Raw genomic sequence first — 144,179 nt, forward strand, 5'->3', positions numbered from 1 at the left:
TCCTTGGCATCTCATCAGCCCTCATTGTTCGCCATGTTCAGAGAGTCCGGTTTTATCCCATGCTTTTTCGGTCACAGTCCAGCTGGCCTTGGTGAGCTCCCAGTAGATCAGCTCCACTGTCTCAGTGGGTGGGTGCACGCCTCGTGGTCCCGACTTCTTTGCTCATGTTCTCCCTCCTCTATCATATGACAAAAGCATTTGTTCAACTATGTTCATAGCGGTACTATTTGTAATAGCCAGAACCTGGAAACAACCTAGATGCCCTTCAATGGAAGAATGGATGAAGAAAGTATGGAATATATACACGCTAGAGTACTACGCTGCGGTAAAAAACAATGACTTCTCGAATTTTGCATGCAAATGGATGGAAATAGAAAACACTATCCTGAGTGAGGTGTCCCAGACCCAAAAAGATGAACATGGGATGTACTCGCTCATAATTGGTTTCTAGCCATAAATAAGGGCCACGGAGTCTACAATAGGTGAACCTAAAGAAGCTAAGTAAGAAGGTGAACCCAAGGAAAAACATATAGTTATCCTCTTGGCTAAGGGAAGTAGACCAAATTGCCGGGGAGAAAATTGGGATCTTGGGGGTGGGGTGGGATGGGGGTAAGGGGAGATGGGGAGAGAAAAGGTAGAAGGGAAGGAGGGGGGACTTGGGGAAACAGGAGAATTGGGATAAAGGAAAGGTGGATAGGAGAGCACGGAACCACAATTCTTAGGTAAGGGAGCCACTTTAGGGTGGGCAAGAGACTTGACCCTAGAGGGGCTCCCAAGTGCCCAAGATGAGGTTCCCAGTTAGTTCCTTGGGCAGCTGAGGATTGGGAACCTGAAATGACCCTATCCTAGAGCAATACTGACGAATATCTTGCATATCATCATAGAACCTTCATCTGGTGATGGATAGAGATAGAGACAGAGACCCACACAGGAGCACTGGACTGAACTCCCAAGGTCCCAATGAGGAGCAGAAGGAGGGAGACTGAGTACATTCTATAGAGATAGCTCTATAGAGATAGCTTATATAGGTAGCTCTCTTTGGTATTGGGAAAAGATTTTTTTTCTTAAAAAAAAATCTTTTGTGTTAACCAAAAGTTTCATTGCCCTTTATCTATCTCTTTTAGGTTTTTTATTTCTAAAGGAAAAGAAAATATCTGCCTGCCTTATTGTCTGTCTCTATCTATCTATCTATCTATCTATCTATCTATCTATCTATTTATCTATCATCTGTCTATCTGTCTGCCTGTCTATTTATCTATACCTATCTATCAATATCTATATCTATCTCTATCATCTATCTATCTATCTATCTATCTATCTATCTATCTATCTATCATCTTTCTATCATCTATCTATCTATCTATCTATCTATCCATCCATCCTATCCTTTTTCACTTCATATTCAAGGCAGGAGTGAAAGCTGCCGCCCTGTACCATGTGTGTATGGATGACTTGCTTCATCGATAGAGCAAATTGCCTGTTGACAGTGGTTGACTGCGGCTGGCATTGCCTAATAAAGGATGGAGGCTTTTTATTGATCACGTCCAAAAGTGCCCAAACTGAGTCTTGTCCCTTTACATCTCATTGACCGTAAAATGTAAAATGCCTCTTTAGCTTAAATTTAGTCTGATATTACAATTATTTTTTACTATCTCTCTATTCACGCTCTCTGAAAGGACATACACATTTATTCAAAGAAAGAAAGAAATTATACTATTTCTTAGCAGGCTCTTTGCTTAGGAAAACTCACACAGTTCCGCAAGCAGAGAAAATTCAAAGAAAGAGATGAATATATTTTAAGTTTAAGGGATGTTCTGAGGTCTTTGCTGAAATGTTTTGATTTAATGTCATTTTTTTTCCAAGTTGAATATAAAATAGCATTTCTATAGCCAAGGATCTTCAATCCATATCTCATTTGCCACATTTAAATCCCTAACCCTCTAATACCAATTCAAATAGCAGTCCACTTACTAAATGCCAGCTTGGGGTCACCGTTCAATGAGAAGTGACAGGCAGTGAGATCAGAACTCACCAGCAAGTAGAAAATGGGTGTCAAAGGAAGCCTGGTGACTCATACACGTCCAGAGTTTATAAATTATCCAATAAACAAGTATTTTCCAATCACTGTGCTAGGCAGCAGTTGAAATAATCACATTGCTGCTTTCTGCAGGATTCTTGTCTTTGAAAAGGGAAGGTACACGGGTGGCTGCAGGTAAAAATAACAATATAAACTCCTCATTCTTAATGTCCTGTATCCTCAAACAAGCATCCACCATCCACCATCCTCATTCTTAATGTCCTGTATCCTCAGGCAAGCATCCACCATTCACCGTCTTGCTAACTCCTGGGACTACCTCATGAAATAGACATCCCCATCTCCATTTTATCAATGAGATAATAGACTTAGGGAGGTTGCCTTGCATGGCTCAGGAGTCCTTCAGTAAGTGACAAAGGCATCATTTAACCAGAGATTGTCAGACATCCAAGAGGGAGCCCTTTCTCCATACCTTGCTGGCTCCTGCTCTTGGAAATGCAAATGATCAAATGGGATTTCCCACCAGGAACTCTGAACACTGTGAAGTAGCTGAGGCTTCGCAGGGCAGGTGGCACTTGGGACTGGGGGATACATTTTCTTAGCACATTTCACTGGCTAATTAGAAGAAGAAGAAGAAGAAGAAGAAGAAGAAGAAGAAGAAGAAGAAGAAGAAGAAGAAGAAGAAGTAGTTCTGGGGTAGTTATATTTTATTCCATTTCAAGCTAAGAAAAAATCTTGCTTCAAAGCTTTGTTTTTGTGTACACACACACACACACACACACACACACATTTCTTTATGGGGTGGATCATGTTGTTGGCAATTTGGGGGAATATTTGTAGTTATACAGGCTGGGAGTCTGGTCCTTCCCCAATACATACTTTAACATACAACAAAAGACAACCACAATATAGTCCCGCTGTTCAGAGCTCCATTCTGGGTCCTATAAACTGGAGTGTGACGTTAGGAGGCAAGAGTTAATTCTCTGTCCTTGGCATCTGTAAAGTCCTTATTAGAACTTCACGCTTACCACCTAAGGCAACTTAAACAAGATATGTAGAACCTGTGAAAATGCAGAGGGGCAGGAGAGGACAAAACAATTCTTCTATCATGAGAAACTTCGTGATTAAGATCTTGTTCATCAAATGTCCCAGCATCCAGGGAGCTCCAGAAAGACACAGCCCTGGAGAGCTGGGTCCAGACCCGGTTTACTAGTCTAAAACACTGCAGTTGTAAACCCGGCTGTGAATACAAAGCCCTGCCCAGGTCCATACACAGGAGAGAAATGGGATTCAGTAAGCTCACAAAGCTAAAGCGGTTCGTTTATTGTTACATGAGGCCCCATGACTCTGGGAGGGGTGAAATCGGAGGGAGTTTTCTGTAGGTTAGTGGGAGTCTTGTGGGATCAGTCTATAACGGCAGGCCAAAACTCCATGCTGTGTTTTTGGGAGGCCTACAGAACACTAGCACTGTGAAGCGCATGGAAGCGAGACAGGGAGGAAGAGGGTCAAAATTTAAAATGATCTCAGGCATGAGCGGTTTAAATGTCATGTTAAAAAGTTTTTAGGTTTTCTTCTCTTTGATCTGTGAAGGACAAAACTAAAGTTTACTGAACTGTGATAGGATCACAATTCATAAGGAGAAATATGTAACTTACAAAAACATTCTTTCTTAACCTTCAACACTGTGCTGAGGCCTAGAAAGTTGAAGTGATATTCTCAAGTTCCCTATCTTATAAACAACAAATCTGCCTGAATCTGTATCTGCTTGCCCCAGGGCCAGGGCAGCAACTGCTAAGTCAGAGCCGTATAATCAGTAGGTGCTGGGAAGAAGCTCGTACTATTAGACCCATATTATCAATCTGAAGGATGCCTTGAAAATACAGAAAGGCAGAGATAATGAAATCAATAAGATTACTGCAATAGTCCCAGGAAGCATCATTCAAAGATACAGACATAGAAACGGTGGCTAACAGGGAGATTGGCTGAGATACACAGGAAATCTAATAAGGGCTCAGTTGCATGATAAAATATTAACGGTATTAGAAAAATAGTTTATTTTATCTTCTCTTTCTATTGAAGGAATGCTGTTTTCTTGTGATTGGATGGAGTCATTGTGATTAATAAGAATTTATAAGAAGCAAGTAGTAACCCCAGCCTGCGTGTTTAACCTCCCGTGCTTGACTTTCTAGAGTCCTCCTCCTCTCTCTTTCTCTTTACCATTGGAGAAGTTGACTTCACTTTCAGCCTCCTCCTTCAATGCCTACAGTGAGTGGAGCCCTGTTGGTCCACAAGGACCTGAATGACATTTAAACAAAAAAGAAACCACAAAACTCCCCAAACAAAAACAAAACCCCCAAACCAAATCACCCTTTCTCTCCCCACCACCCATCAATGCCTGAGGCAGGAGCAAGGGCTGGCCCTTTCCCCCACCAGCTGCAACACGGGGGAGAGCAGGCCTTATTCCTCACCTGGGCAACACAGGAGAAATGGCCCTAGAGGTGTAGGTGGGGAAACAGACCTGAGGACACTGAAAGCTGGAGAACTCATCCCTTGCTCATCTCTGCAGGAGGTGACTAGCCAGGGCAGTGCTGGAGAGCTCACCCTGGTGGCTCGGTCTGGCAGGAATAAGAACCCAGCACCAGGGTTTATGCTGTCCCATCCCAATATCCGCTCATCTATTAATTGTGATCTGCTAGAGCATGGGTCGGGGGTCAGTCCTGTGACCCAAGGCTGCAGGATCTCCATGACACAGCCCAGCAATGGGATGTCCAGGAAGAGTTCCAGTAAGGACCCAGCATCAATGGTATCACAAAGACCAGAGGCCTTGAACCAGACCAATGATTCTTTGTGATAAACGCCTGCATGTAAAAATTTATGGATAAAGGGTTATACTGCATGACTCGCTGTGTCACACTGTAATTGCCTTTATGAGCTTTCCCCCTTCTTCCATTTTTTCTTTCTCTCCCTCTTCTTTTTCTCTTAAATTTTATTTCGTTTTTTTTGGGGGGGGGGGAGAAGGGAGAGAGATGGGTGGGATTGGGAGGCATAATGTGAAAGACACAAAGAATGCATAGTAAGTAAATAAAAAGACAAAACCAAACCAAACAAACAAAACGCCACCACCCACCAACCAGACTAAACCTGTTGCTATGCACTCCACTGCAGCTTTAGGCTTATTTGTTACCATGACAAACCTAGCCTGCTGTGCCAATACAGACAAAGAGGACAGTAGCTACAATTCATTAAGTACTCACTGTGCCTTTCCAAAGGGAACTGGTTCGGCATGTATCATCATTACTCCTATGTTCAGATGGGGAATCTCAGATGTACTATTGTTAAAAGAACTTGGCTGAGGGATACTTAAATATGTAGGCCAGAATGTGGACCTCAGTAATTCCTCCCTGCCAAGGCTCACCTCATAGAACATTGTCTTCTCTATGTAACACATGTCTTTGTCTTGAACACCGGGGTAATGGTCATGTATATTTACTTGAAATGGAAAGAGTACGGTTCTTCACATGTGTGCAGAGGTGTTGTGTTTTAAACACTTTTTGAAGCCACAGAACCTTGGGCAGCTTTGTATGATTTACTGATTGGGAGAAAAATTAGAGGTTAGTTTGGTGGACAGAATAGTGCTTCTCAGAGGTGTTCCACCGCCATCCCAAAATCTGTGCATTTATTTCTATAACAAAATGCTTTGTAAATGCGATCAAGTTAAAATTTTGAGGTAGATTTTCTTAGCTTATTTGAACATTTCCAGAAACCAACCAAAGAGTCGCTATAAGGGAAAGAAATAAAAAAAGGAATATGAAGATCAAAGCAAGAAGAACATTGCAAGGCAGAGGGAAACCTGAAGAAGCATCTGTCCTGCTGGCTTTGAAGGCAGAGAACAGGGTCATGAGCCAAGACAAGCAGGTAGCCTCCAAGTTCTCCTCTATGGTCTGGAAAAAGAAAACCGTTATGTCAACCTACTTTTGACTTCAGATCCCATTTAAAACAATGCACTCTTGTTGCTTTAAGCCATTAACTCTGGAGATGACTTACAACTATTGAACATCAGTAGATTTGGGTGGTTTTCCTAAAGAGGCTGATGCTGATGCTGATAGCTGGTGAGACTTTCTGGAGAGGGATGCGGAGGGAGATGGGAAATGCCGCAGGCTGAGTCAGGGTCAGCTATACATGTTTTCAAGAAGAAATCTATGGAGGCAGACACAGAAGCCATCACGGCTCTGACGGAGGAGCGTGGGCCCAGCTCCCTACAGGTATGCTGTGGAGTATGTGCTTGTCACCCACCTATCTATGGATGGCATTTATATGGGTGCTGGGGGTGGAGCTCAGTCTTCATGCTGTCAAGGAAGGTGCTTTGTGGGATACCATCTTCTCAGCCCCTAAAATAAATGTGAATAACACCCGACAGATGCAGTCACTGCAGGTGACTCTTGCTAATCTTGATGGCATCGATAGAAAGCAACCCCAGAATGTTCTGACTGCCACCCCCATTGCACTACAAGAGAAAAGGCAGACCTGTCAGAGCTTTGGTGGTTCTCAGTGTGGAAGCAAGAGAGAATTCTCAAAGTACAGAACCCAAAGCATGTCTGAAAATCCCACCAGGTGAGTCCCATTTCGCTCACTGTTAGCCTCTGTTTTATGATTCTGTTAGTATGGAAAGTTGGCTTCTCCTACAGTGGAAGGACAACCTCACTCACCACTGATTGGGTTGTCTGGACTTTGTTAGCGCTTCCCTGCCTCCTCATGAGCTCACACTCATCATGTGGGCAGTCGAGCAATATTTCTCAAAACTCATGTCCTTCCCGTCTTCCAAATGTTTCTCCAGGGATCCACAGTGCAATGCTTTCTTTTTTTTGTACCTTCCAGGCACACGTCTGTGACAGGTTCCTATCCCTTTGCCCCACCCCCAGATGAAAACAATAGCAGCCAAGTATTATCCATCACATTCAGACATAGACTTTACCAACAAACTAACTCCTTTCATATTTATCCACAAAACTCCAAAAAGATTTTTTTTAACCCAACATCATAAGGAATTGAAGGAAAGATATTATACCCCCAAATCACATCATTAATCAGTTTTATAGACAGATTCAAGTCATAGTTTGAGCATGGCTGTAGGGGCTGAGTTTTTATATCTTTCTTTCTAATTTTTATCAACTCTTTCTTAATCATTCTCCTCTTCAATACTGGACCAATTTACCTAGGCTACAGTCCTGATCAACCTCTGTCTTCTTCCCACACTCTGGTGATTCTAAGTACTTGGCATTATATTGTGTGTTTATTGGTTGCTGGTTATACTAGCATGGAATGTCCATGATAACATAGCCATAATCTATTTGTTTAAGATGTGGTTCATAGTAACATCCATGGCTTTGATTAACTCAAGGACTGAATTATTGGGTACTTACTACAGACTAAGCATTATTATAGATACTTTTCAGAGGATTTGGAAGGAAGAAAGAAGACAGTAATTATGACATAAGAAATGTTTTAGTATGGTTCATGATGATAAATTATATGAGATCATCAGGATATAGAGTACTGAAGAGAATAGGAGGAAAATGAAGGAAAGAGCCCTGATGGATGCATGGGCGCTGAGGTCATGCAGCAAGGACTAAGACCCTGATGCTGTGATCAGCTGCAGAATGATCTTCTTCAGTGATCAAGGGAAGGGAAAAGGATGTTAGAGTAAGAGGCTGAGTGAAAGGAAGCCAGGGATAGAAGGGAAAGTGAGAAACGAGCCCTCCTGAGCCTTGATGGTGTAATAAGTGGGGTTTGCATAAGAGGTGACTGAAGTATGCTGACTGAATGATGATATTAGAAGCCCCACGTCTCCATTGTCTAAACATATGATTGAGCACCTGTACCTGTGTCTCTTTGTGAACCAGTCCATAAGATTCTGGAAATATGGGAACCAAAGTAGATCAAAGGCAGTCAGTTTTTGTCCTCAAATTGTATTTTGTCTAGTTAGAAAAAAATTTAATAGTTGTATTTGTATCATTTTGCTATGTTGGAAAAGAAGAGCTACTTTCCCAATGGTTGGAAGACAGTTTCAGGTATGGCCCAGGATAATACATTTAACAAGGCACTACTAGGCAACCAGTGCATTCTAATTACATTATCCCATGCTTTTATCTCCTCTAGTCAGTGGGAAACATTCCTTTGGCACTTGTGGCCTCAGCTTTAGATTATCTTTCATTAAAGTCACTGTTCCAGGCACTGGGAAGATAAAATTAATTGACCAAGACATGCCCTCAAGAAGCTCATAGTCTAGCCAAACAAAATATAAACAAATCACATTAATACGACGTGCTGCTTGGCATAGCGGAGACACACTGCTTGAGCGGGGTATGCTGGCTGGAGCATTTAGCTCATTTTCACAACCCTGAGCATCCTACAGCTGTGTTCATCGACTGCCTTTACCATAGTCTCCACATAAGTGTGTGCATATGTGTGCATGTGTGCTTGTGTATGTGTGCATGTGTGCTGTGTGTGTGTGTTAATGTACAGATGCCCAGTCCATGCCAAGCCCGCGGATTTGGCATCTCTGCAGACCTGATTCAGGACCCACTCTTCTAACAAGATTCCCAAGGATTTCCACCCACACTAGCATCATTGAACCACTGCCATGTTTCCTCTTCTCCTCCAGTTCTACTTGGTAACAGGGCTGAGCCCAGCACCAGCAACAATGAGCTGGTTTACAGCTCAGCTGAGTCAGGGGAATTCAGAAGGTAGTCAGCCTGCTACAAACTGCACAGGCCTGAAAATTCAGAACTGAAAATAGAGCAACACAGGCCCACAAGCTTCTCTTCAGACTAAGCCACTGTTGTGGCTACCTGTGGGCTGATGTTCTACAGTGAGTTTTTATGGCCCTTTGTGACTTAATTATTTTGGAAAAAAAGAGTTGGTGTTTGCGAAAGTCATTCTCTGGCCACTGATACACCGAATGCAGTTTTTCTTAGGGCCAAATAGATGCATTTATCAATGTTAAACTGATGATCCGATTAGGAGCAGAGTGGTTGATAATTTAGCTGATAAGTTTTGTGCAAGCTGCCAGGAAAGAGGCAATCAATAGTCCTACTTAACTGCAAAACCTCTGCACAACACAACAGTGACCAGCACGGCAAGATACACCGAAAGGTGCCGTAGTGGCATTTACATTTTGAGTGGTAACCAATGGCTATCTGACTGGACTCAGGGTCTGCTCAATAGGAGGGAATTCATACCCGGCACTGTAAACCTCACCAACTACCCGTGGTTGGAGTTTTCATAGGCCATAGGGAAGAATCTACTTCTGCCATTTCTAAATTAATATGGCTTCTAACTGCATTCTAAGTACTTACTCTTATTCTGCAGCTAAGTGTAGCTCCCACATCACATAGGAAAGCTTTTTTTTTTTTGTGCAGAGGTTATTCCAGAGATCTATCATTGATCAAAATATAAAGAATAATTGACTGTGGGATTCTCAGCCCCAGCTGAGACTTCTGCAGTGCAGCCCCTATAACCCAAGACTCAGAACATCACAGAAGAGGGCTGAAAAGATGGTAGGAGTTTGAGTACCATAATGCCTTCTGCTAGGTAGTGTCTTCTAGACATGAGAGGGATGATGCATCCATGAAATCTCAGTGTGCTTCACTAAATAAGTCTTGAATTATGATGACATCCCTGACATGCCAGGCTGGGTGGGAGAAAGGTCACAAACTCCCACACACAGGTGAAGAGCTACAGTCAACCAATGGCTGCTCAAAGAGGAAGAACCAGTTGCATCCAGAATAAGTCACAACTGGTCATTTCTAAACCTGTGTATACATGAGCTACACTAAATGAACTCAGTAGGTTTGGGATATGTGTGCATGTGTGTATGTGTGTGTAGTGGGTGAACACATACATATACGCATGTCTGCTCAAAGGTCAGGGAAGGATGCATGGTATCTTACCCTATCACTCTTGCCTTATTCTTGGAGATGGTCTCTCACTGAATTGGCAGTCAGCAAGCCCCAGATGGTTCTTGTGTCTCAGACCACACAGTGCTGGAATTGCAGGTTTCTACACATGACCACACTCAGTTTTCTTTGTGTGTGTGTGTGTGTGTGTGTGTGTGTGTGTGTAGGGAGGGGCACTGGAAAATTGAAATAAGGTTCTCATGACTGTGCAGTAATCACTTTTTCCTGCTGAACCACCTCCTTAGCCCCTAGAAAATGTCTTTAAGTAGAGGATTTAGACATAGAAAGGGAGAGGCATAAAAACAGGGAAACAAAGTTCAGACTGTAAAAGAAGACCATCTGTGATTTGATCCCAAGCACACTTTCCTTGTATTAGAGCTTTTACCAATGCTAGGCACTCACTCCTACCTTCTTACCAGGAAGCTAAGAACCAATTTCTGTCCAAATGTTTATCTCCTATGACAATGGCTTTTTGATGTGGGATTTCCCTCTGCATGCTGTGAATGTATTTTACTACCACTGGTTAATGAAAGAAACTGTTTTCAGTCTATAGCAGGGCAAAGTATAGTCAGGATGGAGGAGATATATATATATATAGAGAGAGAGAGTAGGGAGAGTCAAGGAGAGAGGCCGTGTAGCTGTCGGAGGAGGAAGACGCTCCTGCGCTAGTACTGGTAAACCACAAGCCCCGTGGTAACATATAAAATAATAGAAATAGGTTAATTTAAGATCTAAGAGCTAGCTAGAAATTTGATTAAACTATTGGCCAAACAGTATTATAATTAATGTAGTTTTGGTGTGATTATTTTTGGTCTGGGCAGCAGAAAAATGAATGAGTGGCCTCTGCCTACAACTTTTATTGTGTCCCCATTATACATTTGAAAAATCTCAGGCTAGAATAGAAAATAATCTTTATATATATATATATATATATATATATATATATATATATATATTTCTTCAGAGTATCTTAAAGAAAACCAGACACCCACAAAAATGCATGCATAGGAAATAAAATGTGTGAGGGTGTTTAATGTTCTAACTATACTACTTAGGAAGTGGGTGACTAGTGGACAAGAGATTTCAAAGACCTGGTGGTGAGGGCATTGACACAAACACTATCAATTCTATCAACAAGATCCATTTATTCATGGCTCCAATAAGGAATTCACTTTTGACTTCATTTTGCCCTCCTTGACAAGACTCCTTAGCATGTGAGACAATGGCAGTTCCTAATTTACCCTGCCAAAATTACATTCTGGTGGCCTTAGAGCCTTGCTGAAGGTTCTCTGTATATGAATTTCTGTCACTCCAGGCAGTCTACCATATTCCTTGTCCTTTGGACATCCTCAGCTACATGCTATCCATCGGTACAGATTTTCTTCCAAGTATTACTGTGCTGATATGACAAAGTTGGGTGGATCTTACTGTGTCAGAGGACTCCACCACACTGATAAAAACTCAAGTCAGATTACCATGGCTCAACATGCACTATGACTTTGACAACTTGTAAGTAAGAGTAGATCTTGTTTCAGCTTTTAGAAGCTGAGGCTATAATCATGTCACCTCACTTGATACTGTTTTATGAAGTGTATCCATTTAATTTTTTTCTCCCATGCATTGGTTTGTCACATCTGTAGGCACAGTTTTCTGTTTCCTGTTTCCAAGTAGTGAGTCATGTACTTGATATACTTGATGCCCATTGTGTACCTTGGAGCCACAAAGTAGGAAGCCCGCACTATGTCCTTTGACTACATAAAGACACTCTGTTTATGATCCTGGGCAACCCAGGGTTGAAAAATCCCAGCCCAGGTACCAGCCATGGTAAGACATAATCTATTCTAGAAGTATACTCTCGAGCCTCAGCCTTTGCAACTTGATCAACTGTGTGGCTAATATATGAAGTTCTGGACATAGAGAGTGATGTGAGATTCTTTTCTGTACGCTGTGAATAGCACTGGTTAATAAAGAAACTGTCTTCGGCTTACGCAGGGAATAGAGGCAGGCGGGGAAACCTAAACTAAATGCTGGGAGAAAGGAGGCAGAATCAAGGAGAAGCCATGTATCTGCTGCTGCAGACAGATGTGTTGAAACTTTGCTGGTAGACCACGACCTCATAGTGATGCGCTGATTAATGGAGATGGATTAAATTATGATGTAAGAGGTACCAAATAAGAAGCTAGAGCTAATGGGCCAAGCAGTGATTTAAAATGGTTTCTGTGTGATTATTTTGGGGCTGAGCGGCCGGGCACCAACAAGTAGCCTCCTTCAACAAAAGAGAAGACAAGTTTCACTACCAGGCCCTACTATAACTTCTGAATCCCAGTGGTGTCTATATTGAAATAGAAACAGCTTTATGCTACTAAATTGGAGTCATTTTCTTATGGAGTAATAGAAAACTACAGCATGTTCTGTGCTCCAAGTTCTCAGCGTGTATTTTTACATAGGGCAAAAAATGTTTTCTCTGTCATCTAAAATACAATTACTCCATGTGAGAAACAGATATACTGAAAATAGTATTTTAACAAAATGTATTGCCTTTTCTCCACTTTCCTCTATAACACTGTTAATGGTATTTCAATATAATGAATTTAGACATTCTAATGTTGGTAAAACAATATGAATCAATGAAAAACAAAATCTAGATGCAAAGAGCTCAGCAATGAGTTCAGATATTGAAGAACAAGAAGAAATGTCATTGATCATGACACATGAAAAGGAGTAGAGAAAGATTTTAGTGTAGGGCAATGCACTGGTGGTCTTAGCTTGCTTTTTGCTGTAGTGGTAAAGTGCAGACTAAGGCTACCTGGAAGCAGAAATGGTTTGTTTCAATTTCATGTTCTCATCACAGTCGTTACTGAGGGAATTCACAGTAGGAATTCAAGTCCAGAACTAGAGCAAGAACTGAAGTAGAGAGTTCCAAGGATGCTGATTAGTGGTTGACTCCTTCTGGTTTGCTTATCTCATATAACCTAGCACCGCATATACAGGAATGGTAACTTCCAGAGTAGGTCAGGGCCTCCTCAATTTATTAGTAATTAAGAAAATGTCCTGTTGACATGTCCACAGACCCCTATGGTATAGGCAGTTATCATTATTATTATTATTATTTGAAACAGGTTCTCACTATGTAGTTTGGGAAAGCCTTGAACTTGCATTCTTCTCTTCCTGCCTGAGAGTCCCGAGTGCTGGGTTTTGCCACTGTGTTTGGAATGTTCTCAGGTTTATTATGGTGAAACTGTAATGATTAAAATCATCCAGGGAAATACTAGCCATGGTATGGAGCCTAAGATGGGCCCCCATTGCAATGCTAGCTTTCCTGTTTCTATAGGATCATGAGTACGCTGAGAGATATGGACACAAGCAGACGATCAGGGAAACCCTGCTGATCCTTTAGTCCACACAGCTTCCATTAGGGTCTGCAGTCTCCTGTCCCTCTTGGAGGTTAGGTCAGTGTTCTTAGTCTCTAGTTTCTTTGGAGAGCAGAATCAATACAGCCTGGCCAAATTTTCAAAAACAAATCACATTATTTGATTGTTTTGTGGCCAAAGACCCAATGCCATCACATACCTTCTCACCAGGGAAGATACACCCCCAACAAGTTGCTGGCAAAAGTTAGACTCTTGCTTGAACCAGCTTAACTCTTCATTAAACATGATTTAATATAAGAAAAAGTATACAATTTTGAAGTGTGAGGAAACCGAATTTCAAAATGCATGATAGTTATTTACTAGAGTTGAAAATTATTTTTGAGCTTTAAAAAGAAAATTAAATTTTCGACCTTTGGCCTATTAGCTGTTAGGCACCTCTGTTACCATACATATCTTCATAAACTATTGATTCTTTCTCAAAATGTAGAACAGAGATGACCACCGCATCTGCTCTGTTATTTTAACACAAGCATAATGAACAATAGCTACTAGTTTTGTTTAAAAAAATAATTATTTGTATTTTTTCACAGTGATAGGCCTCTCGTTACATGTAAAGGGTTTTCATTGGCTCCCTCAATTTATAGTGCCTTTGGAATGTCATTTCTTGAACACGACCTATCTGAAATCAGAGTGGCCACCTGTCTTCATTTTCGCATGCTCGCACCCGTGGCCGCTTCACTTGCCATCAGCGGTTACGTTGAGATTCAGCATTGTGGAGCAGTGAGTTAGCCTAATTAGCCGAAGCTAAATGGGTTCAGTTTTCGCAGTGTTTTATTTTCCCTTTCAAAGTGAGAGCCATAAGCTCCAGCTAGGGCTGTGTGATAACAGGGGCAGGGCTCCTGGTCTGTGTTGCTTGGGAGGATTCAGAGGAAAACATTTTGAACATGCAGTTTCTCACTCTTCCCCTGTTCTCTCCAGCTGCCCCTGCTGGGTGTGTGGCGGGATGATGTCTGATTCAGTAGTCTGTAATACTCTCATCTCACGTGGAAGTGTTGCATACAAATCATTCATTAAAACGATAGGCTGGCACACGCCACTGAATGCTGTCTTAAGATTCTGTTGGCTCCTCTTCCATTTTGTGTGACTTCAGGAGAGGCTTTTGTTTAAAACTTCGTTGGTTTCCCCACTAATTCTTAAAACCATTTTCCTACAAACACCCCCTCATCAGTTTTCTTCCCCATTTCGTGCAGAGCTGTGAGAGAGGGACCTGCAAGTTCTTTGAGGTCAGTGTATTTTTGAAATCGTTGTGTTATCTGGCCTTAGAGTCTAACTTGTAGGCTACAACCTTTGACATGATAGTTATGGAACAAAAGGGGAATGATATAAATTAAGTTGTAGTCTTATTTTTTGTCTCTATCAATATATTGAAATGAGAAATCTGTTCCTACTTATACAAGCTTTTCTTATATTATGTGTTTGCATTTTGCTTTCTCTTGTTTCTAGCACACGTGTGTGCAGTTGCTTGCACATGTGTGTGAAAATGGGTGTGGAGGCCTCAAGTTGACATCAGGAGTCTTCCTTGACTTCATTCTATCTATTCAATGAGGCAAAGCATCTCAGTTGAGCCCAGAACTCACCAACGGGGGTTAGTGCAGCATCAATTGACCCCAGAGCTCACTGATAGCGGCAGTGTATTAGAAAGCTTGCTGTGGGGGTTCCCCATGTCTGCCTTCAGAGTACAGGCATAACAGAGGGGCCGTCATGCACACTGACATTATGCAGGTGTTAGGCATTTTTAGCTCTAATCTTCTAAAGCGAGAGTTAGTTCTTTCATTGATACAGTTAACCTTGATGGCCACCATGTTGTCTCCAATATTTTAAGTAACCTACTTCTTACAGCAACACTCTGCTGTAAATTCTATAGTCTGCATGTCATGGACCACTGAGGCATGGGACTGTGACTTGCTAATGGTTGCAGAAAGGAGCTGCTAATGGGGCAGTTTGACTGCAGTCCTGCCTGGATCCACAGCGCTGAGAAGCCTTGATGAGCGGGAAGTTCTAAGGCGTGCAAGGCTATTGTTTGTTTGCACAGTCCTTCAGGAGAATCTGTGAGAATGGTCTGAGTGGGAAGATGAACTTGGGGGAGCATTCAGTGGCTCTGCAGAGGAGTCTTCAGTGGAAGAGCAAGCAGCAAGACTGTTTTGAATAATTACTTCCCTTGGGTCACACAAGGTCTCTCTGAAAAGCCTTCTGCATTAGACCGAGTGAAAGATGTAGTTGTCATGATTGCCGAGTGGGTTGAAGTGACAGAATAAATGACCTCCTCAGCACAGTGCTTCTCTCCAGGAGCCAGGATGCACACAAAAACAGGGGAATTTTAGGGTAATTTGAGCAATATTTGCAGTGGTTGCAACACACGACTGTTTCCTCACAGCAGGCTGTGGTAGCAGGGAGTCTTTTTCAGGGCTCTGTCTTATAGTCTAAAACCTCCAAAGCTTAACTGACTGCCAGGATAATTAACCCTCCTGCACCCCGAAGGTTCCTTTAGATCCACTTCCAATACATTAAGGAAAAGAAAGAAAACAATCATTTTCAGGTTGATCAGCCTGGCACTTGGATGCTGATACATGGCAAATTGCAGCCCAATAGGAAACAAAACCATATTTCTCAAGGACAATATTGAAAGAAACCTATTATTTTTTTTCTCTTATTTTTGAGTGCGTGAAATTCTAATATACTTTATAGATTTTATTATTTACAATGCCTCCAGGTGGGTGGTTGAAGCCAGAAGCATAGTATCCTGTTAGCAGAAGCCATCTGTTGTAGTTAGCCCCCTTGTTTTCTGTTAATCACAGCTCTGCCGCATACCTACCACGTGTACCCTCTGTATAAATACTAAGCGAAAGATCCACACCTCCAGATTTCCCACTGATCTTAATGCTTGCTCAGACCAACAACCCATGATGAACAAGACCCATTTTTCCCTGAAAGGAACATGCCTACGAGCTTTGCAGGTATCAAATTCATGATGGTTTCCACTAAAGAATTGTGGAACAAGTGATCTTTGCTTAGGGGAGAGGGCTAGTTCAGTCAGTCTCCTGCTACATAGAAAATACTGGACATCATAAGTGAGGTTGATCTTGGTCCACTCTTTCAGAGTTTGTAGCACATGATCCACGATGCTGTTTCTGTGGCGAGGAAGGCATTACACCGTTACTATGAACACATGGTGCAGTGACCTGTTAACCTTATGGAAACCAGAGAGCAAACTATAAAGAAAAGGAGGGAACAGACTCCCACAATTCCCTTCAGTGGTGTCTCCAATGGACTAGCTTCCTCCCACTTGGAGATACTTTCTAAAGGCGTTGCTACCTTCTGATAATTCATACCCACCAAGGAAATAAATAACTGTTAGCATTTTCAGCAGTACCACTGAGCCATATGGCATAGGTAATTTTATTTCTGAAAAATACTGGAGTCCTGCAAATGTGTTGTTGCAGTATTCCAGACTGGATACCAGCTGTGGGGTTTATGGTTCACCCTTAATATGGAATGTGCTTTAGCCACTCAGAAGAATGAATGACCCACTAGGTAATAAAAGTAAGTGGTAGAGATGATTTTATATCAAGCGCCCCTATTAATGATTTCAGTCTGCTGAGGTGAACAGGATGGGAAACACGGAAGAATGAAAAGCAGTTTGTTAAAATGAAGTGCTTGTCCGGCAGTGTGAGTGGGTGACAGAATGTGTGGGAAGAGACAGCACTTCCCCGGAGGCTCATGGTGTGCACTGGGTTCAAGTTGAAAGAGTGTTGGAATCCTGTGGAAACAAAGGGGTGTCATGCTTCTTCCCACAGAGATACAAGTTTACAGCTGTGGCTGGAAGGTTCTCTGGGAAGGCAGGAAACAAGGAGAAGCCTGGGTCCAGTCCTTTTAGTCCCTTGCCCAAGCACTCTGTTTTCTCCCACTCCACCCAGACAGGTAAGGGAGAGCTTTGGTGGGAAAGTCAATTTTTTTCAGGCTTAGGGTCCTAACATTAACAAATTTCCTGGTGACTTTTCACATTGAAAACAGTAGTAGGATGCACCCAGGTTACTGTGAAGATTAAACATGGTGGCAGAATTTAGTAAAAAAAATAAAAATTATCCATGTCCCTTAGGTGACAAAGTGTCTTTTTCTATAAATGTCATTATTAGATAAACCTCTACCTTCTGTAATCTAATATCTGTGGGTTTTAAATGTGAGCACTGAGTGATTCCTTCACAATGGGTCTCAGACTCATTGTGAATAACACACATGAATAATACATATTATTGTGTGTTATTATGCACAGTCTGTACATTTACACACCTGTAACTGAAAACAGGGAGGTGGAGACAGACAATCAGGAGTTCAAGGTCATACTTTGAGATACAGTGGGTTCAAGCCCAGGCTCAGATACAGAAGATCCTGTCTTTAAAAAAGAAATTACAAACTGAAGTTGTAATGACTGTGGAAATAAATAAGAGTCCATTTGAGGCTTTATAGAAGGTGTCCTTGAGTGACAGATATTCTTTACCTGGTGGGAAACATTTCAGGTGGAAGACAACTCTACACAAAAGGGGTGCTCTTTTTGGCTGTTCTGAATTCATAATTCATGATTTCCTCAAAGGCTCTATGCTAAGGAGATTAGACAAGTGGTGTGGGAAGTCCTTCTGTCTATTGTTTCTTTTATTGGTTAATGAATAAAGAAACTGCCTTGGCCTAAGATAGAGCAAAAGAGTAGAGCTAGGTGGGGAAAACTAAAGTGAATGCTGGGAGAAAGAAGGCAGAGTAGAGGAGATAACCATGTAGCTGCCAGAGGGGAAGACGAGAGCTGTCAGCTGGAACCTTGCTTGTAGACCATAAGCTTTGTGGTAAAATGTAAAATAATGGAAATGGGCTAATTTTAGTATAAGAGCTGGCTAACAATACTCTTTAGCTATTGGCCAAACAGTATTGCAAATAATATAGTTTTTGTGTGATGATTTTGTGAGTCTGGGTGGCTGGGAAAGGAACAAGCGGCCTACAACAATGGACGAGTTGATCCAGGAGTTCTAAGAAATAGGCCAATGTTTAAGTGTTTGCCCAGTGCACATGAAGCAGCTCTGGACTCCAACTCTAATAGTGTAAAAAAAAAAAAAGAAAAAGAAAAAGAACTGTAACCAAATCAGTCCCATGGTCAGGAGGTGGCAGATAAGTAGACTGTGTTCAGAAAGCCCAAAAGAGAAAAAGAAGAAAAGGACTTGGCACAAGTTCATGTGTGGTTGCAGAATTGTGCTTCACAAATCGCCACAAGGAGAAACTGGACAATCATGAAAATGTTTTTACCTTTGATATGAATAGTAGCTTGATCTAAAGTTGTTAGTGTATAAATATGTCCTGTCTTAGTTCCCTATAGCTACCTCAAAAATGCAATGAAATACAATGAAATAAAATAAAATAAATAAAAGAATTCAAAAGTAGTGGTTTCAGTAGTAGAATTTTATTGTCTTGCAGCTCTGGAAATAAAAGGCCCAAAATGGGTGACCCAGACTAAAATTGACAGCACCTGCACTGCTGACTTCGACAAGGGCAGCAAGAGTCTTTTCCGGACCAGATGGACTGAGCTGACTGGCAGCTCACTTTCCCCTTCTCCTGGCCATCCTCTGTAGTCGCAGATTCTGAAGAGCAGTGTGTGGATATTTGGGGCTGGTTGTTTCATCTCCCACATGGGATAGCTTTGTGTCCATTGGTTGAGCAGATTAGTTTAACTATCCCATTTTTACAGTACTATCCTGGGATGACGTGGCAGTCTTGGGTCACGGATTTAACAGGTAAGACATTGGGAGATAATGAAAAGGGTGTGGTCTCACAGGCTCTAGAAATACAAAGTCCTTCTTGGCAGGTGAGAGGTCTTCTTGAGAGCACAGCCCCTCCAAGCTGTGGCAAAACAGCTTCTCCAAGCTGGCATGTTATTTTCAGGAGAGGACATGTCAGGCTTCATCCAACAGCCACAGAAATTAAAACCAGTGATGGAGGAAGGTCATTGGCTAATAAAGGAACTGCTTGGCCCATTCTCTTCTAGGCTAATTCTCACATATTAATTTAGCCCATCTCTAATCATCTGTGTATGGCACCCCAAGGTGCGCTTACCAGGAAGATTCTAGCCTATGTCCATCCTGGGTCGGAGCTTCATCCTGGGAGCGGGGCATGGCGTCTCTCTCAGGCGTCTGCTCCCGAGAGGAGAGCTGTCGAGACTCTGAGCTCACTTCCTCTTCCTCCCAGTATCCTGTTCTGTTTACTCTACCTATCTTCTAACCAATAAAATGGGCCAAGGCAGTTCCTTTATTAGCCAATGACCTTCCTCCATCAAACCAGTGTCCTGTGAATCACATTCTCAGGAAGGCACAGAACAATGACTCATTTCTGAAAAAAAAATCTGCTTTTCATTTGAATGAGAGAATAGATAGAAGCCACATTTAAACAAACAGGCTTTGATAGGCAGGAGGAAACAGTCAGAAAATAGATCCACCATGAACCTCTTACAGTTCTTAGTGACTTCTTTGTTATAAATAATGCTCTAGTGGTGCATTTTTTTCTGATCAGAAAAAAAATCACAGTTCATGTTATGAAAATTTAAATTTACAATGTCCTCTTCTGTCTCGAAAAACCAAAAAAAAAAAAATTGTCAATTAAAGGGAACTGTTGCAACATGAATCCCATACTATTTGTAAGGTTAAAAGTAATGAAGTATTCAAGTATATTGCTCTAATATGAAAAGATAATTTTCACAACAGTAAAATATTGTAGACAAAACACGTCACACTCTATTTTTATGCTAAAGACATAAACAGCATTATAGTTTGACAAATTCATGCTTTACTGACTGTAAATTTGAAGCCCCAATCTGAAGAATTAAAAAAATTTACACTCAAATCTAATGTGAGTGTAAGAACACACGTCCTGTGTGTCCTGTGTCTTTCATTTGTATGGGTTTTTCTTTGTTTGCTTTATAACAGTAAGAGAGAACATGGATACAGCAAACTTAGGTCTGGGTCTTTTAAGTTTAGACCAATTCCCAATCTGCTTGGTTGGTTTTTCTTTTTTCCATTATTTTATCTTGAAATTTTCTCATCAAGTTTAGAGCAAGCCAAGTTTATTGGAATGACAATTCTTTGTCAGAGAGGCCTTCTTCCCTGCTTTATATTCTGCTTCTCCAATTCTCTTATGCTTTCCTTCCTGCAACGGAACTCATTACTAAGGTGGTCGGGGACTCGTTTGAAAGGCAACACGAGTCACAAAGATATCAAGCCAGTGGTTTCCTCCAGGACATTCATATATTTCTTATGTTAGAAGGAAATCTTTCCTTGGGCACAGTGATATCACTCCAGAGAAACCAATTACTTCCAGAATAGCTGCGGTACTGTCTCTGACATATCTAACTATGCCATGTAGGAAAACATGCTGTCGCTTTCTGGTCCATAATTTTATCTCACATTAACTACATCCCTTATACTGTGAACAGAAATACAAATTTGAAATTAATTACTAACAATGAATGGACAGGTTGCTTTTTACACACGGGTTATCTGAAGCTTGGAGTTCTCGTTCCATGGAAGCTATGATTATCAAGGATTCTCTTGGTTTACCGCAAACAGCCAAAACAACAAGGGACGTTTTTGAACAACCTGTAATATTCTTCTTGAATCTTCATGAAAGAGAAAATGAATAAAATGCTGCATCATTAAGACAATCTCACAGCATTATTTTTAAGTCCTAATAAATGGACATATTTGCTTTATTGAAGTCTTATTGCTATTTGAATATAAGAATATACTCAAGTGAATATAAGTTATATAGCATCTATTATATTATACATATTTAATAACAAGGCTTTTTCAAGTCATAGCTAGATATGAACAGTTATATTCTGTTATTTTAAGATAAAATTATTCCAATCATTGTGTATTTAAAATGGACTACAATCAGGCAATAAAAGGTGGAAGTCACAAATCTTTAAGACTAAACATTTGCTGTCAGTTTGCTAACATGTAACATAAATATAATCTACATTTGACCAAAATTTTTAGAGTGCTTACCTTTCTAGATAAAACACACAGGAACAAGAAAATGAACATCCCTTGGAAGGCGTTGCTGACTGTGAAGAGGTAAGCTGTCACTACAGAAGCTTGCACCACGTGGAGAACCCCAAAGATCCAGGTGGTACCCAGAAGGAAGAGGAGGGCCAGGGCACCTCTGGCACAAGACCTGGGATGCATTTGAAGAGTTCCAGTTAGAACCCACGCAAATGGAATGCCCAGCTACCACACCGATCCCACATATCCCCCAGCTTTTCTAAGGATTCATAAAGTAAGTATTTTATGACCAGAAAGATCAACACTGACTTAGATGATGACAGTTGGCCTGTGGTTTGATGTGATAACCTACAGGTTACCTTAGGTTAACTTGCTGTTCATCCTAGAAAATACTTCAACAATTAAGGTCTCATTATTAAAATGTACCATTTTTGAAGGAATTGCTTAACTTTGAAATATTTTATACTGGCGAACTGCAACTCTCAGGCTTTGGTTTCACGTCTACTGTGGCAGTAGTCCTGGAAGAGCAGCCCCTGAGGATTCTTGTCAGCTGGCACTTACATTATCTAAAGAGGCTTCTCGTTTATTTCTAATTCAATAGTGATGAAAGTGTGGAATATAAATCTAGAATTTTGTCATTGTTGTTGCATTTGCAATGTAGTAACCTCAAAATAAATTCGTGTCAGAATACCAACGTCTCAAAATTTAAGGGAAATATGTGTACATATATTAAGCTATCGATATTTTCAACCATCAGTGACTTCAGGTAAAACAATATTAAATCTTTCCCACTGGGGACATGGCCTTGAAAATAAAGCTGCTAGGTGCCAGGTGTTGGTGGTACCTTTAATCCCAGCACTTGGGAGGCAGAGGTAGGTGGATCTCTGTGAGTTTGAAAACAGACAGAATTACATAAAGAAACCTTGTCATTAAAAACCAAAAATTAAAACCAAACCAAACAAAAAACAAAAGAAAGAAAGAAAATGAAGCAGCTGGTGTTTCTCATTCAAATCAGCAGAGCCACCACTGCAGTGCTGCAGGTGTGCTTGCAACACACTTCAGAAAATGCAGCATTTTGAACTTTATTAAAGCCAGGGCCCAACATGAAACTCTCACTATCGAGAGCTGAAGCAATATAATAATTCAAATACTTGCTAAGTTCCAACTATGAATCTTCCTTGAGGTGTCAGAACTGCAGGATGCAGGAGTGTGTTCCCAAGCAATGCAGGCAGCAGTCGCTTCCCACACCCCTACTTCAGCTTCTCCTGAGCAAAGCCTTCAAGGTCTTAATAGATCAGTCTTAGAGAGAGCGTTAAAGGAAAAGTCAAAGCAACTTATAAACCCTGAATCAGAAGAAAGATTTGCCAAGGTCTGAGAAATATCTTACAAAAAACAGTCATTAAGATCTATTTTTAACTTAAAACAATTACTCTTTCAAATGGTAGTGCATTGTAAAAGATGGATTTATTTACTATTTAATCTGTGATGTTTATAATTTTATTAAAAGCATTAAGTGCTTTTTTTCTAATAGATATTTTAAATATGGTGGAAAAACTAATTCTTTTAAAGACACAGTGTCCCAAATTATTTGTTATTTAGGTGATTAAGGGATTGACAGTGTTGCAGAGTGATCGAACACCTGTCTGTCACATGGGATTCCCTGTGATTGAGTCTGTTATAACCCCAGAACCATGAGAGAGAAAGAGAGAGAGAGAGAGAGAGAGAAAGAGAGAGAGAGAGAGAGAGAGGAGCAAAGCAAGTTGCTAACTCTTTTAAGTAAACGTTAAAAACCACATACCTTATGTTCTCATAGCAACTAACTTCTGGTTTCAATCCAGCAGTGTGGCGAAAAACTTTGTATATGATAACTCCAAAAGCCAAGAGATTAACCTGGGGAGAGACATTACTGTTAACAGGAGAGCATCTTCATTATCACCCTTATTTACCTAAATACAATAAGCCAGCAGGAAAGTTTCCAGTAGCAAATATCCCAGAGACTCGTGTGACACACACAGTGGTGTATGTTTGCATACACATGCAGAAGCGTCGAGGAACTTTGCTAGCACACATTGTAAGCAGTGTAAATGCTGCTTTGTTGACTGTTTCTTTGAAAAGAAGCTTGGGAGACATTGTCCACAACCGTTTGGAAAGTTATCTGGGAAGAATTCATGGAAATTAGTAACTCAGCCAAACACCACCCCTCTACTGCTAGAAACATCCTGAATGCACTTTGCTTAATGTGGTTCATCTACTCATCTTGTCTTGACATTATCTTAGGATTTATTTTCCTCATGGTTAACTTCAGAAGCTTTTGAAATATTAGTGAATGAAAAATATTGGTTGAAAAATACATTTTTTTACTAGACTTATTCTTTTTTGTACTTTATACTTGCTAGTACAATACTCAGTTTGTTGTCTCTTACTGTCACAAGACTGTGAAAGTATATTTTCTTCTTTCTCTGTGTGTTTTTTTTAAATATGTTTGTTTTATTCGGTGTGTGTGTGTGTGTGTGGCCTTAGATCAAGTGCATGCAATACCGGTGGAGACCAGAAGAGGGCATTCTAACTAGGAACTGTAGTTAATGGCTGAGAGTTACCATGTGGATCCTCTGAAAGGGCAACCAGAATTCTTCACCCCTGAACCATTCCCAGCCCTATTTTCCCGTTTCTGCAATCTTACAAGTCAGACATGCAATGTTCAAATGATAAATGCAATCCATCCTAATACAAATATACAAATAACAAAATATAAATATATGTGTGGTTAATACGTTAATATTTTATTAGATGTATGTTAGTCTAAATAGATTTTTCAAAAATGCATTTTGAGATGATAGTACCAAGTTCTATATCATAATCTTAGATAACTCTTATTTTAATAATTTAGAAGCTTTCCCTTATTCTAAGGAGGCAATTTCTTTTGTTTGTGATTTTGATTGTTTGTGATGCTGGGGATAGGGCCAGGGCCTTGCACACAATAAGAGTGCCCTATCACTGAGTGACATCTCTTAGACCCTAAAGAGTTTTGTAGACTTTCTCAGAATTCATTTGAGTACTAAAATAAGTATAAAGAAATGGGTCAGAGAAATTCATATTGCCACTTACCCATTGAAAGGTCTTTGAGATGAAATCTTAAAGGAATGAGTTTCTAGTCATTTCTTTCTGCTTTCAACTGTTCATTACTTCTAATTATATGATTAATTAATTCCAATTACAGTCATACTTCCATTAAAAGACCTTAGCAATCGCAGAGGCAAGATAAAGTAGTTTTAAATTGATTAAGTTGACAGCTTTACCCTTTTTAGATATTAAAATAATGAACTGAAATGTCAATTTAATAATATTTAATAAATACAATTTAATAGTTACAAAATGAATATGTAACATTTTATACCTCTTTAAAACCGTAGCTTTATATAAAATTAGAGACCACTACAGTCAATGTCATAAATATATGCATATATGTTTTATGTCATAAAAATGTTTCAAAACTGATTGGTATAAATGATTTATGCCACAATTGCTTTGAAACTCAAGTCATTTAATGATATGTTTACAGTGAATATTGTTGTCTACAAAAGAAGAGCTCTAAGATAAAGTAAATGATTAAGAATCTGTTCTAGGCCCATTAGTTTCCCCTACATGAATAGGACATTTAAAGTATGGGCTAGTGTTTCTTCGACTCCTCCTAGTTCTTGTGAACTTGATTTTCAGAGCTCAGAAGCTCTCACACACTTCGCATGTGCCCCTTCTCTTCCAAGATTGGACAGGGAGGATGAAAAGAGACCTTTCCTTTGGGGAAATCTAGAACTGGAAAATACATTTTTCTGTAAAAAGAGGAAAAGTCAAAAAGAAAGAGGAGAGAAAGAGAAGAGGAAGAAGACAATAACAAACATGGGGCGCTAGACATGTGAGAGGTTAATTCTTATACCACAAGCTCACATTTCTTCAAATGTGAAGAAAATAGTTTATGATACCAAGAAGTATCATAAACAAAGAGGAGTAAATCAAAAGTGCCATGGGCACTTCAAATATTCTATTTTATGTGTTGATAGCACTCATGCCTGGGTATTAAATTTTATTTATTTTAGGAATTTTCTCAAGCATCTGAATTATCCAGTGTCAGATACCAGTGAGAGTTTGGTACACACACATTCATGAATAAAATTGACATGATCTTTTGTTGTCATCAATTTTACTAAGAGAAGGCAAATAGGTAACTTTAAGATGCTCATCAAATCAGCATGTAGAAGAATGAAAATAGATCCATATCTATCACCACGCACAAAATTCAAGTCCACATGGTTTAAAGATTTCCAGATAAAGCCAGCCACCCTGAACCTCATAGAAAAGAAACTTGAACTTGAACATGAACGCATTGGCACAGAAGATCACTTCCAAAATATAATCCCAGTAGCATAGACACTGAGAGAAACAATTAGTAAATGAGACCTCCTGAAACTGAAAAGCTTCTGTAAAGCAAAAGACATGGTCAACAAGACAAAACAACAGCCTACAGAATGGGAAAAGTTCTTCACAAACCCCACATCAGACAGAGGTCTGATCTCCAAAATATACAAGGAACTCAAGAAATTGGTCATCAAAAGAACAAATAATCCAATAAAAAAATGGAGTTCCGACTTAACACTGAAGAGAAAGTGTTAGTTTAAGGTTACCATCATTTGCCCTTGTAAGTGGTCTTTGTCTACACAGTAATCTATTTTTTAACACCAGTATCTCAGTGTTTAAAATATACATTCTGTTTGACATTCTATTGAAAAAACTCCTTAAGCAGTATTTTTATTCTTTTAAATTTTTTACTAGAAGGAAATTTAAGTAGGCAAGCAGAGAAGAGAGCAAGAAAGAACGCTGAAGGACGTGGACCTTTGGATACCTTCAACCAAAGGGCTTTGAATCTACAGTTCAAAACGCAGCCTCTCAGCCAGCCATGTCCTTTTCTCAGTCTTTTCTCAATAATTGATGAAGCCGTTTATATGCGGATTCCAAATCTCATGGAAAAGAATAGAGAATTTCTCTTACTGCACTTTCAGACTCACATTTTAATTTTTCATTATATCAAATAAAATAAGGTTAATTTAAGACTGTGTCATGATTACAACTTACATGTCCTTTAAAAATAGTTTTAGTATCTTCAAATCAACTGGTACCGGACAAACATGCTTATGTCATGAATAAAAACAGTTTTCTATTCAACTACTGGGTATCCATATAAAGCGTTTATTCCTTTCCAAAACGTAGACCACCTTCTAAATGATGAAGCAGTTGTTCAGTATGAGAACAAAGAGACTGTGCTCCATTAATTGTATGTTAGCAAAATTAGAATCAAAGGGTTGTGGTCTTGTTTATTATTCTTTTCCCCAGTTGGGATAATCTCTGAAAAGGCCTCAGTTAAATTGTCAATCATACACTGTAACAGAAAACCTGTGGTGTGTGGTAAACAGAATGTTTTCCCAAGATTTTTCAAACTGCAGTCCTAGTATCTGTGAGTATGCTACACACACACACACACACACACACACACGCACACACACACACACGCACATGCACACGCACGCACATGCGTGCACGTACACACACACACACAATGATGCTTCAGGTAGAACGAAGGTTGTGGCCTCTCAGATAAACAGATGACCTTGAATAATCCCATTAAACCCTGTCTAATCGTATGAGCTATGATGAAGAAAGAAGTCTAGAGAAAAGAAAGCAAGAAAGGAAACCCAGTAGATAAGTGGAGGCAGAGATGCTGGCTTTCAAGACAAATGGGCTATTGTGAGGGTCTCTGCAGAGCCTCAACAAGCAGAGAGCAGCCTCTTCACACAGCCAGCCAGGATCCCAGGCTTCAGTCCTGCGGTCACATGGCATGAGCTTGACCAAGAACATGAAGGACATGGAAACAACCTCTCCCCTGGAGCCTCTGGTAGGGCTGAAATCAGGACAGATAGATTCTTAGAACAGTTGATCATCACTCTACACAGACTTATGAAGTATAGATCTGAGAGACACAAGTGAGTTTTGTGCCCTGAAACTTTTGATCATTTTCATGGTACCAATGAAAATAAGGACAAAGAAAGCTGGAAATCAAAGGTGTGTGTATTGTATACATATATACATATATGTATGTACATGTATATATGTATCATGCATGTACATTTAGCATAAATAACGAAAGGCCTTATGATTATAGATGATTATTAATTATATTTAAGTAAAAATTGACATATACAATCATTTATCATTAGCTCCTGCTTATATCAATGTTCTATATATTTAATGATAATCAATTATATAAGGTTTTCCTTGTTTATTATTTGTAAATTATACTCCTATGTTTCTTAAGTCAAATGACTAAGATGAATTATACTAATATCTGACTTCCTCTGCACTGTCACCCACGCAGCTGTTTCTTTCTAGTTCCTCCCAGTCTCCTTTTTGATGTACTTTTGATTCCCAGAATTGCCTGATGTGCTAAATATACATTCTCAGAAACACAGTGCGTACTTTGTGTGTGTTCTATGCCATATTTGGGACACACACAACTCATTATTTATCTAAAATTCAATTAGTTTGATGCACTTTATTTTGTAGGTTAACCCTTATTTTTTACAAGCTTTCAAATTCAACCCTAAATTCCTGCATCACTGAGGGTAGGACATCTTAGAGGAAATCCCAAGACTGTCTCCCTTTCCACAGAGGCCAATTTTTCAGTGTAAAAAAGTGTGTCAAAGTTTGAGGGGGTAAATTTTCAGATCCTGTTATAGAGCCTCAACATACATGTATGTTAAAAGACTGCCCGCATTCTCCAAAATTAGAAAGTGGGTAAAAGGTCATAAAGCCCTGAGTACAGGAAAGAGCACACATAGATTTGTTAGCATGCTTTAGATTTGGAAATGCCTCATGGTACTTAGGAAAGTTATGTCAAGAAGCAATGAATTGGACTGATTAGCATCCTTGTTAAAAAGTCATCGTTAGGAGCTGGGCTTGTGATTCAATTAGCAAAATGCTTGTCTAGCATCCAGAAAATCCTGGGTTCCATAGCCAGTATCACATAAACTCACTTGTAATGTCAACACAAGAGGATTAGACACTGAAGTCTTCCTCAGTTACATAATGAGGCTGGACTACATGAGATCTTGTTTCTAAATAAATAAAGTAATGGATGGAAATAAACTCTACAAATCTTAGTGATAAAAAGAAGTAAAAGTTTGCTGAAAGTTCACAGACACGATGACATCACAGTGTGTGCTGCCCTGCTCTCAACATTGTGAAGTCAACTGAGTGACCTCTCTCCCACATAGACTGGGACAACCCTGTGCGCTCCATCTGGTTTAGTGCTTGGCTCAGAATAGCTATGTCGGGGATATCTACAGAGTTAGCAGCTATTCCTCCACCGAGATTCCAAAACTGACCTGAGAGAGAGTAGACAACAGAGAAAAGGAAGGACAATGTATAAGTATATGACAAAAACAGCTGTAGATTTTCAAACACATTGGAACATCTGAAGCCATCTGCAAATATAATGGGTGCATTCAAGAGGGCTCTGAACAACATCCCAAGAGAAGATCACCAACAATAGACCACTCTGGGACAATGCATGTTTTCTGATGTTACACTAATCTCTTGAGGCTGACAAGTAATAGACAGCAATGTTTTCCCAGTAGACAATCCTGTTGGGTAATGCACTTGGATGAAAAGTTGATTTGGGATAATGTATAATTTTACAAGTACTTATAAATGACTGTAACATTGAGATTCAAGAAATCTTATAGAAATACCTTTTAAACACCAATATTCATTGAGTGAATATTGCTCATGAACTATGTGACACTGTCCATGATGTCTTAATTCTCCTTCTATTACAATTATAAAACTATAACTAATGATGCTTTTATTAAATTTGCTTTCCACTCAGGACACCAGAATTACAAAGAGGTTTAATAATTCACCTGAGATTATGACTAGAAAGGACTAGAGGCAAAACTCATTCCTAATGGGTTATAGAGTTTATGCTATCAAATATTTTATAAAGCTATCAAACTGCAGATAAAAACCAATAAGGAGACACTAAGACTTAAAGAGGTCAATCACACATACATTGATGTCAGTTCATTATTAGTTTATGCTCATTCAATTTGGTCAAAACTTGATAGATTCTGCTGATGGAGACTAGGACCCATGCAGAGAGAGCTGTCCTCTCCTGAAGGCAAGAATCCATTCAGTGATCCAGGGGTCAGAGAGTGTGTCAACGAGTTTTCCACCCAGCACACTCTGAGTATGTTTTCTTGTTCCACTGGTGTGTGGATGTGGATGTGTGATGTGAAAATAGTCTAAAAAGAATTTTAGCACAGCAACTGATAATTTTCTAAGGATAATTAAGTGTTCACACTTAAGCTGGGAGTGTCTCTGTTGCCCTCATGTTTTCTGGGTAGTTTGAAGGAAAAGGTCACACAGGAGTGTTCTTCAGAGTTTTGTTCCTCAAGGTAACAGGTTCACCCTCTGCTGCTTTTCTCTCTACTGCAACATATTATAAGGTGTGTACATGGGTGTTTGGGTCACATCATCTACCTTTAATAAGTGATCTCAGCAACACACACCAGTGAACTTTACATGCTCAGAGGGCATTGTGGTCAAACATCACCAATAACAAATACACACATTAGAAAATATCAAATGGACATTTTCCCTGCTTCTAGAGGAAATAGGTTTGCCAACCAGGTTGCAAGAGTTCTCACAAGCCAACCAACTCGATCTCTATACAGATCTGATCACATTTGATACAATGAGTTTAATTGTTGAGAAGGCATCATATGACATAAACTTAGATTCATTTTCTTGTTGTATTTAAGATTACACACTATGTAGTTCAATACATATCTTCTCTTATGTCAAGTACATTTCTTTACATGTGACTTCCTAACTAGTCATTTGAAACATTTTGTTCTATTGGGGAAAAGAGCTATTCTTCATGAGATAGCAAGTTAGCTTAAACAACACATGGAAGAACATCTAGTGACAAATTTAAGTGAATTCTTCCTACAAATTTAAGTAATGCCAGCAAATTCAATAAATATTTCAGACACAAGAAGACAGCATCACTGAAGACATGGAAGGTTATTGCAACAGTAACCGAAACAAGATCATTAAATCCACATTTGTGAGGTTGAAACTGAGGGAGCCTTCTAAACAAAGCAGAAATAGGAATGTGTCTCAGTGGCTTATCTAGGTGAGCACAAAACTCCGAGTTCAATCCAAGCACAAAGCAGTAGCAGAAAAACACACTCTACTAATTTATGTATTTTAGTTACTGCATTTATATAACAAAATAAAATGTTATTTTCAGATAGTGAAATTTAAATATGATGGAGTATATATCAAATGTATGAAATATTTTTCTTTCATGTTTAATTCTTTAATCTTTTCAAGAATGTGTCATAACCTACATACTCTACATAGTGTCAGGCAATGTGCATCCAGCAGTCAATGTGTAGGGTTTGCTGGATGTGAGGATTCACTCCAGAAAGTGTACCCTTCTGGAGGACTAAACTCCCACAAAGAATGCACGGCTCCTAGAGCAGCATTGGAAGTTCCATTCCAGGTCTAAGATCAACCAGACAATTTGTTAGGCTCTCTTTATTTTGCTTTCTTCATACAAAAACCTGAGCAATATTAATGTTTATCTTACAGATTTTTGTCTGAATAAAATTATGCAGTTAGTGTAAGGTTCTCTGAATTGTACTCAACAAATAGTAAATCAGTAACGGCTCTTTGTCTGTAATCCATGACCCATGAGGAAAAAAAATACTGCTTCTACATTTTATTTTTAGAGTCTCAAGGTCAGGAATAATGACTTGAATCTAACAGGCTCAATATTCGCATGTTATGTGAATTAAAAAATTAAAATTAATTAACATTGATATTCTATACTCAAGTTTCCTTAATCGTCTGTATAAAAAAGCTATCAAATGACCAAATGTGCAAAATAACCGAACAAGTAACTGAACAAATGTGCAAAATAATCATGATTTGTCTCACATCTTGATGATTTTACTACAAAATTTCTCTTTAACATTAAATTATTCAAATATTCTCTAAACCCTGCACATAGTCCTTAAATGCCAGAGTGAAAGAAAATGAAAATCATCACATGGTAAATTCTCAGAAGACAGAGATCCTCTGGTAAGAACTGAGTCAGGGAAGGGTGTGATGAGTGGCAGCCAAGGCTGCAATTCCCCTTCCTGGATTTTATGGATAGACAAGGGGCATCTTCACTTTGACATCTATCAGGAAGCAGTGTGGACCTATGATGCATGCTCTTTAAGGAGGCCTGGATACAAGGATAAGGTACACCTGAAAGCTTTTGAAATACAGCTGTCAGAATATTTCTTTATTAGGATATTTCCTCCCCCCCCCCCACTTCAGCTGATTTCCTATGTTAGCTGATTAAGAGCTCTCTCCTTTGCTATGGCTAAAATTTTATTCTAACAATGATTAACTTTGACAATAAGGGAATTATTTATATTTTGACATGTTTCCATTAGAAATATTTTTACACCTAAATGTTTTTGGCTTTAAAATATTTTATTAATTTAAATTAGAATAAAAAATAAACGAAAGGAGAAGAGAATGGAGTATTTATAAACATGAGGATGAAGTGACCCCTTTGACTATAAGTGGATTGCATAGACTCACTTTTCTAGCTTGTTTTAACTGTAGTTAGTCATAGTCCATGGAAATGGAGGCGAAGGAGAAAAGCTGGGTGCAAAGTTATCACAATTGTTCATTTCAATGTCACAGCAGAAGAGAAGCTGTACAGTGACTTCTCTTTCTTTTCAGTTTCAGAAATGAAAAGTTCTCCTTGGATACATCCTTGCAGAATAAAATGTGGCTGGAGGTTAGGAGAAACAGCAGCACTTTACATAAGCTTGTACAGTTACTTGACTATTCATTAGACTTTAAGACACACTTTGCATAATTAAATTCAAAGATATAATATTCAAATCATTTCCAAACTAAGCTTTTTAAAGATTTTCTTTTGTTATTTTTAATTACGTGCATGGTTGCATACATAAATGTAAGGGCTCCTGATTACTCAAGATGTCAGATCCCCTGGAGCCAGAGTTACAGGTGGCTGGGAATTTTCTGACTTGGGTGCTGGGACCTTAACTCAGGTCCTCTGGAAGAGCAGTACACATTCTTACACATTCTGGACCATTTCTCTAGTATCCCAGCCCTGGAAAGCTAGGTTTTAATCTAAAGGGTAAAAATGGAAATAATATGAAATCGTTTCCCAAATTATAATATTTTGCTTCTTATTTTTAAAATGATATTCATATTCTTCTAATGCCATTTGCAGTAATTCTGTTGTAGAGTTACTGTCACTATCCTCATATCTGTACTAGAGATGCAGGGCACAGAAAGGACCCTCTCAATGCTTCCTTCAATAATCATGCTGCCTTTGAGACCTCTGGCACTGACTAGCCAGGACCTTACTTTGTTCAGATGAATTTAAAACACCACATTGCATGTTTTAGTGAAAACACACCATAGACAGGCTCCCTGGCCAGAGACAATAATCCTTCCTAAGAAGAAAGCAAAGTAAACGTGACAGATTTTAGGGAAAGTTTCCAAGTGTTATGCTTGGTTTCCATTTCCTCTGTGGGAAAAGAATGAGCATGTTTGAACAAATTCATCTTAGTGTATCACTCACTTCCTCCACAGCACAACTTCAGTGTTTGCTGCATGCTCAGCCTGAAGAACAAAACAGAGTAGAAAAACCGACAATAATTTCCTTTCACAGACCTTAGAGTCACCCAAAGAAGATAAGTACTGACTAGCCATGAATCAGATAGTTAGAGAACTTACACACACTGTGAATCGGGGAAAGGATTCACAAGAAGAAAATACAGACTTCTCATTTTGAAAGCATAAGCAGAATATTTGCTCTAGGCTGATGATTAGACATGACTTCCTTTAGGCAATTTTTGAATTGAAGTATACAAGATAAGTGGGACTTAACTAGGAGAAAAGATGAGAAGGAGTGGAGACAAAGCGATTCCATATGTAGAGGGAGGATGCAGTGGAAGGACAGAGGTGACGTGCCCAATAGTCTATGTAGTTAAGCATTGAGAGCCACTGTAAGAAACCTGACCAGGCGGGTTACAAGGTGTGATGTGTCCTATCGAAAGGGTCTGCATGTCATCGCTTGCCTGGACTGTTGAGCAGTGTTCTTTTCAGGTTGGAGTTCTGTGTAAATTACATTGAGGTAAACTAAGAGAGATCTGATGTGGTCTACTTCCAGCTTCTGCTATATCTACAGAGGTACCCTGTGCAAGTCACTTATGCAAAGTACATTCCTTTGCAAGTGGTTCAACATGCATGGAAGGGCATGAGCAACACCCACTTCCATTTCCTTACTCTATGCCTGTACAAGGTAGTTACCAAGTTCACAGAAACATACCCAGACATTGGTGGTTTAGGAGCAGAGACTTGGAATTGCCATTATGGTCAATCACATAGGATTTAATTGATGTGGAGTCTCTGCTTACATTTGACTGCAAGTAAAGTGTTTGTATAAAAAGACCAAAAAAACCCAATTTAAAAAAATAATTTTGAAACAGAGCTGTTTTGTAGATTCCCACACAAAAGCACTAATTTGAAATATTTTTAAAGGCCACTTATTACTCTCAGAAGTTTCCATGGTTTGGAGATAAACTAACGGGCTACTCTTAGAAGAAATCCTGTGCAAGGTTATTGACTTGATCCCAAGAACAATGTGAAGGCAAAACAAAACAAAACAAAACAAAAAAAAATGAAAAAACACGGCAATTGAGTGCTCCCAGCTGGAGCGGGCATTGCTTAGCTACAGACCAGCTTGCGCAATGCCCTGCACTACTCTCAGAGAGTGAGCAGAATATGTACTTGCCTCTTGACTAAATTAAACAATTTTTAAAAAATTCATCACGAACAAATTCTTAAAGGTTTTATGACTTAGATTCGAGATAATATAAATGATTTGCTTTATTGTAATCAATCCACTTACAGAAATTTATCTGCTTCTTAAATTATAAATAGTAGAACCCCTCTAGGCACTTCTAAACAGATAAGTCTAGATGATAGTACCAGAGTGCAAAATTCTTGCGAAATCTGATCTACCAAATGCTGTTTCTATTTTTATTTTCATGTGTTGCAGAAGCTTCTGCGAGGATCAACTGAGACATATTAAAAGGTTTTGTGAAGATTAAAAGATTATGCTAATGTACATCAAGTACTAATTCTAATGACTGTGTGGACCTACCAACACTGTTAGCGCTTTCCTCTTCTGGGCTGCACCATAGAACCCGTGCTGCAGAAGGATGCTCCCAAGGGAGCATTTGCGATCGGCATCATTTTAGACATTTTTTTTTTATAATTGGGTTCAAGAGACTTGAGGTACTTTTAAAACACATTTTCATTTTATCTCTAATTTTTACAAGTTTATCTAACTCTTTTGAAATTCTCCAGTGAGTCCGAAAAGATTATCTTTGAAGGTGTTTCCAGTAACAATACAGCTCCTATCTATGAGAACATATCGAAAACCAGCAATGCACCAGTTATATTGCGCGGTTTACCACTCAGAAGACAGTCCCTCCACTTCATCTCTTTAAAAAATTCTGGCTATCTATTGTTCAAGGAGGCCAGAATAATATGAAAAACAAACACCACGTTACAGACACTGAACTACTTATTAATATAGAGTATACAGAGGGACTGGGCTATTAAAATGCTTTAAACCCAGACATCACTGGAAGTTGGGACAAAAGACATGTTGGCATTAAATTGAAACTTTCAATGAAAATGGTGGTCTGATCATCACAAGATTAAAATAAAAAATTAGTATCATTTCTTAGTAGAGCTTTAGTGTGGTTATCTTCTGTTCATTTCTTGGTAGAGTTTTAGTGTGGTTATCTTCTGTTCATTTCTTAGTAGAGCTTTAGTGTGGTTATCTTCTGTTCAGCGCCTACTCCTCGACTGCAATTTGTCATGTCTGAGCTCTTTGTACAAGAGTATAGCTATTGTTAACTGCCCGGTCTCGACTAGCGGCAGTTCCCAGTGAAGGAAACACGGGATATGGTCTTCAGGAGACTACTGACTCTAGAGATGTTTTGGGTTGCCTTCCGAAGGTAGTATGACGACTGGAATCTGGGGAGTAGGACCTGCAGGGGATGCGAACTCCCACAATGCCCTGGATAGAGTGATAATAAAGCCTTTTTTGTCCAGTGTTCGACAAACCTGTGTTACAGTAAAGAGTGGAACCTCACTGTATGTGCAGCCAAGCCATTGCCTCCTCCCTTAAGCATTAATCCAGTTTGGCAGGCAGGGCAATCACCTGTGCAAAAGACCTCCAATTGGGAGAGCAGGTCTACCTTAAGATGTGTTAAAGAAGAGGAGTAGTTTACCCTTTAATGCGATGATGTTCTTGTCCTTCTTAGAATTACACTAATCTGTTTCCCTCCCCTCTTCTCTTCCCTCCCCTCCCTTCCCCTTTTCTCCTCTCCTCTCCTTTCCTCTTCTCTCCTTCTTCTCTTTCCTTTCCCTTCCCTCTCCACTCCTACCTGCCTCCTCTTGTCGCTGTTCTCTTTTCCTTTCTTCTTTTTCCTTCTCAACTCTATCCTTTTCCTCCAAGCTGTTGCTGAGATTTATAACTCGCGTGCGCTGCAGTATTTCTTGCAAACTCTATTAAAATTTACCTTGAGCTTCTGTTTGAGTCCATTCTTAAATTCCTTAGCAATGAGGCTAAGAAACCCAAGTGGGAACCCCAATTTCTACAGTATTATCTTACAAGTACAAAGGGACTCTCCTGAGAGTCCAGTAATAATTGGTCTATTGCAATCCTTTCTTTTTTTGGTCTTTATTTATTCTAACATCACAATGTTTGACACCACAGTAGGTAATAATACCCGGTATTGGCATAGATATTAGAATAAAAGCTTTCTCATATATTATTGGCAGGATAAAAAATCAATTCACATAATTGTTCTACAGGATAATTATGTAAATTTAAAAACCTGCACATGCATTTCTACCTCCACGATATGCTTCCTAAGACTGTCTTAATGGATATGCAGCTGTGGTGGGACTCGGGTTTTTTATGCAACACTGCTTTTTAATAAGGAAGTGCTGGAAGCAAATATTCATCCTTAGGGAAGTTTTAAATACACACTCATAATAAGCAAGCGTAGAAATGGTAAAATTGTAGGTTCTAATGAGGAAAGACAGATATGATATACTGTAGGCTACAGGTAATTTTGGCTTTTTTTTCTTAGTTTGCAATTGAGTGGGTACATACATACAACAGAATAATCTTCTGTTAGAATATAGAGTAAAGATACAGAAGGAAGCATAAATGACCTGACAGAAGTGTGTGTGGACACACACACCACACACATGTGGATATATACATGTATATGATTATACATATATATATATATATATTCTAAAGATATATTTTAAGTATAAAATTACAATACAAAGGCAACCAAGAAAAAGGAATTTCCTCAGCTGTCTCATGCTGAAAAAAGGAAAGTCTGAATGAAAACGCCCTTCTCCAAGAAAAGATTTATGGCTTTACAGAGACAAGAATGGGTCAGGGAAGAGATGACCACAGCTTGACATGGACTGCCTAGATGTGCCTATCCCTGGCCTTCTATTGAAACTCTAATCTCACTTCAAGATCTCTTCATTCCTCTTCCCAATGTGACCACAGGAAATAGAGCTCCTTTATTTGCTTTCTACACCTAACTTGGCCACTTTAATTGTTTTCTCCAGAATAGGGGAATAAGGGAACAAGTGTGTCTTCTTGGGGGTATATATAGATAATGATGCCCAGCTCTGTAACAGGAGTAGTCCATTACAGGGAGTGCAGGTGTAATGTGGAATATACAGTTTTATGGCATTTATATGTTTCTCAATCTTGGACAATCATGAAATTCAAAATGTAGTATCATCTCAGAACCTGGGTGTGCAAGTCCTACCTTGTATGAGTTATGTGAATAATTCATTTTCAGTACTTTTAATTGGCATTTCTTCAAAAGGAGCTAGGAGATTAAAGACAGAAGGACAAACCAGAGGAGGATTGCCACAAACTTGGGTGGTGTGTGGGTGGGGTAACACCTTGGGGAGCCCCGTGGAAAAGGGGGAAGAAAGATTGTAGGAGTCAGGGAGGGATGTAGGATACCACAAGAACATGGGCCACTAAGTCAACTAAGCTGGGCTCATATGGGCTAACAGAGACTGAAGCAGCCATCATGCAGGCCTGCCTGGGTCTGCGCCAGGTCCTCTGTGCATGCTATAGCTGTTACCTTGGCGTTTTTGTGAGACTCATAAGAGTGGCAGAGGGTGTTTTTCCGACTTTCTTGTCTGATCTTGGGTCTCCTTCCTCCTATTTGGTCCCCTGTCAAGCTTCTTTAGGAGGAACGCTTCTGGCTTGTATTATTGTGTCTCATTTTGCTGTGTTTTGCTCATGTCTTTTGAAGGCCTGCTCATTTCTGAGGGGAAATTAAGGGGAGTAGATCTGGGAAGAAGGGAGGTGGGGAGTTGGAAGGAGTAGAGGAAGGGAAAACTGTGGTTTAGATGTGTTGTGTAGGGGAACGATTCTATTTTCAATTTAAAAAAAGACAGAAAATTCCTTTTGTGGACATAGATTAATTAGTATTTGATTCGATTAAGAAAATCTTATCTAGTTGGTAGTGACTCACACCCTTAATCTCAGCACTCAGGAGGCAGAAGCTGGTGGATTTTTGTGAATTTGAGGCTAGCCTGGTCTACAGAACTAGTTCCAGGACAGCCAGGGCTACACAGAAAAACCCGGTCTTGAAAAAAACTAAAACAAAAAATAATAATAAAATCTTACTGGGCATATGTCTATAGGAATATTCAATTGCTATTTAAAAGTGATCTAATTTTTGTAAACTCCTTTTTATATTTGTTTACTTGAATCTAACGGCTTGTATAGGTTTGGTTAAAAGAACTCAACATTAAAGATTAAAAATATTGAAAAAATATGGAAATTATCTTTAGCTTGAAGCTCTCCTTCCCAAAGACTTAGAAGTCTCTTTCCCATCCATCTTACTTTCAAAAGCATGGTGGATCCTTTCATGTGTAGTCAGAATGTTAAATTTTTAAATGACATGATTCTCAGGTAGAGTCAACAGCATCACAGGTTTCTTATTTCTGAACACAAGGGATCCATCATATTAATAAGTTAATATCTAAGAAAAGACTTCTTTTGTATAATCAATGGAGGAAACATGGCTGTTCAAATATTTTAGCATTTAACTCTATCAGACCAGACTAAATGTTAAGTATGCATGTGAAACAACATATCTACAATGGCAAGAGCTACCATAGATGAAATAATTTAGTTATTTCTCATTTATATTTTGTCTCAAAGGAATTATATGTTCTGACTTCAAGCCTAGCATACCCTTGAGCTCTATTCTTAAAACACTAGCAAGTGACATTAAAGGTGGCTTGTTCTTGTAGGGAGCATTTAGGACATCATGTAAGATGACAGCTGTTAACGGTTCCACAGCATCCATATAACTCAGACATGACCTGTGCATCATTTAAGGCCATAAAACCATCATCATCAACTACCTATTATGATTTAAAACTTAACTTATACTTTGCTTTAATCTAGAAACAATATTATTTATATTTGTTAAGTTTCTATTTTATTTTCTCTATTTTAGTTAACTTTTCTTTTGGCAGAGTGTACTTTAAACCACAAGGTCTAGATAATAGCAGGCACATATATTATATTTCGTTATAATTAAATGCTGTGACATATTCACTAACATTTCAACAGCTAGGATCGGCACAGGCACACATATGCGCATGGGGTTGTATTTGATCACACATATTCTAATGCATATGATTTGGGGCTTTGGAAATTCTGTTTCCAAAGTTGTCTTTTTTGTTTGACTTTTTAGCACAAAAGGTAAGAATAGGAGAGTCATAACATAAGATTTGCTTTTGAATAATTCAGGATTTCTCCTTTTAATTGCAAAAGAATGGATACTTTATACATGGTATTTATAAATGATATTTATAAATGATATTTATCATTGCATTGTTGAGTTATTCTGGTATGACTCTCTTCATTTATCCTTTAGGAGTCTAGGACACAGAGCAATCAACTACCCAAAGACAGAGCACATGGCCCTTCTTGCTGCTTCATGCCTTATTATGGTTTTATTTGAAAATTGATTAAAATTCAAAAATGATTGCTAAGGACTTAGTAGATACTTCTGTGTTCTAGGGTTGCCTAGTATACACAGCAATAAGTAAAGTGTTAAAGATACAGCAGAGGATTAGAATCCAAACGTTATCGGAATACATTAGAAAAATAGAATAGTTTCAAGTGTGGGAAGGGTCCCATGAGTCTCTGCACCGATTAGTCATTCCTGAAAGCAGACCTTCACAGGAAACACCAAGATCAAGCAAGTGTCCCCACAAGGATAAAGACTGTGATGTGGGGAGGAATGGCAAGATAAGGCTGAAAACAGGACAGGAGACATGCAGTCCCAAGACCTCCATCATTACTTCCTACTGTGAGGGGGAAACTTCAAGACATCCCTTTAGTTTTGTTCTTTAATTCTTTAATTACTTATTATTTTGGTTTATAGGATGATATCCATGTATATTTTATACATAGTCATTTATAGTTCTCCGTTTCTATGCTGGTCCCTTTTAATCATCAGAGAGAAGCAACCACATTTCCATTCAGTTGTTTGCCCCACCACTAGACCTGGAGAGCATGTGACCCCTTTCTCTTACTTCACATTTTCCCTTGCCTTTTCTTTCTCTTCTTTTTTCTTTTTCCTCTTTGCCTTCTTCCTTTCTTCCTTTCTTCCCTTCCTTCCTTCCTTCCTTCCTTCCTTCCTTCCTTCGTTTTCTCCTTTCTCTTTTGTCATGTTCTATTTTGAGACAGGACCTTCTTCTTTAGTCCAGGCTGATCTGAAACTGCTCTGTAGCTGAGGATGACTATGGGGCCCTGATATTCCTCTAATCATGTCTCAAATAGTAAGATGAGAGCAATGCACCGGTTTGCCTAGATGTATCTCTCTGTTTGTAGAAGAGCTGACGTTTCTGTGTGTTCCCCCTTTTTCGTTTTTAGAAATACTGCATGATAACTCATTTCCTTCTCTCCTATTTTGCACTCTAGGAAGCATGAAGACCACAGGAAACCCTAATCACAAGTGGGTGGTGGTTTCTGTGCTCACATATCTTTTCCAACTATGAGACAGTGAGCTCATAAAAGTGTGTTCACCATGCCCTACTCTTCTTGGGTGACCACCATCTTTCCTTAACACTGGTAGCAAAAACAAAAAGTTCTAGAAACATGCACTCCATTGTGGCCAAGGACTTTTAGCTGTGAACTATCTATATTGAGACATTTGCTGCCCTAGTGTCTACAAAAAAAAAAAATTGACTGCTACACAGTTTCTTTGAATTTACCATTGAGCAAGAAACTATTCTGTGGCAGGAGGAAACGTTTCAGTGGAACTGTGTTATATCATTGCACTATCAATATATGCACGTGTCAGATATGCAGAGTCAGGATGACTAGAATTAACTAATTCACTTTGATGTAGTAATTAGTGCTCTGGGACATTTCATAAGACACAATAACTAGAATGTTTTGTTTCTGAAGAACCCCGCCTTCTGGTTAATCTGGGAAAGATCAGTTTGCTAGGACTGCAAAGAGGTGAACCAATCTGCTCACTCCAAACTAGAACAAGGTGATGGCATTTATTTACACTTTGGAAAGTTTTCAGAATTCAGTTTTAGATCGTCCATGCAGAGTCTGAATAATCCACTCTGAGGAATCTCTCTCCATTTATAAGTAGCTTTAAAACATGACTTCAGAGAAAAATACTACCCCATCTTGCTCTGGAGAAACATGGCCTCTTTCTTCCTGCTTTCAGCATAATTCCTAAATTTCCATGTTTCTTCTAAGCATGGAGAATTATTGTTTACCAAACATTCACTTGCTTTGTTGAGAAGATAATAGTAGAACAGAATACGTAAAATGTCTTCACACAAAATACTCATATAAAAACCACCAATGACGCTGTAGGAATAGGAAACCACTTGACCTGTATTATGACATGGACTATAATGCTGGAGCTGCAATAAATTATATTAGATCAAATAACTGAGGTAGATATAGAGACAGTTGTTTAAAAATATTTGCTTGATTAATTCTGAGAATAATAAACAATTATCCATGGTCAGAAAGAAGCATAATTTTTAATATACTTGATTTTTACCCATATCACTAGCAAGGTGAGCTTGTATATGAAGCCATTGCTGCTTAGCAGGTCCCTCACGATCATAAAAGATTCAAGAGAAAGGAGAGAAAAAGGAAAACAGAGGGTAGTTTATGGCCAAATCATATGGGACAAAGTTGTCCAAAATATTGTCACAGCTGTTGCTTTAACAATTCGTCCTGTTCTTGCATCTTGTCAGACCTCCCTGACTCATTGACAGACTGTTATATTCAGAATGGCTACCGCAAACTTTCAGCACTCAGAAGGGCTCACGAGACATATAAAAATGTCTTTATTCAGAATGGAACATATAATACCTGCCAAATTTGTAGGTTTGAAACCACTTTCAATGAGAATTAAAAGGCCTTCTTCCTTCTTGAAATAGGACTATCAATAGTTGACTTGTCGGCTTGTGAGAAGTAGTGGTTTCTTGTCTCTGATGTTGCAATTTAGTTTTAAATCACTTTGTGATGACAGGGTACATAAAGACGGCAAAACTCTAAAGATGACGGTCTAATTTTCAAAGATGACCGATCATCGATAAAAGATTAAATAACGTAAACATTTGAAATGCTAGATTATCAAGTGGTTGGCACACTTTCAGTGTTTCAGGAAGCAGAGACACTCCCGAGAAGACAGATGATTCATCTGCCATCCTTATTTTACACTATGCAAAATCCTATCCTTCCCCAAATGAATAGAAATTGCTTTTCACTTATAAGTTATGTATTTTTCTCCACCCTAATTCAATATGTTAAATGGTACCAAATGACAGGCCCAAATGTTCATGATCAGTTTTTACAAAGCAGAATTTCTGATTTTGGAAGTTTCTTCTCTTCCATAGCTGACCCCTGAGTTCTAATAGCAGCTGTTATATACATACAAGAATGATTAGACACGCCGGTCCTATGAAGCTCCAGATAAAGTTGTTCTCAGTGCTCAGCCAGCATCTGAAAAGTGAGAGATAAAATCAGTGATCATGTTGTACGGACTACAGCAAAACAGCATTCTCAAAGATATGCCGAGTCCCCAAGAGTGTCTTTCAAATGCTCACAGTCCGTTTTACTTACACTTTGGTGGTACCATAATACTTGTATCCTAAGGACGCTGAGAACCCAACAACTACAGCTGGGCTGAGATAGCCGAAGATATAAAAGTTCTTGTGCAGAAACCCTTTGTTGTAGATTAGCCCCACAACGATAAGATACAGGTGTATGCCTTCGATGCACATCCAGGCGAAGGCAGCTAGGAAGAAGTAATGAAGCAGGCCGGCGATGATAGAGCAGACCAGCTGGAATGTGACAGAAGGAACTGTGAGCAACATTTCCCTCCGAATTATCACAGCATCTCAACTTTCTTCATGAATGTGCCACTTTACCTCATGACCGATCACACGAAAATATTCCTGTCTCCCCAGTCCTGCTTCTAAGATGTGCTACTTGTCTCCGATCTAAAAGCACTGCACTTCATCAATGGAAGTGTCAACAGACCTGGGATTAGCTATTGACTTGTCCAGAGATTCGTCATTGCTGTGCATTGATGTTCTAGGATAAATTGGGGAACCTTCACATCTAAACTATCTGTTTCTCGGTGGCCATGTGATGGTTTAAACTGACGTCTGTCTGGAGATAATTCTCCTTTCCATTTTAATGAAGTCCAAAGAAACAGCTGATACCATGCAAATGGGAACTCACTGATTCTGGACTGACAGCTGGGGAACCTGCATAAGATCCATCCATGCCCTCTGGGTAACAGTTGTGTGGCTTGGGCAGTTTGTGGGTCATTAGCAGTGGAACCAGTATTTATCCGTAGTGCATGGGCTCTTTGGAGTCTATTCCCTATGGAGGTATACCTTGCTCAGCCTAGATGCAGGGGGGAGGGCCTTGATCCTACCTGGAAGTGTTGTGACAGACTTTGTTGACTCCCCATGGAAGGTTTTCCTTGCTGAAGAATCAATGGGAGTAGTGGGGAGAAGGTGAAAGGAGCAAGAGTATGGGAGGGAGAGGGAACTGGGATTGCTATGTAAAATAAGATTGTTAAAAAACAAACAAACAAAGAAAGAAAAATAAAACACTGGGTCTTGCAGCCTACAATGCAATGTGTGGTTGCCAGTGCCCAAGGTGGCTCACAACCATCTGTAACTATAATTCCAAGAGATCCAATAGCATTTTCTGAATTCCTTGGGCACAAGGCATGCAACTGGTATACATACATTCATGTAGGTAAAGCAATCATAAAGTAAATAAAAATAAAAAAAGTTAAAGCAGTATAATTCTGGCTGGTGCTGTGGTGTGAACTTCAGTGTTATTCACACCCCAAAATAGGGCTGGGGCTACTGCCATCCCCCGGGTTACAGACATCCTAGTTGCTTAGAGACCAAGAAGGGTTCTTGTGATCAGTAAAAGATTCCTCAAAGGACTCCATGGCAACCATGATGCCTTTGAAGTGCACTGTTCTTCCTTTTTTCCTCCACTTAAAGTCAGACCTTGTCTGCCGGCTCTGCCAGTCTGAAAATCCAATTTTCTTTCATGAGTACAGCTTTTAACAAATGTGTTACATGTCTAACTCCACTCTAGGACCTGCTTCTGTGCAGAATCTGGTTGATGAAATACGGAAGTCTTTGGTGAGGACCCAGTTCACTTCAGCTGTTTTGTGCTTACTCTCAATCCTAAAACAAACTTTGTTTCCACTTTTATTTAATCCTTGCTTATTGTCCATACAAAACCAGGTGTTTCTGTGGTATAAAATTTTGGTTTTCCCAATAATTCACATAGTGAAGGATTTTTTTTCATTTAATAAATTTTATGAGTATGTTGTTTAGATATATTAGCATTATAAAAACCTAGAAAAGCTAAGCAATTATCTGACATGTCTGACACTCTATGACCTTTGTTACAGTTCATGTCTATGTGACTTGTTAGTTTGATAATACTAGAGAAAATGAGAAGAAAGAATGGGGGGGCATGTTGCATACCTTGTTTGTGTTGATGTTGATCCCCACAAGGAAAACCAGTTCTGCCAGGAAGAGGCTGCAGCAGAGGTTCTTGTGAATTGTGGTTCTGGTGCTTTGAATCTCGCTGAAGAACCAGAAGGTGAAAATGCACATGGCGAGACAAACCAATGAGATGATGATCCCGAGCTGAGTGATCCTTGTCAGGATGTTATAATCTTTAATCCCCTACGGGCAAATAATAACAGCGCTGTTAAGAGGAAGACTGAGTGACTCAACAAAGGGACCACAATTCCTAATGAACTTCTCAGGGAAGCATTAATCAAAACGCTCATAAAATGTAAAAATAAAAATGTACATTTAGATGAGAAAAACTTGCACTTGGTATCCAGAGAACTCCGATATAAATCATGTAGCGGGCTAACAGTGCTATAATTAGTGATTTCTTTTCCTCTAAGCATAGTATATATTAGTACATGCCTGAATAATGTTATCGCCATCAGTTGCATGATATTGGAAAGGTAATTCATCATTGTAATGGGAAAATGGTTAATTAAAGCAGATTTATCAGTGGTAAGTCCAAGGCTTATGTCTATGAGGTGATTCATCTAAAACACATTAAACAAAGGTAAAAGAGAAACGGAATAAGTTAGAGATCAAAATAGTGTATTTGGCACTGGAACGGAAATGAGTGGTTAATTTTTACATGAAGATTAGAAGTTTTTCCTCCTTAACACTCTGGAAATTTCATCTTTATAATTGACACTACTTTAAACAAATGTATTTTGACACTTAATAAACTTCATGGATTATATGTATTAATGGAAGCAAATCAATGACCCGATGAAAAATACGTATTACAAATATATTTACCTTAATTTTTTATGTTTGAAAAACTTTGTGGTTTTATGTTCTTAAAGATATATTGAATAAAAAAGTGCCAAATTTTTATCAGGTATCAAAATGACCCCATTATCAAGGGAAAGGTCTCTAGATACCATGGCACTAAAATGTGGGTAACTATAGAAATATGCAAGATCCAGAGCAATGGAAAGATATTACCTTTAACAAGCAACATAATAGATGTTATGGACCATACAAGTCCTTGATAGGAAATAAACTGAAAATTCCTTATTATGCATATCCTAGAAGAGAAGGAAAGAAACAAAGACAAAACCAAACTAAAAGAAAATAAAAACCCAAGGTTTTCAATTCCAGTAAACCTACAGTTGGCTCCCACTAAAATATAAAAGGATCATTCTTTTTGAATATGTGAGGTAGGAAGAAAAAGAGTAAGGACAATGAAGGATGATGGGCAGCTTTGTGAACACACAGCCCAAACTTGGCTTACAATGGAGGTACTGGAAGACATCAGAATTGCAAAGTGTGTCAGGTGACTACAGCGGCATGAGGTGTGGGTGTCATTTGAGTATGTCCGTTCACAGCCCTCAGAAGACCAGCTGCCATTCCTCATGTCATTGGCCGAGTAGTTCCAAAAGGCACACTGTGTCCTGTACTTATCTGACACCTGAAAAATAGACATCCACCCATGAGACAATATCTGTCAGCCCAGCTTTCGTTGTATTTAAAACATCACTGATAGAATTAGCACCATGCTTAACATGTAAACACATCAATGCTGATACATGACACCTGTTCTTTTGTAATAGATTTGAAATTTATATTGCAGCAATGTTACGTATTTTTTCAATTTTGTAGAGTGACAATTTTTAATAAGTGAGATCATGTATATTTCATACAAAAAGTATGTTTTTATTCAGCAAATGCTTACTTTTTTATTGAACATTTGTCAATTATATGCTAAAAAAGACAATATTGACCAAAACACTGTGTGTTTACTGTTGATCTTACATTCTACTTGTAAATAAAAAAATTATGAAGTGAGAAAAGCAAATGGGAACGAAGAAGAAAATGTGATGGAAAAATTGAAGAGACTTTTCCTAGTTCATGATGTCTAGTTATGTGGGTACATCATGTGTGTGTGTGTGTGTGTGTGTGTGTGTGTTAACATGACAGAGCATGTTAACCATGCAGAAATTAGAAGACAACTTACAAGGGCTGTTTTTTCCTTCTGTGATGTCCATATGGTTCTGAAGGATAAATTCAGGGTTGCCAAGCTTTGTTCATTGAACCATTTCACAAGCTCTTAACAATGGCAATGGGTTTTTGATCCTACTGCATGTACTGGCTTTGGGGGAGCCTAGGCAGTTTGGATGCTCACCTTACTAAACCTGGATGGAGGTGGGCGGTCCTTGGGCTTCCCACAGGTCAGGGAACCCTGATTGCTCTTGAGCGGATGAGGGAGAGGGACTTGATCAGGGGAGGGTGAGGGAAATGGGAGGCGGTGGCAGGGAGGAGGCAGAAATCCTTAATAAATAAATAAATTTAAAAAAATAACATTGTTACATCCTTAAAGCTATGGGCTTAGAAACTGCCAAAATTAATAATGTACTTAAAACAAAACAAAAGGATAGTTTCATCTTAGAATATTAAACACGTGACTCATTGGCATTGACAAGAAGCTTTGAGAAGAACTATGAATGCAAAATTCTTTTTTAAGAAACACTAGTTGAGTGTTGGAGTTGTAGTGGTAGAGCACAAACACTGAACAGGAAAACATGGGTTCTATACTTATACTGTAAAAGAAGCATCAAAACTATGTTATCTGCTTTGTTTAATTTTCAATATGCTTTCTCTCTGTAACTTACATATAATTAAAGTAATGCCGCCAACGCTTATTCCAATTCACTGAATGCACAACCGTCTTAACTAACTCCAGAAAACTTACCTTTCCATGACTTAATGTGAATGTAATTTTCTCAAGTTCATACAGTGTGGGTGGATTTGAGCTAATTGAGGCAGAAATCACTGAAGAAATGACTTTTTCCTTTTCTTCAGAATTATCATCATCTTGAGAGTCCGGGAAGAAGTCACCAGATGGGGAAAGCAAGGGGCCAACATTCTTATAGCACAGGAATGCAACTACGACACTGCCTGCCAATCAAAGAAATGTAGTCGGTGGGCTCACAAATCAAAGTGCATTAAAGCTCTTAACACACAGAGACCGAGTAGACGACAGGTGTACTCCACAGAAATCATGAAAACCCTGACTGGAATGCGAAGTCCAACATCCGTGTATGCATTATCAGATTACATTCATGTCTTACATTTGACCTCTGAACTTTTACGGCATCACCTTTTCATAAACTTTGGTTGGACGAAAAGTATTTCTAGATGAATTGAGAGCCTGATCCTAAGAGAGAACCAGAATTTGAGACATGTTCACCCCCAAAGAAGCAAGCTTTAATTCTTCTACCAATGAATGGGACTAAAGAGGGCTGAGAACTGGTTAAGCGGTGACACGCCTCTGAGGTGAGCCCTGTAATCACTGCAGTGCTGCCTCCGAATGTCGAACACTTCCGTTCTGTGGAGTCAGACTCCTTAGCACTGTTGAAATGCAGTACCAGAATACAACCCACTGCTGAAGAATCACAAACAGAAGCACTGATCTTGTATTGAGAAAGCACTGTGCTCACAGAACTGGGTTCCTCCACACCACACTGAAAAGTGGCATTCCTTCCACATAGTCATGGGAGGTCTAGCTTCCAAATTACATTACTGTTCATTTTAATTATTACAAGGCCTTCTTTAACTAGAGACATCACATGGTCTTTCTTTGACCTACTAGCTAGCTTGAAAGACATCTATCCATGAAACATATAGGTATTAATCCACGTGGTGATCAAACTCTCTTGTCAACGCCTGCAGAAGAGGGAACCTCAGCTGATGAAATGCTTTGACTAGATTCACCCATGAGCATGTCTTTGAGGCATTTTCTTGAATGCTAATTAACGCAGGATGGACCATCCCATGGTGGGCGGTGCTGTCACCGGTGGATTATGTCTGGGCTGTATGAGGAAGGCAGCTACACAGAAGCCTGAGAAGGGGCCAATAGGCAGAGTTCCTCCATGGTTTCTGCTTTGCTATTGTCACCAGGTTTTCTCTTGGCTTCTCTTCATGATGGACTATAATCTGTCAGTCAAATCAACTCTTTTCTCATCCCAGTTACTTTTGGCCAGTATCACAGCATCCTACCCAGAGCCATCTGATGTATTTGGGCTAGTGATAGCGAGACTTTTAGAAACGAGTATGATGCTAATGTTTTCTGTCAGTTGACCAAGGCTTGGAGGAAGAACTGAAAATTTCAGGAAGCATGAAGTCCACTTAGAGGGATGGTTACTTCCTAGGGGTCGTAGTGAGAAGTGGACCCAATTCACATGAAAATCTAGTTAAAAAAACATCATTAAACTATTTTTATTAATTACTGATATCTAAAATCATATTTCAAAAGCATCAGTTTGTGATTTTGGATAAGGGGTGTCATAGAAATCCCCTAAATCCTCATGGCATGTCCCATGTCCTTAATGAATACCTTTCAGCTTTTTCCTGGCATTTTTAACCTTTCCAGTTTCTTGTTGTTTTTACAATTAATTGACGTTGAACTTCCTTATCAGTTGTAATCTTGAGTGTGAAATGTTCCCTAATCAATTGTGCTTGGTCTCTAGCTGGTCGGGGTATTTTGACTGCTAGAGAGCATTTAGGAGATGCTCTCTGCCTTGGAAGAAGTAGCTTGCTAGGCCTGGAGCTTTAAAGGTTACTGTTACTCCCAGTTCCACCCTGCTTTCTCTACTTCATGGTCTTTGGGATGTATGAAATTTCCCATCTACTCTGCTTCTCTGCCATGAACCCTTCCATCCCTACTTCCTCCCTTGCCCCCAAGATGGGCTGACTCAGAATGGACCATCCCAAACTGTAAGCCAAATAAACCTTGCCTCTTGGAAGTTTCCCTGGCAGATATTCTGTAACTAATGAAACAAATCTGTACTTTCTACTAAAATATAAGGCTCACTCACCAACTAAAGGAATTGCAGATGTGGACTATTTGAAAAAAGACTATAACATTTCATACTGAATTCCATCTGCTCTCATTTTTTTGCTTATGATGTTTTTGCTTTTTTTTTATCATGTACTCTTTCTATATTCTGTTAGCATTAGCATATCTTTTTTCTAAGAACAAAAAACAGTACTTCATTCAATGTCTAGAACAAATGTGTATTCATTTAGCGCAAATGACTGTGTTAAAGTTCTGAAGATATTATTTTAAGATATATATATATATTCACTTGTTAATAGCTATTGTTAGTAGTATAATATATATATATATATATATATATGCACTTGTTAGTAGCTATTTTCCCTCTTTCTTTCTTTTTCCTGTTGGAATACTAGCAGTCAATTTTACCCCAGCAATGCAATCATGCTTTGCAACCTAGATTACTAGTAAACCATCTGGGCGAAAAAGTTAAGATTTTTCTGAATGTTAAATTTCAAGATTAAGTTTCCAATATACACCATACTGTGAACTTCTTAGAGACCCTTGTCCCAAATGGCTTCATGCTCTGGTTTTCTTTTCTTTTTTTTTTTTGAGTATTCTAAATTATCTCAGCAGGACATTTTTCAGGAGTTTGTTTGGGCATCTGATTATTATCCCAATTTTACAAATACTTCGAAGAAAATAGGTAGAATTCCTTAGTAGTCCATTATGCCTTTATCGCAAAGCTATGATTCAGAGTACTGAGCCTTGTCTTGTCACCCTGCCACAAACCTACCACAGTTCTGAATTTAGCTCACAAAACAGTATAAAGTTATCTGTGCCGACGATCCCTCTGCATTCCTATTGACGGCATCTTGTGTCTTTCCTAATGAATTTTACAAGCAAAATCTCACTCAGACGTTACTGGAAGGTGAGATCAGTTTGCACATTCGCCCTTTCTTTTAAGATTCAACCTTGAGGAAAAGACGTTTTATCATTCTGCTGTATTGAGATCTGATATTATCATCTCTTTCAACTGTCCATTTGTGTGTGCCACCATTAAACATAACAAATCTACCATACAATCAGCCAGCATTGCTCTGAGATTTTAATTCTGTGACAGTTTCAACATTTGTCACCATAATAGGTATTTTCAATGCGTTTTCTACAACTTCTAAACACTATTCAAATTGTCTTTCAAATTTCAATTGTTTCCCAGGTTCTGTGGATACGTTCATAAATATTATATGTATGCTTTGTTGATTACAGTATGGTTTAGTAGCACATGAGCAAAGGGTTCAGTGGCAATACATCTTGGTTATTTTTCATTTGTTTTGTAACTATGTGTTTCTCACTTTGATCCGAAAATAAATAATGGTGAGGATAAAGAATAGAGAAAAAAATTACTAAGCGGTAGAAAACAAAATGAAATGAAGCAAAATTGAGAATAATAATATCATGGGGTTAGCTTTTAGGATGGTCATTAAAATAAATTCTAGCTGTTCATAAAGCTGTTTCTGTATGTATTTAGAGTTTTCATCTATATTTATGATTATCCATCCACTCCTTGTGAAAAGGTTCCAATTCATGTTTACCCTCACAACTGTCTTCACCTATGAGAGAACAACCACATGCATGATAGGGAGAATTTTCTGGGCACATTACTTCAAGATGTGATGATTGGTAACATACATTAAAACAGTTACCACGTGCTTGACTCCAGTTAGGTGACAAGGAAAAGCTTGTTGAACTGATTTCTTTATTAACTTCTTCTCTTCTTGTAATTCTCTAAACTATTTGCTGATAAACATGAAGACAAATCCATTAACTTTGCACCTTAGTTCCATTATCTACCAAATGAGATTGTTAAATTAGATAACCACTAAACTGCCTGCTACTAGAATTCTGTCTCAAGTTTTTTAAAAGTTTTATTTGACTTAGAGTTTACTATACAAAAGCCAAGGAATGATAAATACAAAGAGAAGTCTAAGCCTAAGCTGTAACTGAGCACTTAAAAAAAATATGTCCCTTCATGAAACCACAAATTTGGTTTCATGATGAAGAATCAAGATATTATTGGTTAAATTTTTCCTCACATAGTCATGTCAGAATCTCAAGTTTCAAGATGGATATTCTGCATATGAACTTAAAATATTTCTATAGGAAATTACATTATAACCCTGACACAGCCAAGTGCATATTAGTATTTGTTAGAACTACATGAATATGCATAAGATGTTAAAGTCCTACCAGTGGAGTCGTATGGAGTTTTTCTCTTTGGGAATATTCTTACATAGCCTCCGTCCACATCCATGTGGGGATGAGCATGCTTCATGTGATTTGAATCAAAAACTAAAACCTTGAGAGCTGAAATGGTACCGTGGGAAAAAAGAAATATTATAAAATTAGTTTAACCTGTGTAATTTTTATATGTAGAGACAATTGCATTGAATACTACTTCATTTAAACTTTTGGTAATATACTACATAATATAAAAACTGAGCAAACTCAGATATTTTGTTTGATTTTTCTTTTCCTGCCTGGTTGAACTCATGGTTTAGTCTTGAATGGGTTAAAATAAAAACTAAAATCTCTACACCTGCAGATGCATCCACACATCATTCCTAGAGCAGTATCTTAGACACTGTCTTTTGTCTAACCACCCACAGTCTACAGGCTACACTCACCCAGGAAAGCTACGACTACGGCATCATACGAAATAGCAAACTTAGTTAAAACCTTAAGATTTTTTTGAGATTATTTTTACTCCAGTGTGAACTTCATAGATGACAAGGTCTTCCCTCAATGTCAAAATTGGACGTGTCTGTTAGACTATTTGTAATTTAAATGCAACTTACTGTCTAAAGATTGGGAGGATTAAATGTTTGAGTAATAATTCCCTTTTGGGGTACATTAGCACTTCTTTTATGCACAAACATAGAAATGTAGTGTGCCTACATATTAATTATCATTTTCACTTTTAATTTGGGTAACTGGTGAATATCAATGAGATAATCATTATGTCAATATGCTATCGCATAGTGGGATATTAGTCAGACATCAATACAAACACATGTAATGATTGCTTAATAAAACATACTTTGCTTTTTCAGAAAAATTTTATAACCATCCGCAACTTTATACATAATTTTAAGTTTTTTTTTCCCAGTAAACTGCATGAAGCAGGAACCCCTCCTTTATTATTGTAATGGCCACATGTTACCATAATGAGAAATTTAAACATACTATACCCATAATTTCTGATGTAAATATTATAGTTTAAGGTCAGGTGCTCATGGGGTGAGTATGACAAGGGAATGTTATCTTCTGCAAACTTTCACGCTACACAGTTGATGAACAGAAAAAACGGGGCAACGTAAGACAGAGGGAGCATCTATGTAGTCAGCCTTTCCTAGCGTAGCTCTTCATTCATATTGCTCTGGTAATATGAACCGCCATTCATTTCTGCATTGACAAAACTGTGTACAATTTCGTAGTAGTTAAAGAACCACACCTTTACTGCCTTTTTTGGTAAACACTGCTGCTTTGAAGCGAACCATTTACCTTCACACCTTACCCACATCAGTAGTGTTCATATCAAACTGAGTGGCCTTTGGGAAGTTCTGAGAGATTCCTAAGGTGACAAGCTCAGCAGTGTGCAAGAGTTTTGTGAGATGAAGTCGTCTATGATTTGTAGGCAATTGGTCCCAAATTTTAAATGTGCTCTTTTGAACAAAATTATTGATGGTTTTTACAAATTCCTATTTAAGGAAAAAACATGCCTTTAAAAATATTGTAATATCACACTGAACAGAAGTATAGGAAACAATCTAAAGATTAGCTACACTATAGATTTAAACATACTCACAATAAGAGTTGAATTGAAACGATCATCCTTGGATGAAGTGGTGCTGTTCATGTAGCCTAGTAATGGGGATGATTCAGCAAGTACCTCTATGTATGTGATTATATCCACGGATGAGAGCTCACCCTCAGAATTTCTATAGATTTCCTGTAGTAAAGCCTTCTGTTCCTTTATGGGTTCAATCTGAGGGAAAAAAAAGAGATCAGAAAAAGAGAATCAGATTTCTGTGGGAGAATTTTCAGAATAAGATTTATGGGGTTGGGAATATGGTTCAGTGAGGAAAACATTTGACATTTAAGTTTGAGGACCAGCCTTCAGATATACAGAATCTGTTTAAAAATACTGCTTTTGGCAGTCGACCTGTAATCCCAGTGATTTTCAGGAAGAGACAGACGATTCCTGGGGCAAACTATCTAGCTAGTCTAGTCTGTGATCACTGGGAGAGAGAGAGAGGCAGAAAGAGAGAGGGAGAGAGAGAGAGGGAGAGAGAGAGAGGGAGAGAGAGAGAGAGAGAGAGAGACTCCATAACTGAGGAAAAAGTGATTGAGGAGGTCATTCAACATCAGCATCTGGATTCCACGTGCACATGGAAGTCACATATATGAACACACATACAAGCAACTGGAAAGGCTTTATTATACTTCAGAAACACACAGAGCATATTTGAATGGATAATTTAAAGAGTAATTTTGAAAATATCTTCCTAAGATATAATATAAAATTATATCCTAGCCAGAGAACCTACTCAATATTTAAATCTATTAGTTCATATAAGTCTTGATATCATAAGTCAGAAATTTTGATTCAATAACCTGAATCAGATTGTTTTCCACCGAAGCGTTCCTTGGTAAATGATGAAATGGAAACACGCCTTGGCTGAAAGTTCTCTCCTCAGAGTTTGATTCCCCCATTCAATCACAGAACAACAATTTTATGAATGTCCTACTTTACTTGGTCTTTGAAGTGTTCACTTTGAAGTGCAAAATCTAGTTGCATTTCACTGAATCTCCTTAGAATGTGGGACTGGGATTGAGCCAATGTGTGTTTTTATCATTTTACTCAACAACTTCTTTTTATGTTGAAAATAATTTTCAGTATGCCAAGTAATGAAAAAAATAACACAATTTGAGGAGGATAAACTCTTCCACAATGCTTTGGAATGTTTCAAATTAACCCTAGATGCATTGTAAATAATACTTGGAGGCAAAGAATTTCAGTTCTACATGGGGTTCAGCTGTTGATGCTTTCAAATAGGACTTCGGTAGTTCTCACTGAGATCAAAATGTCAGCGTAAAATATATTTCAACCTAAAGTGTCTACTTACTCTTTTTAAGGTTTTATTAATGTTTGCAGCAATGCAGGCATGCTCTAAGTGGCAATTTGAATTCACACTTTCTGTTGAAAAAGAAAACACATTTCACAGTGAGTATACAAACCATTGTATCCTAAGGTGATTGTGCTGACTTGAATGATTTTGTGCACTTAAACATTAAAAGTGTTCTTTAACACTTGAGATTCCATCGCAGCTCCAGAATGTATCATGTGCCATGGAAGATGGAAGAACGTAGTCTAAGGAAGAGGGAACGATGTGAACTACATTAAACATGCTGCTTCCCCCTCCCACTAAGTGAAACAATGCCCCTTTCTTAATTTATTTTGCCAGTCTTAGTGAATCCTGGCACAGAGCTGGGAAATGTAGCTCTTCAATACTTCAAAATGTGTAGTAAGTATTTTATATACTTTAAGAACGAAGGTTCTAAATCACCTTGGCAGTAAGAGCCGTCATTAGGTGTGAAGGGCGACTTCCCCGTGGAGGTCTGATAACCTTCCCTGCAGAAGCAGTTAAATCCTCCGTTTACATTTTCACATATGGCGTGGTCACCGCAGACAGCCGACTCACTGCATTCATCTATATCTGCAAATACATCAAAAAGTAATCTCTTAAATTACTGTTCTTCTACTTGCTTGTTTCCTGATAACAATATGGCATACAGTTAGTGATTTCCTATGAAGTGATACAGGGAAGCAAGGGAAATCCCACCGTTTGGGGAAACAGAACAAACGTGGCTGCATGCATTTCCTAACTCAGATTTGGCCAATCCATTCTGACAGAGCATTGAAAATGTTATTCATGGGCCACACTCTCAGATTGTTTTCTGAGTAGCATGATTTGTCAACAAGATCAGTAAATCTATTCCCATCATCTAAGATGTACCAGTTATTCTAATTTAATAAAGACCCATTTTTCAAAGTGCACTTAAAATTATTTGCCTGCTAGTCTTAGGCTAAACGGATGATAACTCTGTTTAAAGTGATCTGGAGATGAAGATGGGCTCACTTTCACGTCAAAGCTTCATCTCTGTGTGTGATTTAACCGAAAACTAGGGTCCAGGACATTATGTTCTCCAACTCTCTTAAGATTTATCATGATTGATTACTTTTGTTCATATTACATTTGGATGATGATTCTAATATACAATCATAGTTGAGTATGGATGAAGAAATAAATTGTGGAGAATTAAGTCTGAGATTTTCAGTAGCTATATATTGACAGTGTAATAAAGGTGCTGGGTTTTTAGGCTCACATCATTTTTATTCTTAATTTAAAATTTTACACACTGCAATGAAATGTGCCTTAAAGTTATAAATACAATATAAATCCACTGCCAGGTTGGGGAATGATTCCAAGGAACTGACTAGTCTAGATCATTACCTCAAATTAATGCAAAGGTTGTGTGTGTGTGTGTGTGTGTGTGTGTGTGTAGCCAGTTCTGGCATCTTAGAAACACTTTCTATTAGATTAATGAATGAACCTGAAATTTTAATTTATGGTTCGATTATGAAAATAACAAGATGGCATGGTACCATTTCCCAGCGTAAAAAGGAAGGGAGCTATTAAAGTCTAATTTAAAATGTCATCAGGCTGTTGTCTCAAATTCAGCTGTTCCTAATTTTTTCACTTAAAAATGCAGTGAAGGCACAGGAAAACACATGACTCAAGCCACGGAACAGAAAGTCAGCACAAAGCCTCTTGCTAGGTTCTTTTTTTTTTTTCCAGACAAAACAAAATTGAAGGGCATTTAATTCAATAATCGGATTGCAATTGCCAAAAATATCACTGCCTTTATTCCAGCAGTGTCCACAACAGCTAAGGGATAAAACCAACCAACCTTGGTATCTAAATCAAAGGAAGGCATAAATAAAATGTAGTTTATCTATCTATCTATCCATCTGTCTGTCTGTCTGTCTGTCTATCTATCTACCTATCATCTACCTACCTATCATTCATCTATCTATCTATCTGTCTATCTATCTATCTATTGTCTATCTATTATCTATCTATCATCTATCTATCTACACATTTACACACACAAATATAAAGAAAAAATTTTCAGTTATATAAAATATGAATCTATGCTATTTGTTTTTTTTTAAATATATATAGTTTTAATGTAGAAATAGACTTACAGAACCACCGTTCCCGCGGAGTCCAGCCTTTGAAAGTGGTATGTCAGTTATTTTAGGCCTTAGCCAAAGTTGGTTGCTTCAACGCTGCTAATATGACTTTGGGTGATTGCCTAGGTAGCTAGTTGTCTCTGTGATTTGTTGCATGTTTTGGAAGTTGTTTTACTGAACTTCCTAATTACCCAGGTAACATTATTTCCCTTCTCAGATCTTCGATGGGGTTGAAGACTATATAAATGTAGTTACTTTCTCTCATGACTTGGCCAAGTTATTTATTATACAAGACCTAAGCTAGTTAGAATAGGATATTTGTACTTATTGTATATAATTTCATAGTAGGTTTAGAACTCTTATTTAAACAAAAGGGGGAGGTGTTACGGGAGGTCCTCCCACTCCTCCAGCCTATCACTGCTGAGATACCAGCCCATTGGGGCGTGGTCTCTCTCCCTTTAAAAAAGCGGCCACTTCCCTCTCCTCTCTCTCTTCTTGCTAGGTTCTTAATGAACTTTATGTTAGCTAGAAAGGTGATGATACTAGATTATAAAGAACATTACCAGAGGGAAAGGCTAGAAAATCATTGTTCTGATGACGTCTACATATCTGTGATGTGTATTGTCTAGAAACCAGGGTGTGCAGCCAGTAAAGGAACACCTCCTCATTTTTTTTTAACTTGTATATATGTTGTTCAAAAACTGTCATATTAATGTGTCAAAAACACATATTAATGCTTACTAGCTGAAAACGGAAAAAGCTATGGAATGTTGACTCCTGCATGGAGGACCCATCCACCCACATTCTCTATCCACACTTTCTAAGCCACAAAGAAGTTTGAAATAATGAGGCAAGGGTGCAGACAGCGTCAATCAAGTGTCTTTTACTCTTGTGTTGAGATAGGGTTCTCACAATGCTGGCCTGGAGCTCACTGTGCAGCCCTTGAATTCATGACAATCTCTCTTTCAGGTTCATCTAAGTTCAGGGGTTTCAGGCCACCATACATGTCACCAAGGAGCCCCCCTCTCCCAGGACCGTTTCAGAAGCATACGCTGCACTCCAGTGGGAAAACAACCTGAACAAGGCTGCGTGCAGACCCACTGAGTATCACAAAGAGAACAAATTATTTCCCGGGAAGGGCAATTAACACATTCTTTGTCTATCATGTTAGAGACTTTGTAGGAATTGATTTCTTAAATGTGCAGCATTATCACGAACCCTATCCAACACCAACCTATGAACAAAATGAAAAGTTCCTCCATAAATTCAGCTCTCTCCATCCTTTCACACAGTGGGTTTAAACACACTTGGTGATTGTACCTTACTATTATATTTTCTTCCCCTATCTCTTCTGTGCTGGTTTGGTTCTATGTTGGTTTGATTTCTCTCTTTCTCTTTTTAAAAGAAAACATTCATTCTCTAAATATTTCACACATTTATACACTATACCTTGATCATACCCATCCCACTCCACTCCTCACCGAGATTCTCCATTATACTCCTCTCCCAACTGTCTCTCCTCTCTCTCTCTCTCTCTCTCTCTCTCTCTCTCTCTCTCTCTCATTCTTTCTGTCTTTCCTTTTTCTCCCTCTCCCATTCTTAATTCTTTTTGCAAATTTTATCCAACTGAATTCAATTAGTGCTGCTATGTCTGTATGAGTGTGGGCCATCCCTTGGCCTCAAACCTATCAGGGGTCAAACTCCTAAAGAAAAGGGACTTCTCCTCCTTCAGCAGCCATAAACTACCAATATCTCCTCAGACATGGATAGGACTTCTGGAGGCACTCCCCAATCCATGGTGGAATTTTAAACTGGCTGAGTTTTGTAGGGGTCTTATGCAGGCAACCATAGCTGCTGTGGGTTTGCACGTGCGAGAGCCCTGCACATGCAGTATTTCAGAGCACTGCAGTGTATCAATTTATCCTTCCATGGCTTCATCACGCTCATAGCTTGGTTAGTCCTCCTCTCATCTTCTTATTTCACTCCATAATCGCTTCCCCAAAACAAGTTACCCTCTCATTACCATTTTGTTTTGTTCTTGATTTTGTTTTGTGATCATTTTTTTTTAAATCTTTGGTTTGTTTAAGCTTGGGATGGGAATGTAGCTCATCGATACTTCACAAATGTGTAGTAAGTATTTTATATAGTTTAAGATTGAAAGATATATCTATATTTATATCTCACCTTGGCAGCAAATTTATCATTAGGTGTGAACTGTGACTTTCCTGTAGTTAAATCCTCCATTGACATTTTTATCTACAGAGTGATTATCGCAGATAGAAAACTCACTGAATTCATCTTTATCTGCAAATATTTTAAAAAGTATTTTATTAATTAGTGTTCAAATGTAAAATCAGGTAAAATCTTGTTTACTTCCTGATTACACTATTGTATATGGTTAATGATGTCATATCAAAAGATACAGAAAGGAGGAAAGCTAACCCCTGGAACTCACTGAGAAGCAACTCCCCAGTCACTGCACCCATGAGGACAAGGACTCCCCTTCCCTCTATAGCCTTCAGCTGCCAACAGCTTCCTAAAGAGGGGCTGGAGCCCAAGAGCCTTTCCTCTGTTCATAACTAAATGTTGATGCCCGTGGTCCTATGCAGCCCCTAAGTAGGGTTATCCAAGTTCGTGGGTGCCATGGCTACTGGAGTCCTTGCTTTATTAATGGATTCCCAGTGCTGTTCCCTCAGATTGCTGCCTTCCCATCATCATGGGCCAAATAAAGCATTTCAGCTCCTGAATTTATTGAATGAAAATATGATGATCTAAGAATGGTAGCAATGGTAGTAGTGTCCTTGGGATGCTAGCACTCATGATTAAGCCCATGCAAAGTTTTTATACTTAGTATCTGCATCTTACGGAATAACATTAATTATCCTATCAAACTAATACTTCTTAAACTTTAGTCTGATTTATACATTTACATCTATGTAGTGTCTAGAGAACATTCTGGCAGCTATTCTGTTTCTAGGGCTCTTACTATCACACACACAAATTGTTAAATATATATTATATGTATTTATGTATATATTTATATGTATGTTGTATATACATAACATTCATATAAATGCAAACACATAGAATGATCACCACTAAAAATGAGGAGGTCATGAAGGTTTGTGGGAGTCAGGTGGTGATGTAAGAGGAGATGGAAAGGAGCAGAGGGAAGGGTGAGAGCAATAGCGATGCGAAGCTCATCCATGATGTTTCAAAAAAAAAGAACAAAAATAAGAAAACATAATTGGGTTTAATATGATAAAAACACATTCTACGCATTGATGAAGATGTCATAATAAAACCTACTATTTTGTGTGCTTGCTATATCTTAACAAAAGTGGAAATGTCCTTTAAAACAAGGAAGAAGTCTGTATTACTGAATTTGATATTGTTGTTCTGGGTGTTACTGGTGCTCAAGCTTAGCACAGTGATGGTCTGTGATGATCCAAATGGAACATCTAAGCATTCAGTAATACTTCGACTGTCCTTGGGACGGCACTCTGTGTTCCTCTCCTACCTAATGCTTTGTAAAAGAAACATCCTATCTCATAATGAGCTGAAGCTGCCATAGAAAAATAAATATGGTTTCTATCTTGTAGCAAGGTCCATGCTAACATTGCCTGCAGTCTCTTATGAGGCACAAATGGCTTAAACCTACTACATTGATTCTATTTTCCTACAGTTACAGGCCTGGGGATGGCTAGGTTTATATCCTAACCCTCTTACACTGTAGCTGTAATACAGTAAACAAAGATGCCTGATGCAGAAGAGGTGCATATATCATAACCTACGAGGGAATGCATTGCAGGTAGCAGTGGTATCAAGGCTACAACTGATACCTGATGTTACAACTGGAAAATCAAATCAGTGATTCTGTTTCTATTTGCAGTGTTGCTAATTGCAAGAACCCCGAGAGTATGTATACAGGGGGATGCAGAGGAACGTGTTGGTAGGTTGTCTTGTCTTGGTAATTAGCAAAGTTGTCTAAGAGAAAAAGAGCACTGGCCTCCATCCTAATGAAAACTAAATTGCTACTATATCTGACTAAGACTGACTGAGAAAGTTTAATAACTGGTCCAATTTCCCTGCTATTTGCAGCTCCTGCCTTTGTTCTAAAAATTCAGTATTGCTCAAAAAAGAGGCACAACCTTTACAACAGCAAATTATCCACTAACTTTAATTTAAAAGTTAAAATACTTAATTTTAATTTAATTTAAAATACTTGTTCCTTGTCTATGACGGGAAAATCCAGTGGCCTTTTTTTTTTACTATAATCTTCTTTCAAAGTGTGATTAGATGATGATTTTAATCATATGTTGTTTATAATACTTATTAATAATGTTGTTTTCTAATGTTGTGTTACAGAATGTAGTAGGCAAATACTTAATTATTGGAATTAATTCACAAAGATAAGATTCAATTTTAATATTGTTTAACTTCAAGGAAATAACCTCCACTACAGTTACATGGACAATCCAGGCTAGGTAGAACATAAAAACACATGTGTGCTATGCTCCTGGGTGAGGGTTAAAGAAAGAAAGGATACTCCCTACTCTTCAGCCTTTAATCATTATGGCTTCTAGGTGCTTAAGTTTTCCCACCTGTGAAACACTGGTCTTGAACTAGTCTTTTAAGGGGTAAACATCTGAAGTTCTGTTTTTCTGTGACTCCAAAGGAAAGAAGAAAACAATACATAGTCCGTTCACCCTACACCTGCCTGAAAAAAAAAATCACCTTACATGTGCGGAGCTGTATTTAAATATGTACTACAGTCAATTTTCCTTAAGCCATGTCTTGCTCTGGATAGAAAACTTTGTTTTCTTTTTATTGATGTTTAATGATGTTTCTATATATTGATGTTTAATGAGCATAATATGTCACATTTAAGAATTAACTGAATTAAAGATCAGAAGCACTACATTAAAAGGTGATAATAATACTAAGAGGGGATAGATTTATGACTCTGTATGAACTCCCTGAGGATTATCAGCGTGAACAATGAAAATTACAATAGAAGCAGAGAAAATGGAAGGAGCTGCGCAATAGCTTTTCAGAAAAGCATAATCCTTATGGACAACAAAATTGGTGAGAAATAACATTTTTCCAGAGAATGAGTTTTTCACTGAATAATCCATCATATGAAACAGGTAAAAAATAGGACTCGGGACTGAGGATTGGGTTTTGATACAGTTATTGTGTTTACAAATCCCTTAAAAGAGTTACAAGGGAGTTAGCTAAGGCTTAGGGTCATTCTGCTACGTCTCAGGAGAATTGAAGATTGGGAGAAGAGATTTTCAATTCCAATGATCACGTCTCTTACATTGTTGACAACCATTCTTCTCTGTGTGTGTATGTGCATGTGTGTGCGTGCATATGCATGCATTGCATGTTTATGCACATGTGTGTGCATTTGTGTCTGTTTTTTCTGGTGTCTGTGAAATAGACCTTCTTTGAACTGAAGAATCTTAAACAATAAACCTGATCCGATGAGAAGATAAATGTCTTCTGGAGACTTGAGGCTACAGAAAACTAGAATACAATTAAATTTTTCTTTAATTACTGTGTTAACTGTTAGGCCTCCCTGCTCTACTCATGTTTCCGGAGTTACACAATCAGTAATTAACTCTTAACAATGAAACTTATTACATGACATTCTAAGGGAATCAGCAGCTGGAACATAGGCTGGAGAAATCCAGTTAGCACTTGAGAAAAACAACATTGTTTTAAATACTTTGTACCCTGGCAGAGTTTGATACGGCACATAGCAGCACAGCACAGCATTCAAACACTGCACCCACTCACATCTCAGGTGAAAACAGTGGCTTTTCTGGCTATAAGACTGTGAGTCTACACTTCTCTCTTTATGTGAAATGTATCCATGTAGAAGAACCTTTCACTCTTCTTGGGCATAAGCTAATACTTTGCCCATGTACATCTTTTTTTTTTTGTTTTTTGTTTTTTGTTTTTTCGAGACAGGGTTTCTCTGTGGCTTTGGAGCCTGTCCTGGAACTAGCTCTGTAGACCAGGCTGGTCTCGAACTCACAGAGATCCGCCAGCCTCTGCCTCCCGAGTGCTGGGATTAAAGGCATGTGCCACCATCGCCCGGCTGCCCATGTACATCTTTTTAATTATTTATATAAATCAATTATTATGCAACTATATATACAGACTCAGAAAGCAGAAATGTGTACATTGCTGTACTTATATAACAGAAACAAAGTCATCTATTTATCTATCATCTATCTATCTATCTATCTATCATCTATCTATCTACCTATCTGCATGCATATAGTCGAAATTAAACTATTTCATGAAAATTAACCGAGAGTAGCTCATAAGTTGCATATGAAGCATCTAAATTAGGTTAAAGGAAAATATTTCGCCCACATTGGGTTTGAGTCAATCGTTTAGTTACTCAAATATTTATGGAGCCATCCAGTTCCCAAATGTGAAGGTCTATATTGGGAAATAAGTAAAAATTAATCAAAAAGTCAGGATCTGTGCCTTCCTGTCAAGAGTTCACATTCTGAAGGTAACTTACCACACAAGCAGATAATTGAGTTTTTATTAAAATAAAAGTTTTCATTTATAGATCTAAATTTGAATCCTGTCACAGAATGTTGGGGGAAGTTTATATTAAACTTTAAAATAAATTGTGTTTCCAGATCAGTTATTGGTGATATAGAAAATGATGAGTATTGAATCCCATGTGGGATTCTGCTACAAAAATAATATGCAAACATGCATAGGCAGAGGCTTCACTAGATCTGAGTTACCAGTCAAAGTCCATGCAATTGAGCCACTTTATATTGCCTAAATGAGTGGTTTCTAAGACAAATTAACATATTAATGTGCTGATTAATTCCAACAAATCCTTATTAATATTGTACAACATAGTCACAGAAAAAGTTGACATCGAATTTTGTATTGTTCTTTGAGGGTAGCTTTGGACATTTGGCTTCTTTGTTATCAAGAACTAGGAAATTAAAATATTTGCTATATCCAAGTATTGCAACTGGATATGTAATGTGGACAAATTCCCCAAAGTTCCTATTCAAATCTTGTTCAATAAAATACCACTTCTCTGAAAGTAACCTCCAGATAGTGGATGGGTAAGAAATTATCTTTCAGAAGTAGTATATAAATATGAATTATGTAAATACCCTTACACTTTGCAGTGTCTCTAACTTTATAATAATTAAACTTTACAGATAAATTTACTTTAGGTGGGTAGACTGCAGAAAAAAAGCTGCTTCTTGGGTCTGAAAGATGACTCAGTGGTTAAGGGTGTGTACAGTTCTTGCAGAGGGCACCCACATCAGCCATCTGTTTCTCAAGTTCCAAAGGGACCTGGCATCCTCATCTGACATCCATGGGCACCCACACTCACACCAACACATGACACTTATGGAAACATGTATGCATATAATAATTTAAAACAATACCACAAATATATGTTAAAAATCCATTTCTCTTGTTTTCTTTTAATACTCGAAATCACAGTTACTTCCAGTGGTTCTATGTTTAATTTATCTCTACATTAATTTATCATATCTAAATATAAATATTTTCACAGATATTCTTAAAATCTCTCATCAACAGTTAATTGGAGAAAATTTTAGAATTAAAAATTATTAATAGGGAGAGGTATTTAGTATCCTTTCAGTAATACTTGTTGATCTGTCTTTAACATAATGAATTGAGTGTGGCAAGCTCAAAGGTACACACAGTCCCCAACAAAGGTATGCATGGCTGTTGGGAAAGTTGTATTGAAGACCAAAATTACCAGAGTGAAGTGTTTGTACCAACTATGTCTGGTCTTTAGTAAACAGCTACATTACTAGGTTACAATGCAGACAAGGGAATGGCTTCCTTAGGCCAATTTGTGGATCTAAGGATTTATATTATTTGCAGAGATTTCAAAAAGAAAATGAAGCTGGAGTGATGTATTACACTGCAATTAACAGTTTAGGGAAAGAAATGTTACCCTGACAATACACTCAACCAAAAAAAAAAAGTGTTTTCACAAATAGCCGGCAGCATAAACTAAGGAAAATTATATTATTGATACATAAGGTACGGGGAGGCATCATCAACAATGGGAAAGACATGTTAAGTACTTGGAGCTAGGTCAAAGATGGCCTTCAACAGATTTTACATAACAAAAAAAATTAAGCTTGAATCTGAGTATCAAAGCAGTTTTGTAATACCAGAATTACTAATGAAGAAGAGTCATGCGGAAACCAGTGCTCAAGGATGCACCAGAGGTATAGTGAAGAAAGAGGCATGCTACATCTCCTAACTACCAAGAAGTTGAAGTTGATGACTCAGAACAAAGAAAGTGGGTGAAGCCAAAGCAGAATAAATATGAATTAAAGTATGTCTCATCTGGGTGACGGGTAAAACAAATCTTTAGTTTTGTCTACCATTTTTTTTATGGCGAAATAACACTTCAAATATATTTCTGTTGGGATTGGTTAGTTATTTTTCTTCAGGTCAGATCCAGCATTGGTCAGTATGAATTACACTAATAATTCAAAGTGTTGGAACTTTTTAGTTACTTAATTGTCATGATAAAAAAAAAAATGCCTAGTTTTACTTAGAAACTCCACTTGGGATAGTTCCAATGATGCCAGTACAGAAGCAGAATAAGATGAATGTAGGTTTTATGCTCAATTTCAAAGACAATGTGTTTGCATTGTTGAGAAAAGTAATTTTGTCATAAACAGTGGGTCTATACAAGAAAGAAAAAGAAGAGCTACTGAGCAAATTGGGAGTGTAGAGATCATAGGAGAGGATGGAAGAAGAGAGGAGAGGAAAGGAGGGGAGAGAAGAAAAATGTACAGCTCAATAAAAATGATTTTAAAAAAACAATGTTTCTAAACAAGGAACAAATAACAAGCATCTAAACCTCCAAATCCAAGAATCCCAAGTACTTAGTGTTGGCTGACAGGAGGCTCCAAACCATGGTACTACAGTAGTTCCATTTGGAATAAAACAGAGTTTAACTGCTTTTATAGAACATGGATACTCTGAAATACTAACAAGAGTTTATCTTGTATCCTATTTTCAAATACAGCTACCAAAGATAAGAAAAATGACTTGAAAAATTGAGATACCATTGACTAGGCTCAAAATTGTTTACAGTAACTTGAAAGGCGCAGAATTTAAACAGCAGCTTCCCTCTTGGACTCATCTTCCCTCTGGTCATGACTGCTAGGATTACTTGGCAAATTGCGACACTAAAACGACCATAACCGTTATTTGATTCTGCCTGATACAGGCCCTGGGTGTCAAAGTTGGAGCAACATAAAACACTTTGTTTCCTTTATCCCTGTGCAGCTGTTTGGCTCATAAGCCCCCCCCCCCCCACGCCGTCCCCTTCCTCGACACTAGAATAATCCCCTCCACCTGTTCCTCTAATGAATTTAGGAACAACACCATTACTCAGATGCCTCTCTTTTGTACATTCTATTGACTCTGTTTTTCTGTTGGTCATCAAGGTCATACAGGTAAAGAGGGAAACAGGAAGAGGGAAGGAAAAGTCAGTCAAGAGGGAGGGACGAGGGAGAGCAGCAGTGCAAGCAAAATGAGTTAAATCAGTCAAGGAAAATAGTAGGCCCACTGTGAGCACGCCACACCCGATGTCCTTACTATGTGCACACCACACCTGATGCCAATTTCCTGGTCTAGGAAAGGCCAGGGAAAGAGAGGAAAGACAGGTGAAACCATAAATCCAATACTGAGGCAAGGTACTCCTCTTTCCCACTGTCGATAGGAAGCAGTGGTGTAAACTCACGTTCCCTTGACCATGTATTTTAGTAAGTCCAATTTACTAAAGAAAAAGTCAAAAGCATCGAGTGAAAAGCGTTACAGTTTGCAAGGTAAACAAAGTAGAGTTCCACAGGAATAAAATGTTTGTGCTGGGTGTTTGTTCATACTTTGTAGTTTCTTTAATGGAAAAGCGATTTTTAACCTGTTCCAAGCAGCAACTATTATTCCAAGATCTTTTCAAAAGAAAAATATGCCTTTGACGATGGATCAGCTTTTGAATGGAATGCAGAGGCCGGGGGTGGGGGAAGGCAATGACAAATAATACATGCACAAAACATTCTCTGAGGCTGTTTTTGCAATTACTTTTTTTTTCTTAAGGAAAATGTAGCACTTAAGAAAATACTCCCATTTTCTGCTACTATCATTTTTGGTCTTCTCTTTGTCAGAACTATTAATGTACACATGTTATAAAAACAAGCACACTCAATACAAGTAGAGGAGGAAAATGGAAAGAGAAAAAAAACAGCCCTATTTTTCTACATAGCAGAAGTGTTTTCTCTTGCTCATTGGATATAAGGCTGGGACAAAATCCTGACACATTTCTTTCAAACTATCAATCAATGATTCTGCAACATTTCATTCCCTTGTACCCATCTCTGATAGTAAAGATGAGTAATATTCTCATAATCTCCCTGGAACTCAAATGATGGTTATGAAGTCGCTTCTGTGAAGCTCATTTTATTGACTTTTGTTTCTAATCATTGAAGTGATACATACGCAATGGGGGAATCGAATCATCGACAGAAGGTCTTACAAGCCCTCAATGCAAAATCCTTGATGGTTTACAAAGGAACACCGAAGAGGGGAGCTTCAGATTATGCATCTTGGAGAAAGTAGAGTAGTATGTGCAAGTTACTAAGATAAAAATGATTCTCTATTATTCTCTGATCAGCTAAAAAATTTTCTTCATACTGACAGACATTTATAGAGATACAAGGTCACACAGCGGCTCATATATGAATTCTGCAAACAAACATTAAAGAAGGCATTGTAAGGAAATGCCAATCATTTCAGAAGACAGACAGACCTACCTTCACAAAAGGCTAGACAGTGTGGTACAAGTCGTAGGTAACAAACCCTACATGTACAGTCTTATAGGGTTAATGACCGTGGAATTATAAAGACACAATCCAGTCATCTCTCCTTATTTACAGGGGTCTGCTGGACACCTGAAACTTTAGGCAGTGCTATATATATGCTTTGCTTTGTCCTGTATTAGATGAGAAAGCTTGACTTAAAACTCGGGCGCCATGAGATGTGAACAGAAGTCACAGTAATGAAACAAGACAGTTACAACAATATTCCGCAGTGGAAGCTATGGGAATATTGTCTGTGTCAGAATAGCTTATTGCACAGTAGCAACTTCAAAATCAAAATATTTTATATGGACATATGTGATTATTTTTCTTTCTAAAGTTGTATGTTTACTCCTTTCTACTAAAGAAAGTGCTCTATAGTTTCCCCTTGAATATCTTTCATCAGTATTTTGTATTTTGGAATCACCATGAAGTGAAGTAAGGGATTTTTGACCACAAGATGTCTGATGCCCCTGTGCTGTTGACAGAGATTGCTAATGAACGATGGGTAGACAGGGCACACTGCAAGGAAATGCTGGATATGGGGATGACGCCCATCCAAATGCAGGTTCTGAGAGATCTCCATCAAACTACTCAGACTCCTGTCACTTTGAAACTTGTGAGTTACTCATCTGTGAAGTCTTCCATTTATTATCTCAATACCATTGTTAACCAGCGTTAACTGTAATCACAGAGAAGATGCTCCCCAAGGGAGCTTCTTACAGGTGCTTATTAGCATGCTGATGCATTCCTAGAGGAGAGGGTAATAAACACTTTGGATATAAGACAGTTCAGTGGGCTCATATTACTTTGGTCTCTGGTAAGCATGCGCTACTATATATACAGTATATGGAGAACGTCATATTCTATCTCAGCATTGAGTCTGTAGGAGTTTTTTCCTTCTAAGAAGGTACAGCTACTGAATGCAGCTTTTTGAAGATTATTGGCTGACTTCAGTTATCATTTAATGGGTTAAACTTTTAGAGAAGCAGAGATGAGCCCACCCCCGACCACTTATTGATCGCCTTAAGGGGTCATCTCCATCTCTCTTAAGTGGCACTTAGGGGCATATTGTCACATAGACTAATTTCTCCAAATGTAAATGTGGCATTCTTTTTTGAAGAATCACCTTGTATCATGATTTCTCTAAACCTTGACTTATTTCAGAAGACTTGATACTTTAGCTGAATCCATAATATCTTAACTATCTTCATGACAGTTTACACTGTAAGTGATGTGAATAATATTTATCATTTAAAAGCACCATCTTACCACCAGAAAAAAAACATTTAGCTTCCTGTTGATTAGGACTTTTGGACATCCTATAAGTATATAAAAATTGTGGTTCTTTCCTCTTGAACAGTACGTATGGTTTTGACAACTTGACATAAAAAATTATTTTCTGCCTTAGACCATGAGCACAGCAGGACAAACTGGGTCTGAGACATGGTGTAAGGAAATCAGAGATATTAATTTAAAGGTTATCTTTAATCTTTTTTGGATAATATTGCATAATCTTTTTACAGTCCCATAATTACTAATTGCTTATGTACACTACTTCAATGTCTGCAAAATTCATTTGCGGAAATTCACTTCCGACCTCAGTGTTTTCTTGAATTGAATATGACAAGTTGTAATAGATTGCATTCTTCTTCAGTAAGGCAGTGGTTTGCCTTGTTCATGTTCTCTTGTTCATGCCATCGTTCCACCAGCCTTCTCTGGGTTCGTGCTGGTGACATCTCTGTTCCTTTCTCATCCTGTTCTCCCCATGCAAATAGAAACTTGTCCATTTCTTTAGATACTTCCCACAAACACTTAAGCATTCTTCAAAATGGTAGTATAACATAATGTGTATATTACATTTTCTAAATGTATATAAGTAGAAATATATTTATCTATGTGTTCAAAGAAAATAATGTAGAAAGTAGGATTCAGAGATTTTTTTTCCATCTCTGTCTGTCTTTGGAATATTAGATTGTCTTATGCCTGTAATAAAGCCCACCTAACAATGATCTCTCTATCGATAAAATGAAGTAGAATAATAGTTATGCTTCATTTATATTCTGAGGCTATGTAAAATTAATAAAACACTCAACCCTGATTAGTATAAAATGAAGTTGCCAATCTACTTTGGAAAAATGGCCAAGGAAGTTTAGAAAAGTTATATGCATGTTATGCTACTGTGAGATCCCTTTGTTTCTTTATTGTAAGCTGACAAATGTTTAGTTAATTTATTCTGTTTGGAATTTAGATTCTCAAGTAAAAATGCCATAAAATATCTCTTTGTTAGGAATGAGTGCATAGCCGCCACATCGAGATACACCATGAATCCTTGCACAATGAGGGACTCAGGCTGAGTTTTCTGGCTTGGATACAAGTCTGGGTGTGTCTACTATCAACACGCTGTTTTGCCTACGTAACAGTCTATTGTTTGTTTCACCCCAGGGCAGCCAGACCGTGCTACTCAGCCAACACCCAAAATTCAGCTTCCCTTTGCCTCAAACACCCTTTTTTGACGTTGTTACCTGACGCCAATTCCTTTGAACCCTAGAAGGTGAGGAGAAACACTGAGACAGGAACATTCTCACCCCAGTGTGCAGCCAAGGTTGTCTTTCATGGTCTATGAGACCTCTAGTGACAGAACTATTCACGGGGTTTGTCCATTTTAAAACTATGCTGGGACTACATCAAATGAGTTTTGAAGCTGAGAGTTCTCATTTGCATGCCAGCGAGATGAAGTATGACATTTGTTTTGTTTTAAAACAAGTCTGCTTTATCCTTAAAGTGTGCCCCCAAAAAACATTCTTTTATTATTTAATGTTCTGCTGGTTTCAAACCAACAGTCCTGTGACAGCCTTATATGATTCCTTTGTAGAATTAGTTGAAAATAAATTTTCGCATTAAAACCAACACAAGAAGAAATTAAAGCACGCAAAAAAGCCTTGCTTTTCTTTTAAGACGGTGAACATTTCTTCCATTGTAGAAGACTTCATTGATTTCAAAATTGTTACTTTTCAAAAAAAGGCATTAGTAATTTATAGCTATTTAAATAGAAAGCGGTACTGAGTGTAGACAAATTTCAGGTTTCCAAGCCTGAAAATAATTGCCTCAAGGGTCAGTTGGAAATTGTTTTCTTCCAACAGTTTTGCAGCCTGAACCAGTGGCGAGGGAGACCCAGCTTTGTGGAGATGATTCAACTAATACCGCAGACCCTGGGAACAGACACGAGGCCTTATTTTCTGGACCACTGATCTGGACCCAACATGGGGTGGTAAAACTGATCCTATAGCTTGAGATATGAATGCTTAAGTGCAAAGGGGACTGGTACAGCTCGGAGATGAGGGCTCGGGATCGGAGTGCTTACAGTGGTGCCCGTGAAATGTACACTTCTTTATCACACTCTGCTGCTTCTATCCCTCAGTGTGCAGTTACTGCATGTTTTAATGTCCAATAACAGCATTTTATGGCAATCCACTGATGTTTTAAAGGTATCTTATTCTTATCCCACATGTTATTTTTGATCAAAGTACAAAGCAGGAAAGGTTGCACAGTAGCCTTAGAATTAAGTAGCTTCCACCCCTATTTGTTATGGAAAAGCTTAGGAAAACAAGGACATTGGACACAATTCATGACTCTCAGTTCCTACTATCTGCTTAAGATATTTTTATGCTTATTTTCCCCTTAGCACTACTGTTAGGGATGTCATTTCAAAGCCTAATAAAATCCTTCCACTTAAGCCCCTTTCTTCCTACAGCTCTTCATCAATCACGACAAACCTGTGCTCTGTCATAAAGTAATTGCAAGTTGGCAAGCTAAAAAGGGCATCTGTATGTCCCATCCCCTTATCTTTATGCAGGACAAGGATGACAGCCAATTTATTAGTTGAGATACTGTTAAACTCATCAAATACAATAGTGTGTTCCCCCTTTGAGATGTTTTTGTTATGGAATCAAGGCCCTTCCTTTGAAATGCTTGTTAAACGGAGGCTGTAATAGCAGTTAGGTCTGCTAATGATTCCCTGGGTACTGACTTATAGTAAGGAAGCACATCCGGAATTCTAGTTAAAGGGCCCACACTAGGGACTTTAAAAGAGGAAAGGTACGTGACCCAAATGTAGCTTTGCTTGCTGTTATGAGTTTTTGAGTTGAGATCAACTCCAGCTCTGGTTTCTTTAGAACTTATTGTTTTTTTTTCTTTATCTGCCCCAAGCCCTTCAATTCTATGCTGTGTCTTGTTGTTGTTGTTGTTGTTGTTTTTAATCCTATACAAAGTCAGGAAATTAATCCTGAATTTTTAAGTTTCTGAAGAGTTACTTTCAGCATTAAATGAGATAGACATTAAAAATGAACCTGAAAAGATTTAAATCTGTGAAACTAAAATATTACTGGTATTTTATTATCTAGAAACTTAGGAGGCAGAGGCAGGTAGGTCTCTGTGAGGTCAAGGATAGCCTGGTCAACATAAAAAAATTTCAGAATAGGGCTACATGGTGAGGCGCTTTTTAAAATAAAATAAAATAACCATTGATCTTTAAAATGAGAAATTGATTAAGTCATAACATAAAAATTCACTTGATGCTTATGGTTATCAAATCTAGATTTCTAGTTTGATGCATATATTTACTTTCAGAATTGTTTTTAAATTTAAAGACTAACGTATTATAGCTTAAAATTTTTAAAAGAACTATTGTCTGTACTAGGCTTTCTTTTTTGGGGGGAGCCACCAACTAGTTCCCAAATCATGATAAAGAGATTTATTATTAGCTTCACCTAGCCTGCCTAACGCACCTGATTGGTCTAATAAAAAAAGCCTTAGCTTAGCTTTTTTAAAAAATCTCTTTCTCTTTATCTATATTTTGTTCCAGGGCTTTTCCCCTTTCATTTTTATGTCCTATTTTCCTGTCTGTGTAATGGCTGCTTGGCTACTGGCCCTGGGCATGTCTCTCTCTTTCTACCTTGTTTTCCTCATATTCATTCTCTCTCTCTCTCTCTCTCTCTCTCTGCCTCTCTCTCTCTCTCTCTCTCTCTCTCTCTGCCTCTCTCTCTCTCTCTCTCTCTCTCTCTCTCACACACACACACACACACCTAGGTTTCTCCTCCTATTTATTCTATCTGCCCACTATCTCCACCTATCCTTCTTCTGCCTAACTATTGTTGTTCAGCTTTTTATTAGAGCAATCAGGTGCCTTAGGCAGACAAGGTGAAAGGAATGCAACACATCTTCACCTAATTAAACAAATGCAACAGAAACAAATGTAACACACCTTTACATTGACAATGAAGGCCACAGAAACAATGTAACACACCTTTACATTGACAATGAAGGCCACAGAAACAATGTAACACACCTTTACATTGACAATGAAGGCAACAGAAACAAATGTAACACACCTTTACATTGACAATGAAGGCAACAGAAACAATGTAACACACCTTTACATTGACAATGAAGGCCACAGAAACAAATGTAATACACCTTTACATTGACAATGAAGGCCACAGAAACAATGTAACACACCTTTACATTGACAATGAAGGCCACAGAAACAAATGTAACACACCTTTACATTGACAATGAAGGCCACAGAAACAATGTAACACACCTTTACATTGACAATGAAGGCCACAGAAACAAATGTAACACACCTTTACATTGACAATGAAGGCCACAGAAACAATGTAACACACCTTTACATTGACAATGAAGGCCACAGAAACAAATGTAACACACCTTCGGATAGCTAAAGTAATATTCCTCGGCCTGAGCAAATGTGCCTAACATATCTTTGCTTAGTTAAAATATTTCATAACAATTGTCCTTATAAAGGACTCTGAAACCATGGTCTCTATAGAATTTTGTAGTGAGAACACAGAGTTGGCTAATAAGTCAACGTTATCTATGCTAGATAAAAAAAAATATTTGGAGCACTGTCTCCATGTTCAGGCTTGTTTAGCTCACGCAAACCTTGCAGACTAATAGAAACGTAAATATTAGAGATCAACATGTTAACAATTCATTTGCTCTAGTGGCCGTGGGACACTAGAGCAATTAATTGTTAAGAAAACAGTAAGTTTACTGCTTACAACCCAAATCACTGACTTTGTAGCAAGCAACACGAATGCCTACAAAAAGCAAATCTAACTAGAGTCTTTATTGAAATAAAGATCCCTAAAGATCCAGAGTTAGAAGCAGCCCAGGAACATGTGTATCGAACATTACTGAATAGATTCCTACCTGTCACTTACAAGGCAATAGCTGATACTGAAGTTCTAGGCCAAACTGTTGTTTAAACATGAAAATAAACCTCTTCAAAGATATTGCCCCATTTTACAGATAATTCCTTTACTAACTACACAAGAGATGCTGCGCAGCTCAGGACACAGCATTAGACTGTCAAAGAAAGCTTTTAAACCTGCCCCCTGATCTGTGCTGACACCAGAAAATGTTTGATAAAGAGTTCCGCAAATGTACATCTTGCTAAGAGAAATACTCCTCAATAGGAAAATAATAATTATTTTGTTTTAATGTTACTAGCAACACAGAAACAATCAAATAATTAGACAACATGCACATGTGGATATCTGGTTGATAAAAGCCATCAAAAATAAACGAGACTCTTTGCAGCTTCTCTAGACTTTCTTCATCTGCAAAACAGGGAGAACAATGTTTCCAGTCGGATGACATGAAGAACTAAGAAGCACCGAGAATCCTCAGGTAGTACCAGGCACACCAAAAGGACTGCGTCAGTGGAATAGATGACAAACCCGCCAGCTGCTAAGTCATTGTGTGAGAAACTTCATACTCATTTTAGACTCTCAGCCGGGTTAAATCCAACTCAGCTAATGCAAACCGTGATAGCAGTTCCATGTCACCATTATTAAAATTCTGCAGGCCTCTCTGTCACCTGCCTACCCTGTCCATTTAGGAGACAAGCTCTGCCCACCACCAATCTCCCCCCCTTCCAGCAGAGGCAAGCTGATCTCTGGCCTCTTCTCCTCTCCTCTCCCCTCCCCTCCCCTCCCTGAGTCCGTCTTTCTGAAGAGGCAACCACTGCCTCTCCCTTCCCCCTTCTCCCTTCCCCTTCTCCCCCCTCTCTTTCTCCTCTCTCTATTTCTCTCTTTGCCCCATAATGCCCTTACCCTTATACCTTTCCCACTATCTACTAAGTACCCAAGTCTCTCTGTGTGGCAGATCTGCCTGTCTCCCACCTGCCAGGGGACCTTCCAGGGGACCTGCCAGGGTCAGGCCTCCATAAATCTTTGACCATCATGGAGCACTGTGACTGAATTTGATGTCAGTATGAAAGCTCACATTCAAGAGAAACTCTTCACTAAGGCATAATTGAGAGTTACATGTTTCGAGGTAGTTCCAAGTATCTTATTGATTCATCAGCATTCAATTATTTGGTTCCACTAATGAAGGCCAGCTGGACTGTGACCGAAAAAGCATGGGATAAAACCGGACTCTCTGAACATGGCGAACAATGAGGGCTGATGAGACACCAAGGACAATGGCACGGGGTTTTGATCCTACTTAATGTGCTGGCTTTGTGGGAGCCTAGCCAGTTTGGATGTTCACCTTCCTAGATATGGACGGAGGAGGGAGGACCTAGGACTTACCACAGGCAGGGAACCCGGACTGCTCTGTGGACTGGAGAGGGAGGGGGAGAGGAGTGGGGGGAGGGGGAGAAGGGTGGGAGGAGGGGGAGGGAAATGGGAGGCTGGGAGGAGGTGGAAACTTGTTTTTTTGTTTATGTTTTTTTTCTTCTTTTCTCAATAAAAAAAAAAAGAAAAAAAATTACAAATAGGTGAAAAAGGGTAAAATCCAAAAACATGAAAAAGATTAATTAAGAGAGAGAAAATGAAAGGTAGTAGGACTTATTCCTATAGTTAAACTCTAAAAATTTAATTATAGTACATATTCACAACTAGTGTGCTGACACACATTTATCAAACATAAAGATACAGGTCGGGAGAAAATTATTATTTTTTTGTTTGAAAATGTGAAAAATCATGTTGACTACTTTGGTCTCATAAATGGAGTCTGTTCATCATCAAGTCTCATGTCCTTGCTTTTCTATTTCTTGATTCAGCAATGGTTCTATTTTATGATTAATTTCTCAAATTATGAAAACTTTCCACACAACTTCATGGCCGGCATACATCTGCGTCTGGTCCCCAGCAAATGTTTTCTGTGTTGCAGCAATACTCCGTCTGTTGTGCTTGTCTATCCCAGGGTGCAGAAAAGGGTGGGAAGCTGGGTTGATGGGCATGATTGCCAGTGGACCCGGCTCTTGCCAGGTGCAGCCTCTCATCGAGGGCCATCAGACAGAATTCAGTTGCAGGGCACATATTTCTGTGTTTTTTAAGGGAAGCCAGACAGGTGGTACCCTTAGGTTTTAGAATTTGCATTTTCTCTCAAATGTCATTTCCTCTGCTTGATTTCTCTGTTTCGCTCCTGATTTAGCCATTCCTTTCCTCCCAGGAGCCAGTTTCAAAACATTGGAAATATAGCTACTTCATTTTGATTCCTAGTTTAGAATTAAAGAAGAAGAGCAACAACAACAACAACAACAACAACAACAAAATATCACATTTTCTGCCCAAGTTGTGTGCCTTTCTAATTTTATTTAAGTATTTTTCTGTTACGATTTATTTTTGCTTTGACTTTGAGAGAAGGGTGTGGGAGGTGAAGCGAGAGCCCATGGAGGCCAGAAGAGGGCATTGAATCCTTTAAGGCACTTGTGAGCTACCTGACGTGGGTACTAGGAACAGAACTCCTAACTTTGGCTCTCGACAATGCAGCAAGAGTTTTTAACTGCAACCTTCTCTTCAGCCCCTTTGTGTATATTTTATGCAAGAGTTTATTTTATCTCCATACAACAGGTTAAATATCTTTTAGTTCCATGAATATCTTAATATATATATATATATGTATATAAACTTATATATTACTTAGACAGATAGGTGTATGAACATTAAGTATACTTGCATACGTCCACATATATGAGGCAGAAAGATTGCCTTTAGTTCTAAAGATTTTTAATTATTTTCCTACACATAAATCAAAATGTTATTAAAAAATTAAAGATAAGCAGAAGTTAAAACTGGAATCTTTCATGACAAACCCAGGTTTATATCTAAGTGATAGACTTTGCCCTGCATGCACAGGTTCTTGGGTTTGATCTGCAATACTTCCTTTTTCCAAATGTTGAACCAAATTTGTAGAACAAGTAGATTTCTCCCACTTGCTTGGGAAAGCAAGGTATTTGAGCTATTTGTCTCTATGTTATACAGTGTAATAAATAATCAGTTGCCCATGATTGACAGTTCTACTTCTTGGCATTTACTTATGAGGAGCATCTTTATAGGCCCACACTGAGCCATGTATGCAAACATTCATAGTGGGCCTTACACAAGAGTCCCAAACTATAAATAATTGGAATATGTATCTACAATATGACTAAGTCATGAAATGATTATGCTAAGAAGTTGTTGGGTCAAATATGAAATACTATTTTGTGTATTTGATATAAATGCAGACTAGAGTTAGAAGTCTGGTTTGAAATTTGGGAAAAGACTGATGGTAATGGAGGTATAGGCAGGTTTTGGAGGTGATGACACAATCTTTTCCTATATCAGATTTTTAAAAACCGAAGAAGTGGCTGGGAAGCTCAGCAGACAAGCACACACCTTGAGTGTGCAACCCCACTGCATTAATATTTGTAGACAGTTGCATTAGGTTGTAGAATTGGTTACAGGTTGAATTCTGTGTATTTGCTTCTCCAAATGCAGCTGCCTAAGGACACAGGAGCATGGCAGTGCTCTCTAGACTCTGTGATTGTCCTGCACACACACTTGACCTTCCTAAGAAAATCTATCCAATTTATAATGACAGTTGGTGAATCAAACCCTCAAAAATAAACACCATTCATGAAAGCAATAATAAATCTTGTCTTTTATGACATAAACAGCCTATGTTTCAAAATTTATATTCAACAACAATGCTCTTTTTTCTCTCTATCCTTCTGTCTAATCTAGGAGTGATTGAGGATGTTCAAACATTTCATGTCCCTCATCTTTGTAATAACCAAACATTATTTTTAAGTCATTCTTTCTTAACCTCACTTTAATTAAGAGTGCCAATATTGTAGGACACACCCTAGCATACAGCTGTTTTAACTGCTGATCTGTACAAATACAAACACTATACACACACACACCACATAAACTCACACACACATACACACACTCACACATTCACATATACTCACATACACGCAGCACACATGCACACACACACATGCACACACACACATGCACACACACACATAAATTCACACACACATACACACACATTCACATATACTCACATACACGCAGCGCACATGCATATGCACACACACATGCGCGCACACACACACACCACATAAACTCACACACACACACACATTCACATATACTCACATACATGCAGCACACAGGCATGCGCGCACAGACACACACACACACACACACACACACACACACACACACACACACACAGCGTTCCCTCCCATTAGTGTTACCGTTCCTCATCATGCTTACTCATGCTGAATTCCAGACATTTTTATTTACATTTGAGATTGCTATTGGTTCAGAAGACACATGTAAAGAACTGTGGAGCAAAACATAAAACACTAGCATTTACAGTCTCCCCTTTGACTGAAACCTAAAATTCAAGTCCATATTAGAGTACTGTTTTAAAAGAGTGCTGAATTCTACAGTTGTAATAGTTTTGCTTAATGTTTGTGGAAGAAGAAATTTTACAGCCACTGAGGAGGTGAAGTTTATTTATAAAATCAGAAAAATTAGAAGAAATCCTTTGCCACAGCTTACCACTGAGAATGCTAGCTGAAGATTCATGGGATTTATGAAGAGTTTTAGGAAATATTTTATGTCTTTACACAATGACAGGTTGGGAAGGATGCAGGAAGGTCAGGCCATGCATCTCTCATGCTGACGTCATCGACAGAGATGAGAATCCAGCTATGTATAAAAACCTCTGCAAGGTGTACGTGTCATCTTTCCTTGCCATCTTATCAACACTCAACGCCATTCACACTGAGACTCTACTTGAACACAGCCTGAGCTACTCCTGTTATACTTCCGTCCTGTTGCCTTTAGCATCGGCATCATCCATGCTCTGAGGCCAGCAGGGGATTCATTTCTCTGTGCACAGCTATCACTCGTGCACACTGTGCCCTTTTACTGCTTTCTCGGGTAATTCCTTGTCTCAGGCTAAAGAGTCATCTTTTCGACACCCGAGTGTTCTAGCAGAAGCCATCAGCTTCCCCGGAAAGCAGCTTTCCGACTTTCACTCTTCTCTCTACATTGTGAACCCCTCCACAGAGCAGTTCTGTGCAAAGCTAAAGGAGACACAATGGTGCACACCTTAATCCCAGAACTAGAGAGCATTATAAGACAGAAGTAGACAACTCCCAGTTTCAGTCTCATTCTGAGACTCCTGGATGCAGGATGGCTGTTTTTGAACTGAGGATGAGGTAAGAGTCAGTTGCTGGCTGCTTTGCTTTTCAAGTCTTCAGACCGAATCCCAATTTCTCTCTCTGGGTTTTTAGTTATCATATATCAGAAAAATATGTAGCAGAGAAGAGTCTACTTGATACCCTAGTTCTCTTCAGTTTTATAAAAGTGCAACCCCAGCATAATTAAAATATCTGTTTTGTATTATGAATTAAGTTTGATGAATTATTAATGCAAAAAAGAGCTTAAATACAATTGGATGATTTGCATTATTATATTTCTTCTCCCTTGCCCTTCATCCAACCACAGAACATTTTATCATCTTCAGTTTATGTCCAGTATATGATGTAATTATCGTCTGATTTCACTATTACACCCATTTTTGTAGTCTTCTTAAAAATTGACGTCATTTTGCTTGTCTTTCATTTCCAATTGTGTCCAGCCCTTATAATCTTTTAAACAGTACGTTGGTAAGTTGAGACAAATGTAATTTTCATTAATATATTTAAGTATTTTTTAAGTTTGCTGATTCATTATAGAATTATGAACTCAAGTTTGATTTCTCTAACCAAAATAGATTTACAGCCAAGCCCCATTTATAGGTCTTATATCTTCAAATAACCAGTTTGAAAATAAATCTGTGCACCATTTTTTATGAGTCCCAGTAGAATCTTCGTTTTAACATTCTGCATGAAAGGTAATTTGGGAATTTCCACTAATATGGTTTAAATTTAATCTGTAAGTGGGAAGAGTTAGCAACACAAGGGAACAAGTTAATTATTGGTCACATAAGATGTTGTTCACTTAAGGTAATGAAAAGACTGTTTTTAAGAATTAGTATTAGTTATTTGAGAGTTTCATACAACGTATTTTGATCATATTTGCCCCTCTCCCATCAGTTCACCAATCTGACCCACCCTCTACTTTCCTACTATCCCATGCCGTGTCTTCACTTTAACCCCACAACAGCAACCAAACCAACAATTCACTTTTGTGCTGTACATACACTGTTGGGTGTGCACACTCCCACCCGAGCATAGCTGGCCTATCTGGGTCCACACCCTTCACGAAAATGGACTTTTCCAGTCGTTATCATTTGCCAATAGCTCTTCAGCTGGGGGTTAGACTTCCTGCCTACCTCTCTTCCCCAACAATGCCAGGAAAGCCTATTTCAAAGTGGCTTAAACATAAAACAATCATATAAATCATCTATGGGGTTGACGAGCTGAACATTCGGGTCATCAGGGTTTTTCTCCTCTTTTCTGTCATTTGGAGATTGGTATTTTCCTCCGAACTAGCTAAATGTATTCCTGATACATGGTTTATAATGAGTTTTGATTTCATATTCTAACAGTATGATAGGAAAATCTTAAAAGAAAGTTAAAACTAAGCAATAAAACAAAGTGTCAAAGACTTTTAGGACAAAGATGATTTTAATGTCCCTTTGGACTTGGACTGAGGCATCTGCCAAAAACCAAGACTTCAAAGGGCAGCATACCCTGCCACAGCAAGACCAGGAAATGGATCACCACCTGCTGGAAGAGATAAGATTATTTGGCATGCCGGGCGGTGGTGGCACACACCTTTAATCTCAGCACTCGGGAGGCAGAGGCAGGCGGATCTCTGTGAGTTCGAGACCAGGCTGGTCTACAAGAGCTAGTTCCAGGACAGGCTCCAAAACACAGAGAAACCCTGTCTCAAAAAACCAAAAAAAAAAAAAAAAAAAAAAAAAAAAAAGATTATTTGGCATGACCCAGGCTGTGTGTGAGTGGGTGTTTGATAGACATGTAAGACTTTATCAATTCTGTAACTGTAGTTATAGGTACTCTAAGTTTATAGGCAGCAGAAACTGACCTATATGTGTTAGAGTAGATGGAGCAGCCACTGGGGAAGCGAACACATATTTATCCTACATAGAAATACCTTTGGTGTAAATAACACAGCTTTCCAAGATACAAAGTCTACAGTCAATATTTATGAAAATTAAATTGAACATGTCCATAAAAACCCCAGGGTTTATCAGGAAGGGCAGAAACAACGCTTAGTAAGTTTAGAGAATTGTAAAAATAATAATAATAACAATAATATATAGTATAAACTAGGTTTAAACGTCAATGAGACAAGGAATGGATCTAAAAATATATGAGAGAGTTTTCACTAAGAAATACACAAGGAGTTTAAAGAATCAAGTAGTGCTTGAGTGAAAATACCTAATAATTAATTAATATAGTTTAAATTAAAATTAATTATTTAAGTGGCTACATGATTAGAGACAGCTCCAAAATGTTTGAAGTGAAAGACATGGAGCAAAGCGATGAAAATGAAGAACTTAAAACAACAGCAACAACAACAGAAAGCAGACAAAGAACAGTTGCTTGTAATTCCAGCCTTGGTAAACACGGTTTATTTTAGGAACTAATGGGGAATAAATTGGAATGATGGCCCTCTCTGATCAACTTAGCACCTGGGAATCTGAAGCAGAGGAATTGCCATGAGTTTGACGACATCCTGGACACCAGAGGGAGTTTCATATAATCGAAAAATGCAGATTTGATAACCATTATGTTGAAATTTGGGGAACACAGTTTTTAGCTAAATTTAAAGAAATAAAAATACAGAGATGACAATGGGGAACTTCAGTGTAATCCTCAGCTGGTACTCTAAGTAGCTACAGAGAAATGATGGCAGAGGACATTCTTCTTAAGCAGTAGCCTCCAGACTGACAGCCATTGACAATTTGTGGTGAAACTTAGGACAAAAATCTATTGTGCTCAGATGGGTAAAAACGGTGAACAGTACAGGCTGCTGAGCTAAAGTATGTAACTATCCAGGTAACTCTTATGAAGCACTATTAAGCCATCACAGTTTCACTCATCTTAGGAAATGCATCAGTTTCTGTAGTTGATGTGGGATTACCCTCTGCATGCTGTGAATATGTTTTATTACCATTGATTAATAAAGAAACTGCTTTGGCATATGGCAGGGAAGAATAAAGCTAACAATAAAACTTAGGCAGGAAAGCTAAACTGAATGTTGGGAGAAAGAAGGTGGAGACATGCAGATGCCATGTAGCAGCCCCAAAAGCAAGGTGTGAGGTAACAAATCCCAAACCTCATGGTAAAATATAAAAGAAATTGGTTAATTTATGATGTAAGAGCTAGTTAGGAGTACACCTGAGCCATTGGCCAAACAGTGTTGTAATTAAAAAAAAAAAAAGAAAACAGTCTGTGAATTATATAAGTGAGATGTCAGGCACAGAAATAATAAGCTTTTCCTAATTCTTTATGTTATTTCTCTCTCTCTCTCTCTCTCTCTCTCTCTCTCCCTCCCTCCCTCTCTCCCCCCTTCTGTGTGTGTGTGTGTTCATGAGTATGCAAGGGAATGTGAGGGTGCATGGAGGCCAGAGGTCAATCTACAGTGTCTTTCCTTAGGATGCATCGACTTTGTTTTTGAAATGGGTCCCTTATTGAGATCTTGCTTTGCTGATTAGACTAGACTGGCTGTCCAGGAAGTCTTAGGGCCTCTCCTGCCTCTACCTCCTGAGTCCTGGGATTGCAACCATGCCCCTTTCCACATAAATCCTGGATCTAGAATTCTAGTCCTCGTTCTTTCATGGCAAACACTTCATTGATTGTACTGGTCCCTAAATCTCTATAGTTAGTTATTTAAAATAATGTTAGAGCAAATGAAAATAAAGAATGTTTCTAGATCACAAAAACAAAAGGGGGCTACATTTCTTGGATTTTGAGGTGCCAAAAAGTACTATTGTTTTTTTTTTTACTGGATTTGGTAATTAAGAAAACTAAAAATTGAGACTTTTTAAAAGACAAGACAAAGGAAAATACCCAGCAAGACCTTACCTACATTGTTTTTGGATACATCCCATTTGACAAAAATGGTGTACCATTGATGAGAAACAAATGCCAGACAGGTCTCAGACTTTGACAGGATATCTGTCAGTGCTCAGATCTACAAATTATGGTTTACAGAAATTAGTTTGACTTGAAATGATGCATCCTGACAGGATTTAGCACGTATAAAAGGTAACACATTTGCAGATATAGCAAAAAGAGAGAGAATGCAATTAGTCAAATATAAAACACATTTAGTGAAGGAATTCCTAGATGCTGGAGTCTAGGTCAGAGGTAGAGCAATTGTCTAGTGTGTAGTGAGTCCTGGGCTTTATCCTAGCTCCACCCAAAAGTTAACATTAAAGACTTTAACTGACAGATTTTATTCACAGAAAAGTTTCCATAGTGAAAATACCTCAAAAGAAACATTGATACCATTTAAATGTAAAATCAAAACTAAACTAAAGAGTAAAACAGAATATTAAAAATATGACCCTTTACACAGACATACATGAACTGTAAGACATGAATATAGGCAATACAAAGAAAAAAGAATAAAGCAGAAAATATTAACGTAATGAACAATACCTGAACTTTTATTAACTGATCAAATAGTAGTCTGAAGTCAAAATGAATGCTTAAAATCATGCAGCTATTCTATATGCTTTGCTTAAAGTTATTTTAAAATTCTCTTATTGTGGATAAAAATAGAAACCAGCAATCATAATTATTTTCAATTGAATTTTCTCTTTCTTCTGCTAAAATGAAAGTGACCACCTTTCAGTGAAAGATGGTTTTAGAAACAATCCAATTGTTACAGTAGCATGTCTGCCTAATATCTATCTTTCTACCTATATCTATCATCTATTTATCTACCATCTCTCTCTCTCTATCATCTATCTATGTATCTATCATCTTTTTATCATCTACATTGCTCAGAATATCTGTTTCTAGTTTTCCATGAATGGAAATGCCACTAGGATGACTTTATTTATTTTTTAAAGTGATTTTAGAGATTAGAGATTCTTGTGATGGTTTTTAATTTCACTTTTTAAAGAAGATGTACTTTATATAATAAATAAATGTTCTTATAAATACATTTTTCTAAAATAAATTATTAACAAAAGAATATAGATCATTTTTAATTTCATCAATCTAAAAGCAGCATCATAGTCTTGCATTTTAATGGCAGGTGCACAGTGAGGATAATGTCCTTCCTTTTGACAGAATTTGTAAGTAGTTGACAGATGGCATGTAATCTCTTGGTTCCTATCTACATTGACATCCTTCTTGACTTCATTTTTAATAAAAATTTTCAAAAATTAATGGGAGTATGGGGAAACCACCAAGGAAACCCAACCCAACCACAAATAAGCAAGCAAGTAAACAAACACAAAACAAAATCAAACTTCCACAACCGACACATGCCTTTAAATAGCAAATATGCAACACCAATTCTAAAGCTTTTTCCATCCGCCAATCTGTTCTTGCCAACTAGCTACAGACAAGGAGGGATAAATTTAGGGATAAAATCAGAGAAAATGTTTATTTAGAAACCAGATTCCTCAACTCAGAACACAGAGAGCAAAGCAAAGGATAAGCAATATCTGAAAAGCATGATCCACATTTCTTACTCAGCAGAACTAGGAGTCATTGTCTCTGTCATTTGTGTAACATGATTTGCATTGAAGATGCCATCTTAAACATCAGTATGCATTTATATCTTTTCTCCAATTTGGAGTTTTCAAAGTTTGGATATGCAATAATATTTTGCAACTAATAAAAATGAAATCTAATGCAAACTGTGCTGCTGCACAAATTCAAATGTTTTCCAAGTTGTAGAGTCATCAAATCTAAGAGCATCTGGTGTCCTCTCTGAAATCACTACAAACAATCCAATCCAGAACTCCCAAAGTTGGAAAAAATATAGCTTTGAAAAGAGATTGGATAGGGAATCTAAAATTCAATTCGACCATAAGGGAGGTGTTTGTAGAAACAAGGCTTTTCAAAGGCACTTTAATATTAACATGTGTGCCATGAGACAAAAATAGATCAAGATATTTTGCAAAGTGATATTAGTGCTGTTTTTAAATTCCAAGTTTTTATGTTGTTTTAGCAATCAAGAGCATTAATTAAGAGAAGCTGCAATTTCAATATCTAAATATCTGTCTGTCAGGGGGGATAATAATTACCATCTCAGTACTATTCAATACAGGATTCATTTATTTAAACCTTATCGGGATCTCAGGAAGTATATACTGTTGTCTACCCTTAGGCTTATGGAATCATGCCATGCTAAACTACATTTGCCATTTCTCTTGTGCACACTTTCTTCTGCACTAAAATGGTGTCAGCAACTACCCAGTCGTTCTTAATACAAGCCTAAGGCCTTTTGCCACATCTATTTATTCTCATACTCATAATATACAATCCCTTATGATGACCTTGTACCTCTTCCTTTTGAAACTCCCTCCTGCTTGTCTCCTATTTTCTTGCAGAGCAACCCAGATTAAGCTGTTATTGCTCCAAAGCTGGCATGGTGGCTCCCACCTGTAATAATGCGGTGTGGTGGCTCACACCTGTAACAATGAGGTGTGGTGGCTCACCCCTGGAACAACAATGTTTGGAGGCTGTTGCAGTGGACCTTGAGTTTCATGTCACTTGGTGTTGCCTAATGAATTTGAGGCTTACTTGGGTCATTATAAAATCCTGTCTCAAAAAAAAATCAACCAACCAACCAATTAAGTGTACTACTGTTTCTTTCTTGGACATAGAATAGACACGTACCTAATCAGCGGGCATCAACACTTCACTAGTTTCCAAAGAATTTTCTTTCTGTAGAAACTAATGTGACTTTTAAAAATGTGAAAATATGTAAAGAGAGCTAGCTTGCCTGTGGATAATACAAATAGACTACATAATATAATAGCTAATTAACTTTATAGATACACCAAAGATGTAATTGTCAAAGGCAATTATAGCACAAACTTACCGTATTTTTATTTTCTTAAGGCATATATAATGACCAGTCTTTCCCTCCCTTTACTACACAAATATGTGCTCTATGGATCCAATTCACAGCTCAGCTTTCATGGCATCTTTTCTTGTGAACATTTCCTTCTCACTCAGACCACTCAAAACATTCACTTTTGTAAGCTAGTTTTCATAATTCTTTATTATTCTAGAATCAGTGGTAGAGGAGGGCTCATAGCTTGTTTCTTGATTTATCTTTAACATAGCAGAGTGTCAAATATATTGTAGATACTGCACAAGTATTTATTGAATGAGTAAGCCATGAGTTAATGAATGATAAATTATCCGTGGAAGTTTCCAATTTAATTCAACTGTATTGCTTTATTATTTTAAAAATGCATTCTCATTAATAACAAAATGAACTGTTAGATTATGGTAGACCATTATTTATCATGTTTCTGCTAAAAATACTTTCTATAAAAAATCTCAGTTATTATTGTTATAATTTAAGAATATCGACAAATTAGGATCAAATCTAATATAGTCACAGTTAAAAATTTAAAAGTAATGGTATTTCAAGCGTAACAGCTCTTTCTTAGCAGAATAGGAAATGAAAGTAATGAAGTCCAAATGGTGTCACGTCAGCACATTTTAGAAAGATCAAAGAAATTTGATCATCAGAATCCAATCATTTTGAAAGACAAATTGGAACTGGGAAATTTAGGCCTATAAGAGGTTGGTGCAGTTTCTATTACTGGGTAAGCACTTAGCTCACTGTTTCAATAGTTGAAAAGTATGTAATTGACCTGGATGTGGAGGCAAAACCCTGTAATACAAGGACTTCAGAGGCAAGGCAGGACAGGCAGGAGTTGAAAGGGACCTGAGCTATGTAGAGAGACCCGTGTTAAACAAAGCGAAGCAACACAATCCAACAACACAACAGAAAGAAAACAAGTAGCAAAAAATAAATATTCCACTTAATATGATACTTTGCAGTCTTAACTGGATTGATATTTTACATCTGGGGATTTATTGAAAAGGTCTCTATTTCATTAGTTGGCCTTTCCTTAGTACAAAATTTCTGAACTGCTGGTTTTACAATGAGGAGAGTTTTTCTGAGCTCACAGATTTGGGAACCAAGAGCACGGCGCCTGCTACAGCGATCTTCTCCAGTTACCTCACTGCAGTGAAATCAAAAAGCACAGGAAGCTCCTGAGAGAATGGAGTTCCCAGACCTCTTTCAAGGACATGCTAAAGACTTCCCACCAGGTCCTACCTCCCAACACTGACACTCTGAGGACCAATTAAGCCCTCAGTCACCACAGATCCACGGGAAACAAAACCATGGCAGTTTCTAAGAAATTATGGTAGGTTCAACTGCCATGGTTAAATATTTGTTCATCTCAAACTGATGTTTAAACCATAACTCAGAAATGGTGCTAAACTATATGGAAGTATTTTTGTATGTTTCAACTCAGATCTGTCTTTCCCAGGGATGAGAAATCACACTGACTTGCTTGAGAAAAGTAGTAACAGATGGATTCTCACCATACCCTTGTTGAGCACCTGTTAAGGCTTCTGTGTCATTTCAAACACTGAAGCCCTGATGAATGTGGTCTTATCACATTGTCTTAAGCATCTGGGATGTTTCTCTTGGCATTTAGAAATCTACCTGATTTTTAGTTCATCTGGGAAACAAGATTAGGGTGAGTATTTAATCCTTCCCCTATGCAAAATAATTTACCTCTCATTTTCCAAGAATCATCTTCACACACACACATTCTAATGTTATCTGTATGAGCATACCCCGAGGCTTTGTCAAACTTTCAAAGTAATACATTAAAGAGGTTGCATATACGGACATGACTATCATCTCTCTATCCAACATTTATCTTCATTTCTAAATTTTTACATCTTTATCAGTTTTTCATGTGTGTGCTTATATGCACATATGTATAGATAAAGAGGTCAAAGGGCAATTTGTGGAAGTCAATTCTCTACCATGTATATCCTGTGTATTGAACTCAGGCTGTGAGGGTTGTTGGCAGGCACCCTTCCTCAGTGAGCTTTCTAGCCAGCCCTTTTCCTGTATTTCTACTAAAGTCTTACTTTATTTCTCTCTCTCTCTCTCTCTCTCTCTCTCTCTCTCTCTCTCTCTCTCTCTCTCTGTGTGTGTGTGTGTGTGTGTGTGTGTGTACGCGCACGTGCACACATATGCAGGCTTTGAATTCCTTGGGGCTGAAATTTTGGAAACCAAAATTAAATCTTCTACAAGAGCAACAGATGCTCTTAGCACTGAGACATCTCTCCAACTGCACCCATTTCTTCATGTATTTTTAACTGGCTAACTTCAGTGAGAGATTTTTAGGCACTAAACACAAATATCTAGAATTTTAAAACATAGATCTTCTTAAAGTTTTCATGCAGTCATATTTATTTCAACCCATACAATATGTAAAGGGTATTAATATATGTCATAGTTAATCTTAATAAATATTAATTACAAAAAATAATTCCTGAAAGTTCACACTTGTTCTTGAAAATTTATTTTTATATTTAACATGTGTGTTTGCTATGGGTATATGCTCATTCACGCAGGTGTGTGCAGAGGCCAGAGTTGTCAGGTGCCCTGGAGATGGAGTTATGGCTAACCTTTGTGAACTTCCCAACATGGTGCTGGGAAGTGATCTTGAGTTCACTGTCAGAGCAATGTATGCTCTTCACCACAGAGCTGTCACTCCAGCCCCCAATCTAGACTACTTAAACACGGGTCTTATTGTAGTTTAGATCTCCCATTAGGCATCAGGTCTTCAAGGCTACAGAATTCTTTTCCTTAATTTCTTAACTAATTGATATGTATAAACACATAAAATTTGTATTACTATTATATATGTAATATAATTATGTAATACACTATACTATGTAATATAGCAGATGATATTGGCATAAATACAATTATATATTATTTAGGAGAAATTAATTTCCAGATATTTCTTTGTAAAACTGCTTCTCCTTCAAATGCAGGCTTCCACCATGTTAATCAGGCAATCTATACAGAGAAAAATGTAAAGACATTCATTCTTCAGGGACAGGCAACTAATAGTCAAATGGCTTTGGAAATAAGGAGCGTAAATTGTAACTTGAGAATTGGCGGATTGACATTGCCTGTGTATGTTCTTTGGAGAAGGCAGGAAAATATCTGCTTGTGACTTTCACAGCTTGTGATCCTGCAACCTTCGTCTACTTTCGTCAGTGTTTGGAGAGAGAAGACAGAGACTGTGTTTAAAAACACTTGACAGTAAGTGGCTGGCAAACTTACATGAATAACAGTCTTGATTAATCGAGATCTTTCCTTAGGACCATTTTAATTAAGTGCTTAATTTGTATTATCTTCTTTAATCTTCAAAAATGACTTTGGTATTGACAAAACTGTGTCTATTCAATAGATTTAGGCACTGAAAAATTCTAGGATGAGGATTCAATCCCACAGATGGCTTCCTCAGAGGTTCTGCTTTCCAGAACACACTGTAATTCATCTTTCTTCAGATTAGAGGGGCAGCTTCATCAGGCTTCAATCAATTTGGACTGTAATCGCCTTTATGTGCTTTCTAAGTCTAAAACGCTGAAGCCCATAATTCCGTGGAGCATGGAACTTCACCGTCTGAAACCTGCCCCATCTAAACAGCAGCCACTGTTTCTTCTTTATAGTTAGTGTCTGTCCTTGATATCCTGCTTCTGAACATTGATCATAGTTCAAAACTTAGCTTAAAATACTGATGAAAGGGCAGCTTTGTAATGAAGGAATGCATGTCAAGACAATAGAAGCAGTAGTTAGGAATCAATAACTTCTAGTGTAATTCTTTCACTAAAATTTGGTAAGATGTAGGCCTTATTACTATTTTTAGCATGATAATGCAGTTTGTACTATGCATTAGGAACTGACTAACAAATCAGTAATCCTTCATAGCTTCTACTGCAATTATTTCACTGCAATTTGGTCACAGTCAGGCTTTTCCTCCAATATTACAAAGAAATATCATGGATACTATCTGAAATGCTTCCTCCCTTTCTTCTCCTCTCCTTTGATTTCTTCCTTCTTTTCCATTTATTATTAGTGTGAGTATGTAAGTGTGTGTGTGTGCGCGTGTGTGTGTGTGTGCGCGCGCGCGCGCACGCGTGCATGCAGTGTATGTCCTTGGGAGCATGCATGCCATGGTAGGCAAATGTAGAGGCATTGACAACCATGGAATTCTTGTGTATCGACCTGGACTCAAGTAGGCAGGCTTATGCCGCAAGCACTGCATTTGCTGAGTTCTTTTGGTAGTCCTTTTCTTCCTTTTTTGAGACAGGGTCCCACACTGTAGCTCAGGATGCTTTGGAACTTACTCTGTATTTCAGACTGGCCTCAAAATAGGACTCCTCCCGCCCCAGTGTCCCGAGCACTGAGATTACAAGCATGACAGGTCATGCCCACTGTGCCTAAAGCTTTTCTTAAATTCAGATTCACTGTGCGCCTGTTTACTCATCAGGCAGCCATCTGAATTTCTTCCCAAAGGATAAGTATGAAGGGATTGTTGACTATAAAACAACAATTAATGCATCTACTGAAAAATTTCAGACATACTTGTGCCCTAATGAACTGAAATTCAAAGTCCAAAACACACTTTACAGATCATCTCCTCCGCATGGTGTTCCATTTCAAAGCTGCTGCAATGAACATAACATTAGTTGAACAAACATCTCGGTCTAATCAAGCATCTGCTTGCCATCCCGCATTGTGTAGCTGCAGAGATCTGCCGCACTTTCTTTAGTATTCGCAATGGGTTTCTGTGTTTATAAAGGTCCAGAAATAATCTTACAATTTCTCTTCCATATGGTGCCGGGAAAATTGGCATAAGATCCTTTCTGACAGAAAGCATACATGGCTCTCTTATTCCAGAATATCAAAAGTTTGTCACAAAGGCAAAACTATCAAACAAATGTTTAAACCACCCTCTGTTTAATCTTATCCGACTGATTTAGGTCCTGCATGTGTCAACTTTAGTGCAATGAAAACAAACAAAATTCTCTGTCTCCTCTAATTTGAAGTCTACTTGTTAAGCACGATCTCAATTGATTTTAATATTAATTTCTTTAAGATGCAGGATGTATTATTGTTTAGCCGAGGACCAGACATGACATCATTCTGTGGACATTATCAATATTTTGGTACTGATTATATACACAGAAGAGATGAAGAGGACACACGTGGATGGTTATTGAACTGATTGATAGCTGGCTCAGTCATTTAAGTCCGAAGAATCTCATGGCAAATACGTGTTCAAGTTTCACAACTGCCTCAAATGTCTGAAAGGATTTTAGCTTGTGTAAATGAAACCCGAATCAAAACCTTTGAAGCAGGTCATACTTAAGCTGCACAGAGAACATTGACAACTACACACTGTATTCTATCATCTTAAACTTAAAATTACGTGCATTCTACCATCCTTAAAAGTATATTATGACAGCGAATTACAAATCTGAAGCTGATGTTGCTTTTACTATGTCTGAAAACAATACATTCATCAGCAAATATGCTTGTATATGATTTAATGAAGGTAATATTTAAGATATTAGAAAATATTAGCCAGCCATAGTAGGGAGCACCTCTAATTCCAGGATTCAGGAGGTTGAAATAGCAGAGCTATATGCTTGAGACAAGTCTGAAACACACAGTGAGCTCTAGGTCAGCCTGAGTTACGGTGCGAAACTGTCTCAAAAAGAAACAAGAAGCAAATGAACAAGCAAAAAAGGAAGGAAGAACATATATTAAAGCTAAAACATTAGAAAATATAAAATAGCATAACCGTTCATAATGTCACTCTTAAGTTAAAAAATTAATTTTCAATATTGACTAAAAACCAAATGGAATGAACATTGCACAAAACCCCGGTGCTAGGCAGTAGTGAGTGTTGGCTTAGGCAGCGTCCTGGTGTAACATTTGCTTTCTTATATGGTAATGAAGAGATTTAACTTGGGAGCTCAATGTGAAGCAATAATATGGTTCCAAGTACACATGGTTCCTTTAACCTGGTCAAGACACATTGCCAGATACTTCAATTAATGTGGGTCAGGGTCACAAAATCCATTTCTTATCAGCCTAAAACACTCACACAGTAAATTTTATTTTCAAACCTCAATCTCTAAATTGAATCTGTGTACCTAAAAACTAGAGCACAGCAACCTAGTCGTTGGGTTTTCTCCCAGATAGCATCTTCAGAAATGGCACACGACTTTGTATGCTATATTTAGCTAAACATTTGGTTAGATTCTCGTCATCCCAGAAAAAGGCACCAGCTCTTTCCATGGCAATAGCAGACCCAAGTGTTAATTTCCTCCTTAGTCTAGGGACCAGTTTTGAAGTCTTCTGACATTCTGTCTCACGGCAATGCTAATTTATTTGGGAACTTTCAAACAATTTAACGTAGATCTATGAATCAGTATACTAATACGTATTTCTTGGTAGCATAAATTATGTATCTGAACATAAGATTGCAGAAAAAAAAATCTTGTTAATATGGAAAACAGCACTGCCATGCAGTACATCCCAGGAGAAGCGACGTTTCTGGAGTTGGGCTTGTCTGGCCAGCGCCACTCAAGATAATAACATTTTTAATGAAAATTCTTTGACTTGAATATAAAATACGATCATTTACTACATCTGGGTGCTGGATCTTTCTCCTGTGTTCACAGTTTGTTTTTATTTTCCATATAGCATCATTCTCACCCTAATCCCAGCTGTAGGCAGAGGGTGCTGCTGCCAGACCAGCGCTCTACCTGTGGCCCGTGGGAGTGCGCCGAACTCTTAAGTAAGCCAGTCAAAACATTGGACAAGTCTTGCTTAAGGACTTAGTTTTCAGAAAAATCGCAGTATGCACACTAAACAAGTATATTTCTATCCATTTTTAAGGACGGTCCAAATGCTATGCACATTTTTGTCCATGGTGTGTAATACGAGATGAACAGTGAAGTCTTCTCATAAAACTATATAATATCAGAGCAAGAGTTGGGTGTTTTGTAAAAAGAGAGAGAAAGAGAGAGAGAGAGAATATAAAATCATATCACAAACAATCATGAAAAAGTTTCAGAAATATTTACAACTTTTAAGTTGATGATGTCTTGCCATTCTCCTGAACCAGTAATCTTTCAGTTGGTTACATCTCTACCAAAGAGGACAGAAAAACACCATTTTTTTTTCTGAGAAGAGGTGTCTGAAGTAGGCATAATTATGGAATATTAAAATACTACTTTGTGTATCCGCGCAAAATAAATGCAATGCAGATATCAAAGAATATTTACCACTTTAATGTTAAACTTACAGAACCAAAGTTCCAGCGTAGTAGAGGAGGTAGGGAGGAAAAAAGGGCCGAGCCACCTCTCTGCGAACCCATTTATTGGCAGGCATTCGCCCGAGGCAAACCCCGCCCCCTAAAGGGGCTGACTTAACCCTACAACTTTGTATTGAAATAAGGTTTGTGGATGAAGATAGAAGTATTTTTCATAAGTTTTACATTTTGAGAGTGTCAATCATCACATGAAATGATTCAAAGTTGTAGAGAGGTCTCACTTATCGCCAACATACATGTCATCACTTTTTTCAGTTCAGTTAAACTTATAAATGGATAATAACATAACATGTTTTAGTAACTAATTGTAACAAGATGAAATATTTCACATTGTACTTATTATTGTAAAAAGGTAAAGCCTGATCTTTGGTAGTTTCTTAGAAATAAACAAAGCTCCATATTATGTTGTATTTATAAAGGGCTGGTTATAGAAAAGAAAGAAGGGTATTGGTTAGGTCTACAAACAACACAGAAAGTTCTTTTTGTAACCAAAACTCTCAAGGCTATTAGCAAATTAGAAACAAACGACTCAATTTTTCTCAGTGCCAATGTTTTTGTACATCTTAGAACTGTGAAAAACTCAGGCTGGTAACAGAAGATCAAGTAAGAAAAAGTAGTCATTTTGATTCTTGGACTTTTCAAGAGACAAAGGTGAGACTCCCTTCCATAAACACAGGACTGTAGCAAGACCTTAGTGTCAACAGTATAGCTGCCTTAGTCAGTGCTAACAACTTAGTTTACTAATCTCTGAAGAAGTTTCCAAAGTGACAAATTAAAATTCAGGCTTGCCTCATTGATCATTCAAAATGAAACAGGAAAAAAACAGATATATGGAATAAATCAACCTGAAATTTTGTGCTACCCTTGCTCATTTTTTATATAATTTTCAGATAACTAAACCGAGTATTCCTCTCTAGTCAAATATTTGGGTTGAGATTATATATCGGAGAGTCTCTGTTTATATCATTTTCAGTGAGCAAAATTACAAAAGGTAAGTGCTGGGCTAAGCAAAAGTTCCATCATGGAGTTCTTCTCTCTCTCTCTCTCTCTCTCTCTTTCTTTCTCTCTCTCTCTTGTGTGTGTGTGTGTGTGTGTGTGTGTGTGTGTGTGGTTCATACCCATACAAGGGTATGATGTGTGTCAGCACACACAGGATAGAGGCTCACATTGAGTCTCTTCCTTGATAACCTTCCACCTTATTTGGTCTCTCTCTTCCTCATTTTTTTTTATGCTACCATACTGCCTTACGAAGGTGCTGGGAATCTAAATTCAAGTCCCCATGCTAGTGCAGTGGGCAGAGTGGACAGTTTACATCCACGAGCCATCTCTCTAGCTCACGATTCACAATGTCTTAGTAAAGTGCATGCATGAAAGGCACCAGGACCTCTGCGCGTATGTTATGACTGTCAGCTTGGTGTTTCTGTGAGATTCTTTTTTTTTTTTGATTTTTGAGATAGGGTTTCTCTATAGCTTTTTTTTTTTTTCCTGTCCTGAAACTAGCTCTTGTAGACCAGGCTGGCCTCAAACTCACAGAGATCTGCCTGCATCTGCCTCCTGAGTGCTGGGATTAAAGGCGTGTGCCATCACCGCCCGGCCTTCTGTGAGATTCTTAACAGTAGGAACAGGTATATAGCTGACTCTTTTGCCTGCTTTTGCGACTCTTTACCTCCTATTAGGTTGCCTTGTCCAGCTTCCATACGAGGGCTTTCACCTTGTCTTATTGTATCTTGTTTTGTCCTGTTTGCCTGTTGTCTCTTGGAGATCTGCTCTTTTTGGAAGAGGAGATACAGGGGCAGTGGATCAAAGGGAGAAGGGAGGTGAAGGGAACCAGGAGGAGTGGAGGGAGGGGAACTGTACTTCGGATGTATTGTGTCAGAGAAAAATCTATTTTCAATTAGAAAAAGAGGAAGGAATAGCAATACAGAAAGGCACTGTCACAGGTGAAGCATGTTATAGATTGACAAGGCATTTTGTTGGTATCTAAGGGCACACACAAGAATAAGAAGCAGTCAGCAGGGCTTTCAGTCACTACTGAAGTGCACACACTCTGGAAACGCACTTCAAACATAAAATCGCTGTGACATGAAAAACTAGAATTCATAATAAATAGAATAGTTTAGTCTTACAAAGAAATTGATTTATGAGTTGGGCCTTAGGCAATGAATATTAGTTTATGCTAGTCCCAATATTGAAATAACTCAGTTTCTACCATGAACGCTAACTGAGCATTCTATCCTATTCATCATGCCTGGTACAAAGATTTGTGTATGTGAGGCGATACCTATTGCCCTACATCTGCACGCACTCCTCAAGGGGAGAACTCACAGTCGCCGGGGATGATAACTAAATTTCCCAAAGGACCTGGACAAATGCACAAACCTGCCTTGTTGACTTATTTACTTTTATTATCCAGAAATGCTAATACAGTACTTCTCTTGGTTACCTTCTCTTTAGTACCTTGCATTTTAGTTCTGCAACTGTAATATACATAGGAAGAATCTATGAAGACTGACTCAAAGATTTATTTTAAAGGAAGAAGAAGGCAAAGAGTTATCAGCTACATGCCAGCATTGTCTGATGTACAGTATCTGCCTGGAAACACGGAGAGACAGTCCGAGGTCACATCCAGCTCAGCAGGAAATAGTATCTCTCTCCAGGGTTTTAAGTGAGGAGGATATGGGCAAGAAGATGAAAATGTCTCATGCATTGGTCACGCCAGCTCCAAAGGCTAGCTAAAACAACACTGACATTATTATAATCACGGGAGTTGTAAGTGATTAAAATAAGTTGAGTTCAGTCAAATGTAGTCACTGATTTTCTTCAGCAATGCACTATAGCTGACTACCAGGTATGGAATACATTCCAAACTTGCTGACTTTTTAATATGAAAATCAAAAACTAATTATTTAATAAAGACTTGAAAACACATAGATTATTTCTTTACCGAATTTTTGAGATAAAGTGAGAAAGGATTTGAGAAGCATTAAGAGGAGTAATTGGGGTATCACAAAAAGTGTACTGCTGAGATGATCTAAAGATCTTGATTGCTCTGGCCTTGATATATCCTACACTGATGTGTGTACAAATTTTATATTTAACTCTTCTCTATTCTGTGTGCTGGTTATTCTTATGGGACAAGAAACTCAACAATGGGAGACTTTAGTTTTACTCTTCTGGTATTTTACTGCTGTCGTTCTACAGCATGGTGAAGTGTGCATGTGGAAGCCTGACGGCAAAGTTGGTTCTCTTCTTCAACCATGGGTTCTAGGGTTTGAATTCAGCTTGTCAGTCATCCACGGAAAGGGTTTTCCCACTGATCTACCTCTCAGAGCCTCCTTACTGTTTTACAAACACGCCTTGCAGTACTGAAATTTCACCAGCTAATTACCCTGTTACCTTCGCTACTGAAGAGGGATAAGAAGAGAGTCTAGATACAAGAAAGTGAGAGACAAGGCAAATTTAGGACATATCATATAAGGATGTGCTTGGTAATGCCCACTCTGATTATTTTGAAACCTATTCCTTTTTTGTGGTTTAGGTGCAAAATTTTTCAAGATTTTCTTTAGCATATTAATATTCAATGTTTTTCTTGAATTTGTTTCTCTGGAAAATAGCGTCTTAAGCAGTCACCTAAATTTATACTCCATTTATTAAAAAGTACAGAATACCCTCACTACAAGGGCAGTTTACTATCTTAATGCACTTATTCTTGAGTGCAGACAGTGGGCCCCTGAGAGATTTCATGAGTTGTATCTTAAGTTTTTGACTTCTCATGGCCCCCTCTGAGGTCTGCAGTGTGAAGCACCTTGGCTTCCAGGAGTGTAGGGAAAATAGCTAATCACTTGCATTTCATGTATGACTTTTACTAATGCACTAAAAGTAATACACATTGTTTACTTCCTTTAACTTATGCTATCAATTCCACTGATAATTCTGTAGGTAGGAGAAAGGAGGTGGGGGCTGTTAGAATTAGAACTATTTACTTTTACTTCAATGAGATTTAATTTCCTTATTTGTCAACCTACCTCACTTGGTAGTTCGAAGATTGTCTAAAGCAATTTGTTGAAAATGTTTTCCCTAACAAATTACTTATTATTATTATTTACAAATTAATAACAAATTTGGATAATACTAGCTCACATTCCTGAGAGTTTTTGTGAGAATTGAATTTATGAATATGTGTGAAGCATGTAGAGTAGTGTACAACTTGAAGAAAACATTGAAGTTAACATCAGTATGCCACTGATTTTGTTAAGTGTTTTCCTCAAACAATTTGACTATTATAACAATTAACTCATGTAGAAAATAAAATATATAGGAAAATAAGCAACAGCATGTTTGCGATTTGGTAACACCCTTTAAAGGGGGCTACAGGTAACTGACATTCACAGGACAAAGGAAATGTCATTAATTCTCTAAAATAAAGTGGAAACAATAAAGTCTCCAAGAAGAGTAGAACCACAGCACAGAAAGGAGGAATATGGATGTAGTGGTTATGTCATGGCATTGGAGGTAAGTACCTTCAATATTTAAACCTGATGTAAAGTATGGATTTACATCTGCTAGGGGGCTAATATCTAAAATATATAAAGAACTAACGCTCTAAATATAAAGAAAACAATCCTATTATAAAATGGCATACAGATAATTCCTAGAAGAGAAAACTCTAATTGTTGAGAAATATTTACAGAAATATTTAACATGCTTAAGGAAAACATTAGGGAAATGCAAATTGAAACTACTTTGAGATTTACTCTTCCACCTCAAGAATGGTTACTATCAATAAAACAAGTGCCAGCTCATGTAATGAGAAGTGGAGCATCTATTGGCGGAACTGAAACTTGTGCAGCCACTGTGGAAATCACTCTGTTGGTTCCTCAGGACACTGGAAATAGATTTACTTCAATGTCCATCTATGCCACTCTTGGACATATACTCAAAAGATGTCTCATCCTATTACAGAGACACTTGCTTCCTTGTTTATTGGTTGTCTATTCATCACAGACAGAATTGGAAACAGCCTAGACCTTCTTCAACAGAAGAATAAAGAAAATATTCTCCATGTATTCAAAAATAAAATCTTGAAAATTTCAAGTAAATGGATGGAAGTAGAAAGAAAGATCAGCCTGAGTGAGGAAATCCAGATTCAGAAAGAAAAATATGGTTTGTATTTGCTTTTATTAAAATATTAGAGGTTGTCAATGATAAGCAAGCTATGATTCATAGAATCACAGAGGTTATGTATAGAGTAATGCAATAGGGGAGGGGCAAATAGATCTCATTAGGAAAAGGAAATAGAATAAATAGCTAGGGATGAGTGAGGGGGCATGTAACAAGGGGATCAAAGGGGGAGAGTTAGAAGAGAGAGGAAACACGAGAAAAGGCTGCTAAAATAAGGGGCTAATCAGAGGGTTGCTATGGAAACCTAAGGCAGAATAGAATCTCCTTAAAATATATATCTATATGAAGGAAATATAACTGAAGTTACCAAATAGCGGGGAGACACAGCCCCAATTGCTTACTTCTTGTCACTCAATGAAGCTTCCAGTTTTAGGAATGGGTAACATCTAATTGAACTATTGGCTAAAAGAGTCCAATTGGAATACCCAAACAATCCAGGCTATTGCAAAGACTGTAGGTTGCTCTCCACAAACTGTGACTTTCCACTGCTGAAGACAACACCTATTCAACTCATTGAACGTGGAGAAATCAAACTGATTCTCTCATCAAGCTTTTATCCCTACATGCTAGCATCTTGGGTTCAGTAAGGTACTCTCCTCAGGCTATCAAAAGAGAAATGTAAACATCATGCCAGCCACAAAACCTTAAATCTACAATGGTATCCTGACTACAAGATATGCTAGGACAATGGTGGCACAAATCTTGTGCGGTTAACAAACCAATATTTGATTTTACTCAAAGCACATTCCATGAGGAGGAACCCTTACCCAACACTGCTTGGGTGACCAAGAACCTGAAATTTGATAGCTCAGCATCTTACAGTAAAACCAAATACTACTGTTAACAAAAAGATAATGTAAAATGATGCTTAATGACATTCTGCTATACTCATATGTCAGTGCCTTGCTTATCCAGCCCCAGAGAAGTTTCTTCCTGCAGCAGATGGGAACCAGTGTAGACACCCTCAGCCAATATTATCCAGAGAGTGAGAGACCTTGGAACATTCAGTCTTTAAAAGGATGACTCCATCAAACCCTTCCCCTCAGGGCTCAGGGTTTCTTGCAGAACAGGAAACAAAAAGAGTGTAAGAATCAGAGAAGATGAAAGACAACCCTGAAATAAGATCTTCTGTGAGCACATATGAACTCACAGAGGCAGAGGTAGCACATACAGCCTGCACATTTCTGCACCAGATTTTTATGTATATGTATGGCTTCCGTGAGTGTGCAAATGAGTGAGTCTCCATTTATTGTGTCTTCTCTTGAACTCTCTCTTTCTGCTAATTTTTTGTACATTTTTTGGTGTATTTTTTTGTTTTATCATACTCCACTCCACTCCACTCCACTATACTGTTATATTATTATCTCTTAGAAGATGTATACTTTGGATTGAAAGACTAAAATGGAGTGGATATGGATAGGAGGGGAGGTGGGAAGGAACTAATTGGAATACATGTAGGGGAACATATTCAGAATATATTATGTGAGAAAAAATGTTTTTTTCATTAAAGGGGAAAATATGAATATTTGCCTGATGTATGTGTGTGTACCACCTGTTGGACAAGAGCTGGGGAGATGGATCAGATGTCAAGAGCATTTATTGCTCTTGCAGAGGCCTGGGGTTCAGTTCCCAGTACTTTCATGAAAACTCACAGCCCACAACTTTAGTTCCAGCATCTCAGACACCCTTATTCGGCCTTCCTGATGCCCCTCAGTCATACGTGCACACACAGAGATGTAGGAAGTCACACACTTTAAAAAATGTCTTTTTAAAAAAGAACAAAGGAAAGCAGGACAAGAGAGGAGAAAGAAAAAGTGGAAAGGTGGGGAGGAAGGAGCAGTGAGGGAAGAATGATTGCCAAGAACGGCCCCACTGTCTGCTGAAGATCTAAGTTTCACACAAAACAGTCAAGGTTGCTTTTATTTTATTTTTATTTTATCCTAGCTGGAATTGTGTGTGTGTCTTTGACTGAATACTCTTTCCACATTCTGAGTTCATAGATATTTAGTCTCAATCCTTAGGAAGCTGCTCAGACGTTGTCTGTATACCTTTGCTGGTGTCACATTATGAGAGCATCCTTCCAGTAGACTTCTATAAGCATGTGTGTGCTCCTCCTTAGATAATGATGAAAACTTATTTTTATTTATCAGTTATTATGTATTTTACTGCATCATTTGTTTTTGTGTGTGCATGCATGTGCTCGTGAGCAGGATCAAGTGTTCACAGAGTCTATGAGGTCACAGGACAACTTTCTGGAGACTGTAGGTTCTTTCCTTCCACCACATGGACCCCGGGGATAGGACTCATGTCACTGCATTTGCTGGTAAGCTCCTTCACCAGTGGAGCCATCTTGCTGGCCATGAATGCTGCCTTGGGAAGTGTGTCACATTTACAAAGAGAACCAGTACCTAATGGTTTTCACCGGGTTGTTTCAGGATAGAAATGTTCCAAGCTATGAAAAGATGTTTACACATGTGCACAAGCGATCAGCACTGCATCCTTCCTGACACTTCCTGTCCCCACCTGGGGCAGCTGTTTGTCTTGCTCCCACTCTGTCCACACCCCAACCTTTGCTCTACATTGTCAATGTTTCTGCCAGGAGGGAGCCAGTCTCTCACATCCATTCTCGTACTTACACAAGCCTTGTATCGTACAGGTGTTGTGCTTTAGATATATAGAGAAAAATCCGTATGCATCCAAACCTTCTCCTCTTACTGGCTTTTCATACTTTCCTCTTTATTTCATGGGGGAATGCTCTCTTCCTTCCCACACCTACAGTAGTTGTGCATCAGAATGCAACCAGAAGTGTGCTGAAATGCATAATTAATAGCAATATATATAGCAAAGCTAAGAAATCCTGTGTTAGGATAAAATAGTTTTAATAATTTCATGAGCCTTTTTATTATACATTAAAATATATATGCCTTATTTCTTCTTTTTTTAAAGTACCCTCAAATATCTCGATACTACAAAATTTTCAAATAAACTATGACCGTTATCTCTATATGTCTCTTTAATATCTAATTTCTGCTCCAGGGTATTGCACTCTTGACCTAACTTTAAAGGCTGTGCTACCCTGATTAGCTCAGCTGGTTAAGAATATGTTGGCATTCATTGTCATTGTTAGACAGTCATGGGTCCAGGGTCTGAGTACTGTCTCTACCAGCTACTCCTAGGGAATGTGGAGATCACATTTCCATGGCTCTCTTTTCTTGTGTGAAAAAAAGCTGTGGCATGGTGTTTAATATATGCTACTATGACCACTTATAGTGGAATGTGGATGTGCAAATAGTACCTATCCTTTATGTTCAAAAAAATCTAACTTAAAACTGAACATGTACTGGGTAGAAGTGCAATGGCTATGATGTGGTTGTCAAACATGTAGTCCTAATGTTTCTACAGCAGTCTTTGATGTATTGTTATTTATTCGCCTACTCTACCCTATCGGTTCATCTTTTTAATACACAATATTTACTGTGTATCTGAGTAAAGTTAAGATTTCATAATGTCTCCTATTTACTAATCAAATCACATCTACAGTATCAACATCCTGACGAGCCCCACAAGTGGTGCATTCTGCCATCAAGCATGTTCAACTTCTAGATCTTCTTTACTGCTTTTTTGTTGTTTAGTTTACTCCAGTGAAAAGTAGTCACATTATACAAATTGTCCAGACTCTTTATTGGCCAATATCATGCATTTTTTTCTGCTTTCTCATTGCTACTTTGGACATCTTAACAAATATAATTTATTTTTCTATCAGACTCAATGTCATTTCTACTTGTCATGCTCCTACATTCTACAGATTCACTTTACAGCACCACTTCACAGTCATTAATACAGACATTATTTAACTACTCCACTTAGTCCTACGCCAAAGACTTCCTTGTTTATTTTTTCAGTCTAGGTCATGGGGGTATTTCTGGCCAACTGCCTATGACCAATGAAGCCATTGAACCCAGAGGAGGACCTACTGTTGGTACTCCCTTATACAAGTAAACTTTCTAACTACTCTCCAAATACTTCCTCTTATACCCACAGGGAATTATAGCTCTTAACATTCATCAATGAAGCTCCTTTTACAGTATATGGAGACAATTTCAGAAAGCCTCAAATGGTTAGAATGCAGAGAACAATTGACCTTAGTTGTACAGCTTCAGATGATACACCTACAACACAACCCTTATACCTAAGGCTCAAACAAATCACAAAAGAGGGGACAGAAATGTTGTAAGAGCCAGAGGACTAGAATGTTTACTGAGAGACTGAGTCTTCCACATAGGACAGACAAGCTGCATCTACTATAGTAGCCTATACAGAATTTGAAAAATAACAGTACCAATTGACATATCAACATGGATGAAGAGCACTCACAAGGCCCCATCACTAGAGGGAAAGCTACAATCAATTAATGATCACTGACAGGAAGAATTAGTCTTCCCTAGGTGAGAATAAACTTAGTTGGCTATATACTACCAAGTGGTCAGCCCTAAAGCCATAAACATACAGGCAACACTAAATGGGCAGAATTCAGGAGGATCGATCTATCTATCTATCTATCTATCTATCTATCTATCTATCTATCTATCTATCAACATCTATCTATCTATCATCTATCTATCTATCTATCTATCTATCTATCTATCTATCTATCTATCTATCTATCTATCATCTATCTATAATCTATCTATCTATCTATCTATCTATCTATCTATCTATCATCTATCTATAATCTATCTATCATCTATCTACCTATCTCTATCTATCTATCTATCTATCTATCTATCTATCTATCTATCTATCTATCTATCTATCATCTATCTATAATCTATCTATCATCTATCTACCTATCTCTATCTATCTCTCTATCTATCTATCTATCTATCTATGCATATATTTGCATATATTGATATTTAAAGAAAAGTTACAGCTGCAGAATTGGACAACACTTGTTAACCAATTCTTTTCACCACTTCTTGGTTGCATTCCTTGACCCATTCTCCAAAGATAAAAGGGGCCTCTAACAGGGGAGGCATTGTACTAAGACAGGCCTTGGGATCAGTGTGCAATACTTATTATCAGTCTTAGTGATGACAGTGATGAGGATAATGATGATAAAAGTTACCAATGACTCCCTGTCAATTAACAAATTGATTAGGTAAGATTAATTCATTGTTAAGTTTGTTTGCTTGGAACCATGTACGCCATATTGTATGTGACTGTTTAAAACGGACTCTTGTCATATAGTTAGTGGGAGCGAGCTATCAACGAAACATGTCTCTGGTATTTCTAAAAAATCAAATTCTCTGTTGATCATGATGGTGATGGCTTTGATACTGGAAAAAAAACCAACTTCTAATTTTAAATCACTTGGCATCTTTATAGCTGAAATCCTACCCAGACATTTCTTACTAATACAGTGCCAAGCTTGCAAAGACACATAAGAAATATGAGGTATATCTATTTAGAGATAAAAAATCCAACAAAAAGATCTTCATAGCCAACATATAATCTACAATTTCAGTAATTGAAAATATAATGTTTTAAGTTTAATTCTAAAGAACATATTAGCATACCTACTGAAAACGGTGTTGAAAAGAGGAAAATCACTCTTTAGCAGTTTGGGAAGACATTACAAACTCAGATAATGACTACTAAATCAAGTGAATAAGGAACTTCCTTTAACTAGAAATGGCATTTAAGTTAATGTATTTTTAAAAAGAAATAAATCCCATTACCAATTGGTTCAGAGTGAGAAGAAATTGCAAGTCACAAGTCTTTCAGTAGTTTTTTTCTCCCAATGAAAAATACTTTCCTTTTCTTTCTTTTTTTTCAGGCAGTAGAAGCAGAGACAACGCTGTGTATTGGAACATATATTTTTCAAATAAGTCAGAAAAATCATGATTATTAGCTCATTGGTTGTCAAAGGCCCAAACCAAAAGTTTATTGATGTTAATGATGATAATCTTGACAGTAAAAGTATCAAAATCACAGAAAGGCAATGGTGTCTTTAAGTGCCACAGAATAGTTTGTAGTGATTAGTGGGAAAGCATGCTGATATATTGGAAGCAATATTTTGAAGGTCATTGAGCTATCAGTTTGCCTTCATGCTATTCAATTAAATACACACTAAAAAATGTGTGATTATTTATGGTAAGTATTTTGTAGTGCTTGTAGAATAGTATATTACAAATTCTGGCTGGATGTAAGAACAGAAACGGCTGATCTAATGCACCATTAAGCAAACCGCATCTTTGCTGTACATTTTTTAAGCATTAAACTAATTATGATGAGGTCTGGATTTTACTATATGCTGCATATTTAATCTTTTTAAGACCCTATCAAGTTAAATCACGAGACATAACTTGTTTATGCTATAAGCAACAGCATGCAATATTAACAAAGCACAATATCCTAGCTTAGTTTAATTAGAAAAAGTCCATGTGTTCTTAAATACATTTAGGAATATAACACCACATAGCTCTAATGTGAACTTACTACTTAATTATATTTGAAATTAATTTATATGACTTACAACCTCTTTTCCTTTTTCTGTCTCTCGGTATAGAATGTTTCTCTAATGATCTGCTTAAAATTAGCCTCTATTGAGGATCATGGGAAACAAGAAAGAGGAAGTGAGTCTTGCTGGCAGGGAGAAACACTGGCTGAGAGATTACAGCTCAATTGGATTACCAGGTGGCGTTCGCTCACCCTATCCAGTCAATTCTCTGAACTGCACCTTACAAAGACCCTTCCCACCAGGCTCTACCCAAGTGCCACCAGGATATTCTATGGAAAGAATCTATCATAGAGAAGAATCTATTTTAAAATTCTCTTTTCTCCTCCTTCCTTTCTCCACTTTCTACTCCTCTGTCTCTCCCTTCTCTCTCTTTCTTCTCTACCCTTTTCCTTTCTCTTTTTCTTTTTTTTGTCTTTTCTTCTGAGAGGAACTATACTGGGCAGACTTCCCCCAAACTTGCAATCTTTCTGTTTGTCCTTCCACAAAGCATTCTGATTACAAGTGTGTGCTACCACAACACAATTCTATTTCCTACGCTTAACACCATACTGAAATTAAGTAGTTTGCTACTACAGAAAACATCTAAGGAGCACACATGCCAACATTGACTGGGCTCTGGGAGCTTTCAGGGATAATGACTCTCTTCTTTGTGTTTTGACTTTTGGGCTCAATGACATAGCAATCTTTAACTTTCAAAGCAAAAAGTATGATAGGATAAATCAATATCAATACTAAAAATACATTTTGACATAAGAAGTTCATGCTTATTGATCAGTTAACTAGGTTTCTTTCTTAGATTTACATGAGTTTAGCAGCACAGGTGATTTCTGTTTGTGGAGAGCAGAAAGGAGCCGCCTCAGAACTGAATCTCATGAGCAGATCAGAAGAGATCAAGACTGTTTACCTTCACAAATCGTGACGCCATTTCCAGAGAACCCCACACCACAGAAGCAGGCTTCCACACCATTGTGGATTTCACACTTGGCATTTGGTAGACACGGTGTCTTGGTGCAATTTTGTGTGTAGGAGCAATTCAACAAAGTGGAGAAACCCACTAAATAAAATCAAACATAGACCTTATCAAAAACAGGAAACTTCCCATTCTTGTGTTAAAGATCAATACTCCACAGTGCTCTTATTTCTTTTTATCTAAAAAGGTGTATTATGAAAAGTTCCCAATAACTCATTTAGTTAATCCTTGGAAGAAAAGTGACTAGACCTAAAGATTAAGGAACTTATAAGTTTTAGTAAAACTAAAACATAATGGAGAATCCAGCCTTATAATAAAAACCATTAGGTCATCCAGTCCAGGAAACTCAGTATCTCATGCCACTGAAGTGAAGTGGTTACTTGCAAAGGTATAGCCTGATTACAAAGCAATTTCCTTTCTCTTGCCTTGGGAGTTACCTTTTCCCTCCAGAAACCAAGGTAAATTGAGTATCTGGGTCTCCACAAACTAAAATATTCTATTTTTAAGATGTTACTTGTCATATCTACGAGAAGAAATGCATGTCCCTGCCCTTCACCCCGTGTTCCGGCACTCGTCATTCTGCTCTTTTCAGGACAAAAATGCCTTTTAGGGTTTCTTGTATGAGGAGAAATGGAAACCGAGTTCAGCACACTGTTCTGTGATTGGGCTCTCAGCCACAGGACACCTGCCCAACGTGACAAACAAAACTGTTTTGAGGGCTGTAGGAAACGATAAGCAAAATCATAGAGCATTGCTTTTTATTGTCCTGTTCCAGACCCACTTAAAAGCAAGCTTGGAACGGAACAGGGATGAATCACAAAGCCATTGTTCCCAAAAAGAGTTGTCCTGGGTAAATGGTCCTTATCTGGTACCCAGAGAGTCTTACACAGTCAGTTCTAAGTCCCAGCCCTTTAAAAGACTATATGTACTTCCTAAACCTGGATTAATTTGCCTTCAAAGAAGTGATTTATTATCCCTCCCCATGTATCACCAAAACAGGATTTTAAATGAACCCAAACTCCAGGCAGGCAGTAGCTTTAAAAATGTCAGGAAGCCTCTCTCAAGCATTTGCGGTTTAGATTTCCCAAGTTTCTTGGAGGCGATCACAAGAAAGGTCAAAGTCTGAGACTTGGAGGACTTTCGGGATTTCTCCAGGAAAAATAAAGAGGTAAAAGCCCCGGGTCGTGAGTAGCAAGGTCCAGAGTGAAAAGGCCAAGCAGAAAAACATCCTGTGAAAGCCCGAGTCTGTTTTCCTTGGAGACCTTGCCAGACACACTTAACACTTGAACCCCAGCTAGTGAAAAGTCTCATTCCCTGGTTCCCTGCAGGTGGGCGCTCTGCGGCCTCCCAGGCCCAGCCCGTACTCACCTAGAAGCGGGAGGAGTCTCATTGGAAGCCACGGAGCTGGCTGCAGAGCGCTCAAGGCTGGAGTGCGGGTCTGTCCTGGAGCTGGGCAGGCGCGGCAGGGTCCCGCTCAGTCCCCTGTGACGCACAGCTTCCTCCTGTCACTTTCCGGCCTCTTTTGTGTGAATATGTGCACAGCCCTGAGTCTGCAGGCCACGTCTGGCGCCAGGTCCCTTCACCCAAACAGCCTGGGCTCCATTCCCAGGCTGTGGCCTCAAATTCCCTAGAGGAGCAATGTGGGGCCTCTGATGTGGCTTCTTATATGCTCCAGGAGCAGCCATTAGAGTGTCCTGAAAACTTGTACTCACAGATCTCTCAGACCTATTGGGAGCTCCTTCTGGGATAGCGTCCAGAAGAGAGCCTCTGAGTTCCACTGATAGATAGCTGTTCTGAAAGGCAAAGGGGCCAAGGTGGCAAGAGGATCCCAGGGTCTCTGAGGCACTGGGTCAGTGCTCAGTTTTCACCTGATTCAAGGACCCAGGAGCAAAACTGTGGTTAAAGAAAGAGTGACATATAAAGAAACAAGTAAAACTAAACATCACGCTTTGCGACTGAACAATGCGGAAGCATAAAATGTTTTCTCTTTTCCAGCTAAATGTCAAGGGCGATTCACCATTGCGCCCCCACTCACCGCGCCCCTGGACAAGCTGTGCATCATACCCAGCTTTGTTTTAACTGTGCACGAGTCCGTTACACCAGCGACCGTCTTTCAGGTTGGAGAATAGAAAAGGAGGAAAAATAACAAGATCCAGAGATGGCGGTTGCCTCCAAGGAAACAGCACCTTCCAGACACAGCAAGACCCATACAGATGTGAACTCACACAGACTGTAACAGCATGCGTGAGACCTGCACTGGTTCAAACCGGACACTGGACACTATGTCCCACGTCTAAACAAGAAGCTATTAGCAAGGAAATCAGTTTTCTTCAGTGAAGAGTCACTAGGTATCTCGAGCACAGTTCAAGGCAGCCCCCATGATTAAGAACTGTCAACACAAAGCAGATAAATATTATTTTATAGGCTTTTGTTTAGCGTTTTTGAGTATTTTTTGTCTTTTCAAAAATTTTTGACATGTATTTTAATCTTCTATCATACATTACATCCTAACTGCAGTTTCCCCTTCTTGCATTACTCCCAGTACCTACCCTCCATCTCCCCTCTCCCCAGAACCACCCTCCTCTGTTTCTCTTGATTCTCATTTATTTGGGGGGGAGAGAGGAGAAAACTAAGCTGACTTAATTAGGGTAGGAGATGGGGAGGATCTGTGAGGAGCTCCAAGGGGGAAACATGGCCATATTTTTAAATAAGTAAGTAAATAGAATACCAAAGATAAGAGAAGATAGCAAAATCTTTCCAAATGTTATTCTTGCATAAAAATTAACAAAAGCAAATTAGCGCTTGAATGCTGCATAAATATGTTTTCTCGGTTTGTGCCTATTAAAAGCTGTGAGCTTATTCATACTTCGAAAATGATGTCATACAAAGGACACAGAGTGTTTAATGGTGCTTGTGGTTTTAAGATTGCTCATTGTAAGATCAGAATCATTTTAACGTGCATTGTTTGAGAAAGTCTGTATTGTGTGACAGATTAGATATGAGTTCAGTGTATGGCTCTGAATCCATTGCCTTTATAGTACTTCAGAAAGGCACTGGGACTTTTCAATAAAAATATTTTGTCAGTGAAGGAAAACCTATTTTAAAAGTAGGGATTACAAAGGAATTATACGTGTGTCTGTTGGTGTGACCTAATGTACACGAGCGCAGTGTTGATGAAGGCAAGAAGAGCATGCATGGTGATTGCTCTGTAATTGGAATTACAGTCAGTTGTGAGCTGCCTGTGGTAGGTGCTGGGAACTGAACCTCAGTGCTCTGCAAGAGCAATAAGTGCCTTGAACTTCCAAGCGTCTCTCTAGCCTCATGTTAAACTTTTGAAGACTGCAGTCACCTAAGACTTTACTTTGCTTGAAGTACAGCACATGGAAAGAAGTCACTATAAGGCTCCTGTCTGTGGCTTTGGAGAAAGATTGGCACACTAGTCCATTCCATTTCAAAATGTGAGGTCTTAGTGCTTTGTCTTACTTCTGCCTTCAAGAGGGTAGCCTTGAGAAGGTCAAACTGAGAAGATCTGGGCTTAGCACTTCACTTCATATAGTGGACCCTGGAAAATTTGCTGATTGTCAATTGATATATTACATGGAAGTACCACCACCCACCTGTCAGAATACAGTGTGTATTTGATACACACTACATATCAAACGTATTGTCTTGTAACATTGAACACACCTAATATAAGACATCAATACGCAGGGTATGAAGACATTATCCAGAGCCATGGTTATCTTTCCCACAAAGGCCAGTGCTAGGAATGCTATGCCCTTTGCCCATTCCTTGGTTAGAATAACATTTTTTTTTTATCATAAATCTTGTGCTTGGATTCTTTTCCAGGCCAATGATTATTGCTCCAAATATTAGTTATTCTCCACCATTCATGTTTGCTAAAGTTAGTGAATTTTCGTCTCCAATTTGTAAATTGAAGTAATTCATTATGACTTCACATCTTTGAAGTAATTCATTATGACATTATATCTTTTATTTCTTTAGGCTGTTAAGTAGAACATAAGTTTCTATGCAGAGCTTTCGAGAATTGTTCAATTAGTGTCAAAGGCAGCACTAACAGGACCTGGGGTGCAACTCAGTTGGTAGAATGCTTTCTTAGTGTGCACGAGCCCAGGCCTCTCATCCCAGAACGCTGGAGGTGGAGAGAGGATCAGGTAAGGAGGTATGCTTGGCTCCATTGTGATTCTGAGATTAGTCTGGAGAGATGATACTATCTCAAACAGAAAACAAGATGGTGCACAAATACAAAATTCCCAGTCTACACTTGGCAAACATACTATAGAAAAGTGAAGAAACAATTTGAATTATGTGTAAATGAAGACTAATTTGATACTGTATGATTAATCTTAAAAAGTTAAAAAGCTTTAGTACTGTCTCAGCTCCCACAGCATATGACAATTCCCAAGAACAGATAAAGGTAAGGCCTCCCATGGGGAGTCAACAAAGCCTGCAACAAGGCTTTGCCCTTTCTGAGGAGTGGATGGGAGTGGGCTGGTGGGAGGTGGTGGAGGGGAAGAGAGGGTGAAGAGGAAACTGTGGTTGGTCTGTGAAATGAATAAAGTAAAATAGAAAATAAATATGAAGCATTAGCTAGAGAGAGAGAGAGAGAGAGAGAGAGAGAGAGAGAGAGAGAGAGAGGACTGAGTGACACACGGACTTGTCTGTTTAAGGTCTTACTTCACCTGGTTTCTTGGAATGCAAAGTCAGGGCCGTCGTTCTGTAGTTCTGTATCACTATTATAATTATGTAATTAGTTAATGGCTGGTTGTTAGGTCCTGTGGAAGCAGAAAGGCCCCCTGGAGTCTTGTCGACACAGTTAGTTCCAGACTAGCCTACTTGTACTGCTGTAGCACAGCAACAAGGACAGTGGAACAGAGGCTCTCATTGACTGGCTCAATGAGTAAATGCATTTATACAACAGTGCATAGTCAAATCTGTTCAAAATGCTATTTTGCGTTGGGAGATTTGCTGGAAATGCTTGTCTTGGGTATCTTCAGTGTTCCAGACACATTTTATGGCATTGCTACTGCAAGGGCATGTATTTTCCCGTATTCATTAAAACAACAACAACAAAACGAAAGAATAAGCCACAGCTGAACTTAATTATTTGAACAGGAATTCAAGTTCCTAAATAGGATGTGGGGGCAAGTCTTTCCGTTTTGTCTTCTCGTTAATTCATGAACTAATAAGAGAATAAGGAGCTACTGCAGTGTTCAGACCTACCTAGATACTTCAAGCCCATCTCAAAATGTGTGTCCTCTGTATGTTTTGGAGTTTTGTAAATACATTATATAAAAAATAGGGCTGGGAGACAGTTCAGCTAATAAACCTCTTGTCACTCAAGAGTGGAGGTAAATGCAAAGCAGGATCTGAAGCCCAACTGAAAACCCAGCACTGGTGGAGAAAACAGGGTTCCTGGGGCAAGTGGGCTAGGAGACTAGCCAAAGTGATGAGATCTGATTTCAGAGTTAGAGATCCTGCCTCAGTGTGTAAGGAGAAGAACAAGAGAGAAAGACACCCAATATCAAATTGTACTATGCACACGGACAAGCACATATGGCCTCCTACACATGCAAACACACATATGCATGCATATCACACCCCCATAATATGTAAAGTTATTGTCTTAATATACATTTGTACTTAAGTATCATCCAATTATGAGGTATTTAAAAGAACATTTTCAAAGCTGACTTCCTGAGTGTGAGCAGGAATACTTGTCTAGTTTCTAGCTGGGGATTCTCTCAGTAGAAAGGGGTCAGAGCATCTGAAGATTTTCATTGTTTCATGGAAGGGAGGGGACCAGAGTTCTTTTCCAGGCTGTTTTGTGACCTTCAGAAAAATCACTAAACTTTTGAATATTCTGAGAACAGTTTTCTATTCTGCGTGACTGGTTCTCTCTTAAGATTCCACTTCTGAAGATTTATTAACTGGAATTCAAACTTGGAAATAGAGCCTTCTGAACCAGACATCAAGGAAGGGAAGGTAGAAAGAGATAGATAGATAGAGATAGAGAGAGAGGGAAAGAGAGAGAGAGAGAGAGAGAGAGAGAGAGAGAGAGAGGTATGCTAATTATTTGCCTTTTGTCAGACTTCCAAATTGTTTCATTAATTTATCTTCCTTTGTTTGGACCTTTTCCCTGTCATACAAATATTAAAGTGACCTCATCTTTTCAAAGGGCAGCGCTTCTAAAACAGATACCGCAGTGAGATAGCTTTCTATTTAATAGTGTTACACATTTTAGCTCTGCTTCCCACATGTCATAGTGCTGATTCATTCAGAGTTGATTGCTCTGGTTCATCAAATTGCTCTGAATAACATCTCAAGAGGTTACCAAATCCATCAGGATGCATGAGTAATTTAAATAATTTCTTCAGGTTTGCAATGCATTATACATTATATTAAACTTCATCTACCTTTGGGCTTTTTCAATCGCTAGTTTATTTTATCTTCCTATAATTCTTCACAATTGATCATTTATTTTTGGAAAATTAAATATTATAATTGAGCAGTAAGAGCAACTTATATCCATTGTTTTTGATGAACACATGGAAGATACAAGTCGTGGTTCAGAGACCTGAGGAGCATCTTTTTTTTTTTTTAATTTCCTATCACACTGGGAATTATCTTTTTAGACACACTCTTTCTGCTTTGTCATACATCTTTAATTTTGGCCAAGATTTAATTTTCCTTTATAACATGTTTTATTAATAGCCTTCTGGGAAGGGATATTGGCTTAAGTAGAAAGTGCCTTGAAAGTCTAGATAACAATAACTGATACGCTTTTGTACTTTTTCTTATTTTAAGTTTTTTTTATATAACATCATGGTTGTTAATTTTCTTCATTTCTCACTCTATGTTATATATAATCATAAACAATATCAACTCCATTGATTGCAAATATAATTTTAGCCATAATGAAGTGATTAGACAAATTTGAAGGTCATTATCTAATCTTTCAAAAATCCTGATTCCACATGATATTACTGGCACATCCCTCATAAATTAGCATCGTCATAAGAGACTATCATATACTTCTATTTTACTGATATATGTCTCAGATCATTTTATGAAGCAGTTGTACCATTTCTCTAAAATGTTTTATAATTTATGATTTCTCATTTAATTATACTACATAATCATTATTCTAGCAGCTTATTCAAGATCTTTATTTAGCAACATAATATGTGGAACAATTGTTTTAAAAGTTGTCGCCACCCTTGTGTTTCCTTGCTGTATGTCTAACATACGGTGTTGTAGCCACTTATTCACAATGATGCTATTAGGACCCAGTAATATTTCCAAGAGTGTTTCCACAAATGAACTTCTGGGGGCCACAAACAAAGTTGGAAACTGCTTTTTTTGAAAGCAGAGCAGTGTTAAAACTGTATCTTTTCAACTAAATCTTGTTTGTGAAATGTCAGTAAAATTATTTAAGGTATAGTTAGGAAACAGTAATACATTATTTTTTTGTGGCTAAATATGATTGATGAGGCCAGAAATGTAGAAGATAAGAAATTTTTCTTTTATTTATTATTTGAGGTTTCTGTTTCTATTCTCTTCTAAGCCTTTTCATATCAGGCAAAAACTCTAACACTGAACTTTATCCTCACTCCTGTGATTTTTTTATGCAGATATCCAGATATTTACAAACCAGTTTCTTAAGAAAATGCAAGTGCATTACTTTAAAACAGAAAGATTTCTAACTTACATTGGTAGTTAGCTATGAATTTGTTTTTTTTATAAAAGACTGAAGCTAGCTACTAAGTGTCCACATAATTGGCCCTTAAGTTTGAGGTTCCATGTAAGAGTGTATTTATCATTTTACCTAATTGAATTATTAGATAATCATATAATCTGGTTATAAATAAATATTTCCTTAATCTAGGCACTTCATATTGTTTAAGAAAACTCTATAAAAACCACTCCAGTGTTTTCTAATTTCTATTAAGGGAAAATTGCTGATGCTTCTATTAAAATGCTAGCATTTTTTATTACTGGACATATTTATTATTGATTTTATTTTATTATTCTTACTAGCCTATCCGTAGTAACATATCTTCTTTTGCTTTTCAAACCCCTATATTTTTTTAAGCATAAAATTTATTTTGTTGATAGTTAAGGGAAAGGACATTTGAAAAGTTTATAAAAATGCCTTTTACTGAAGTTGTGAGTCCTTTGTTCACGGACTTACTTTTCTTTGGAAAGCTGGAATTAATTTTATGCATCACTTTTACTGTGGGAGCTAAAGTTGATAAGGTTGATTTGTACAATGTTTAAGTGACGCCTCTTGTTTACCATTTTCTGTGGTCCATTACCATAGCATTTGAGAGGCACCGTGTTATTATGGTCTTAAAGGTTGTCCTGTAAATACACTAATTTTGTTCCATTTCCTCTTGTCCTTGTCAGTGGATGGCTAAATCTCTTGTTTGTTTTGTTGTCTTCTGTTTTCTGAAGGACTTACAAGGCTGTCAAGAGTAGGGATTAATTTTGTGCATATGTCAACATAAAATCCTCACACCTAACAAACAATGCTATTTGAATTGAAAGTGTGCTATACAGAGATTTTTTTTTTGAGAGGTAATAGAGTTCATAAAAGAATCTGTTCTTAATAGAATTTCTGTACCTCCATGGCTCTGTCCAGGACTACTCAATTTGGGACGAGGGTATGCATGGTAAAAAGAACTTGCCTGATGCAAGCTTCTTCAGCAGTGGTATTAATGTGTCAGCACCCTCAGAGAATGAGAGACAGTGAAGGCATCTATGACAACTTCCACCTCAACCCTGATCGCCCCCTCAAAAGAAACAGTCTAGACAGGAAGCCTTTGAAGGGTCCTTAAAAGTTGTAGTAGGGATGCTGAGCAGACTGTTCACAGCTGATGGTTTCTGGATTGTTGTGGAGTGTGGGGAAGGATTCAGTTATCGTCAAGGGGCTAACCAATAAGAGTTTGACTATGTTCCAATGAGTGCATGAGTAACAAAAATTGTATTTGGTATATTTTTCTTTTTTTTGTAGAAGTGCCCAAGGATGAGAGGGTGAACGTGGAATGGGAAGTGAGTTTGATTAATGATACATTATGTGGAATTCCCAAACAATTAATAAAAATATTATATTGGAAAATAAACTAGAGCCTAAAAAAGAATATTATTCAACTTCTCTTGTAATAATTCATTTTTCAAGTATCAAATCACTTCATCATTGAGTGATATTCAAGTATTATTATTCAATTAGAACAATAATCAGTTAAGATACCGGGAGCAATATAATGTCAGATACTTCTTAATTCCCTTCATGTTATATGCACTTCATCCTAGATTGTTATATATATCTTGCATTAATCATTTGTACCTTTTTTCATTAGGTGAGATGGTCCAAAATTTGAATTTTTAGGGGACCCCCTGGTGACTAGTGCTTTTTAAGACTTCTGGCTGTCAACAGCTAGCATTAAAGCTAAGATTTCTTGGCACCCAAATTGACTGATAATGCCTACCTCTAAAACTGGCAAGACTGAACTATTTAACCTACCACAAGGGGAAGTAAGACCCTGTCTCTCAGAAGCTATATACTGCTGGAGGTCATAGAGGCCACTGAAGAGCATTCTGATGCCTGGGCCTTCTCTGTTGTTGATCTTGCCTTGCATCTTAGCCTTCTTCCCGCTGCTTATAGCACAATAACAAAGACAGGGTAAGTTATGGCGAACATAGGTTATTTTTCTCCTAGTTCTGGTATAAGTTTGAGGATACAGATTTAGAGATAAACTTCTTGTCTTCAAAATCCCAGTGCAGCACAGGACAACATGAGAGGCAGGGACCACCTCAGTGACCTGGTCGAGCTGGTTTTATATTGGAATCACACTCAAGGTAAGTCCCGAGGCATTAATCACATGGGTTAATTAGTTCTTTTCTGAACATAGAGCCCTAATCACCTCGTTAAGATCCTACCGGGACCTAGCTCTTCTAATTGTGTAATGAGGATATAATCTCAATTTGAGCTCCTAAGAGGTCCTGCCGTTCTAAGAACATAAGCACTTTGTTTCTTGCTCTTTCCTTTCTCTGTCTTTCTTCCTCTATCTCTCTCTCTGTCTCTATCTCTTCTCTCTCTCCCAGTGTTTTAGAGATGAGCCATTGCTGCATATCTTAGAGAACCTTCCCGAGGACTAAGATTACAAACATGCTTAAGCAGGTTTGCTCCAGAGCAAAATTTAAATACATTTAGTTGGATATATCCCAGGAAGTTCTTATTGGGTTTCTGTGGAAGGAATTTTTCTCTCTTCCCCCCCCCCCCTTTTTTTTTCAGGGACCATGTGAGACAACAGCCTTAGTAGAGGATAGCAAAAAAGTAAAGTTAACAAAGTTGGCTTTAGACCTTAGCAGTGAGGATAGCATGGTCCTTAGGATATGACTAGTCTTCTGGTGTTTTCTAGGGTGAGGGAAAAGGCTGCCTCCTGTTGGGAAAAGGACAATCTCTTATTTAGGCTTTCTTGCTGGATGTTCATGATGAATTCAGGGGTTACACTTAGCAATGCACCCATATTATGAAAAAGCCATGGTATGATGTAGTTCAGTGATGTTAGAATTAGTTTAAAATGATAAAAATTACAATGCCAGGACAATTATCAATAATGGCTCTATTGCTTATTTCCCTAAGAATTATTATTTTCATTTATTTAGTTTGTGATAATGATGCCCTCTACTTGAAGCTGTGGACCTGATCACCTCAAAGATGGCTTGCCCTTCCCAGTCTGCTCCGCATCTGGGCTAACTGGGACTGAGTTCTGATAATTGAAGTATTAGTACAAACTTTGAATTTCAAATTTGGAAATCTTAGCTGTTCCTTTGTCTCCTTGCCTGTGTTACTCTGTTGCTTATGACATAGTGGTTAAAAGTGGAATTCTAGTAGTTATTTTGGATTTGGAGAAAGAGTTATGGCCCCATGATATTTTCCAATCATGAGGCATGCCAAGCCTAAAACAACATCTGCAAATAGGCAGAAGTGGGCACTCCCAATCCTTCAGTCGGTAGATGATTTTCCTCACACCTCCTTATATCATCAATTTGGGGTATATTTGTAAGTACGAAAAGGCTTAATTCTAACTGATTAATTATCTCAGATACATCACTAGTTTGGAGTTGAGATAGCTGGGGATGAGAACAGGGTAAAGGCACACCAAAGACAATGTTTTGTATTGTCCTTCTGACAGACACAGAATTATTCCTGTGCTAATGAAATACATCATTGAACTGATTTGTCTTGGCTCTTTGTACAATCAGACTCTCAACAAAGAAAGCCAGAAGGCAAATAAGGAAGTAATAAAAATGGGAAAAAGAAGTATAATCAAAGTTTGACCACAACTGCAATTTAGAAAGTTTAACACATTTCTACATACAAACACATATACCTGTAAATATAGATATAAATGCATATATACACATCTGCAGTTTTAGAAATAACAAAGTAAAATACGGAAATTATAATATTTCCACACTAAAATAAAAATATCTAAAATTAGAATTTTTAAGACTTATTTTTAATTATGTGTATGCATGTCTAGGGATATCTGCACTCAAATGTGAGTACCTCCAGAGTCCAGAAAAGGGTGTCAGATCTCCCGAAGTTGGAGGCAAATACAGTGTGTGTCTGGGAGCTCAAGTCCTCTGTAAGAGTAGTATGTAGTCATCAATCTTCACATAATGGCAATCTTTAAGTTCCTGTAATTAGTCTAGGGATAAAAACCACATTCAGAAATGAATTTTCTGTATAGTTTCTATAAGATAATAGTTTAATGGTGTAGCCCTATCTGTACAAGTTCTTTCCAGAAGCTGAGCTTGTAACAGACTGTTTACTTGTGAATGAATGGCTGAGATCATCCCTGATTGAAGTACCAACTCTGCTTGACAGCTGCTCCATGAAGCGTACCCTGTATAAGTCACTTAGCTACTCTGGATTCTCCTCTCCAAGTGCTCTGCTTCATCTATTAAGAGAACTACAAACCTTCAGGATCTCAGTGAAGTCCATTAGAATTCTGCTCAAAAGGCTATGGAAATATTTCCACCGAGTTGACATGGTGGCTTTGATGGATTATGAACACGGTCATTAAAAACTAAGATAGCATTTATCGAAACCACAAAAAAAGAATCCCAGCATGCCGTATGTGATAACAGAATCTATTACTTATAATGCTCACATAGTGTTTTCTTTAACAGAATCCCGAGCTGTGAGTGCAACTAATGTGGTTTATTGACAAAGTCTCATGGCCTCAAAGTAGTTGACGTCTTAGAGCTAATAATCTTGCTAGTAAATTTCAGCTCTGGTTTTCATCTCAATTGCATTTTCAGATAATGTAGGCTTATAGATGTCAGTGGGTTTGCTTTTACAGGATGAGGTTTGCTCTTTTGTCTTGAAAAATAGTCTACAGATGGATTTTATTAGCCTGTACACCACTATTTTTGCTGTATGCCACACTTTTTGGCATAAAGTGATATTTTGCACTCTCTAATACCCTAATTAATAGTGATTAAATACATTAAAAACAACAAGCACTGACAAACATTAATAAAAAGTTTAAATGTATTTTTCAGTCATAAATAAAATAAAGTTTTAATATTATGCTCTACAGAAAAGTAGAACAAAAATAACCAAAAATAATCTCAAACTATGGCCAAACAATTCTTATGAAAGGTACCATTTTCTCTGCTATTTGTAATTGCTTATGACTTCATTATGCAAGTGCTGGTCGCTTAATTTATCCATATTGACATTAACTTATGTCTATCACATCTTCAGATTCCATAAACATAGCCTTTATGGTTTTTTTTTATTTCTCATTATTGTTTAAAAGTACCTTTTACATTGTATTTCCATGACATAAGGGGATCTAAGTAACCTACAGATGATTTATAACATATGGGCAATTTATATGAATTATGTGCCAACGCCATGCCTTTTTACAAAGGGACTTTAGCATTCATGAATTTTGACATCTAGGATACTCACGGATGGTCCTCCAAGGAGACCAAGAGATGGTGGTATTGACTGTGTACTTGCAGTTAGCTGAAAGGGCAGACCTTAAGCATCTATAATACAAGCACACACATAAAAGGTTAATCACATTTACTGAAGGATGTTCACTTTCCTCCCTAGGATTAATCAGTCATGTGTATCAAATAATTTATACACCTTAAACATATGCAGTTTTTATTATTCCATCACAGCTCAGTAGGACTGAAATATGAAGATACACAGAAGGGATAAAATCTATTCAGTATTGTCTATTAATGACAATTGCTAGATCCCATCATTTTGATGAGATCTGGGGTCAACTTAAACAAGTCTCTGGGTGGATGAGTGAGAGCAGTTTCTAGAAAGGATTAGCTGCATGAGGATGGAAGACCTTTCCCCAGAGTGAACAGCATGTTCAACATGCTGTCCTCATATAAGGAGGTCTGAGGGGACAGAGCTGCTTGATGCTGGCCTTTGCCTCCTGAGGGAGTATGTCTGTCACCACTACTGCTGCTGTCCTCTGCTAACATAGGGCTTTAGCTTGCTTTGGCATTTTCAACCTGAGCTGAAGGGAGGAAACTTTAGGAATCTCCAGGTCTTCTGCACAAGACTGGGACTGCTGAAGCAATTGGTTTCATCCCCAGAGCATTGCCACAGTCCCTGTTATAAAATAGTAAATTTCCGATTATAGGGTATATCATTCTGCCATTTCCGATTCTCTTGAGGACCCTGCCTAATAGGACTCCTATGATAGATTGCTTAGTACTGAATGTTCAGTACACAGACCCAGATGCCAGCCCTCAAATCTGCCTTTTATTAGCAGTCATGTGGGTTCCAAGAACACTTTATGCTACCTTCTCCCTCTTCATTCTGTGTCCTAACAAGTTGTTGTGGTCTTTTACGAAGTAGGTCCACCTCTTCCTGTCAAAGCAACAGGAAAGCAAACTTCCTCTTTCCAGGAGTGGCCTGAAAAGGGAGCCAGATGCCTCAGCCAATTATTGTCAGGAAAACACGTGGTTATCAATTATGGAAAGATCAGAGTCCTTGTTGTACACAAAATGACCCGGTATTATAATAGGTAACCCTGAACTAGTTTGACTCTTTGTCTGGAAGCCTGTTTTTTTTATTGACCTTCTCTAACTGAAGCTCACAGTACACAGTCATGTGCGAAAGAAACCAGAAGGTCAGAAATAAATAGTTCCAGGGATGTGTTCTGAGGAAATCCCTGCCTCTATCACACACAGACATGCTTGCAAACTTGCACGCATGTACACACACACAATTCAAAATAAAAGAAAATGTGAGTACTGTAGCATATGCAATGGTTTAGAAGATAAACATGAAGAATGCAATGAAAGCTCACGATTAAATCAGTTAAGGCAGATGTTGAATATAAGCATGTCATTTTCCATAAACAAACAAATCTGTAACTCAGTACGATGACCAATGAAACAAAGGCCTGAATTACAGCTGTCTATCTTCGTTTGTAGCAAGTGCAGTGACACCATTGTTGTTGTTGGTGCGGATGAAGCAAGATTTTGTATTTTCTATCTACTAAACCATCTACCAGCCACTCAAGACTTCTACTCTTGGTTAAATACACCAAGAAGCCCTTGGATATATGTTCTTAGCACAAGTGAAAAGGTTCAAAGCAATTTGGTTTGTAATATGAAAGGCCAACAAAAATAAGTGATCAGAAATAAATATTTTTGGAAGCAAACTACAGGAGGGGGAATCTCATAATTAAACAATTACCCTCACGTAACATGACATTGCATGAAAATGAAAAAGAATGAAGCAAGCCTCACCAAATGGGTGTTTCCCTAGCAATGTGTAGCTAGAAAAACAGTTACAAATGATAGCGTCAAGTTTGATGTTATTTGCGTACATTTTGAGAATATAAAACTATTGTCTTAGAATAGGTATTTTGGATGGGACTTATCAGAAGCAAGGAGATTAATAATAAATAGTGTAGTAGTTATTTATAGATGAGATACAAAAGCAAGCCATATTGGGAAACAGACAACACATAAGGTGGTAATTGGTTTATTATTGTACTTTGTAGCTAGAATGATTTATTCAAATGGCATTCCTTATGAATCAAGCTTTTAAAACAATATACTGACATATCATAAGCAGTGCTAGATACATAGTGCTCACAGTATATTTTGGAAGTATCAATATTATCCTATGTAACAATTTAGCTGTGCTACAGACCCATGCCACTCTCGCTTTAAATACTTGAAGCATTCGTAGTTCTGTCCACTACCATGCTTATATTTATTCCCATTGTGTGTTTGGGATGCTTTGTTCTATCACTTAGTTATTCAAGCAAGGCTGAGGTTCAGTGAGCACGACTGTTTATCAGTTTATGCATAAGTAAGTGATAACTGTACATGAAAAACAATTTTCTTTCAGTTCAATAAATTCCACACCTGACCTTTTCACTGGAATTCACAATTCACTAAACTTAACACCTTTCACGTAGGAACTGTAATATAATTTATGAATATTAACTCTTTGGTTCCCATAAAAATTCAAAATAAGTTCGTAATATTACTACTTAGACATACATGTAGTGATATTTCATTTGTATTTTAATTAATAAACCTTGCCTGAAGAGCAGAGTAAGAGAGCCGCACTAGTCAGCCTTCCAGACCAGGCAGTGATGACACACACTTTTAATCCCAGTAGCCACAGTAGTTTGCTATAGAAACCTGGCGTTAGTGTTGCACGCCTTTAATTACAGTCCTAGAGAGGATTATATAACAGGTGGAGACAGCTCTCACACACAGTCTCATTTTGATATTCCTGGAGGCAGGATCGCCATTTTGGACTGAGGTAGAAGTTAGAGTCAATGTCTGTTTTGCTTTTCTGACCTTCAGGTTGAACTCCAAAATCTGTCTCTGGATTTTTATTACTTGTGCTACACATACATTTAAAAATATTTAATTTTAAAAATTATAGAAGGAAATTAATTATAAATTGCCATTGAAGTATTTTCAGATCATCTGGAACGGATTTTTAAACCTTTTAAAAATGAGATTACTATTCCTTTGACAAGGAAATTTGACATACTTGTGTAGGAAAATTTAGAGGTACTTCTGTCTTAGGTTATTATTTGTGTTAAAATACTGTAGACTTGGTAAACTAGTTTTAAAAATACATGCATTTATTTGATTAGCTCTGGAGGCTAAGAAGTCTAAGATTTCTGAGTCACAATTGGAAAGGGGCTTCATACTGAGTCACAACATGGCAGTCGGAAGCGCACTGTGAGAGAGCAGTTGGAAATGTGTAGACAGAGGTCCAAATTTGCATCTTTGGTTTCATCTGACTTCAACAGTAACCCAATCTCATGTTAAAATCATGAATACTTTCAGGAGCAAAGGTTGTTAAGGACCATATCCTCTTCAAGTCTCCATCTTTCTCTTCACACACCTACAAAGGCATTAAATTCCATATCAAATTTGGAGCATTCATTCAAAATATAGCAACTTCTATAAGTTATTTGAGCATTCAAAAATGGAGTCTTGATGTGCTTATCCCTATGTACAGAGGACCCATAGCCTAACACTAATGATGGACAGTCTTTTTAAGGAGCCTGACATTCATAACTAGCAGATAAAGAAGGAGCATAAACCTTGTCTTCAGAAAGTTCTGTACAAGTCTTCCATCACTACTCTCAAGTGTAGTGGGAGGTTTCTCTTTTGTTTCCCATCTGACCAGACCCAAAATAACTATATTAATTACAACACTGCCTGGCCAATGACTTAGACATATTTCTGGCTAACTCTTACATCTTAAATTAACCCATAGCTATTAATCTATGTATCACAACACTGTGGCCTATTGGTTGGCATCTTTCTCCTTCGGTAGCTACATGGTATCTCTCTGACTCTGTCTTATTTTCTTCTCTATCTGCTTAAAATTCCCGACTTGCTCTATTCTGCCCTGCCATAGACCAAAGAAGCTTTATTCATTAACCAATAAAAGCAACACATACAGAAAGACTTTCCATACCACTCAAGTTCTTGGTTTAGGAGGGTTGCGAACTCTCTGAGCCAAGTAGTTTTGCTACAAGCCTTAAGTGAGTTGGTGCCTAGCAAGCACAGTGCTGAACATAGCCATTTTCAGAATGGTACTGATTTTAACTATTGATTCTTAGTAGTGCCACAGTGCTAACGTGGAGTACTTATAACTGCCCCTAGCCCCAATTTGACAGTGGACTTGCTTAGTGAAGAAATTAGAAAAAAGAAGAATTTTAGATATAAAGTCTGCCCGTCTGTAGAGAAATGAAATTCATCACCAAGTCAGAACTAACTGCTGACTGAGTCATGGATCCCTTCCTGTCTCTAACTGCAGCACAAAGACCAGAATTAGATGCCGACTGAATCCTGGATCCCTTCCCTGTCTCTAACTGCAGCTCTAAGTGCTCCGAGTTCTGCATATGCCTTTGCTTCTTCTCTCTCTGTGTGATGATATTCAATTCCAAAATATTAAAATCAGAAATAAAAATGCCCCGCCAATGCATGCAGGTTGAAAGTCTTCTGCTTACATTTTGCAGGCAGCCATGTTTCCGGCATTTGCTAACTCACTTTGCAGGATAAGCTGCAGTTCAAATGCTCCTTCTTAAATCACTATCTTGGTCATGATAAATTGCCGTGATAAAAGCGCTTCATCTGGGGGAAGAAGTGACTATTCATTGTGCTAATGTGCCTAACATCTGTCATTTTCCCTCCCTAAATACTTTGTCACAGCAAGGGACATAAGCCTTAAAGAGCAGGTCGGTAAAGTCCATTTTCATTTCAAGACTCACTATATATGATGCAATTTGGAGGCTGAGATGATTAAGTCAGGTTTCTTTCCCCTTCCTTTCAGAACCGAAGAGTTAAGCAGGCTAAGTATAGAAACGGCAAGGTCCGCATTCCCTGATAAAATAACAGCTATTTCCAGGATTTATTCTAACTCAGATTGCAAGGGTGGAAACCGATTCTTCTGTGCTCATTCACACACAGTTAAGTCATTCTACGTGTTGATAAGGACCACTTATTTTCTACTGACTTGGGAAAGGAGTATTTTCAGTAGATTAACAGCACTGTCGGAGGAAACCTGGGTGGTACCCTGTCAATTCAATTAGTTGAAGACAGAGAATTATTATAAAAAAGGGAGGAAGCCGATATCAACTTTTGAGAGAGACTTCTACTTCACTCAGCTTGGTGTACACAGAAGAAATGCCTTAAAATATATTTTAATAACGGAATGTTGGGAAATGAATTTCATAAATATTTTTACTAAACGAAAGCTGCCATAATAGTAAAAGTATTTGGCATAAAAATTATAAAAGACATCATCTTTGTTAACAGAGGCATTCTCTTTCTCTCTTCTTCCTTTTTTCTGTCAAATTAGGTAGCCAAGGAGACAGGGATAATGCCACAGTGATATATTCCACAAGGAAGAAGATAAAGTTCAGAAAATAATCTTTATAAAAATTAGTATCCATTGCAAAATGAGGGCTTTTCTGTGACATTTTCACTTACCTATGCAATGTGCTTTAATGCTTTCAGCCTTCTTCACCCACTCTTGTACCTTCCGCCTTCCCCCGACAGGCCTCTCCAAGCTGTTCCTATGCTCTGTTCACGACAATAATTTATGAATTTAGATACCACATGTACTGACTATTTTTATGTCAACTTGATACAAGCTAGGTCATCAGAGAGGAGGGAACCTCTATTCAGAAAGTGTCTCCAAAGTATTGGATTGTAGGTAAGCCTGTAGGGCATTTTCTTAATTAGTGATTAACGGGGGGAGGACACTCCATTGTGACTGGTGCCTTTGGAATGTTAATGGGGATTACATTTAATATCAGTATTGAATATTATATTGGCACATACGTATTTTCACAATTAGTAAGTACAGATTGTTTTATCTTCTAGTGTCTTTTTTAATCTCACTGTCTTTCTCACTCAGTGTCATAATTTTTTCATTGCATTTTGCCTCCTTGGTTAGATGTCTTCCTAGGTATTTTCTTTGTATTTGAGGCTACTGGTGTAGGAATTTATTTCTTATTTTCATTCTCACTATGATCATTAATGGTATACAAAAAAGTAGTGATATTTACACTGACTTTGCACCCTACTGCTTTGCTGCAGGTGTTTATTTGATTTGAGTTTTCCCGTGGACTCTTTAGTCTTTATTCAGGGATCACAGCACCTGCAAATCATAACTATTTGACTTATTCCTTTTATGTTTGTATTGCTTCTCTCACAGTCCCTTGCCTTTATGCCATCTCTAAGAACTTGGTCACAACTCTGAAGAAGAATTGAGAGAGGAGACACCTTGTTTATTATTAAAGGATGCTAGCCTTTGCCCATTTATAAGTTTGGTTACAGGGTGGTCACATTATTATTACACGTGACCATATATTATTATTAGTATTATTATATAACGGCATATTATTTCTATTTCTATTTTTTCAGGGCTCTTATGGAGGTCTACTTCGTGAATTTTATCAATGTCCTAAAGATTGCTTTATATTGTTATGCTGCGGATTGAGGCAGAGCCAACATCTACTAGTAAATGGGCTCAAGTATTTTTAGTATAATTAGCATTTAACATTTTTAATCTAAGAAATATGTAAATAAAGAGAGTAACAGGTGAGAGATTATTTAAGGAAACATATTTAAGTTGAAGTATCCATTTTTCATGTTAATATTCTACTGAGAAATTTCTGTTTAAGCAAGATTCTACTCAATCAGAAGCTTAGTTCATGAGGCATGTGTTTGAATATTAATAGCAACCTAGTATGCATATTTGTAATCTGCGGAGATTAATATAGTATGAAAGTACAATACCAGATCGGAGTGATGGCTCTATGAGTAAATCCCGTGCACAAGTGCTATGAAGAGATAATAAAGTGGTCCAATTCTTTGTAAATCTGAGAAAGTGTGCTGCTGTATATTTCTAAAGAAAGCTGAGTGAGTTGCCATAGTACCTTAGAAATGGTGACTCATTTGAGTTTAAAAAAGTCATGTTAGCCAGCCTTTCACAATCAGCCTGAAAAGTATTTATCTGTGTTAGAAGCTGGATACACATCTCCTAAACTCACATAAAGTCAGACTCAGGATGTACACAGTGGGTTGTGGGGACAAAGACAACCCAACCACTTACGCAGTGAGAGGGGAGGCAACGATGAGAAATTTCTCCAGAGTCTTGTGGGTCAGTTAGCCTGGCACTCAAAGTAGTGAACAGCAAAAACCCCTGTGTCAAACAATGCAGAAGTGGAGGAGGGGATACCTAAGATTATCTTCTGACCGTCATACTTGCAGTGTGGTAAGTGTGTGCCAGTACTCAGATACATGGAGAAACAAACGCAGAGATACTGACACAGACGAACATGCACAGAGGCAGAGAGAGGAGAGACAGACAGAGGAAGAGGGAGGGAGGGAAGGAGGGAGGGAGGGAGAGAGAGAGAGAGAGAGAGAGAGAGAGAGAGAAAGAGAGAGAGAGAGAGAACAACAAATAACAAACCGAATGCTAACACATTTTTGGTATGAGATTTTAAGAAGTAAAAGTGGGAAAGTCATAGCTGAAAAAAATTAACCACAGAATAAACAGTAACAACAAAAGAGTCCCTTATAAAATCAGAGTTTAGGTACTACTTATGGAATCAATTATAAATTCACTCAAGAATATAATAAAGATATGGTAACTTCTCAATACAGAAGCAAAAACATATTGTTCTTGGCAACATTTTGTTCTTTACAAATCTCATATGTGTGTGTTTGAGATTATATTTATTGTAAATAAATATATATGATATATCCATATATATATACAATTAATCTAATGGGCATACAAATTTAGCAATGCTTGCAGGCAACAGATAGATATAAAAGTTTAATGGAGTTTCAGAGTTTGGGAAGACCTTATAAGGAGATAACAAGAAGCTTGGTCAAATTATGGGTAAATCTAAGTGGATGTGCTGCTGTCTGCTTCCAAAGAAAGCTGAGCGATGAGCGAGTTGTCACAGTATCTCGGAAATGGTGACTCATTTTAGTTTAAAAAAGTCATATTAGTCAATACCTTCCACAATCAGCCTGAGGAATATTTAAATATATTAGAAACACATCTTTGGTATGTGTTAGCATGATTGAATACATTTTCAATAAATTAGATTTATTGCAAAATAAATAGGACCTCAGGCAATGATATAGGTTGCAAGAGTATATAATTGTGTCAGTTGACCGAAATGCACCGAATAGCAGGTGTGACAACTGATAGCGAGGATGATAGTTGACGGAAATTCGTAGGGTTGAACTTTATTTTTTTTCTTTTCCATTTAGTCTTCAAAAAATTCATGATAGACAGGAAAAAAAAAGGAAACAGATGAAATGCATTTCCACATGGGTTCTGCCAGGCCTCATCTCTTTGGCGAGTTCTTAGGAAAGCCAGAATCCATTCCATGAGTGTGACTGAGATCTGCAGGATCTGTGAATCACTTCTCCATTTCATCAACTGAGAAGCTGCACCATTTGGTGGACTGAATCCAAGGCAATGAAAGGCAAGCTTGCACTTCAGGCGTTAGGACATTAGCCTTCTTTCCCATCCTTTACTCCATCTCTTCCTCTTCTCTCCTCTTCTTCCTCCCTTCATTCTTTTAAGCTCCTTTCATGATTTTGTTATAATGCTCTCAAATACTATTTGCATGCAAATTCATAATCATAAATCTTTCAAAAAGTAATTATTTAAATGCGTAGATAGGTTCTTGATCTTCTGAAATGAAACACAATTTCACTTTACTGAAATAAGGAATAGAGAGTCCATGCAGGAATACGATTTCAGGTTGCATGGGACATTTATTTTTTTCAAATCAAAACTAGGCTTTTCTCAGTCTATATGCTAATAACCTCATGGCAGTTACACACTGACACCTGCTGTCAATCAGCCAAAAAAAAAAAAAACCTACACGTTCTTGTAAACTTTCTGTCTAAGTCGATGCGCTGAAAAAGGAAATTTCATTGTGTTTTCATTTGTTGTATTCTTTCCAGGGTGTCAGTAATTCTTCGTTTTGGACAGGAAATCAATAGGAGAAGTCATCAAGACCTAGTATTGAAATATCTTTGATGTTTAAATTATGTTCTGTCTATATGTCTGCAATTCAAGCTTTATGAACTGTATGAAAACTGACACCTCACTATATTAAATAGCATGCATATTCAGGAATAGAGTCATATCTAACGTTCTAAACTATTTATTTACATTATAAACTTCAGTAAATCTTTTTACGTCTGGATCAAAGACTTATTATAAAATAGATGAAAGTAATCCATATACTTGCATAAGTGACTTTTTATTAAATAAACTAATTGTCTCTAAAATAAAACATGCATATTGCTGAAATAGATTCTTATTAGTTCTGGATATCTTGTGAATTAAGTGTGATTTACTTGTTATAACCCAGAGAAAAATCAGTACTTTTAAACATTATAATAATATGCATTTTCAGCTTTGATATTGTGTTTGAAATACAAGTACAACCTGCTAAAGAGAAACACTTAATATGTATTGATAATCATTTGTTGAAATGTTTAATGAGGTTTAAATAAATGGGTACCTTTCTTATTTTGTATGTTAATACATTGCATAACACATTTCAATATCTATGTATTTTAATTTAGCCATTAACTTAAGAAAATGCCATTTTCCATGTTGTGGAATAATCCTTCTGTATATTGTGACTATGTATTACTCTAATTGGTTAATATAAAACTGATAGGCTGGTAGCCAGGCAAGAAGTATAGATGGGAAAGCCAAAAACAGAGGACTCTGGGAAGAAGCAGGAGGAGTCAGCGGAGATGCAAAGCAACCACCGAGGAAGCAGGACACGTAGAAAATGAAGTAACAAATGATGAGCCACACGGCAGAGCACAAATAAGAAATATACTTTAACTTAAGTTGTAAGAGCTCTTCAGTAATAAGCCTCAGATATAGGCTGAGAATTTACAACTAATATAAACTTATGGTTGTTTATTTAGAAGCTCTCTTGGGGCAAAAACTTCTGCCTACAGTCATAACAACAGATCTTGAATCTAGAACAGGGGTAAATAATAATCAAATTAAAACACTACTCTTTCTTATCCAGGATCCCAGGGTGTCTTGTCTAATTTAATTTCCGAAAAGTATCATTTAATGCTTTCCTAAAATACTTATAGAATGTCATTATGGCAACAATATGAGTAACTTCTCAAGGAATTCTGGCATGGTATGCTATTATAGACACGAATATGGTGTTTAAGAGTCCAAAGAGACATAGATAGTAGACATGGTATGGATTTTGGATCTTACCTGAGTTAAATTTCATAATAATATCATCTTATGAGTGGCTTGGATAAATTTCTTCAATGCTGTATTTGAATGGTATTTTATAAAATTATGGCTTTAGAGAAAGTGGCAGGTATGAGAAGAATTCTAACAGTGTTTCACATGACTATTAGAACAACTGAAAAGTTTTATTGTCTATTTTAGGGTATTCACATTTGTGATTTTTTTTTGCTACTAAAGAATAATGTTGACTGTGTAATAAGAGACATTCTATTATATTTGTGGGAAAAGAGAGACAGATGATGGTAATGCCACAAGTAAATATTCTCTGCATTTGAATCAGAAGTGATTTTGTTTCAAGCAACAGCCAAGGTCTGTTGTCAAAAGCCGCCTCATCCTGTGATGATGCATTCTTAATCTTTGACTTTCATTCATATCCTTTCTTTTTGAACCAGAACCTCATCTTGAAGCTTATGGAATGTGAATACAAAATGCTTATTTTTAAAACCCAGGACCCTATGTTTTCTGTGATTTCTGAACTTCAACTGTTATTACTGTTTAAAAGGATTATGGGAAATGATTTTCTCTTTTCTACTGTAGAGCAGAGAATCGATGAGAGTATATTCAATGACAAAGTCCCATCAGTTTAACTGAATAAAACTTCCATATTTAGGAATTTTCTTCTATATGGTGGCCACATTTTGAAATAATAAATAAAAATATCAAAAGCAGAAATGAAGTTTATATTATGGAACAAAGCTTCACATTTAATAATTTCTTAGCTTATGTTTGCTAATTATTTTATAAAAATTGTTTGACAGTACATTTTTTATAGCTGCTTAGAATTATAACTTTACTAGAAATTTGAGTCTACTGAGAGAACTGGATTATATGGATGAACAAATTTGTGAAGCTTTCTCTTGAGAAAAGTCCAGAAAGTTATCTGAGAATTTTGAACCCCTTTGAAAATATCAAAGATGCACAATATGACGTTTTTTTTCAAAATTTTTAGCTTAAATTAGGAGAATCCTAATTTGTTATATTGGTACAATAATACACACCTACTTATTGATGCATTTTATTTTGGAGCCTTCACAATAGTGTGGAGACAAAGCACAGTTTCTTTTTCTTACGTCAAATATTTACAAAAGTACCTAAAGGCAACAGATGATGCAGAAATTAAACTCACATCAGTCTCACAGCTGTGACACCCCTTCAGTTAATGGCCTCTAAGATACCAGCCCACTTTGGGTGTGGTTTCACACGCATAAGTGTAGATGAAAAGCATGAGTGGGCCTCTTGACTTCTGGTTCCATTTTCCAGGGCACGCAGAGGACTAGACTCTTTCTGTGAGTTTATCTCCAGATTAATAAACCTCTGTTATACTCCATTCTGGGATATTGTGTAACTCTTTTGTACACCAACAAAATGGCACAAAAACATGGGGCAACTACAGCCACATAAAACCTGCGAGAGCTTGGGAAGGAATTCTAGACACAAAAGAACAGAGTTAAGCACAGCTTCTTGGTAGCAGCACTTTCTTGGGTGGACTGTGCTTTCTAGAGACAAGCAGAGACACGATTTCCTTAAGAGAAGGCTTCCTAACTCAGAGTTAGCAGCAAAAAGCTGCATGGCTTCAATAAGAAACAGCTCTGGTTTGTGCTGGCACTGGTAGCATGAATACAGCTGGCTCTTTGGGGAGGTCCTGCACTGAAATGGGGTCTATAAGCAGCATGTGACAAATTGTTTAAAGGCAACCTAGACCTACTGTGTCCCTGAAGCTGGGGCGGTGGGCATGGCTCACAGAGGTGGTGAACATTTCTCTGTGGTGTTGGACTGAGCAGAGCAAGTAGGCAGGACTGGAATTGGTCCTAGCCACACCTGCTTAGCATTTTTTTTTAAAGGAATGCACTAGTGGTCAGAAAATGATTAGAGATATACAATAAAGAAGGATTCAAACAAAAATCAACCTCTGAACTGGTCACAATGTGTTTAAAACATGTATCTAGGCTTGGTAGAAAGAAGAAAAAGAGTCCAGACAGTTATAAAAAAAGAAGTAAATAGTTTTAAAAAATAAGAGTACAGACAGACATAGATTAAGGGAGTAAAGATAATAAATGTTAAAAATTAATAGAGTAAAAAATAAGCAACATAAAGATAGAATATACACAGAGAGTCTGGATTATGTATATTATTGTGTTTTCTTTGTATTTGATTCTGGGAGCTGTTAAGCTAATCTAACATATATATTTTAAAGGGATCTTGTCTTCAAAATTTGAGTCTAATGATATGTTACTTAAGAGGTTTTGCTTGTTTCCACAGAAGAATGTGGATTCTTTCCAGACTAATGTGGCCTGATGGAACAAGACTACCTGAAAGGTCTCCATGAGCCCTAAAAATACTTCACCCAACAAACAGCAGGAAGCAGTTTGGTGAAAACAGCACACAAATTCCCATAATGATTATTTATCAATATTTGTTTTTATTTAAAGGGGGTTAATTATAAGTGGTTGTCATAGTCAATTTCTAAAAAAAAGAAGATATGATATAGAAATGACTAGATTGGTATGGACTTTGGTTTATTGATATAAATTTAAGGTCAATTTTGTTATATGTATATTCCTACTCTTGTTTAAGGTATTGTGTTTGTATGGCTCATTTAAAAATGTAATATATAGTTAAGAAATACAGATTAATAGATAATCATCTATAATAATTAAACTTGTAATCATGTTAGTTAGGTTTTCTAGATGTATGGAGATATATTTAAATGGACAGGTATTTTTAAAATATTTCAAAGAATGTAGCATTTAAAATATTTTAAGAACTTAGATTTTTCTCAACATTGAGACATGTTTGCACCATTATTTCAGAGAGGTTGATGGGCATTGAAGAAACTCCTTATGGATTTTGTCTTCAATGTGACAAGGCTAGCCATCAGGGCAAGAAACTGCTCTTGCCTGGACAGCTTGATGGTATGTTGTATGAACTGGACATGCAGAACCCACAGAAAAGTGACTGCTGAACTTTCCAAAAGATGGGATGGTTTTTCAGGGATCCTGCCTCACAGAAGAAAATGCCAGACATTCCTCAGGACACAGAAGAAAATGACTGACAAACTGCCAATATAGGCAAAACAGTCTGTCAAATTTCCTGTTTCATGGAAAAGTCGGCCAGATACTATGGGGTTCTTGCTTCATAAGTTTATCAGAAATTCTTCAGGACACAGTAAAAAGTGACTGAAAAACTGCCAATATAGGCGGAACTGTCTTTGCTATTTCCTGCTTCATGGAAAAGTCTGCCAGATACTATGGGCATGTAGGCTGAAGACGGATGCCCCAATGTTGTAGAAGAACTTTGGTGACTGTCCAGGCAGTGAGATGTCTCTGTCAATTCTAGAATTTTGGAAGTTGCTTACAATGCACTTCCTGTTTACTTAGGTAATATTATATCCTTCTGGAGGCTTTGATGGAGCTGAAGAAAGTTAGTTATAAAAAATAAATTAGATATAAAACTTTAGACTCACAAAGATAGGACAGATGATAAAGTATTTTCCTTAATTTGCCAAACGTAAATGGACTAAATATTGTAATATTGTAATAACTGTAATTATTGCTTGATTACTGTTTTGTATATGTAATTTTACTATGCTCAAGTTAAAACCTTCCTTTTTATTTAGATGAAAAAGAGAAGATGGTGCGGTATGTCCTTTTGTATAAATGTTGCTTTTATTGGTTAATGAAAAAAACTGTTTCGGCATGGGTAACACCTCTCAACATGCTGCCACAGGTTTCTCTTAGAGAGTCCTCTTTTTTTTTTTTTGACACATGTATGTCTGTGCATTGCATGCATAGCTGGTGCCTGTTGGGGGGCAGCAGACAGTGTCAGGTTCTCTGCAACTAGAGTTATAAAATGTTATGAATTTTAAAAGATGAACCTGGTTCCTCTGTAAATGTAGTCCATGTTCCTAACTACAGAGCCAACACTCTAGACCCTCCTAGAGTTGACTCAGAGAAGAGTTGACCATGTGTCTCCACATAAGGGGGAGAGTCAGCATCTCCAGCTACAATATTAAACACATGAGAGCTCCATTTCTGAATCTACCTTGTACTGTGAGGTGTATATATCAAACAATATAAACAGAATATTTTAAAGTAATATATTTTTAAAAAAAACTTCATTTCAACAAATAAAACATGAAGCTTAAACACTTTAGCCAACTTAGTCCAACCGAATTTATTGTGAGAATTAGCACTCTTGTCTGTTTTTGGCTCTCTAGTCTTCATTCTGTTTCTGGAGTAGTCTCATGGTTTGAGTGTATACAACTGAAAACGTGCAATGTCAGTTTTCTTCATTTTAGACTGCCGTATTAGATTTCAAACAAACTACATAATATTGATATTTTTCCAAATATAGAGTAGATACCCATCTGCTATTTCAATATCAGGAACACCCCACATAATGCTTCAATATTAGTCTTCTCTATATTACCGTATCTTTTGTTGTATGAGTTTCTATTTCAAATAGCTGATCAAAATTAATATGGTTCCTCTACCCATTGGCATTTATTTTGGTTATAAGATTAGAAATGTAAATTTGCAATAAAAGAAGAAAATAGGAGCCTGGTTTTAATGAATATTTTACACATGACTAATTAACAGAATCCCCTACAGGAATTTGGAAGTAATAAGGAATTGACTGAAAATAAATTAAAAATTAATAAAGGAGTCTCCAAACAACTTTGTTTATGAACATTTAACAGTTGCCTTCTTAGTTATGAATATTTCAAGCTGTTTTGCTATTCTGCATGTATTACTCTTGTAGTGCTCATAATTTTAGGGGTGATTAGACAAAAGGGGACTAACACACGAAACAAAGTGTCTTAAAACGATAAAAAATCTACCTTGGGAAACCTTGCTAATGTAAAAATAATGGCTTAATATTCCTGTTTTTTTTCCCTAACAATATATGCTAAACAGCCTGATTCTATATAAGGATGAAAACTCCTTGGAAGGAACAGAAGGACAGCCAGGAGTTTCACTTCTGAGAACAATGTGAATTCTTTTACAAAACACGTCTTTGAGTAGAAAACAATTTGCTGCTTGTGAAATATTGAGAGAATTGCTTAAGTGATATAGATCCACTCTCATTGTTGTGAATGCCATCCCATGTGCAATGTTATTAAGTCATATTTCTTACGGTGTGTTTGATCTTAATTTATTCTAGTATCTGAATATTTATGGGTGACTTTTCCTCAGAGTTTTCAAACTAAAGGCCTAAGTTGGAGGACTTTAGTTCCAACATGTCAACAGAAAATAAAAACAGAATTTTATTTCTTCTCAGAATTAAAATGGAGGAATCAATAAGATCAAGTAGCAATTATTTCTTTTACTCATCTCCTCCCAATGAAAATAGAAAATGCTGAGTGATATCAAATGTAGTCTGAATATAAAGGGTGAGGTGTCTTCAGATAAATGTGCTATATAAGGACAAAACGGAAATACAATTTTCAGATGCACAGAAATTATTATTTTGATTCCTGGGGACACAGGACATTTTGAATATTTGATTTTGAGTTCATAAATGATGAGCATATCTCAACAATATCATTCAGGAAGCAATTTGAAGTTTTCTCAAGGATGGAACATAAATTTCCTACAACATTGAAATCTGTCAGTACTTAAAACTCAGATGTAACAGAAATATTATTCCGGAAAATTTTTATAGAGATGTAATAAATATGTGAATTTTTGTAACCCTAAAGCGTAGCAGGAGGAATGAACTAGACCCTCAAAGACACATATGCCATTCCTCTTCAACATTCTTCCCAAACTCGAATCCACAACAGGGTTTTCAATGCTCTGAAAACACTGGAATACTTTTAACAAGAAATACCTCTTAATTAACCCACAAGTTTTAGTGCCAAATTTCTCTGTAAATGCCCTCAACTCTTTCCTATGATTTACACTCCATCCATCTGGGAGACAAATGCCCCGCTGCTTTTCAACAACACACCCATAGCTTCAGGAGTAAAATCCGCATCAGCAAATGCAGCTTGTATTTTTTCTTGCGATTTGGGTTCTCCACAGATAGGGCCCATAGCTTCCTGAGCCAGAAGGAAGAAAGAAAAAACTTGGGTGCGGTGCTGTGCTCAGTGGATGGTGTTCATTTGGTTGGAAAAGAAGGACTTGGCCGAATGGAAAGAAGAGAAATATGAGCTAAGAAAGGGGGAGACAGGAAGAGTCTTTGTTCTTGGTTTGATGTTAATGGCCATTGAATGACTTACGAAGAGTTCCTTATAAATACACTCTTTAAAACTGATTTAGTATGGTTTGGTTCATCTTTTTCATTAGCCAGAACAGAATCCAGCGCGAAGATACGACACAGTTTTCTTGTTGGCCCCGTTTCTTGTTCTTCTCCATCCTTTTTCTTTTATGTTCACTTCTGTAATCCTCAATCTACAGTCATAATTTTTATTTTTATTGCATTTCAAGATTTATTTTTAATTATTTGTACACCTGTTTGTCTGAGTGAGTTGCTAGAATCCTCTGGAGCTAAAGTTAAAGCCTGCTATGAGCCACCAGAAGTAGATGCTGGGAACCAAGCTTGGGTCCTCAGAAGGGATAGTATATGCTCTTAAATGTTAGTCTGTCTGTGCAGTTCTGAGAGGTGTAAATATTAAAAACTTTAGAAAATTGTGCATGAGAGGTAGCAGGCAATGATTATGTGCCCCATATTCTCAACAATATTCATTATAAAATTACCCTGTGCCCTTTAAAAAATAGCAGTCTTTTTTTTTTTAATTTTGAGTTGATCTGAAAATTTTACAGCATGGTACGATCTATATCTATGTTAAACAAAGTGAATATTTGGATATGATGATTATTACTTCTATCATTGGTATGGAAACAGTTAAAATATTTATTTTGATTTGAAATTATTTTGAGCTTTGAAGCATGATTGTTCGGTTGTATTAGTTGATTCATAATATCACCTAAGTAAAATAAAAAGTGGGATGCTCTGGAATTACAGTTTTTTGATTGTTTTGTATTTCATGTTACTCACTGTAGAAATTTCATACAAGTGCATTATGAAATTTCCCATTCTTTAAAGCATGCAACAACATATATATGTGTATATATATATATGCCTGTGCTTTTGTAGATGTGTGGGTGTGCTTATGTGTGAAATTTGCTTCAAAGGTAAATGATGCCTCTGCCTCTAAATTGAGAAGTGGTTTGTCAGTGTTCATTATTGTTAATTCTTATTCTTATCATTTTTAGAAGTTAATGTCCTAGAAAGCGGTTTCTTCCTAGGTATTTAAATGACACCATTCCTTAAAAATTTTAACGTTTTTTTTCTCTAATAGATCTGGAATAAAAGAATGATATAAAAACAAAATTGCTGTCTAGAATTCTGGCTGCATTTTCTACTTGCAAGTTAGTTCAGTGATTCTGTGCAACTTAGGCTAAGCAGAGACTCTGGTTTCCCCAGTACTGCCACAAGGAATACCATTGTTTTGGTTTAAAAACATAGCCTACTGCAACAACTGTGCACTAACATGGCATAAAAGAACACATCATTTTACACGCCATTTCTCTAAGAGTTCTACAGAATTAGGAACTACAAAAGGATTCCTCGGAAACCAATGAAAAGCATCCTGTTTCTATGATTTTGGAATTTGTTTTGAATAAATAGCATTTCCATTTATCCAGACATTGTAAAGGAGCCAGACAACTAATGGATTTTCCTTTGCCTTCAACAATAAATACACTAACGATTTCTTAGGAATCCTGCTTCCAGATAGGGTGGTATTTGGTGACAGTAACAGCTAGTCTAGACATGCCCATGTATCCTACAGTGTTTAAATGCCCTCAGCTAGACTGTTAGAACATTTCAGTGCATTTCAACTAATTTATTTATAAATCTGATACATTTAACAGGTATATACTTATTTTATTTCAAAGCATAGCATGTAAATTAGTCTTTTAATTACCAATTAGTAGAATGCCATTTATGAGATGCTGCATGTTGGAAATTAAACTGTATGATTTTTTTTTAAATGCTAGTGATAATAAGCATGAATTCATCTGGTCATCACAGTTTCTTTAAACAAATGGATTTCTTATTCTCAGAAAAATTATACAAGTAGCTCTGTAAGATACGTCAGCATATATTAGTTGTTAAAATTGTGTTAATTCCTTGTATCTTCTTGAGAGAGTGGCATATATGGGTGGTAAGTACTCAGTGTTAACGCTGTGGTAAGCAATGTTTTTGACATCAACTTTCAGAAGTCTGCAAATATAACAATGTGTTGTTTCTCATTCTACATGATAATTCTTTGAAACATGACATTTTATAATCTGTGACAATACTGACAATTAAAATAGTGAAAATTTCCCCAGAAATATTCATTGAATATTTGTATTGCATAAAGTTTCTATTTGATTGAATTAAAAGAAAACTCATTGTGTTTCACTAAGAAAATATTCATAAAGCCTCTATCATGGGCTGTAGAGCTTTGTAAATTAGATAGATGAGCCAGGGATGACTTTGTTCTCCTCCAGATCACCTCTGTCAGTCGAAAGGGAAGACAGAAAATAAAACCATAACCAAACAAAAGAACTTATTGGGTAAAGCAGTCAAAAAGACATCATGAATTACGGGTAGCGACATAGTAAAAAAAAATCTATCTTTTATTCCCAACAAAATGTCATCATTGTTCAAAGTGGCAAAGCTTGTATTTCATTGTTTTAAATTTTGGTATACTTATTTATTCATTTATGTTTATGTGTGCTCACACGCCCATGTGTGCCTGGCAGAGTCAATTCTGTTTCTACCATGTGGTTTCCAGGGAGAGAAACTCAGGCAGCCCGTCCTTTTACCCACTGAGCTATCTCAAAAGTTGTATTTCTCAGAGTCTCCTGGAATAATGATGGCTAAATAAGAAAACTTTCAATAATAAAATATAAGAAGATCCATAAATTTTGGAAGAATTTTGCATGTAGTCCATTTTTTGGAACATAGAAATTGTGCAAGACATATGATCATGAGAAAAATTTAAGAACCTCCCTGAGCTAAAAGGGAAACCCTCTCCTCTGATCTAAACACTCAATATTCCTAAGAAAAGTCAAATTCTGAGTCCTGTGAACTGTTACTAGGAGTTGTGTCTTGAAGGCACAGCATGTTGATATTCATTTATGAATGAAAACAAACACATCTAAAATCTAAACTATGAATACTATCTGAAAATTTAAAAATATAACAAAATATAAATGGAATCTTGAAATCCACATATAAAGTAAAATTCTATTAATATTTTTTCACAAAACATGAATTAACAACTTTAAGTTATTGTATGTTACCTTGTGTGGCTGCTATATTCTAATTAAAGTAGATTTATATTCTTAAATTTCAAAGAAACTTAAGCTGACAGATGAGTTGACATTGAGTGAGTAAAACAACTGAATTTATTATTAAAATTTTATAGGACTTCATTTTAGAAGTAACTGACTCTGTCTTATAACCATTAGTGTGATCTTAATGAAAATTTGCAACCGTCAGACAAAATAGAACTATTGATGATGTCTGAATTTTGAAGCAAAACATATTGTGTTCCATTAACATTTGAAAACCTGAGCTGAATTACCAAATCTTGTAAGCATTCGTTTATTATAATTATTATCTAGTAGTTGAGCTAAAATTAATGTTCTTTGCAAATTATGCATATTATTATTTAGCTTTTAATATGAAGTGTGACCTTTTCCATCTTCCAAAGTAAATCTGTTAAACACCTTTTAAGAAATGATTTATCAATGCAATTTGTTTTTAAATAAAAGTACATTTGTACAATGTTGTAAATTATTACGACACAGAGTTTTTAATTAAAACTTGAAATATGTGTGGTTGGGGCTAAAAAAATAGCTAAAAAATAGTTCCAAGTTTCAATGAGAGAAGCTGCTTGCTAAAGATCTCTGAACAAGGTGGTGTGTGAAGGTTAGGCTAGTGCTGGTTCTGTGCTCAGTACGAGGATCTCATTTTCATAGAAAAGTCTTCTAATTTTGATGTGGAAAGGCAGAGGAACCTCATGCAAAATTTGAACTAAAGTGTTCAAATAAAAATATACATTTTGGGGTTGGAGAGACTGCTCAGTCATCCAGAGAGCCTGCTGGTCTTCCAGAGGCCCTGAGTTCAGCTTCCTATATGCAGTGGAGTGCTTGGGTAATAAATGCCTGTAACTCCAGGTGGTCCCAAACTCTCTCCAATTCCTTGCTGGTACCTACACAGGTACCTGAACCCCCCCCCCCGCCCCATACCACATATAAATAACCAAAAATTAAAAAATTATAGATCTGTCTCAGATACCCTGACAGTAGCTTCAAAAATACACGAATTTAAAGAGATTTATGTTTGGGTGATTTCATGTCCTAAAGTGTAGTGAAGGGTACTGATTTTTCATGAACCCATCGGGGGAGGGGGGCAGGGTAGCCAGAAGTATTAATAGGACCTTGTAGCACAGGTCCCTGCAGGTAGCAGATCAACAGCTGGGGAACAGTTTGAATCGCAGATGCTTCCATGTTGGTAGAAGGCCTGTGGTGAAATTCATGGTTGTTTTACAAATAACAAGTCCGTTGCCATCCCAGCTGTGCATGCTCAGGCTGCACACGATAGTGGAGGGGCCTGATGCCAAGTGCCTCGGAACTAAAGCAGGGGGTGCGCATGTGACACACGGCCTAGCTGGAAGACCTCCTCAAGCATCAGACTGATCAGCTGTCAATACTTAAAGCCAAGGTTCTTATTAACATCACAGCCAACTAGCAGACTACCAGGGAGGAAAAGAAAGAAGCTTTTCTTTCTCCCGGGTTTAAATTCCCTCATTACCCTCTGTAGCCTTACACCCCACATTTACTATGTGTGGCTTCCGAATATTTAAATATTCACAGATCCTCTGTCGTCTCTAGCCTCATCCCCAGGCAATTTGTTAAGGCTTAAAGTCGCAGAGTAGATTTTCTCCACTGAATGGAGCTGTATGGAAATGTGGGTCTTGCCATTTTAGTGAGTCCAGTTAGAAATAACCAAACAGTCAGAAACTGGGATGATGCGGAGGTTCAGATGGGAATTCTGAATTTTCCATTAACCCTTCCCCCTTCATCCAGAAAATGTGTGCTATAGTCTAGGTGTCACTGCTGCCAGCTGGAAAATTTACTAAAATGCAAACCTCACAGTTATCTTTTAAGCTTTGCAAACAAGTACTCTAATTCTTAAAAACAAAAGACACACCGTGATCAAAATTTAAGATAGTTAATAGCTACTTATCATTAAGAAATTGTGGATGAATCATTTTTTCCCCTAGAAGAATCAGAAAGGAAGGATTTCGGAGGCTGGATAGGTTGTTTTAAATATCACTGATGTATAAAACAAAAATTTCCTGCAAAAAATAAATACCAAATGGAAAAGGCTGAAAACCCCAGCATGCTTGTGTTTATTTTAATAACAGCATGGAAATGCAGCAAATAATGTAGGTGATGATGGTTTTCAAAAGCCACAAATAATTTTAAGACCATATTCTATTATTTCTTGAAATTGATTTTTTAACAGTTCTTTTAAAACAGATATTGTTCAGCCTTGCTTATGTGATCACAGGTTCATTCATTAGTGGCTACTGTTTACACCTTTTTGAGAAGACAAGCCAACCAGTCAAGGTTGGCTAATTTTACTTGACATTAACTTGTAGCCCCCTCTTTGCTCATATAGTCCTTCACCCCTCCCTTCAACTAGACTCTAGGAACTCTACCCAGTGCTTGACTGTGGATCTCCACATCTGCTTCCACCACTTACTGGATAAAGGTTCTATGAGGACAATTAAGGTAGTCACCAATAAGATTACAGGAGAAAGTCAGTTTAGGCACCCTCCCCACTATTGCTAAGAGACTTAGCTGGTGTCATCCTTGTGGATTCCTGGGAGTTTTCCTGTCTAATGGCCCGCTCTGTCAAGATATCCATGCTTTGTTGACCCTTCCTGAATGGAGACAGAGGAGGAGTTGATGTAGAAGAGCGATGTGTGAGAGTGAATGGGAGGAGAGAAAGGAGGGAAAACTGTGGTTGGTATGTAAAATAAATAAAAAAATTAAAAAAATTAACCCCCCCAAACATACAAATAAAATAATCTTTGTATATAAAGGAAGTTTGTGATTGTGATTGTCCCAGCTCAGATTAAGAGATGTGAGCAAGGAGTGTTTTTCAGAAAACAAGACTATACAGAGTTGCAGTGTCATGCTTTGGTGACTGATTGGGCAAGGGAGTGGAACTAAAGCTGCAGATGATTCTGCCCATGCGCGTCACTGACTCTGATAATGACAATGCAGAGAACAGCTTTATTTAAAATTATCTATTTGAGATTAATTTAGACTTACAGAGGTTTTGCAAAAAAAAAAAAAGCAAAGAAAGTTTGTATAATCCATCTTCCTGACTTACTTTAAGGCTCTTACATAGAGCAGAATCAGCGAAATAGAGAGAGAGAGAGAGAGAGAGAGAGAGAGAGAGAGAGAGAGATTCATGCTGTTGTAATGCCACTAACTTAGACTAAGTTTATTTTCACATTTTCAGAAGCAAATAAACAATTTCAGTCTGTTGCTTGAGATTATTCTTGCCCCCTTTTCATTTTTGTATTCATTATACTTAAACCTAGACATGAGACATCAACTTGGCATTGATTGGATCTCACCGAGAGGCACTCTAAATTTTAAAATCTGAAATTACAAGAAGATAGGACAATGATAAACCTTCGTAACTGTGACTTGATGAAGTGTAGCTTATCACACACGGTATGTGTGAGTAATGATGGCTACTGAGATTAAGTCACCACCAGCCCAATTCCATTTTTTTAACAAGAGTCCAATATTAAATTTAAATTATTCTTTTCAGACTTAGTGCTTCCACAAAAAGGTAGAATAAAATGTAGGACATGTATATATTCCCATTCAATTTATGGATGAACAAAAAGAACAACACAAGAGTTTTTCAGACTGTAAAAGGAGCTGGAAACATCAAGGTTTCTGCACTCCAACATAACACTAAAGCACCAGTAATAGTAAGTTATGAATGTGTGTTTTAATACTTGGAATAAATATTGAGAATTATAAACTGCTATGCTCTGATAAACTGTAAATAAGGAAAAAGATATGAAAGAACAATAAATGGAAAAAATGAACACAAAACAATAAAAGGAAAGTGGGTGTGACTACAGAATGTCAATAAAAACCCTGCTATAGTGACAGAGCTAGTCTGCATCTTCCCTGGACACCTGTGACCACCCTGGGTGTGGTGTCCTCTTAGCATGCCATGTGTTATCTTTGAGGATGCCTTGGTAAATTTGCATGGGGTGTGCCTATACTAAGTTTTACAAATGAAATTGAGTTCCTGCTTGTTTAAATTTTTTTAAAAAATGGCTACAGGGCTGTCTCAGTGAGTAAGAATACTTGCTCTTCAACATGAGGACCTGAGTTTGAGAGACCTACATATAAATGTAGGAAAAGTCTGGGGATGCCCATCAGTCAAGCATGGCAGGTGCATCTCTTTGAGTTCAAGGACACCCTGGTCTACAGAATGAGTGCCAGTACAGCCAGAGATACACAGAGAAACCTAGTCTCAACACACACACACACACACACACACACACACACACACACACACACATACACACACACACACACACACACACACACAAAATAAAAGAAATAGAGTGTTGTATGGAGAGAGGGCCCCTTGTTTGTCCCGGCTGCCCAGCTAGCTAACACCCAAAATAAACACACAGGAACTGCATTAATTAAATTACTGCTTGGCCCATTAGCTCTAGCCTCTTATTGGCTAACTCTCATATCTTAATTTAACCCATTTCTATTAATCTCTATATCACCATGAGGCCGTGGCTTACTGGGAAAAATTTAGCATGTCTGACCTGGCTGCTCCATGGTAGCTCTCTGACTCTGCTTTCTTTCTCCCAGAATTCAGTTCTGTCTTCTCCTCCTACCTAAGTTCGACCCTATCAACTAGGCCAAGGCAGTTTCTTTATTCATTATCCAAGGAAAGCAACACACAAACAGAAGGAACTCCTACACCAATAGAGTTTAAAATAAAGCCATGCAAAGATGAAAAATACACAGAGAATTTGGATCCTGTATGTTATTGTGTTTTATTTAAATGGTTTGATGGCTGAGGAAAAAAACAACAACTGCTCAAAGACATTTCATTACAAATGCTGCTAGATTAATACAACATATATATTTTAGAAATGTTTTGGCTTCAAAATTTAAAAATTTAAGTCAAAAGATACCTTACTTTGAAGAAGGTTTTTTTTTTTTTCTACAGAAAATGAGAGGCTGTGAATTTGTTCTGGCTTATGAAAAATCAGGCTTGATCAAGGAAGATCTCCTGAAGAATCTCTGATAGGAGCAGATAGTCTAGATGATCCAAGATTTCAGAGGACCTCTGTTGGAGTTTCCTCTGAGTTCTACACCCAGAACAGTTTTAAGACTGCTTGATGAGATGATCAAACCTCATAGAACACTCCAG

General features: G+C 37.8%; 1 protein-coding gene across 2 annotated transcripts; it reads right to left on the reverse strand.

The window, feature by feature from the left end:
- Window positions 1–19,607: 19,607 nt before the first annotated feature.
- Adgrl4 (adhesion G protein-coupled receptor L4) lies at window positions 19,608–107,704 on the reverse strand. Of its 2 annotated transcripts, XM_041659676.1 has the most exons (15): window positions 107,636–107,704; window positions 106,202–106,351; window positions 55,262–55,411; window positions 54,821–54,891; window positions 53,500–53,679; window positions 53,209–53,392; window positions 51,882–51,998; window positions 47,547–47,752; window positions 46,089–46,265; window positions 44,762–44,965; window positions 42,858–43,078; window positions 42,671–42,737; window positions 23,253–23,344; window positions 21,458–21,626; window positions 19,608–21,066 (listed from the first exon to the last, which is right to left on the reverse strand). In XM_041659676.1, exons 1-15 carry the CDS (start codon window positions 107,655–107,657, stop codon window positions 21,004–21,006), a joined length of 2,073 nt encoding a protein of 690 aa, XP_041515610.1. In that variant the 5' UTR covers window positions 107,658–107,704; the 3' UTR covers window positions 19,608–21,003. The 2 variants fall into 2 exon arrangements, with proteins under 2 accessions (XP_041515610.1, XP_041515620.1); XM_041659686.1 differs by lacking the exon at window positions 106,202–106,351 and having other exon boundaries at window positions 107,636–107,659.
- Between the last annotated feature and the right edge of the window lie 36,475 nt (window positions 107,705–144,179).

The sequence above is a fragment of the Microtus oregoni genome, unplaced genomic scaffold (assembly GCF_018167655.1).
Source record: "Microtus oregoni isolate MIOR12 unplaced genomic scaffold, Mior012 000000F_ref0000247, whole genome shotgun sequence".
Classification (NCBI taxonomy): Eukaryota; Metazoa; Chordata; class Mammalia; order Rodentia; family Cricetidae; genus Microtus; species Microtus oregoni.

Bases quoted from the DNA above. Each gene is read 5' to 3' on its own strand.
- Adgrl4 (XM_041659676.1), bottom strand. From the start codon at position 107,657: ATGAGACTCCTCCCGCTTCTAG. The intron at 51,999-53,208 runs GTAAGGTGTGAA...GTACCATTTCAG, and splicing joins TATGAACACTACTGATGTGG to CTCTCAAGGTTTTAGTTTTT. The intron at 21,067-21,457 runs GTAAGCACTCTA...TCTTTCATGAAG, and splicing joins TGTGTGTTTTATCTAGAAAG to ATTCAAGAAGAATATTACAG.